This window comes from Talpa europaea (assembly GCF_964194135.1).
Source record: "Talpa europaea genome assembly, chromosome: 8".
NCBI lineage: Eukaryota > Metazoa > Chordata > Mammalia > Eulipotyphla > Talpidae > Talpa > Talpa europaea.
The window spans coordinates 44748392-44892570 of NC_140075.1; the positions used below are offsets into that span (position 1 = coordinate 44748392).

Genomic DNA, 144179 nt, shown 5'->3' on the forward strand with positions numbered 1-144179 from the left:
AACCCCTTGTGCCACCAGAGAGCCCCAACAATTATTTTCTTATATCTAGCAAATGTTTGGTGGCTCTGTGTGCTGAATGACAGGAATCTTATAATATTTTTCCTCTTGTTCCTGCACATTTGCTATGGACTGAATTTTTGTGGGGTTCCCCTGCCCCATGCAAATGATGACATCCTAACCCTCAATGTGCTGGTATGTGGAGATGGGGTCTCTGGGAGCTGCTCAGTGGAAAGATCATAATCACCTACTCAAAGGAAAGCATAACTCCTTCCCCCAACATCCTGAGCCTATGTGAGAGCAGCAGGGCCTGGTTTTTAAAAGCAGGAAGCATGCAGGAGCGGGGCACTTGTGCGGGGAAGCACTTGGTGCCATCGGCTGTGCAACAGCGGTGCTCCCGTGTGGACGGCCTGTAGTGGACCCTGCCCCATATTGTGGACTTGTAAACACCAAAGACCATAAGGTGCGAGTGATTGATAAGGATCCAAGGGGAAAGCCTTGGTTTCCTTGGGACATTGTTTTTTTTTTTTTTTTTTTTTTCTGGGATGCTCATTCTGGGTTTTGAATGTTTCTCCTTTAATAGTTAAGTGGTTTTAACTTCTTTGGATAGGTCACCCATCCTATCTTCTCAGTATAACTTATCTTCTTCTTCTGCCAAATAGAGAAGTCAGAGGAGGAATCAAAAAAGCTGAAGCCAAGGAGAAAATTGTTGGCCTTTGACAATAGAAGGGTGATTGAAAAAAAAAAAACCGGAACATTAACTTCCAGGGAGGGACTTCCTTTCTTTTTCTACCTTTTGTGTTTCTTCCTTTTCCTCTTCAGTTTTTCTCTTTGTAGTAATTTTTTTTTGATGCCCAGGATTTAGAAAAAAAGCACAAAACCATTATTGCTCTTTCCTTTCGCAAATTGACACCTGTTTTGATAGGAATGTCTGTTTCCTGCCGCTCAGGACTGTCAGGAGTACAGGGGAATGTGTCTAGGGGTCACCCCATGATTTCCACTGCTGTTACCAGAGGAGTTGCTTTAGAGAGGTCTCCTCTAGAAACAAATTATACTTTGGTTTTTTTAATGCAAAACCTTTCTAAACTGAGTCCCTAAAAGTAAGGTATTTAAGTACAGCCTTTCTTTTCACAATTTTTTCCTGTGTGGTCATCAATTAACCACCCAGATTAAAGTATAAAAAAAATGTTAGTATTCAACATTAGGCTAATGTCCAGAGGTTAGTTTGGGATATTACAGTTCACAGGAGGTTAATGTTCAATATACACACTTTCAGAAGAGTCCTTGGCACATAGTGCGAGTGTTTAAGAGTTGATTACACATTCTCCTCCTCCTCATCATCATTATACACTGAAGAATTTATGACAAAGATGTGGGGCCTGACATCAGGTTAGATAGAGGAAAGTGGAATTATGGGACTGGATTTCAGGGCAGAGGTTTGGATCTAAAAAGTTGGTACTAGGGAGCTTGAAAGTGACTTATCTAATGAAAGCGTGTTGATGATCTCTGAAAATCTTTCTACCTTTAGAATGTGATTCTGTGTGACTTCACATTCTGCCTGGAGTAGGAAGGAGTGGGGATGAAGGGGACAGTAATAGGCTAAGGAGTTATGTAGAGGAGAAAGTAAAGGAGTAGGATCCCCCCCCCCCACTGATTCTCTTATCAGAGTTTTTTCTGGCATTCCCAGTGTATAAAGGAGTAGGCTTCTGCAATTGGTCTTAATTAAACACAGAGCAACCTCCTCAGCTGATCTGGGCACACCCTAGCAGTACAGCTACAACTCAGGACAATAGGCTACTGCCAGAGGGAAGGAAAAAGTAATATTCCAGAATATTAGGTAAGGTCTGGCTCAGAATTCTTAGAGCATGAGCACCAGGTTATGCATTTTCATTTGTATCCCCTAGGCTGCCAATTCCCTGGGGAGAGGAAACAAATACGGGGGTGCAGGTGGAAGCAAGAGTGGGGTGGGCAAGGGACTCCTCTAATTTTTCCATGACAGCCTTTAATTTTTGTGTTTCAATTTCTGTGATAATTAACATTCCTTGAAAGAATCCTCAGTCCTGCAGTCCTTTGTTAATCCCCTCTGGTCTTCTGTGCCTTCCACTCTAGTGACAGTTTTCTTTAGTTCAACTTTACTTTCCATCCTGCCTGATACAGTGTTCCCTTATCTCCATTGTCTTTTTTTTTTTGAAAGATTGATTTATGCATATACGAGCTGGGGCATAGGCCAGAGGTGCAAGGCTGGGGGAGTGGGGGAGGAGAGAGGATTCACCAGAGGCAGAGAGGGGAACAGAACAGGCAGACTGACTAAAATACACTGCTGAGGGGAGCAGTGGGCGAGACAGGAGAGGTCTGCTGCGCCATGTGGGTCACCTCCCTGGCCGGGGATCGAACTCATGCCATGCTGCAGTGGCTGCAGACAGCTTCACAGTGCTGTGACTTAACCCCTTGTGCCACCACGGAGTTCTCCATCTTCATTGTCTTATTAGCAGTACCTTTCCTTCCTTTTTGAAGCATCAGCTTCTCCGCATCTAGCCCCCACATTTTCCCAATTTCCTCTCTTTCCCCTGGCAGTTGTCTGTACCTTCTCTTCCCCTTGACCTCTCAGAGTTGGAGTGCTGGAGCCTAATCCTCCTGTGGGGCTTGTGCAATGTGGATGTTGATTCAGTGGGTCTGGGTTGGGGCCCAAGACTGTGTGTTTCCAGTAACCCCCACGGGGTGCTGCTGTTATTGCTGGTCCGCTGAGCGCACTGTGCAGGACATGCTTAGTCCTTGACCGCTCTGTCTGTATTACTTGCCAGCCAAAGTCATCCAGCCCCTGACTTTGAATAGATTTTAAGTCTTATTGGTGACTTGCTGCCCCACCTGGGAAAAGACCTGGAGGCCAAGACACCGGGTTTGGCTCCGACCCCCTGCTCTGCCTTCACTCGGCCTTTCCCTCCTGTCTCCCATTATGTTCCCGCCAAGTTGGCTTTCTTGCTGGTTCTTTGACTTGCCTGGCGCGTTCCTTTGTCAGAAGCAGTAAGCTTGCCGTACTCGCTCACTGGCACTTACACAGCTTACAGAGAAATAGTTGTCTTCTCGGAGAGGCCTTCCTTGACCACCGTCACCACCACAACCTTGCTTTCTCCTGAGCCTACTTCATTGTCTTCATAGCGCTCATTGCTGTAAGAGATGCTGGCCCTCCTCCTCCATTAGAGCAAGTTCTGTGGGGGCAGGACTTGATCGCGTGGAACTACGTAGAAGCTTGCTTACAGCAGTAAAAAGCTTCCATTCGGAACTTGTTAGCAATTAGACAAAACAGGAGCATTGGCCTATCCTGAGGGAGCTGTGTGTCTACTGAGTATTACCACTGGAGTCCCATGACCATGTTTTTAATGGTTTGGGTTTCAGGTTAAATTATTTTAAATTATTGGAAGAGAACTGACATAGACTGGACACATTCATGAGGCCCTCACACCGTATGACTGCCCAAATGTTTTTATGGCAGACTGCACAAATAGAGGTTTTGTAGTTATAGGTTAAAAAATGGTCACAGACAATGGCACAAAGTCAGGTGTGCTTGGTGAGATAGGAGCTCCTGTGCCATGGCCCAGGCTGTCCTGGTCTCGCCACATGTGGTGACTTAGTTTCAGCAAAATTCACATCATCCTGGGCCTCCCTGGTGGCTCAAGGGGTTAAGCACAGCGCTGTGGAGCTCTCTGCAGCTACGGCAGACCTCTCCTGTCTCACCTGCTGCTCCCCTCAGCAGTGTATTTCAGTCAACCGCCTGTTCTGCTCCCCACTCTGTCTCTGTGAGTTCTCTTACCTGCCTCCTCCACAACTCTGGCCTGTCCCTGGTTGTTGTATGCATAGATAAATAAATCTTTAAAAAAAAATTCATATCGCATATTCAGTTCACCTTGTGAATTTGAATTCTATTGGCTTTTTAAATTGTTTTTGTACTTAACATGAAGGTTTTGTTTAGGTCTCACGGTATTATAAGATCTATAATGGTTTAATATTTCTACGTATTATAAGAAACATTAAGTAAGCTCTAAGGGTCTGAGAGTTTTTTCTTTAAAGGTATCTGCATATTATGCAAGGTTGTGAAAGTCTAAAATTAGGAGTTAATCAGCATTAAAGACTGAGGACAGGGACACTTTGGAAGATGTCTTAAATTCTAAAAGTGCCTGCGAAAGCTATTTTTAACAAAATAAGGATAACTTAGGCTCTGAGTGGACTGCTTCAGAAGAGTGGTGTCTTAAAATCTCCATATTCATAGGCTTACAGTCCTAAGGAATATACTGACCAAACTAGATCAACAAGCCCTAAAAGGCTAAACTATGTAATACTTGTGTTTACATAATTGAAACTCCAGTTTCTGATTACTATTTCAGTTTCTGGTTATTGAAAAATGTAATTGTGAAAAATGCCTTTTTGGAGACTGTAAAATGAAGATTTAAATGTAAACACAAAAAGTTGTGTAGAAGCTCCCAGTTCTAGATTTTGCCCAGGCCCTTGTGCAGTCCCCTGGGTCCAGAGGCAAGAGAGGAAGGTATTTTGCACTTGATAATGGGGCAAAAAAGGCAGACAGGTTCATACATTCAAAGAAGCCATGAATGGCACTTCCTCCCACATTCACTTGAGTGTTCACGTCTTAGTTCCTTAGAGCAGCCCAAACAAAATAACCACAGACTGGCTGAGCTACAAACAGAGCTTTATTTCACACAGTTCTGGAGCCAGGAAGCCCAAGATCAAGGTGCTAGCATGAGATGTTCCAGTGACGCCCTCTTCCTGTTTCACACTTGATTCCTTCTCTCTGTGTTCTGTGGTGGGACAGACCGGGGAACTTGATGGAATCTGTCTTTATTTTTTAAAAGACATATTTACTTATGCATAGAAGAACAGGTGTAGGCCAGAGGTGTGTGTGGGGTGGTGGTGGTGGTGGTGAGAGGATTCCCCAGAGACAGAGTGGGGAGCAGAACAGGTGCATTGACTGAATAACACTGCTGAGGGGAGCAGCAGGTGAGACAGGAGAAGTCTGCTGCGCCATGTGGGTCACCTCCCTGGCCAGATGGAACTCAGGCCATAGCAGTGATAGTGCTGAGACTTAACCCCTAGGCCACCAGGGAGGCCCAGTGGGGTCTCTAATAATCCCATTCATGAGGGCTCCATGCTCATCTAAGCAATTCCTAAAAACCCCACCTCTGGATACCATCATCTTTGGGGCTTAGGATTTCAACATGAATTGGGGGTGGAGGGGGGCACAAATATTCAGGCCATGGCAACTTTCAAATATAATCTGAAGTGTTTGTATTAATGGGCCCAGCTATGTGGAAGCATGAAACCTCAGAGACTGGGGTCGAATAAGATGGTGGGCAGAGGGTGGCAGTGCTTTAGGAAGGGAAAGCGGGACACACGGACCTCAGAGATGCTTGGAACACCTAAAAGAAGGGTCTGTTCCCAATGACCTGAGTAGCTGTTGAGAGCAAGATGCAGCAAATTTGGGGTAAATCTGGGGTCTGGGATAATCTCCTCTCTCCTGCCGCTTACACAAGAGAAGATTATGGGGAGAAATCTGGGGAGAAGATCGTCCTAGGGAACATGGACCTGGTGTCATCGAATGTTGGGGATAATAACTGTCCTTTAACAGACAACCTGAATTCATACATGTGGGAACTGGCTGGGTTTCTTTCAGGTCTATTTTTTTAATATTTTGGGTGACCATAGTGTTATCTTCTATTTGCAACAGTCACATGGTGTGATATTCACACCATGAATATCTGTGGATAAGTCCAGTGCCTATCAATTGTGGCATAGTCTTTCTAGGCCCTATGCAGACAGCTGATGGAGACATGTACGAGACTTGGCTTGGTCTGTGAATTAGCCTGCTGCGAGACGAAGACTGAAGGCTCCCACCAATCCTGGGTGGCTCTGGATTTTGGATCTGTTTAACTGAGTTTTCTTATGTTGCCAATTCCTTCTCGCTTTTCTATGATGAGCACAAAGATGAACAAGTTTCCCTGATTTTGTTTTGTTTTGAGTGACCCAGGAAAGATTTGTCTTGCCAAAGGTTTAACATATTGTAGGGGAGGGCGTATGGTTTCCTAGTCACTTTGTAGTGTTCGCTTTTCAGAGGTTCTGGGAATCGGGCTAGTTACAGCTGGCATTGTTGGCATTCCATGGTGTCCCCCTACTTCCTTCAGAGATGCTTGATTACTCAAGGATTGTTTTCCACTAGTGGATCTTGTGTATTATGCCCCATTGCTTGTGAGTTGCAAACTTCTTTATCTGAGTTCTGGTGGGAGAGCTTTGACATACCATTTCGGGTTAAAACGTTTTGGACATAAATTCTGTAATTTTTGCAGAGTGTGGACTATAAAATATCAACCACTGACTTTTAAAATTGGGAATATAAGAACACCAGAAATTAAGTAGTCATATCCAACCTAACCAGGTTAGAAGAGTGGGATCAAAACCAACAAAAGTAGAACGGATACTGGTTATGGGACACACCCATGAAGAGAGATGGGGTGAACTTGCAGAGGTGAGGTGAGGTGCAGGAGCACAGGAAAGCCAGCTCAGCACTTACTCTCTAGTCGAGGTGTAGGCAGGTTAGTCCTGGTGCTCCCTTATCTCCCAACTCCTGCTTGACCTTCAAGGCCCCTCACCTAGTTTATTATTATTTTTAAAAATATTTATTTACTTATGCATACAAGAACTGGGGTGTAGGCCAGAGGTGCGGGGGGGGTGAGAGGATTCACCAGAGACAGAGTGGGGAGCAGAACAGGAGGATCTACTGAAATACACTGTTCAGGCAAGCAGCTGGCAAGGCAGGAGAGGTCTTCTGTGCCTTGTGTGTTGCTCCCTGGCCTGCTGGGAATCGAACTGGTGCTGCAGTGGCTGGCAATAGCTTGATAGCGCTGTCTTGAACCCATGCGCCACCAGGGAGCACCCCCCTCACCTAGTTTAGAAGAAACCTTCTACACAGCTTCCCTTTCTTTTTTTGCTCTTTTTTAATAAGAGCTGTGTTTAGGGGGAAGCTGCAGCACTCAAATTAAAGTATTTCCCCCCCCCCAAATAAAAAAGTTTTGGTTGTCATGTTCATTTAAAGAGATCCAAACCATACTGAACTGTGTAAAGAAGATGCCAACTCTGCTGTTAACCTTCAAACCTCAAAATTTATTTTTGAGAGTGTTTTCCCAGGGAGTTTGGAAGATTTGAATATATGTAAGACATTTTCTTTGTAGTCTTACAGTTTGTTTAGTGTCTGTATTTGCCGTTCAGAACAGACACACAGGTAGAAATGGAAGTTGGGAGGGAAGGAGGCTAGGTGGAAAGTCTGCCTCTTTCTGTTTATATTTGGGGATACGTTAAAAAGTCATTTTCAGGCCCTCCCTGGTGGTGCAAGGGTAAGTCTCCGCACTATGAAGCTATCAGCAGTCACTGACGCACGAGTTCGATCCCTGGCCAAGGGGCTAACCCACATGGCGCAGTGTATTTCTGTTGATCTGCCTGTTCTGCTCCCCACTCTGTTTCTGGTGACTCCTCTCACCACGACCCCCAACACCTCTGGCCTGTATCCCAGCTCTTGTATGCATTAATTAATAAATCTTTTTAAAAAAGCCCTTTTCAAAGGTACGCATTTTATTAAACTTGGATTTTCATGCTCGGATTTTTCACTTTTATCTAGTTGCAGTTGTAATGGATATGCCCAGACAAAACTGGTCTTCCCTTGCCCCACTGGACAGTCATTTAGGAGTGAATATTTTGTGCACTCTTTAGGGGACTTATCTTGTGTGTACGTCAGACCGGAAAGGATTTCCCTCTGAACCACCAGATCCCACACAGGGGAAATGACTTTGTGTCTCCCCTTCTTATTTCCTGGAATGACGCTCTAGCCTTCAGAGACTCATAACTCCCCATCTGTGCTTCAGATGCTCTTTTATTTATTGTCAATTTTTATTAAATTTTTTCACTGAAATTTAGTTTACAACTGTACAATTTTGAGGCTGTAGCATTATGTTTGGACATCTGTGTATGCTACATTATGATTGCCACCAAGTCTCGTTTCCATCCATGACCATACAATTTACCCCCTTTACTTGTTTTAGCTGCCCCCCCCCCCCACTGTCCCATCTGGTTACCACCATTCTGTGATCAGAATCTAAGGATTTGCTTTAGTTTTGTTTGTTTGCTGTATTTCTATTCCACATGAGTGAAATCATGTAATAGTTGTCTTTCTCTGACTTAAAACAATCTGCTCAAGGTCCATTCGTGTTTTTTTTTTTTTTTAAGATTTATTTATTTATTTATACAAGCACTGGGTACAGTCAGAAGCGTGGGAGGGTGAGAGAATTCACCAGAGCCAGAGCGGGGAGCAGAGCAGGCAGACTGACGAAATACACTGCTGAGGGGAGCAGTGGGTGGCAGGAGAGGTCTGTCATGCCATGTGGGACCCTCGCCAGCAGCCGGGGATCGAACTGGCGCTGCAGAGGCTTCGGGCAGCTTCGCAGCCCAGTGCTCAGTCGCTGCGCCACCAGGGGAGCCCCTCCATTCATGTTCTTGCAAATGTTCATTTAGCTTTTATTTTATAGCTGAGTAGTATTCCATTGTGTATATATAAAAAACACATTCTCTTTTTTCCACTCTTCATGGATGGGCACTTAGGTTGGTTCCGTATCTTGGCTATTGTAAATAGTGCTTCACTGAACATAGGAGTGCATATATCATTTTGAATAAATGTTTTTAATATTCGTTTTAATATAAATACCCAAGAGCAGAACATTTGAATCATATTTCTATTTTTATTTTTTTGAGAAATCGCCATACTGTTTTTCATGATGGCTACTACATCTGCATAGATACCAATTTACACTCTCATCAATAGTGTACAAGGTTTGCTTTTTCTCCACATCCATGTCAACACTTATTTTTTCTGGTCTTTTCAGTAATCACCATTTTAACTGATGAGAGGTGACATCTCATTGTGGATTTGATTTGCATTTCTCTAACAGTAATAGATAATGAATATCGCTTCATTGCCTGGTGGTTATTAGAATGTATTTAGAGAAAGGTCTATTCAGATCTTTTGCCCATTTTTTAAAATGATTTTTATTATGCATACAAGAACTGGGGTGTAGGCCAGAGGTGCAGGGGCTGAGAGGATTCATCAGAGACAGTGGGGAGCAGAAAAGGCAGATCTACTGAAATACACTGCTGAGGGGAGCAGCAGGAGAGGTCTGCTGTGCCACGTGGGTCAGTTTTTTAATAAAGTTGGTTTTTGGTTAAGTTGTGAGTTGTTTATATATTTTAGACATTAACCCCTTATTGAACAATGGTTTGCAAATGCCTTCTCCCATTCAGTTGGTTGCATTTGGTTTGACAATATATATATATATATTTTTTACTGTGCAGAAGTTCTTAGTTTGATAAAATCCCATTTGTTTTAGTTTTTCTCTTGTTTCCCTTGATGTTGGAGATGAATCCACAAAGAGATCACTGAGGCTGAAGTCAAAGAGCTTACTGCCTGTTTTCTTCTGTGTATTTTATGACTTCAGATCTTCTATTCAAGTTTTCACTCCATTTTGAATGTTGTGTGTGGTCTGAGATAATGATCCAGTTTCATTCTGTTGCAAGTAGTTGTCCAGTTTACCCAGCACCACTTATTGAAGAAACTTTCCTTTCTCGTGTGTATGCTCTTAACTTAGATGCTCTTTTAAAAGATATGTATGGTAGAATTATTCATTTCCAAGCACACATGCACAGTCACTGCTATCTCTGTGCCAGGTGTCCTGCTGGTGGATTAGACTAGCCTGGCCTGACCGATGGCACTGTTGTCCTCAGGAGGGTGGATAAGCCTTGGGGGAGAGATTACCAAATGCCCTCACATTTCCTCAGGAGCCATGAGGGCCTCTGCAATGACTGGATAATATATTTCTGGGTCATGAAAGTGCCACTGGGAATTGGTGTGATGAGGCGAGGATGTGGCCCTGCACTGGGACTGATCTCAGGGCTCAGCTGATAACATGTGATAGCCCAGAGAGGAAATGTTCTATCTGTTCTGTGTTCATAGTGCTTTCAAGTGCTATGCTCTTTGTTCTTACTCACAAACACGCTAATTGATCTTGCTAACTAAAGCAATTATCATCATTTAGCAGTCTTTTCCAAAAAGCATTATTACCACTCCAAAACACCACTTTTATTTGCCAAGTGTCACGATATTACAATATTACATCCTGGCAATTGGCTGGCATTTACTGCCAAATTATGTAAGCCCTTGCTTGGGCTTAGGCCCTGACTGAGCAAGAGTATGTGTGGAGTGCGTTAGGATCATGATGTGGCCTGGTGTCAGGAAACAGAGAACAGCTGTCTTTAAAAGTCATCCATTAATTCAGTGTTTACACTATGATTGGGAAGGAAATCCACATTTGCTTAAGACACCAGTGCCCAGCTGAGAAATGTCATTGTGTGAAAACGTTGGATTGAGGTTTGTTGTCAAGGAAATGTAAATTGTGGACATTTCATGCAATTCAAATGGGCGGATTAATTGCTAACAGAGCACTAAGGCTTTAATAAATCAAGGTGGCTTTATTCAAAGATTGAAATGTAATTAGTGTTGACTGTAGCAGCAACACCTAGTGAAAGGCCTGTAAAACCCGAGAAAAGAACTTTATTAATATTAGAAGAAATATTTTCATAGAATTGTTTAAGTCAGCATAAGAAGAGATTATTGGTGAGTGAAATGACACCATTTAGTAAATTTCATTAAAAAAGCATCACGGTGAATAAATTTGTACAGCAGCACTTCTGTTTAAAAGAAAAATTGTGATAAGCTTTATGAATACAAACACTTCTAGAATAAACATGCCAGCGCTGCTGGGAACCAAAGGCCAAGAAAGACCGTAGCATTTTGATCTTGGCCTCTGTGCATTGCTGTGTCAGTCTAAGGCAGGCCTGCTCTTTCTGTCCTTACTATTCAAGTGTTTACAAATATTAGCCTCGTAGAGGTAGAGAAGTTTAAAAGCAGGCCACTTTCCTCTCTTTTCTCAAAGTCCCACTCAAAAGGTAGTAAATTAATATGAATGTGGAAACCTACAAAGAATGACAGGGAGGAGCTCTCTGAAGCAAATGGAAGAGTGGTAATTGAACTGGCAAGTGTTAGGTGCTTCACAATGATGTGCTGGCAGAATAGAAATGAGGCGATTTGCCTGTGGAACGGAGGGTTCAGAAATAGAAGGCATTGGTTACTGGATGTGTCAGGGCAAGGGCCAGACGTAGGGTCTTCTCTGCACCCTGCATTGCCAAGCACCCATCTGTTCCTATCCCCTCCCCACTCGAGCAGCAGGTGGGAGGTCTGTTCTCTGGAGAAATGGAAGTAGCATAATGTTGGAAGCATGTGTGGGTGACTGAAAACAGGGAGACTGAAAGGCTTCCATGCTTGTTCCGTGCCTTGTCCCATAGTGCCAGCAGCCTGGGGTGTGTAGCCTCCACAATGGATGGAGGATTCTTTCCTTGAGAAATTGAACAGCAGAGAAAAAATGTCCCCAGGTACTGAAATGTGTGGGTTCCTCAGAGGAAGTCTTGGCATCTTTCTTCCCTTATTTGTTTAAGCTTACCTCCTAATAAAGCCCCTTCACTCCTACAGAGCTCTAATCTGCTTTTAGTTCAAGAATTTGAGTCATATTAGGCCTTCAACATCTAAGACAGGGAACACGGCAAATAGGGAAAGAGAAATATTGCAGAAGATGGGGACATTGTAGGATGTAGAGAAAATATACTTTTTGGAAAATGTTATAGTTAATACAGAGAGAGAGAGAGAAAAGATCATGTCTAAAATAACTAGCATTTATGAAAAAGAAACAATTAGAGAACAAGAAAGAGATAAGGGAAATGATAAATTTCTGGAATGTTTAAGAAAAGTTGAGGCTGTATTTCTCAAAGTAGAACAAGAAAGATGGATTTAAAATGCAGATGAGAAAATAAATGTGAAAAATTGAAATGTGCTGTAAAGGACTCAACATCACTAATGTATTAAATTAGATGCAAAAACCAAGAGCAAAACAAAATGATTCTCTAAATAATATCACAGAAATAATACAGGGACGTTTCCTAGGACTGAAGACATAAATTTCCAAGTTGAAGGAATATATTAAATGCCTGTGTTTTATAGAACAGCCCAATTTTTATAAATTTATAAAATTTTTATATGTATGTCATTGTGAAACTTCTGAACACCTGTGACAAAGGTTCTAAAAACTTTGAGGGGAAATTGACAGGACATACACAGAGAGAAGGATATACCAGCGGCAGAAAATTTAAGAGCATTGCTGGAAAGTAGAAGGGAATGGAGAAATACTTTAAACAATCTGAGGAAAATTTATTTTTAACTGAGATTCTAAATTCAGCTAAACTATCAATCAAAGTATGCATAGAATAAATACATTTGCAAAATACAAGGTTTCAAAAATTTTACTCCCTTGGGCCCTCACTTAAAAGGCGACTAGAACTATGCTCCATGGGAAGCATTAAGTATGCTCCATAATCATAAATTGGTTATGAAAGAACAAGACAGGAACCTTGGGAAATAATGTAGCACAAAAGAAAGAGCGTACCCAGCCCCTAATGCAGGGCAGGAGGATGGGAGGCTTCAGTAGGGAGGTCGTGGTAGGGAGTAGTGGGGGCAGCAATGGTCAGGGGAAGAGAGCACCAAATGATCTGATGTGGAAATGATACTGATAAGCATCTAACAGATGTGATGTAACTGATGAGGGGATTTAGGAATAGGTATGTAGAAAGTAAGGCAAGTAAAATATAAAGTCTAGAAAAGTTAAGTTTTATAAGGAAAGATGACCATCGTCTACAGCTTGGTCTTTAGTGAACAAGATTCACAGTTGAAATACCGTTTCCCTGCCCCTCCTGTAGATGTGGATAGCTGTTTGATAAAGTTCTTACCAATAACATGTGAGGGATTATTAGTGATTATGTCTGGGAAATCTCCTTAAAAAGAAGGCCCAGGGTCTCCTTGGTGGTGCGAGTGGTTGAGAGCAGCGCTGTGAAGCTGTCTGCAGCCTTTGCAGCACCGGTTCGATCCTGGCCGGCCGGCGAGGGTCCCACATGGCGCGGCAGACCTCTCCTGTCTCGCCCGCTGCTCCTCTTAACAGTGTATTTTGTCAGTCTGCCTGTTCTGTTCCCCACTTTGTCTCTGGTGAATCCTCTCACCCTCCCACGCATCTGGCCTGTACCCCATTCTTGTATAAATAAATCTTAAAAAAAAAAAAAAAGGTCCACCTAAGACTGGCTTATGTGATGCTGGATCAGCCATCTTGTAATCATAAGGTGTCTAATATATACTAAAGGTAGATAACATGTTTGTGATACCTTATGCCTAAGATAGCTAAAGGTAGAAAAAAAGAAAAAGTGTCTCTCAAAAATATACTTGGAGGGCCTCCCCAGTGGTGCAGCAGGTTGAGTGCTGCTTTGTGAAGCTGTCTGCAGCTTCTGCAGCACGGGTTCGATTCCCGGCTGGCCAGGGAGAAACCCACATGGTATGGCAGACCTCTCCTGCCTCGCCCGCTGCACCCCTCAGCAGTGTCTTTGGTCTGTCTTTCTGTTCTACTCCCCGCTCTCTCTGGTGAATTTTCTCACCCTCCTGCGCCTCTGACCTGTACCCCAGTTCTTGTATAAATAAATCTTTCAAAAAATATATACTTGGATTTGCTCCAACCCCAGAATTTTTTTCTGGGGGGAAAATTCCCTTTAATTTGCCATTTTGTCTCTCTAGTAGTAGGAACTGGTATAATTCCATACTATCATAGTCCATATCACAAATTATGGGATTATAATTAAAGAATGAAAATAAACAAATGAAGCATGAAAGCCAAGAATTTGGAAACAGAACAACAAAATGAGGAAAGCAGAACGAAATAATAAAGATCAAACTGGAACTCAATAAATTAGGAATTAAGAAAAGATGGCTAAATCTGTGTTCTTTAGAGGAACAAAAATTTTTAAAAATAGGCAGATTTTACCTGTATAATGTAGAACTAAGAAAGCACAAGTAAAAATTAGATCATGAGAAATTGATACAGAGGAAATGAAATGACGTGCTTTGCAAAACTGTTCAAATAAATTTGAAAATCAAATAGATAATTTTTTTGAAAATAGGCTACTAGATTGACTCTAAAACAGAAAAGAAAAAAAAAAGCCTCTAAAAGTAGTTGGTACCACTCCTACTGCGTTGGCCTTATTGTGGGAGTTTTTCTGTGTGGTAGAGTTGAATTTCCAGTAAGAGATCCTCAGAGTATGGGGTGGGGTGGGCGTCCTGCCTGTGATCTCTGTGCAGTCTTTGATAAGGTTGACCACTATGATAATGGGGAATTCTGATATTTCTTGCCATTACTATCGATCACAAAATAAATATCCCTGAGTCTACAATTTCTTTATATTGTTTTTTTTTAGGTCAATATGTTATTTGAACTTTTTTGATAAGAAAAATTGACAAAACTATATTTCATCTTTTACTCTCACTGGTTGTCTTGCAAACTGATTCCTTAGAGTGAAAATATTTTTTAAACAGTATTTATAAATAGAGATGAAGATGTCAAAGCAAGTCTGTGCATAAAAAAGGGTGAAGATGTTGTTTGGCCAAGAAAATTTACATATAGGGCATAAAAAATAAATGGTGAACAGAAATTATTTGGGTCTTAGCTCTCATTTATTTTCATGGAAAAGTACCTTCTCAAATGCTGGTGATTGGAATATCCTATTGGTTAAAATAAATAGCTTAAAGTGTGAGGAAACCAAGTAAGGAAGAATAAAGCAACCAGAAAAACCTGTCAGCTAAAAAGAGAATAATGAAAGGTGTCAGGCCATTACACCAGCTCTGCAGCCCGAGGTCAGGGGTCAAGCCCAAAGTTGACAAACATCATGGTCACGTGGGCCTGGGCATCCAGAAAGGCCTGTTTGGGTAAGCATTTGATTCTGAAATGTTCTTACTATTTAAAATGTTTTGTTTTCTTTGAATTTTGAAATTTCCCCTCCAAACCTTCGTTTAACCAGTTGTGATCCTCACCTAATGTTGTCTCCTTCCCCCCTCTTTTCCTGGTAGTGGGAGCAGTGAGCCATGGAGCTGTATTTTGGTGAATACCAACACGTGCAGCAGGAATACGGTGTCCACCTGAGACTGGAAAGTGATGAAACCAAGAAATCAAGGAATTCTCAGCACTCAAAGTCAGGTTCCTATGGTGTCAGTATTCGGGTACAGGGAATTGATGGCCACCCCTACATAGTCTTGAATAATACCGAGCGGTGTCTGGCAGGCACATCTTTTTCTGAAAACGGGCCGTCATTTCCATCTCCAATGATAAATAAGCTGCCTCTACATTCCAGTAATGGGTCTGCGCTAGACAACAATGAAGAACTGCAGCTCCCGGAGAACCCATATGCCCAGCCCAGCCCAATAAGAAACCTGAAACAACCCTCTTTCTTTGAGGGCAAGAATGGAATTGTTGAACGTAAAGAGGGTTCACTGAAGCCATCCCACATGCTGAACTTTCAGAGGCACCCAGAGCTCTTGCAGCCCTATGATCCTGAAAAGAATGAGTTGAACTTGCAAAATCACCAGGCTTCTGAGAGTAACTGGCTAAAAACTTTATCAGAAGAAGGCACCAACAATAAGAAAGCTTGGACTTGCTTTCCAAAATCCAGTGGTCCCCAGCTGGCCAGCCCACCTTTGGAAGATCTGACCAAATCCAGCATCACAGCCATTCGTTTATGCAGCTCAGTGGTTATAGAGGACCCCAAGAAGCAGACATCTGTGTGCGTGAACGTTCAGAGCTGCAGCAAGGAGGGGATCATGGAGGAGGCGCTTCTTCCTAGCGGGAGGCCCCTGACCAGCCACAGCCCAAACACCCAACTGGAAGCCAAGAAAACCAGGCCAGACGTGTTGCCCTTCCGACGGCAAGATTCAGCCGGGCCGGTTCTGGATGGAGCTCGGTCTCGGAGATCCTCGTCATCCTCCACCACCCCCACTTCAGCCAACTCCTTGTACAGATTTTTACTTGATGATCAAGAATGTGCCATCCATGCTGACAACGTGAACCGTCATGAAAACAGACGCTATATCCCCTTCTTGCCAGGAACGGGGCGGGATATTGATACAGGGTCAATTCCTGGTGTAGATGAGTTAATTGAAAAATTTGACCAAAAACCTGGGCTGCAGAGAAGAGGGAGGTCTGGGAAACGAAACAGAATTGATCCAGAAGACAGGAAGAGATCGCGAAGTGTGGACAGTGCCTTTCCTTTTGGTCTCCAGGGGAACAAGGAGTACCTAAGCGAATTTAGCAGGAACCTGGGCAAGTCGAGTGAACACCTGCTCCGACCATCCCAGCTGTGTGGGCACCGGCCGGTGGCCCCCGAGCTCCGAGGGAGGCAGGGTGCGGGGCGTGCCTTTGCCAAGCTGCAGGGAGCGGTGCCTGGCACCCAGGGTGCCCACCCCAGGCCCGCCCAGCAGAACAAAGATGGGAAAGCTCCAGAAAACAAAGCTGGTCAGGAAAGGAGGACAGTGCGCCCGTCCTCCCTTCCAGCTCAGAATAACAAGGAAGAGGAGATCAAAACGGCCACTGCTACCCTGATGTTACAGAACCGGGGGGTAGCAACTTCTCCTGACTCTGGTGCCAAGAGGATTTCTGTGAAGACATTTACTTCCACCTCAAATACTCAGGTAATCCAGTATTTTTTTCCCCTTCTAAATGACTTAAATCTTCATCCTCAGGGTATAAAAGGCCACAGGCCTACATATCCTCCTTAAATCAGCAATTGCAAATCTGAATTTTTAAGTTTCCCCCTGTACAGTATGTCCTATTGCCAATTGTGTGGTGTTCTAGGTTAATTCAAGTCCAACTAGATTCCCATTGTGGTCTTGTTCTGAAAACAAACTTGTCACACACTATAGGTTTGTTTTTCTGTTTAAAGATATGAAATCTGAAAGTATGAGAATTTGCTTCTACACAGAGGTTCCAAACTGTCCTCATGACATTGAATGACTGAGTTAGTTTCTGGTCTGAGAAACTAGGTTAATCCTACAGTGATGAAGTTTATTGAAGTGGCACATCTATTGTTTTGTAGTAATAATAAAAAATAATGATAGTGATGAAAATGATAATATGGTTGGTAAGTGCTAGGCACAATTTGTTATATGTTTTAGGATTTCACCAACCCTATGAAGTAGGTCCTATTAACCACAATTTTACAGGTGAGAAAATTGAGGTGAAGACAAGTTAAGTAACTTGCCCAAGGCGATTGTCAGTTGTGTGACGATCCTTACCTAAGGAATCGTTTTGTTTTTTTTTTTGGAAAGTGGAAATATGCTTGGAAACTTCTGCTTCAGGCTTTTGCCTTCTTCATGGAAACATCCTCTTGTGTTCTAATAACAGACATTATGTTTCAGGCCACCCCGGATCTGTTAAAAGGTCAGCAAGAGCTTTCTCAGCAAACCAATGAGGAGACTGCCAAGCAGATACTTTACAATTACCTCAAAGAAGGGTTAGTGATTTTCCTTAAAGGAGTTGAGTGTTGGCATTTCTAGTGGGGCCCTTCATTTCCTTTTCTAAGACCTGTGTTTTGTTCTCCCTTCCTGCCTGGTGTGAGCCATTTGAGGGTTAAGACAGGTTTTTAGAATAGGATTTAAGTCTTGGGTGGTGGTGGGGTGAGGACCTGGGGAGGGAAGGCCAGGGAAAGACATCATACTTTAAAAATCCTAAAGGAATGTGTTTTTTCAAATGACCCTTTTCTGTTGCAAAAACAAATGCACATAGGAAGAATGCTTGTTGTTCAGTTTTGAATTGCCATCACCTTGAGGTCTTCCATGAATGCAGGAATGAGAAGTTCCAAATAAAAAACACCTCCTCCCCTTCCCAGTACTGACATTGGCCAGAAGCCCCTGCTTCCATTATTTTTGAAGCAAGTATGACTCATTTAAAAGCATTGCTTTCCACCAGCTTATCTCGGAGGTTGAGTTTGAGTAATCTGGTTTTCACTTACTTAGATACTAGCTGCTGGAATTGTAGGCCAGGAATGTGAAGTTTCTGTTTCACTTCTCTCATCAGATATGATTAAGAAGGAAAGAAAAACTTTATGCTTGACATGACTGAAAGTCATTTGGCAAATAATCCTTGGTATCAAAACATTTTTTATTTTTGCATCGTGCCTCACAATTACTTGTCAGTGATGAAGAGCCGACAAAATGGGTTCAAATTATCATATAGAAGTGCTTTTGGAAAACAAACAACCAGAGAGATTCTTCTAAGACATACTTATTAGTTTCTTTCTCTGTAGGGTTTTACCATATTAGGATTAAGGTAGAAGAACTTGATTTTTAAAATTGTTTCTAAAAATTTTTCCCCTATGATGTATTATTGACTGGTGAGACAGACTTTAGCAGGAGGTGCCTATTTAAGGAAATATTTAAAATCTTTTGTTTCCCCGCTACATGTCAGGTATGTGTGACAAAAGGTGTGGTAGAAGTTAATAAGCTTTATCTGATCATTACCTGTGAATGTCTAGACCAAAAGTTCTGCTGTGTCGGCAGTCAGGGATTGGGAGATTTTTTTTTTTTTTTTTAAACATAGGCTGACCACATTAAGATGACTGCAAATCATTATTGGCTTAAGATTTAAAAGTAAAATGTGTATGTGCTCATGCATGTGTGTGCAGGGGAGCAAAGAGGAGAAATGTCTTGTTGGAATGAATGAGTCATTTGAATCAAACAACAAATAATTAAATTTTCTTTGGGTTTCTTTTCTTCAAACCTACTTAAAATGTATTTATGGCCCTTTTTTATATTTGGAAATGGGAACCCCCCTCCCAAATCAAGTGGAAACTTCTAACAATTTATTTGAAAAAAAATACACGGGTTTTGTCTGCAGCCTAAATTAATGTAGGTCTCTTGCAACTTTCCTTCTTAAAGGGCTTGTTGTCTGTGTCATGGCACAGAGAACATGCTGAGGCCAGTGGTTGTCCCCTCATTGTTTTTTTTCCTGTTGCCTTTTTTTCCAGAAGCACCGACAATGATGATGCTACTAAAAGGAAAGTCAACCTGGTCTTTGAGAAAATCCAGACATTAAAGTCTCGAGCAGCAGGGAGTACCCAAGGAAATAACCAAGTAAGTGGAAGTTCTATGTTTTCCCCAAGGCACTTAATACAGAATGTGGCAAACAAAATGTTGCTTCTGCGGTCTATACCTTTGTATGTAACAGTAAGTGGGACATTTCCTGAGTGGTGAGCAATATTTAAGATGGAGGATCATCTTTTAAGTGTTAATAATTTATACCTTTTTTTTTCTTCCAAAAAAGTTTCAAGATATTTTTATTTAAAAAGTCATAAAATCTGACATGCTGAAACAAATAGGTGGTAAAATTTAGGGGGGAAAAATAAACATACTAAGGATGAAGAACCCTAACCTTATTATAGGCAAATTTGAAAGGTAAGGGTGAGCAGGCTTGGACCCATGCTCTGGGACTTCAGAGATAAGAAATAAAAATAAAGAGAAAGAATAAATAAATAAAATAAATAAATAAATAAAGAAGAATAAAGAGAAAGAAAGAATAAAAACGAGAGAATAAGGAATGGTGGCTAGTGGAACTGATCAGCATTGAGGGAAGGAAAAGGAAGTAGTAGAGCGGGTCATTCTTTTTAAAAATTGCCTGCTCAGGTTTTTATACTGAATTCAAGTTAAGACTGGGAGATTTTGTTGTTGTTAAAGAAGGAAGCATGTTCGAGTTGATGACCATCTCATATGCTGGAAACATATTGGGCATTAAAGGAAGCAGCATTTTAGGGGATGATGAAAAGCTTGTTCCTCAAGCCAATCCATCTTTGAATTGGAACCCTTATCTCCCTTGTGCATAGTCCCTTTCTCCTCCTGGGAGAACTCTATTGGAAAGAAAGAACAGATATCCAAAGGCAAGAACTGGAAGTTCATCTATAGCTTCTTTTTTAGCTTTGGAAACACACATAGAGAGGAAACTTTTATACTCATTTTTCTCTTCTGCTCAGTATTGCCCTGGAACTCAGCTAACCCATGACGGCTGCCCTAGCATCAAATGTGGGGTAGAACTTATCTGTGTGTCTATCACCCACATCACACACACCTGCATATTATATACATCAAAATACTATGTTATAGATTATGTATATAGTTTATATGTAAAAATACTTGCCCCTTCCATAAAAGGGGTATGATATGGAATGTTTATATCAACTGTCATCATTAGAAAAGAATGATAAAATATATATTTTCAAATTTGATTTAAAAATACCATTGCGTTCTAAGTCAACAATGGCACCTACCTTGAAACTATGGTGTCTTTTTATTTCTCTGAGTTACAAGGGGTGATTAGGATGTCTTATGTGTTAAAATCACCTTAGCACCAATTGAGATTGCCAATTTTTTTTTAATTCATCTAGAAAAGTCTCATTATAGACATCAGTGTTGTATTGCCACTTTTAAGTACTGTGAATGCATTGCAAATGTTATGGGTACACCACACTCCCCGATCTAGCAGACAATGTTAAGGTTGTCATTGTCATAGACTAGGGGTCTCCAGCCCAACTGGGTAGTCACAATCACCGATGATAATTGTGTTTTAAAAGATTATAGAATTCTTCAGGAGAGGGCCTCCCCGGTGGCACAGTGGTTGAGCACCGGGCTGTGAAGCTGCCCTCAGCCTCTGCAGCGCCGGTTCGATCCCCGGCTGCCGGGGAGGGTCCCACATGGCACACAGGTCTCTCCTGCCGCCCGCTGGTCCCCTCAGCAATGTACTTCGTCAGTCTGCCTGTTCTGTTCCCAGCTCTGGCTCTGGTGAATTCTCTCACCTCCTGCACTTCTGACTGTACCCAGTGCTTGCATAAATAAATAATTAATCTTAAAAAAAAAAATTCTTCAGGAGAAAGAAAGGCAGGGTGTTCTAGGCAAAAGGTACTGCACAAACACAAAATATAAAGAGGCGCCAGATAGGAAGCACCTCAGAAATCCCAATTCAGAAGTTTCCATTTCTGCCTGAAAGTGACAGAAATCACTGATGCACTTGAAACAGGAATGCAGAGTTGTATTTGCAAAAATTCATCCCTATTTAGCTTTTGGAGAGAGGTAAAATCAGAGGAAGGGAGGCCAGTTAAGTCACTGCTGAATCAGGGGAGAGATGAGAAGATGAACAAAGGCTTAACTGCCTCCTAACCTTCCCTCCCCCCACATACACACTCTCTCCCCCTCATGTTTTCTGAATCTGATTATTCTCTGGCAAAGACTTTGGAGTTTTATCTATTTGGTGCCTATTAAGTGGTTTCTTGAAACAGTGTAAGAACTCTCATGGACTAACACCATATTGGAAAAAAGCATAGCAGTTAGAATTTTCATTTAGGAAAGACAATGTACAAATTTTCTCATTGGGTTGGACTTAGACTTCAAAAATGGATTGTTCTCATTCTGCGTAAGAAAATTTCAAGCACTGTGTTTTGTTGACTCTTGAATTCTGGTCCCCTTCACAGGAGTAGGTGAAGAAGTGTTCATTCCAAGTTAACTGCAAATGACTCACACCTGGATTCAGGTGCAAGCGAGCCAAGATGCTGATGTCTCTAGCTTTTATTCCTAATTTGTCTATTCCCCTCCCATGTTTGTAGTTTTCTATTTACTTTGATGTAGAATTTAGTCAAATCCTTTTAGGGATATAATTCTGAAACTATGTCTGTAGAAGGAAAGTATGATATAACTACCGTTCATAATTACAGATGCTATTTCCTAGTAGACTTTCTTTAGTCAGATCCCACCTCATTATGTATCTCTTCATTTTGGAAATCTCTTCAAAGAAGAAAATGAGTTTAACCAACATATATTTATTTACTTACATATAAGTATATGCAGAGAGTAAGGATAAAAATATCTTCAGTCCTGGTTATGAAGCAGTACTTCCCAATTTCATGAAAGTTTTATAACAGATGCATGTACAAAGGATCTCAGAAACACACAGAAAAGTTTTGTGGGTATAACTTTTTGCAACAGATGAGCCTTCCACAGATATTAATGTTTTATAGTGTTTTATTGGAATATGACTTATATATAGTAAAATGTACACATCTTAGGTAGATAGTTCATTGAATTTATAGCATAGGTATGTGTCCATGCAAACACCACCCAGATGAAGAACATTTCTGATCATTCTGGAAGGTTTCCTTTGCCCCAATCAGTTACTCTCTCTCTCCCTGAAGATAATCATATTCCAATTTCTATCACATATATTAGTTTAACCCTTCTTGAATTTTATGTGAATAACATTTTTCTATATGTGGTCATGTCTACTTTCATTTCCTCAACATTATGTCAGCAAGATTCAGTAGTGTTGCCTGTATCAATAGCTCTTTTTTGTCGATCTGTTGCTTTCTATCAATATACCATAGTATGTATTCTTTTTTAAAAAAATTATTTGAGATCGTTCTTGTAAATCAACTAGTATTCTTTTTTTTTTTTAAAGATTTATTTATTTATTTATCCAAGCACTGGGTACAATCAGAAGTGCGGGAGGGTGAGAGGATTCACCAGAGCCAGAGCGGGGAACGGAACAAACACACTGCTGAGGGGAGCAGCGGGTGCTGCAGAAGAGGTCTGCGTGCCATTGTGGGACCCTCGCCCAGCGGCCGGGGATCGAACCGGCACTGCAGAGGCTGCAGGCAGCTTCGCAGCCCAGCGCTCAACCACTGCGCCACCAGGGGAGGCCCCATAGTATGTATTCTTGATGGGCACTTCCAGTTTTGGGCTTTTATGAATGCTCATAGCATTCTTTTCTTTGGGAAATAAAAACATTCACTCATTTCTCTTGGGAATATAGTTAGGTATAAAATTGCTACATGTAAAGTAGTCATATATGTAGCTTGTAAGTGATTTATCTGATTTTACAAAATGGTTGAAACAAATTATGCTTCTACCAGTAAGTTCCATTAGTTGTATCCTCTCTAACACTTAGACTCTCTGTTCTGTTTCATTAGTCTATTTGTCTCTTCTTGTGGCAATACCATAGTTTTGATTTCTGTGTATTGTATGGTAAATCTGGCAACATACTTTTTCCAACTTCATTGTTCTCCAAGATTTCTTGGCTTTTTTAGGCCTTTACCTTTTCATATAAACTTTAGAATAAGTTGTCAATTTACATACACATACACAAAAGCCTCCAGAAATTTTGATTTGGATTACTTTCAATGTACAAATAAGTTTGGTGGTAGCTGCCATTTTAACAGTGCTGGCATTCTTATTTGTGAACATCTTCAACTTCTAGCAATGTTCTGTAGTTTTTGTTGTAGAGGTCTTAGACAGCTTTCATTTAGATTTATTCCCTTTTCAGTATTCATTCCTTTTTTATAACTCCATGTTTCCATCTAGTACAATTTTCCTCCACCCTGAATAATTTCCTCTGCTATGTCCTGGAATACTTTTCTGCTAACAGTGAATTCTCTCAGATGTTGATCTGAGAATGTCTTTAATTCACTCTCATATTTGAAGAATTCTATTTTGGCAAGTTTTTTTTTTCTTTTCTAAACTTTAGAAACATTTCTATTTCCTTTGGCCCTCATGGACTTCAGTCATCATTCTTAATTTTGTCACTCTGAAAGTGATGGCTGCTTTTAATACTTTTTTATATCTTGAAATTTAGAGGTTTGACTGTTATACATAAGTGTGTGCTTTTTTTTTTTTAAATTTACTGAGTTCTTGAATCTGTAGAATCACCACATTTGAAAAATTTTTGGCTGCCATTTCTTCAAATATTGCTGCTTTCACAATCTGTCTTTCCCAACACTGCTCATATTCCAACTACATGTGTTTTAGGCCATTTGATGGTATCGCTCATACTCTATTCTGTGCATATGTCCTTTTTTTTTCTTTTGGTGCAACAGATATTTTTTGTTTTCAAATTTATTAATCTTGCTTTCTGGCTATGCCAGGCTTTTGAATTCTCAAATTTCAGATATTGTGTATTGCCACTCTACAATGTCCACTTGAATCTAATTGTGTACTAAAATTCTTCATCTTTGTCCATAGTCTTTAAAAAATATTACAGTTATTTTGAAGTCCTTATCTCATAGCTCCAGTATCTGGATCATTGCTGCTTCTACTGTCTGCCTTATCTGATTGTTGGTCTATTTTTCCTGGTTCTTTGCATGTCTAGGATTTTTAAAAACTTATGCTACATATTGTGGATAAATTACAGATGTTGAGTATCACGTTATCTCCCTCTGAAGGTTAAATTACTCACAGATTGTTTTGATTTTGTATGTTTGGTAGTTTAGGCATTGCTAGTGTTGATCTACTTAAGTGTTTCATCTTCTAAGGCACAACTCTTAACTATTTTCGTGGATTTCAAGCAAATGCTAGAATGCCCACCAGGATCTCTATTTTGGCTGAGTTGGAATTCTGTTTTCCTAGCATGTGTAATTCTCTTAAGTCTCTGTTGTTTTTTGCCTCCAAGCAACTGACCTTTTAGGATCTTGCTTGTTCATACAGCTTAGAAATCATCCATGAAGTATTTCATGCAAGTTTTTGGAGCTGCCTCTTTGAAGCTCTACCTTGATCCTGAAATCCATGGCTTTCCCTGCCTCTTTAGTGTGGACATTAGTTTTCAGTTAATTTAAGTAAATATCAAGGAGAGGGATCACTTGATTGTATTATAAGAGTATGTTTAGTTTTCTAAGAAACTGCCAAACTACTTTCTCACTAGAATAAATGTGAGTTCCTATTGCTCTGAATCTCTGCCGACATTTGATATTGTTAATGTTTTGGATTTTGGCTTGGCCATTCTGACAGGTGAATAATGATATCTTGTTTACATTCTCTATTCCCTAATAACATGAAATTTTTAAAACTTTAGTGTTTTGTGGTTTGGAAATACAACTGGAGAGAAGTCTTGGTGAATGTAGGGCTAAATCATGAGCTTCCTTTTTTTTTTTAATTTTTATAAATTTTATTTTTATATTCCCCCATACAACTGCACATGCCCCATTCTGACCCCAATCCCTCCCCTCCCGGCCCCCACCCCCCAAAAAGTGTCTCTGGTTCATAGTTTTTGTTGATTTTGATTTTCACTTTCTTATAGTTATTCTTTTTCCTGATCCCTTATTTAAGTTTTCTAGATTCCTGCTATGAGTGAGACCATCCGGTATTTTTCTTTTTCTTTTTGGCTTACTTCGCTGAGCATGATCCCTTCCAGCGCCATCCATGTTGCTGCAAATTGCATGTGTTTATGTTTTTTGAATGCTGAGTAATATTCCATGGTATATATGTACCACATCTTCTTGATCCAGTCATCTATTTTTGGGCATTTGGGCTGTTTCCAAAGCTTAGCTATTGTAAATAGTGCTGCTATAAACATAGGGGTGCAGGTGCTCTTTGGAATTGATGTTTCTGTGTCCTTTGGGTAAATACCTAGGAGTGGAATTGCTGGATCATATGGAAGCTCTATGTTTAGTAGGTCCAGAAATCTCCACACAGCTCTCCATAGTGGTTGGACCAGTTTGCACTCCCACCAACAGTGCAGAAGAGTTCCTTTTTCTCCACACCCTCGCCAACATTTGTTGTTGCTAGTTTTTTTAATATGTGCCATTCTCACTGGTGTAAGATGGTATCTCATGGTAGTTTTGATTTGCATTTCCCTGATTACAAGTGATGTTGAACATTTTTTCATATGTCTGTTGGCCATTTGCATTTCCTCTTCAGAGAAGTTTCTTTTTAGCTCTTCTGCCCATTTTTTGACTGGGTTATTTTCTTTGTTGTTGTTGAGTCTCATCAGCTCATTGCAGATTTTTGTGATCAGTCCTTTATCATTAGTGTTGTGTGCAAAAATGTTCTCCCAGTTGGTGGGGTTTCTCTTTGTTTTTGTTATTGTCTCTTTTGCTGTGCAGAAGATGAGCTTCCTTTTTTAAAAGAATTATAGCCCAGTGTTGGTTTTCTGGCAATGCCCACACACAATTATATTACATATATTTTATCTGGCTCTCATAGTTTGACATCAGTTACTCTAGATTGAAATCAGAATTCTACAAATCACCAATCACTTATTGAAATTTTATAAAATGCGGGGAAGTATAGGAAACAGAAGTATGTAAGACCTGGTCCCTGCCCTCTAAAAGTTCATGATCTTCTACTGTAGTAAATCTCAAATTACTCCTAAGAAACACTGAAGCTAAATTGAAGTGTTCTGCCATTAAAAATAGAAAAATGGGGTCTCCCTGGTGGCCAAGGGGTTAAGTCTCAGCATATCAAGCTATTGGCAGCCACTGATACACGAGTTTGATCCCTACCAGGGAGCCACCCACATGGCACAGCAGACCTCTCCTGTCTCGTCCACTGTTCCCCTCAGCAGTGTATTTCAGTCCATCTGCCTATTCTGTTCCCTGCTTTGTCTCTGGTGAATCCTCTCACCACTCCCGCACCTCTAGCCTACACCCCAGTTCTTGTATGCATAAATAAAAAAAAATCTTTACAAAAAAGAAAAGCAGATGTCTTTTCCTAATTTACTTTAAAGAAAATTTTGTTGTAGATGTTTTGTTAACAATTTCTGTGGACAGGACTCTTACCATTTATGGAGAAACTTTTGACATATCCATATATGAAAACAAAGCAAATTTTAGTCATGTTGGACAATTGTTGAGAGATTTGATGAAATAATTCTTCTGTGATGAAAGGTGTAAAATAAAGTTCACTGGAACCTTGTGTGGAGGGCACAGCATGATTAACTCTGTGAAGTCAAGGAGATTTCCATTAGAACTGGGTCTTAAAATGTTTACTGTTATGGCTCTGATTATCTTTTGTGGGAAAGAGAATTGAAATAAAGCATCTTGAACACCCTTAAATTAGGATCTTTACAATTAACTATAGGCTTCTAATTCTTCATCTGAAGTCAAAGATCTATTGGAACAGAAAAACAAGTTGACCACAGAAGTCGCTGAACTTCAGAGACAGCTTCAACTTGAAACCAAGGTATTTGAATTTTCCTTTGCTGTTTTTTTTTTTTTTTCATTTCTTTCTTTCTTGATAAAAAATATTTTAAACGCATTGGGAAGCCCAGATGAAGTAAGAGCCTATTTTTCCTCTCAAGAGAAACATTCTTCTCATCACTGAGTGAATTCCTGTGCATTTGGCTCCCGTTGTGCAATAACTTTTTTTTCTTTTAAATAACCAAAGCTTTTAGAGTCTGTTTGCTTTGCTAGAGTACAAGAAATGCTATTAGATTCAGGCAGGCCAATAGGAAACTCAATGTGTGTAAAACATCTGGATTAAGTAATAGAAATAGTAGAATGAAATTTATCTGTGTTTTTCTTTTAGAAATATTAGAGTTCATTAATACCCTTTTCAGTGACAAACTTCCATGCCTTCATTAGCTACTTGGATTGTTACTTAATAACTTAAATGCAAATACATGGAGTCCATTAGCTATTAGAAGGTGGCATCTATGGAATTGCCTTAATGTACATCACATGTATTCATATTAGAATCAACAGAACATCAAAGAAGAGAGAGAGAGAATGAAAGCAAACTTAAAAGAACTTCAATGCCAACATGACAATAAGGTGGAAGAGAACTCAGTACTGCAACAGCGGCTGGAAGAAAGTGAAGGGGAGCTTCGAAAGAATCTGGAAGAGTAAGTTCTGGGCAAGAGCCGCTTCTGGGGTCTTCCATTGAATGTAGCCTGAACTTTCCCACCATTTAATATACCTGATTTTTCCAAATATTTGTGGACACTGCTGACCTACCTGCCGTTTCTCCCTAATATCCTCGTAAAATTGTGGTACTGGTGACATGTAGACTGGTAGGCAGACGGTAATAATTTTTAAAATTCTTTGTCCACCTTAAAGATTGCCTTGTAAAATTTCTGTCCTTAGACTGAATCTCATAGCAGGAAAGTGATAGCGGGGAAACTGAGTTGTGATACCTAAATACAGTTTTCAAGGAGTCTGGATATAGCCTCCAAAAAGTTCATTTAGCCTTCAAAAAGTTCACCGCCACAATCTCCCAGCTTGTGAATTTTCATCCTGGGTCGTGCTGGTCTCTGTGACCAGTGCTTATAACTTCCTTTGAGTCTGCAGAGAAGGGAAGTCAAATCCTTGTCCTTGCACATAGCTATGTATTGTGCAAACGACCATAAGCCTTACAGAATTAATCAACATGAGTGTTCAATAAATTTATTTACAAAAACACGGAGCAGACCAAATTGGGTCATGAGTCGTAATTTGCTGAGTCTCTTGCTCGAGAGTACTGGGGAGGGGCGTGTTAAGGCATAGGGTGACTTCAGTGAAAACATTTATCTAAAGTTGTGTTTTTTTGGTCAGTCTCTTTATCCAAATTCTTATATACTGCAATCTTCTTTGGGGGAGAAAAAGGCCCTAAACAACATTTCCCATTACAAATTTGTTTGAGTTCTCACTGTCTTCCTGTTTGGCCAGTGAGTCTATAGACAGGAGTTCTTAACCAGGTACCTTTTCAGGTTTGTGAGTCCTTGTTCGATGAAGAACAAAGAGTAGGAGTCCTCTTGGGACTTGAGTGATTTTCCTTGACCATCTGAAGGTCTGAAGTCAGACTAGATGAAAACAAGCAGAGCTTAGAAGAATCTCCCTGATGGATTCCTCTCCTACCAGACTGTTTCAGGTGAAGATGGAACGAGAACAGCACCAGACTGAGATCAGGGATCTCCAGGACCAGCTCTCAGAAATGCATGATGAATTGGACAGTGCTAAGCGATCCGAGGACAGGGAGAAGGGTGCGCTAATTGAGGTAAGAGGAGTGTGGGTTCAGGTGAGGAGAGAGGCCCCCTCTTCCTAGAGAGGGTGGGAGGGAGGACTGGGTGCCTTGGACTGTGTTCTGTTGTGTGTATTCACTCCGCCTGTGCCTGTGGTTCGGTTCTGAAAGAGCATCACATACGGTAGTTTTTAAATGTTAGGAAAGTTTTCAGTCCTATAGAAAAGTAGAAAGAACAATGCAATAGCTGCCGTAGGGCCCCTACCCAGGGCAATGGTTGTGAACCTACTGTCATATATTCTCCATTTATTCATCTGTCCTTCCACTCATTCTGCTTTTTCATCCAACCACTTACCTTTGCTGAAGCACTTCAAAGCACGTTACAGAAAACATCACTTTTCATGCATCCTCGAAAAATCCAGGAATTTTCTGATAACTGTAGTATTATCATCATACCTAAAATTAATAATTCCCATTATATAGATAATAGCAACAGTTGCAATACCTGGTATTATTCAAAATTTCCCAGTTGTCTCCCAAGTGTGTTTTATCATTCCTTCCTTCAAGCCAGAATCCAATGAAGAATTTCCCATTGCTTTCACTTTTATCTTGCTCAGAGTCCATTTATCTTAGTTTAGTCCATCCCACCCCATCCCTACCCTCTGCTATTTTTCCTCATTCTATCCATCTTCTGAAAAGATCAGACCAATGCCTAACCTTGTGGGATTTGTCTGATTATTCCCTTATGGTGTTTATGAACTTATTCCACTACTCCCTGTATTTCTAGTAAATGAATTTAGATCTAAACACTGACTAATACATTCAGGTTAAACGTCAGGCAGAAATACTTTGTAAGTAATGCTGTTCATGGAAACACATTGGAAGACTTTGATATCACATTAATATTGATGCAGCATTTCTCATAGGTTGTTTTTATTTGTTTAAAGCCCCCACAAGACTGTAAGTTCTAGGAGGGTGGGGCTGATGGTAGCTGGCTCAGCACTGTATCTAAGCTACTCTCCCAAAGCCGGGCCATGTAGCAGTCAGTGGATGTTTGCTAGATGGTAGGATGGAGGTGTTGTGACAGGATTTATATGCTGTGTGCACAGCCTGTCTGTCTAGCTACCCCTTATTGGATATTTTGTTCTTATCAATCTATGAGTCATCTATGAATGGGTAAGTTTGACTCTTTCCTCTACTTATTAACTTTTGTTAAATATTATGGGGTTTTCCAAAGATAATAATTACCTGAACTAGACTGCCATCCTTTGAGGTGTTAGATGTATGCATATGAAATGATTAGAGAATAAGTATAGATTTTTTAAAGATTTATTTATGCATACAAGAACTGGGGTATAGGCCAGAGGTGTGGGGGGGTGAGAGGATTCACCAGAGACAGAGTGGGGAACAGAACAGGCAGACTCACTGAAATACACTGCTGAGGGAAGCAGCAGAGGAGACAGGAGAGGTCTGCCATGCCATGTGGGTAGCTCCCTGGCCGGGAATTGAACTCGTGCTGCAGAGGCTGTGGATAGCTTCATAGGTTGCGTCTTAATCCCTTGCACCACCAGGGAGGCCCATAAGTATGGATTTTGAATGTCAGTATTTTGTTATTGGGAGTGAGGGTTGAAAAGAAACCTTCATTTCTGGTTCACTTAGATGTTTTAATATTTGCTATAATATTATCATGTACTGTATTTTGGGGCTGGTTCGAATTTTATTTCTGTAATCTTTGGTTTATAGAAACAACTCAACAAATAAACAATACACAATTTAGAAAAAGTAAAAAAAACCCAAAACCATCACCAAATAAAGGTACTATGTTAGTGTTTACATTTCATTTTCTACTGCTTTTCCTCTGAGGGGTTGGGTCTTGTCTTTGTCCCTTCCTTCAGGTGAGTTCCTGACTTCTGCTTGTAAGACCTGGTTCCTCCAGTCTTAGCTGTCAACTGTTTTCTTGTTCCCTTCCTTGGTTAGTTTTGAAGTAATTCCCCAGAAGGGGTTTTAGAACTTAGCCTCTCTAGAACTTAGCCTCTTTAGAACTTAGCTTCTCTCTTCCCCATGACTCGGCAGGGGTGGAGAGAGAGCAGAGGCGCATGGCTGCTTAGGTAGGAGTTCTCGTGAATTCTTCTTCCCCTCGAGCAGAGGGGAGTTATTTCTCTCCTCTCCTCATGACCATCCCTCCTCCTCTGTTTAAACCTGTTCTCCTGAGAGGGCCACAGGCCTATTCTTCACCACCTGGTTTACCCCTTTTTATCCAGCAGTTCCCTAAAAGTCACCACATTTGTGGTATTAGTTTGCTTCTCCTTCCTCTGCCTTCTTTTCAGGGCTCAGGAGTACAAACACCAGGGTATGTTAAAATGGGGCTTTGAGAATATGTATATTTATCATTGAAATATTAACATAGAATGATCTTTTAAAATGGGGTGTGGGAGCACATCTTTTACTAGCAATTTCCTATTCCTGTGTTTTCTGTAGTCATTGCTAGGTTTCATCTACCCATCTATAATGCAGAGACCCTATTGTTTTGATACCTACTTTTAAAAGTTAATACATTAGAACCATTTTTCTTTGTTAGACTTCTCTAAGTCTTTCATATTTCATTTTTAAGGTGATAAACCTTAAAAATTCTTAAAAATTCATTCTTCTATATATTTTTTTAATTATAGAAAATACTGTGGTGCACATTTTTTATATATATCCTTTTACCTCTTTAGAAAAGGTTCCTAAGGATTAGTTTCCAGAAATAATGCCACTGAACAGTACAGATTTTAGTAAAAATGTAGCTTCACAAATAGAAGGTAAATAGAAGGGAAGAAGATTTTGTCTCTATTTTGTTATTCCTTGCATGGGCACAGGAGATTATAGAAGGGATCAGTATTATCTCAGCTATTGGGAAGCTTCTCAATCTGTTGAATTTTCCCATGAACTGAGACCTATAATTGTTAGTTGCCCTTTAATCTTTGTTTAGATTCTATGTTTTAGCACATTGACCTTGTGCTGCTTTGTACCTGTCTCATTCTCCTACTAGACAGCTACTTCAAGAGTATAAATCATCTTTGCTTCTTCTGTTTCATGTGTAGCTCAAAGCCAGGCAATGTTGCAAAGGAATAAATAATTTTCAGTATTTAAATCACTTTCAAAAGTCAACATTTTTTAAAAAAGTGAATAATTCTGAATGCTTCTTTGCTTTAAACACAATGTAATGGAAATACATTAATGATTATAATTGGATTAATTTGTTTATTGGCTTAATCATAGCCGAGGCTTTGAGCCTTGGTTTGGTGGCATGTTTTCAGGCAGAGGCTGATAAGGAGACACATAAGAAAGGGAAGCAAAATGCATCTTTACTTGAAAATGTTCCTGATGTTTCTGGATTCCTGTTTATTTCACTCTTTCCTATAGTGGGAATTAATTTGCTGCTTTTTGTAACACAAGTCATGGCACAGTTAGCAGCTCCATGCCCTGATGGGGTACTAGAAAATCATCCTATTTTTATCAGCTGCCTTTGATTTGTCAGCAACATTTAAGATATGATAACATGGTTTCTATATCACTAATAAAAATACACCCCCATCTCTTTGCTACTTTCAGTTTATTCCTGGTATCTTAATAAAAAGTGGCTGGGGCACTCTGATAACAGAGTACAGTTATCAGCTTTCCGTGGTGTTTTGTTTGTAACACTCTCTAAAACACAAAGAACACTAAACACTCAAGCTTTTGAATGAAAAGGGGTAAGACTACTGTATTTTGCGTGACCTGCACAGTGAACAAGATTTTTCATGAAATCTCTTTTAAATACTTCATATTTTGTTAAATAACATGGGGATCCCATAGGGAATCAGCAAAGGAACACCAAGAGAGAGTAAAGGTGTTTTTGTAATAGGAAGGAAAGAAGGAAAAAAACAAACAGTATAAAAAATACTATTTTCTTTTGTGACTTGTTAATTGAACAACAGTGGGATGATTTTGTTACTTTTTTTTAAAGATTTATTTATGCATACAAGAATTGGGGTGGGGGGGTGAGAGGATTCACCAGAGAGTGGGGAGCAGAACAGGCAGATCTGCTTAAATACACTGCTGAGGGGAGCAGCAGGCGAGACAGGAGAGGTCTGTTGTGCCAGGTGCGTCAGCCCCCTGGTCGGAAATCGAACTCATGCTGCTGTGGTGCCAATAGCTTCATAGTGCTGAGACTTAATCCCTTGTGCCACCAGGGAGGCCCTGGATATATGACCTTTTGCATATCTTTTCAATGAACATGGATCTCATGCCCTATAGAGGGACTCTTCTGGAAAGCATTTTGCAGAACCTGTAGGTCAGACCTTTCATTTTGACAGGAAATACCTGTGAGTAGATATGAGCCAGAACTTTCTGCGGGCAAATCAGTTGGTGTTGTGGGTATTCTGGTGTTAGGGTATCACTGCTGCTTCTAGTATACTATGTATCAATTATGCAGTATAGTCAACTTTTATACAGTCAGCACCCAACTCCTCACAACACACTGGGCTTTCATTTCCTGGGTGTTTTTTGTGTGTGACTAACCTGCATGCACTTAGGTTGTGAAAACTGATTATGAAAGGCCAGAGCTTCCCTTGTTTTTGTTGATTGAAGTCTATAAGAGGCGTGATCATCTCTGGTGAATGCTGGCTTAAGTTTTGAAGTTTATATATTTTCTCTCTCTCCTTTGGCTCGACATAATTGGCAGTAAAGCTACCGAGGTGATGAAGTGAAAATTGACTTTTTCTCTGGGTCTCTAATCTGGGAAATTTCAAGTGCTACTAAATGATATGTGAGGTGTAATCTGATTGGATTTATATAACACAAGCCACTTAATCAACAGCACCAGGCACAGATAACACATGTTGGTGTTGAATGAGCCATAAAAACTGAAGTTCTTGACATGCGTTGGCGGCAGTACACAAAAGACAAAACAAAATACAGTTATATCCTGGAAAAGATAAGTGTGGGAAGAGGAACTGCCTTATCGTCCAAACAATTGAGAAATGTGTGAGAGTAAGAGCAGGAAACAGGGTGTTAGAAACACAAAGGCTGTTGTGAATAGGCTGGCGGGAGGTTCCAGGAGAACCTTTAGGGGTACCACTTAGCAGAGATGAGAGGAGTCCCTGTTCTCCTTGGGAGGGTGGGGGGGTGCTGGGCAGTGAGCCTAAGGGCTGGTTCCCTTTGACAAATGTCAGGATGTGGATATTTTCATAAGATTTGCTCTTGTGTTTCTTAGGTGCTGAAAGAACCTGGGCTGTCTTAGTTATCTGACTGGTCCTCTAGAGGCTTCATCTGAGCTTATTTATTTATGTATTTAAAGATTTATTTATTTATACAAGCACTGGGTACAGTCAGAAGCACGGGAGGGTGAGAGAATTCACAGAGTCAGAGTGGGGAGCAGAACAGGCAGAAGGACCAAAGTACAGTGCTGAGGGAGCAGCGGGCGTGGCAGGAGAGGTCTGCGCACCATGTGGGACCCTTGCCGGCAGCCGGGGATCGAACCAGTGCTGCAGAGGCTGCGGGCAGCTTCGCAGCCCAGCGCTCAGCCACTGCACCACTGGGGAGGCCCCTGAGCTTATATATTAATGCCTGCTGGTCAGATTCTTGAAGGGCTTAGTTTAGAGGTTCCCCTGGTTTAATCGATGTGTGTGTCCTAGAGACAAGAAAGAAGATTTTTTTTAATTTATTTTTATATTCCCCATACAATTGCAATCCCCTTATTTTGACCCCAATCCCTCCCCTCCCTACCCCCCGCCCCCCCTAGAGTGTCTCTTGTTCATAGTTATTTGTTGATTTTGATATTTTCTTTCTTATAGTTATTCTTTTTCCTGGTCCCTTATTTAAGTTTTCTAGATTTCTGCTATGAGTGAGACCACAAAGAAGAAGATTTTATTGTCAATTATACTTAAATTCATGCAAATATTTTCATCCCTTCATCAGTCACACTTCTTGAATGGAAATTTGCTATCTCAGGTCCCCAGGTGGAAACCTTTCCTCTGATCCCCAGGAGCTGCATGAGAACAGGATGTGTATTTCCTCAGAAGCCACCAGTGAAAGAATAGATTAGTATAGATTTGTGACCTTTCCAGTCCCCTGCTGTATTGTCCATGTTTATTTATAGCCAAACAGACAGGGTCCTGCTGTTGATCCACTGAAAGTGTGACAAATCAGATCTCTAGCTTTCTTATAAGGAACTGACAGACTTGTTGGGAAGATAAAATAAATAAAATAAAATAAATAAATACAAGCACTGCAAGGAAAGAATATTAAGTGCTGGTGCTAAGTACAACTAAAATGAGAGGGGTAGAAAGGACAAGGGATCCTAGGAAGACTTCTTGGAGGAGGTCACATAGTATCTGATTCTTACAGGTTTTCTGAAGGCAGAGAGGTGGGAAGAAGCGCACTCTAGACACAGGGTGCTGGTATGGTGGTGGTGTAGAGGCTGCAGGTAAGAGAGTGGTTGTAGGGCACAGTCAGGTTATTGTAAACCACCTAGGCAGGAGGTGTTAGGAGTGGAAAGAAATCAGGGAGGTGAGAGGAAGGATCTAAGATGAACTAACTGGTTGTGAGGGACAAAGATGAGAGAAGTCAAGGTTGCTGCCAAGCTCCCTAGCAAGTGGTATCTTTCATAAGAATAATGAAAAAAGAAGAGGAAAGGAAGGAAATGAATTGACTGAAAATTGTAAGCCTATTAAACATGAGGTGCCCGTAGAACCTCCAGAAGGATGTATCTAGCAGGTCATTGGCAGGACAGATCTAAAATAAGGGCTGGAAGTAGAGGTGTGGAAGTTATTGATGTAGAATTACTAGTTGGAAAAATAATAGATGAACTTGCTAGCAAAGAATGAAGAATGCATCTTAGCTTATAGGGAGACATTGAGAGAAGCCAGAAAAGATTGCCATAGAAAAAGTGGAAGAGGGAAGAGACCAGGAGAGTGTCATATCTTCAAATATAAGGCCAAGAGAATTTTGAGGCGACTGGTGGGGAAGATAAAGGAGAGGTCCAGAAAAGTGAAGACCTAGAAAGAAACATTGGATGTGGTGAGTTAGAGGTGACCTGGAGAGGCAATCTTAGTAGCATAGCAACAAAAGCCACATAGCAAGAGGCTGAGGAGTGAATGGGTGGTCAAGAAGTAGAGGCTGTGAGCAGAAATTACACTTTCAAGTCAGATGGTAAAGGCTTTTTTGCCCCTCTTGACTCAGAGGGTTCTCTGCCGTAAGGGAAAAGGTACAGATTCAAGGAATCATAAAAGAACAAAATGACCAAAGCAAAAGATAACCGATGGAGTAAAGACTTGGAGCAGCAGGCCAAGGACAGCTCACACTATGAAGGGGCTATGACTGGGGAGAAGGGGTGGAGGCAGGGAGGGCCTGGGTAGGAGGAAACTGTAAGGTCTTGGCCAGGTTCCCCTCATGTGAAGTAAGCGCAGGTCCTGAGTTTGAGGAGAGCTGAGCTGGTCTAGGGCAATGATGGTGAAGTGAAAGGAATGCTGGGCTTTTGGCAGGACACACTTGGGCTTTGGTAATGCGATTAGTGGAACTCGTTGCCCCAGTTTTGTGACTTTCCTCATGAACCCTTGGAAGTTGAGCAGAAATTGTGAATATTGTGCCCTGCTGCAAGGGCAAGTGCAATAGGAGGAGAGCAGGGCAGAGTCGCCCCAACAGGTGCATGGATTAGGGTTTAGAGCACACGCAGGAGTCCAGGGCTTGTGAAGTGAGGGAGGCCAGCAAATCAGCCTGTCTTCCAGAAAGCAACAGGAACAGAAAGGCTAGTGGCAAGGACAGGAGCCTGGAGATGAAATGACCCTCAGAGTAGTGAAAATGTTTCCTTTTCTTCCGCAAATCAAATCTCAAAAACAGCTAATACAGCCTATCCAGGGGACGGAGGGCTTCTTGAAATGAAAGAGGAGAAGAGGTGGTCTATCCCAGTGTTTCCGAGGGGCAAGGAGAGAGTGGGGCCTGGGGTGGGGGGGTTATTGTGAGAGTGCGGCCAGGGTGCTAAACTGGAGGAGCCAAGCAGGGCTGTCGACATCTTGACAAAGATGTTGAATCTTCACCTCCCCTCTTGGTCTGTCCTCTCTCTAGGAGCTCTTACAAGCAAAACAGGATCTTCAAGATCTGCTCATCGCCAAAGAGGAGCAGGAAGACCTTTTGAGAAAGCGGGAGCGGGAACTCACTGCTCTGAAGGGAGCCTTGAAGGAAGAGGTTTCCAGCCACGACCAGGAGATGGACAAGCTGAAGGAGCAGTACGATGCTGAGCTGCAGGCCCTGAGGGAGAGCGTGGAGGAAGCCACCAAGGTGAGCCCCTCCACGAGGGCCTAGTCCCAGGTTGAGGATCTTGCTTCTCTCACATGACAGTGAAACTTGTTTTTCATGAGGTCAAGGAAATAGAGCTTGTTTATGAAGAAAAAGCATGGCAGTTATGCTACTGACCTTTTAAAGTCTATAAACTCAAAAACCGTTAAGGACACTCTCTGCATGAGGTGAGATGTGAGAGGCCCACAAGTGAACCTGTCAGTACTGTAGCTTCCTAAAGCCAGACCCTGCAGTGTCGTGAGGCTTTGCCAGTGGGCCAAGGTTGCAGAGAGGACCCAGATGCCCCCGCCCTAGCCTGTCCGTCCCTTGTGGACCCTTTTGTTAAGAGGTTCACATTCCATTTCTCATTGTCACAAGAAGGTTAATTGACTGAATCACCGAAACCCTTGCAAGATAATTCTTCTCTTAATTGAATTCTTGGCTCCTACAAATAGATCTAAATTATGTTGAGGTCTTTTGGCCTCATGTTGGCTGTTGAAGAAGAGAAAAGCAGTGTTTTGAAGGGGAAAATGCTTTGAAATATTCCATCTTTAGGGGAAGCGGGGAGTTACAGAATATACAATTTTAGATTTTCTGCAATATACAGGTGAAAGATGACGAGGAATGAGCTCTTGAGATTGTTTGTTGATTCTGTGATGATTGCAGTGACAGCTCAGAGCTCGCAGGCACGCTCTCCCCAAAGCTCCATAGTGATTCACTAGTTTTCAATTATGGCGTGGTAATTGCAAATGACAAGAAGTGAAAGATGGGTTTGTTTGTCATAACAATAAAAGGCCTGGGAAATACTCTGGGCTTATTATAACTGAGATGGTTTTTTAAAACAGCGTGTTGATTTGCCTCAGGGTTTTTTTTTTTTTTTTTTTTTTAATTTGGTTTAGTTGGAGGGAGAAAAGCTAACCTGATTTATTTTCATTGTTTTGAGGGGACGTGCCTATTTATTCCATCTCATTTCCTTTGCGTGCAGCAGCCTGGCCTCCTTGCTAATAGCCTTTCTGCACTGTTGCTTCATCGGGTACAAATGTGCCAATGGACCCATTATGTCTTTACCACCTAAGACTTGCAGCAAGGCTTGAGTTAACACAGTACGTTCACTGAAGGGTAATTGAGGATGGTGTTTAGATATGTGTATGGTGTTTTGACTATAAAGTAAATTGTGCCACATGTAGGATGCAAGGTAACATTTTTTCAAAAATTTTTCATTTAGATGACATTATCAAGATAACAGTACTGTGTATGGTTCAGAGGTATAGGATCACACCCTTCAGGTGTGTGTTACCACACTGCCCACCACCAAGGAACCCATAGCCCCTCACCACAGTCCATAGTGACTCTCCCTGCTTTGTTCTCTGCCCACTCGCCGACTGGTAACCTCAATTCTACAGTCATATTTTTGGGGTTTGTTATTGATTTGTTGTTATCTGACCCTGTTGTATTTCTGTATATATTTCACATATAAGTAAAACCATCTGGTATTTGTCTTTCTCCTTATAACTTATTTTGTTTCCATATTGTTGCAAATTGATAGAAATTTATCTTTTTTTTTTTATAACTGCATAGTGTACCCTTGTGTGTGCATAGACCACATATTCCTAGTCCACTCCTCTGCCTTTGGGCACTTAGGTTACTTCCATAATTTGGTTATTTATAAATACAGCTGCAGTAAACATGAAAGTGCATGTATCCCTTTGAATTAGTGTTTTTGTAGTCTTTTGGGTAGAGACTGAGGAGTGGAATTGCTGGGTCATATGGTAGATGTATTTTTTATATTTTGAGGAATCCTAAAACTGTTTTCCGTAGAGGCTGGACCAATCTACATTCCCACCACCAACAAATGAGGGTTCCTTTTCTCCACACCCTCACCAACATTTGTTGTTTCTGGCCTTTTGTATATGGGCCATTCTCACAGGTGTGAGATGGTATCATTGTGATTTTGATTTGCATTCCTGATGATGAGTCATGATTAGCGTTTATTCATGTGCCTGTTGGCCATCTGTATGTCTTCTTTGGAGCAGTGTGTGTTTTGCTCTTCTGCCCATATTTTGATTGGGTTGTTTTCCTTCTGTTGAGTTGTATGAGTATTTTGGAGATATTGGTTATCAACCCTTGCTGGTATTGTAAATATTTTCTCCCATTCAAAAGGGTGTCTTTTTGTTTTGTAATAGTTTCTTTCACTGTGGAGAACCTTTTTAGTTTGTTATAGTGCCAGTTGTTTATAGTCTCTTGTTTCTCTTGCTGTTGGAGACAAATTCACAGAGCCATCACTGAAGCTTCTATCATTGAGTGTTTTGCTTATGTTTTCTTCTACGCATCTCATCATTTCAGGTCTTGCATCCAAGACTTTTATCCATTTTGAGTTAATTTTTGTGTATGGTGTTAGATAGTGATCTAGATTGATTCTTTTTTATGTGGCTGTCCAGTTTTTCCAACACCATTTACTGAAGAGACTATCCCTTCTCCAGTGCATATTCTTGTCGTCTTTGTCATCAGTTAACTGTTCTTATAAGTGTTGGTTTCTAGGCTCTCAATTTGATTCCACTGGTCTCTGTGTCTTTTTGTTCCAATACCATACTGTTTTGATTATTGCATCTTTGTAGTATAGTTTGAAGTTTGAGAGTGTGATACCACCATTCTTCCTCTTTTTTGTCAGGAGTACTTTGGTTTTTCAGGATCTGTTAATGGTCCATATAAATTTCAATTATGTTTATTCTATTGTTTTGAAGAATGCCATTGAAACTTTGGTAGCGATTGCATTGAATCTATGTATTGCTTTGGGCAAGATGGGCATGTTAACCACATTAATTCTTCTACTCCATGAGAAGGGAATAGCTTTCTATTTCTTTGTGTCTTCTATTTATTTACTTTATAGTTTTCGTTACACAGGTCCTTCACCAGCTCCAAATTTACTCCTACATATTTCTTTTTTATTTGATTGTAAATGGGATTAATTTATTCTACTTCGTAGCTCATTGTGTGCATGTAGAAACACAACTGATTTTTGTAAATTGATTTTGTAACCTGCCACTTTTTTAGTGTATGCTTTAGGGTGTTCTGTGTATATTATGTCATCTGCAAAAAGTGATAGTTTTGCTTCTTTGGATTCTTTATCTTTCCTTTGCCTAACTTCTCTAGCTAGGAGTTTCAACGCGATATTGAATAGTAATGGTGAAAGTGAATATCCTTGACTTATACCAGATTGTAGTGGAAAATCTCTCTCACTGTTGAAAATGATGTTACCTGTGGGCTTGTCATATACAGCCTTCATTGTGTTGAGGTATATTCTATTTATCCCTAGTTTGCTGAGGGTTTTTATCATAAATGGATGGTGAATCTTACCAAATACTTTCCCTGCATCTATTGATATGATCATATGATTTTTATCTTACCTTATATTGATGTGAATTATACTGATTGATTTTTGGATGTTAAACCATCCATGTGTCCCTGGCATAAACCCCACTTGGTGATGACATATGATCCTTTTGGTATATTGTTGAATTTGGTATGTTAACCTTTTTGTTGAGGATTTTTATATCTGTTATCAGGAAAATTGCTATATAATTTTCTTTTTTTGTGCTGTCTCTTTCTAGTTTTGATATCAGGGTAATGTTGGCCTCATAAAATCTTTTGGATGTATTCCATCTTTGTTTTTTGTTGGAAGATTTTTGAGAAGGGTAGGTATTAGTTTCTTATTTGGAAATTAGGTGGAGCTCATTAAAGAACGCATCTTGTCCTGGTCATTTGTTTTTTGGGAGAATTTTAATTACTGTTTATTTCCTTGTAATTGATCTGTTCAGGTTTTATATTTCTTATTCAGTTTTGGAGGAGTCTAAGAATCTGTCCATTTCATCTAGGTTATTCAATCAGTTGGCATATAGATGTTTATAGTAATCTCTTTTGATATTCTGTATTTCTGAAATATCTATTGTAACTAGTCTTTCATTTTTGATTCTATTTATTAGACATTTCGGCTTTTTTTCCTTAGTGAGTCTAGCTAGAGTTTTGACTACATTGCTAATTTGTTTCAGAGAACCAACCTTTGGTTCCTTTGAGCCTTTGGACTGTTTTTTGATTTTTTAAATTTCTGCTCTAGTTTTTATCTTCTTCCTTCTCCTGGCTTTTGATTTTGTTTGTTTGTTCATCTTTTTTGTTTGTTCATCTTTTCTTAGTTCTTTAAGGTAAGAGATAAATTATTTGAGTTGTTACTTGATGCACACCTGAATATTTCCCTCTTAGTACTGCTTTTGCTGTGTCCCATATATTCTGGTTAGTTGAATCATCATTTACATTTGTATTTTTAAATTTTTTCTTTGATTTCCTTTTTAACCTAATAGTCATTCAGTAGTGTGTTGCTCAGTCTCTATATATTAGGATTTTTTTTCTGCTTTCTTTTTGTGGTTGATTTCTGATTTGATAGCGTTGTGATTAGACAAGATACTTTATATATGACTTCAGACTTCATGAATTTATTGATGCTTGTTTGGTGACCCAATAAATGGTCTGTCTAGGAATATATCCCATGTGGGATGCAAGATATCTTATTGGCAGCTTCTAGGTACTCTACTGTGACAGATATTATAAGTGGGGAATGGAAACATGGTAGGGGACAGAGGATGTCTATGTTGGATGTTGTTGAAGAATCTTTACCATAGAGACAATTTGTGGAGACTTCAGCAATTATATTGTGACCCTTCTGAAGGTCAATACTATCTGTTAGTTCATAGCATTTTCATTATTTCAAATCAAGAAGGGTAATTGCATTGACCCACATTAGTCTGTGAAAGAGATAATAGTTAGCCAAGACATGTGTCATTAGATGAAAACATAGGGGTTCAGAGCACCAGGGAGGTTGCACAAGGGGTTCACCTGGGCATCCAATGGGGTGAATGCCAGGAAGACCTTTGTCCCAGGTCATATTCTACAATGCTGCCAAAATCTTTCTTGAAAAGAATAAATCAGCCTCTACTTATATAACTTGCTAGGCTCCTGTTATGGTAAATTTAAGTTCAAAATTGCTAGTGTGTTAGCCAATAGAAGTTCCTTCTTTCCCTAGCCCATCTTCAGAAAACTCCATATTGTTTTAGTGCTCTCCCCTCTTTGCACATGTGGAATGACTTCCCTCCACTTTTCTGCTTAAACAGCTTCTCATCCTTCATGACCATTCCCAAATATCCTCTACCCTCTGAAGCGACTAAATACCTCCATTCACCTTGGTGATGTTAGTTACCCCTTCTCAGGGTTTTCTCTCTGTAATTTGTAGCATACTATGTTGTAATTTATCAATATGTCCTGTAGACTCTGAACTTCATAAGCAGAGGGGCCATTTATATAATTTTTTCCCCTAAAGTTGAAGTGACAAAATCAGGGGCCAGACAAGACATAAACGAAAGAAGTTCTGCAAGTATTGTTGGGGTGAGGAAGAGCTTGGTGGGACCTGTGGCAAGCTGGAAAGTGTGTACTTTGCTAGAGGGTGTGTTCTTTCTGCTGCGGCCGAAAGTTGCCAGTGAAGGAATGCTAAACTCATGTTGCTAGATCTTTCCATTTTCTAAGAGAAGCCTTATATCTGGATGTTGTTATGAGATCATGTCACATTTAAACATTGCTTCAAATTAAGGGACAAAAAGAATCACACAAACCAAACACAATCCATTGGTAAGCCAACAGTGCATGATCCTTACCCTTTGAACTTTGCACAGTGCCTGGTGCAAAGTCACAACTGTGTAGTGTTTGAAGAGTGAAGTACATGGAGGACAAAAACCCTTTCTAATTGGGTTTTCGGGGTCTGTCATGAGCTGTCTTTCCTATTGGATTTTCTCTGATGATATGGGAGGTCTTTTAGGACTGCTGTTACTCTGTGACTTGAATACTATGTGCTTTTGAGTTTCCTTGTGTTTTCTTGAAAAGAATAATGATTGTGTTTTTGCACGCGGTTAACTTTTGTTTCTGAAGGTGGTTGTTGAACAAATATAATAGAATCATACTTAATGGAAAAAATATGTCAATTTGTGGCCAGATGTTATCTTTTTTTTATTAGAGTATTTATGTGTTGGCATTGTATAAAGATTTAAATACTATTCTATTCTTGGAGGAGTGAATTAAATGAAATTTTTTAATTTGGTAAAGAGTGGTTTAAATTTGTATACCAGTTTTTAGCCTTTTCCTACCTCAGGGGAAGGACCTACCTGCCACTGAGACTAAAAGTTGACATTGAATGCATTGCATTAAGAAGTTTCTTTCCTTGCTAAGTCTTAGGAAGCAGCCCAGCCTTCTGTCATCAGTTTTCCCAATTTTTGCCACTGTCCCATGACTCAGAACTCCTAAAAGTACACTTTTATCATTGTCAAATTACAAATATTTCATCCTGGCCTGGGCTCAAGCACTCAAAGTTTTAAATTACTAGAACATTTGGTGAAAACTGTCAAATTATATTAAGAATTTTACAGATATTCCAAACAGAGTCTCCATAAAAGTAGTTTTTGTAGACTCAAACAGCCACAACTTTTAAAGAACAGATTGATTACTCAACAGCTGAGAATTCGTGAATACCTAGGTTAGGTGGGGTTTCCTCCTGCAGGGGAATGGGGGGGCAGTTGTGTGATAATGTGAGCTACTTTGTTCAGTTTCCTTCTTGTAGACAACTGAATCTTGCTGTCTGTTAGAAAAGGGATCTTATCTATCAAGTAGTCTTTGAAAATACTTGAGTACTTTTACACCTCATTACATATGGTGCTTTTTCTTGTGTTTTATCCTTTTATGCTCTTCCCATTTTGAGAAGGAAATGTCCTCTTCTTCTTGGGCTTCTGGCAGTGGCATAAACTATTGAAGAAATGGTCACTTGGGATGTGAATGTCCACCATCTGCGAGGTCCACAGCTGTTAGCTTCTCTTTTTCCACCCCTAACCCTTCCTATTCCCATCTTTCATGCAAAAGACAATCACAGACAATTTAGTTTTTTCTGTTTTCTCAGAGCAGGCTCACTTCAAATTCTACCTCCTCCTGAACTAGTTGCTTTTTGGATCTTAACAACTTCCAGGGACCTACTATTGTGGGAAATAGTGCTTTTTATTTTTTTTACCCAACATATTAAAGACTGCCCCTATTTGCCACTTGACAACCTCTATACGCTTGGTGCTTTAGTAAACTTTTGAGGATTTAAGAAATGAATAGACCAAAGGGGAGATGACCATCCAGTGACTAGGCATTAGATCTTTTAGGGGGAATCTCATTTATGAATTAAAATTGTTTTTCAGAAAAATGAACAAATCTTGTCTGTTGGAGCAGTATCCTAATGTTAACATTAACCTTGATGAACATGTTTTGCATCTAAATGCTTCAGGTCTTGAGGATGAAAAAGGAACCACTTTTATTTTCTCTTTGGGTGATAGGACTTCTGGGCCCTTAGGCTCCCAGCCTCTGGCAGTTTTGCACAGACATCTCTTAAATGAGCAGTGAGATACTCTTACCATCCTTCACATCCCTTTTGTATTAATTTTAAATATCTCATTTATAAATGTCCTGACCAAGGAGTTGCTATGTGTAAGACTATGGTCAGTTCTAGGAGAGTTGTGAAGATAAATTGGATAGACTCTAGCCCCCAGGAGATTAAAGGAAGTGGATAAGTAACACTCAAGCTAATTACAGTAAGGAATGAGGACATGTCACAAGGGAAATGGCATAGGATAACTTGCTATGGTTGCTGGTTTGTGCCCAGGAGGGCATTCCTGATTGATGGCAATCAGGAAAGATTTCTTGGAGGGAGCGGTATTTAAGTGAGCTGTGAATGGTGTTTGGACATGTGAGCACAGGCTGAGGACATTTGGGGTGCTGAGTACAGCATAAGCAGTGCCTTGGGGGGAGCAGAGTGAGACATGTATCTGGGCTGCAGCCTTATGCAGTAGATTTAGGTGGTTGCAGTTGAAAAAAGATTTTGAAGAGGCAAAGACACAGCTCCAATGTGTGGGTCATATTTAGATCCCAATTCAAACCAACTAACTGTAAAAATCAAATAATTGAAATCCTTGGGGCCATTTAAATGCAGTCTCTAGATCCAACAGTATGAAATAACGCAAACACATTTTTAAGGTGTGAAAACAGTATTGCTTTTAAGAGTCTTTATCCTTTAAAGAGGTATACTGAAGTATTTATGGATGAAATGAGAGTTTCTGGAATTTGCTTTAAAACAATTTACTGGGGGGCGGGGTGGATAAAGCAAGGTTAGCCACGTGTTGGTAAGTGTTAAAGCTACTTTTGCTAATGTTTGGAATTTTTATAATCTACGTCTTCTCCCCTCCCCCTCCAGCACAAAACGAGTTAAGATTGAAAAGTAAGGTGGAGTGAGAGGGTGAATACCACTGAATACCATGACACCAGAATAGAAGGATTTGTGAGGGAGCAGTTGATATTTTGGGGATCTTCTAGGGGTCTGATCGTGTTGTGGTTTGACCTGGAGGGAGGACAGGTTAGAAATAAGGAGCAAGGGAGGAATGAGCCAAAGGCAAGGGCAGAGGAAAGGCAGGGCGGACTGGAGAGACCCGTGGGGGCCTCTGGGATCAGGCTAGGGGACAAAAGGGATGAAGACATTGCCCTGGGCTGTGCGGCAGGAGGCCATGCTGAGAATGGGAGATACTGTGTTCACCTTGGGGTTCCAGTGGGGCTTCTAGGAGAGGGTGGCTAGTGAGGGGCAGGTGGCCTGTTACTGGGTGTGGTAGTGAGTGAATTCCCATAGTTGGGGGAACCCTGCTGACATTGTTGGGGGACTGGGACAGAGGCAAGAGAAAGGAGACTTAGGACAGGAGGAAGAAGAGCAGGACACAGATCCAGAGACCTGAAGTGTAGCAGCCCAGTCTAGTTGCAGGAAAGCAAGGGGAAGAACCTTGCTTTTAGCATCAAGATATATGTGAGAAACTCCTGAGAGCTGCCCATTTTTGCATTATATAGTGAGTCTATATATTTTCGTCTTATTCTACCCATAGTTCTACCATTATGCCCATGTTTTGTATTCTGTAAACACATGGGAAACTTATTCAGATTCAGTCATTTTGAAACTGTTTTCCCCTACTCCAAAATCATCCTCAAATTATGGGGGTGTGTGTGTCTCACCCACAGTTTGGAAATATCATTCAGTCTTAAATAAATATGAGCTTCAGTGCTCCTTTCCCACACTTTTACTTTTTCCACCCCTCTTTCCTACCAATCCATGCATGGTTTCCTTCAAAGCATAGGGTCAACAGAGGGTCAGATGGTAAAACCAGTGCTAATCTCAGGATCAAGGGACTCCCTTCCCTTAAGAGAAGGCTAATTCAGTGTAAAATCTAATTTCTGTCTTCTCTGTGGGAGCCAGGTTAGTGAGCAAAACTGTAAAAAAGAAAAAAAAAAAAGGAAAAAAGTCCTTTTTCCTCAGTTTTAAACTTCAAACAATCAATGCCAAAGAAGCAGAGATGTTGGGAGTCAGCTGCCCAGGTGAGGAAATTGTCTGTTCTGTGTGCCCAGGACGACACAGAACTTTCCATCTGCAAAAATAAAATGGGAAAGACACAAAGCTGTTCTTCATTTCTTTCCTTTCTACATTGCCCCCACCCATGACTTTTTAACAATTCCCCACATGTCTGCATTGATTAAAAAGTAGCTAAACAAGAGGCCTGGTGTGGTACACCAGGTTGTGTTTGAGTCCTCCACAAAGCCCTGGCACCTCCTACCTCCAACTCCATCCCTTGTAATTAAGATGCAGGGGCCCCGTGGTGTGAGAAGCCTCTTGGGTAGGGGGAGGTGGGGGGATGTTGGCGAATAGTGAACAGGATATCCCTGTACTTCACCCCTGGTGTTTCAGCTGAGCTACCAAAGTTATAACTGTGGGTTGTGGAAGATGGAGCGGGAGTTCCAGATGTGCTGCTCCCTTTTTCCATCAGATGTTTTGAGTGTGTTTTACTGGTGCTTATCACCAAGCCTGCAAAGGCAGCAAATGGTGTTCTCGAACTGAGGATGTTTTCATGTCTTTTGGGGAAAAAGACAGGCAAACAAAATGATGGATGATGAAGTTACAGGCACTGTGGGTGAGGGGAATGCAGGGTAGGAGATCAGGAAAGGCTTACTGTTTTGGATGGCAACTTTTAGGAGAAAAATAGTACCTCATTTCTGTAGCGAGACAGAAGTATTTAAGATACTTCCCTGTCCCAGGACTTTTCCAAGCGTTTCTGGATGCATAGCACACCTTTGATTTGCTGTCTTGGAATTCTAACCTTTTAGTACATTCAGAGTTTAACAACTAGAATTGCTGGAAATTTAATTTAAATGCAAGACAAAGATAGGATTTGGCCTGAGGGATGAGTTAAGATGTATTTTGTTTTTTTAATATTTATTTATTTATGCACAGAAGAATTGGGGTGTAGGCCAGAGGTGTGGTGTGGGCATGAAAGGATTCACCAGAGAGAATGAGGAGCAGAACAGGCAGATCTACTGAAATACACTGCTGAGGGGAGCAGTGGGTGAGGCAGAAGAGGTCTGCTGCGCCATGTGGGTCACCTCCCCGGCAGGCCGGGGATCGAACTCATGCTGCAGTGGCTGCAGATAGCTTCATAGTGCTGTCTTTAACCCCTGTGCCACCAGGGAGGCACCAAGACGTATTTTGTTTATTTAAAAAACCAGTTAGATTCCAGTTGCAGTAAAGATTTCTGGAAAGTAGAACTTTAGAACATAATGAGGAGGACCTCTCTCTTCTCTGGTTAGGACAGCAGCATTAACGGAGCTCTTCTTTCTGGGGTGCTGTCTCGACTTCAGCTGGAGAGATGGCCCTGCCGCTGTTTGTGGAGGGCATGTTGTTTTTAGCATCACAGTGCAGGAGGAAGAGCCGATGAGGAAATGCATGTGGGAGATTCCCCACATGGAGCTGGGGAGGGCATTTGACAGTTTTAATGATGGTGTCTTGAAACTTCTCTCGCTAGGTTAAGTGGGAGGGCGCTCCTGGGGCTCCGCTGCAGTGGGTAGGCTCTTCAGAACACTCAGAAGACTCAGAAAATCACAGCAAATTCATATGCAGTGTGAAGAGAAAGTGTAGAAACTTAATTGGGTGGAGACGGAGGTGAAAAGCCTTGTCCTGGCCTTAGGAAGAGCAACAAAACAGCCTGGTATAAAGGTCAGGCTTGTCTGAGCTTTGCCTGGCACAGGCTGTCAGCAACCCCCCCCCCCCCACACACACCCTTCCCCCAAGCAGGGCAGAGAGCTACTGCCCCTTTTCCCATTTGAAATGAGGAATGACTAGGGGACTGGGCTTAAATCACTCTGGAGATTTGATGTTCAGTAGCTGATCATGACTCCCAACCTTTGGGAGTGGGTTGTTGATTTCGTTGTTAGACCCTCCATTTCTTTTTTTTTTTTTTAAAGATTTATTTATGCATACAAGACCTGGGGTACAGGCCAGAGGTGTGGGTGGAGGGGGTGAGAGGATTCACCAGAGACAGAGTGGGGAGCAGAACAGGCAGATCGACTGAAATACACTGCTGAGGGGAGCAGCAGGTGAGTCAGGAGAGGTCTGCTGTGCCATGTGGGTTGCTTCCTGGCTGGCCGGGGATTGAACTCATGCTGCAGTGGCTGCAGACAGCCTCACAGGTTGTGTCTTAACCCCTTGCACCATCAGGGAGATCCCTGGACCCTCCATTTCATAACTCATTGACTCATAGTGATTAATTCAACAAATATCTATTAAGCATTTCATTTAGGACAGCTGGCATAGTGCTGGGTTATGGGAATAAAATGGAAAAAAGAGTAAGGTAGTAGGCATTATTCTGTTAATCACATTAAATTTGTAATTCAATTGCTAGAGGGCTTTGAAATGGAGGGAGGGGAAATTCTTGAGGAAAATGAGGATGGTGATCTGAAGGATGAATAGATAGTAACTAGATTACTAGAATCCTCACAGAATGTTCTAGACAGTGGAAATAGCATGTGCAAATGGCTTGTGGCACCAGGATACATGTGCCATGAAGGATGGTAAGGCTAATGTGAAATGAAGTGGGAGAAAAGGAGGAAGCAGCTCCTGCAGGCCTGGGTTGCATCTTAAAGATCTTAATTAGGTTTTCTAAGAGTGATGGAAATCATGAAAGACTTAAATGGTATTTGTGTATGTGTGAGTGTGAGATGCAAACAGGTTTCTTCTGTGGAAAAGGATCTGCTCTGGTCTTTACAAGTAAGATGACATTCCTTGGATGGTTGTTCAGACTAACTCTTAAGATGAAGGCAAGGGCTGTCTGAGGCTTGTCCGGCAACCCAGTGTTCCATGTTTAATGCAATTATTACCTGACCCCTTTTTGCTGAAGGACAGAAAAGGAAAGATGTAGATTCATGGAGGGCCCATTTTGTTTGTTAGGTTTTGCTCATTGTTACATGCTGGTTGCCTCAATTTGTAAATGTGTCTGTGAGCAAGTGGTGAGGGTGGAGTCATGGATGAAGGAAAAAAATTAATATGTTGGTGGTGAGATTTGCAGGAGGGAAGTTTTCATTTGTTTCTTGTCAGCTCGGGCTGTCATGAGCCAGAAATGGAAATACCTTTAAACATTTACTAAAGTAGTAGAGACTTGCTTGTCTAGCTTCCCAAATAGAGTATATGTTCTGAGATCTCTGAGCCATCTACAGACACTGCCCCAGGTCTAGCAGTCCAAACAAAGCAGGAGTGGCGGACATGGGGCCTGGGGGGGCACTAACCAATGCCATATCCATGGCCAAACCATCGGCAATGAAATCAGAAGGGGGAATTTAAACAGCCAAGAAAATATAACCACTATAATGTTTCAAATAGTTAAATCCTTAACATCTGAAGGGAAAAAGCCTTTAAATTTATTATCAGAAATACTATTCAATCTGCATTGTACTCTCTTTGACCCTCTAAACTCTGCCTGATTATTTTTCTAAAGGACTTGCCAAAGTCATTAACTAGATTTCTACTTGGTGGAAAAAATTGGCACTGTTTTATGATCACTTTAAGCAGAAAATGGAACATGTTTTAAGTTTGAAATCTATTAGATAAGAAGCAGCGTGGAAACAGAAATATCTACAATGTCAAAGCAAATCAGGACATAAGACATTTGTAGTATCCAGCATCTGAGATTGTCCCTAATAAACTACCCTTCCTGGTAGATTCCTGGGCTGATTCTTATGACGTATAGGATATTATGGGCATGATGAAGTGCAACTTTGAAGGCTAAGTCATATAAGACATTATAACTACCTCCAGATTTCCTCTTGAATCTTTCTCTGGGATAATCAGCCACCAAGTTGTGAGAACTCTTAAGCAGTCAGTGGAAACTCCCCTGAGGTAGGGACTGAGGTTTCCTGCTAACAGCCACAAGAGAACTCTATCCTGGAAGCAGATTCTCAGCCCCAGTCAAACCTTCAGATGACAGTGGCCTTGGCCAACATCTTGACTACAATCTCGTCAAAGACCCTGAGCCAGAACCACCCAACTAACTAAGTCACCTCTAGATTCCTAATGCAGAAAATCTGTGAGGTAATACGTAATTACTGTTATGTTAGACTGCCATGTCTTGGGGAAATTTGTTATGCAGCAATAGTTAAGACAGCATGTTGACAAAGTCATATCTTTATGCCACATTTCTGGTAGCTGCTGACTCCAGAGCCACAGCGTTGTGCCCAGCCTTGCCTGTCCTTGTGGGTTCTGTGCCTGCTGGGTGGTAGGGCCCATCTCTATATCCCTGGCACTATTCAGAGTGCTCAGTAAGATTCTCTGTGTGAATGAGTCACAATGTTCAAACGTTAAAAACAATACAAACATAATTTTTTTAAAGATTCATTTATACATGCAAGAACTGGGGTACAGGTCAGAGGTGTGGGGGGTGAGAGGATTCACCAGAGACAGAGTGGGGAACAGAACAGGCAGACTGACTGAAGCACACTGCTGAGGGGAGCAGCAAGCGAGGCAGGAGACGTCTGCTGCACCATGTGGGTAGCTCCCTTGCTGGCCGGGGATTGAAGTCATGCTGCAGAGGCTGCAGACAGCTTCACAGTGCTTTGCCCAACCTCTTGTACCACCAGGGAGGCCCAATACTAACATAATTTAAGGAGAGGTCACGTTTTACATGACTTTGCCGTCATCTTTATTGAAGTCTCCTAACCTTTCTGTAAGTGCTTGTGCATGTTTAGACTATCTCAGGAAGGCTACAAATTGATAAGTAGTGGATGCTTTTGGAGACATGTAGGGAGTTGACATAAGTAGAAGAGGAAATCTTAAAAAACAACAAAACCAGCATATACAACCTTTTATAACTGTTTGAATTGATCCCACATCCAATAAATGGGAATACGGATCTGGGCCTGACTTAGCAGACCAGGAGGAAGCCCTGAATTTAGACACACATGTTTACTTTTTGCCGTTGCTGACCTCTGTGTCTGCCTTGGCCTTCGTCTTCCATTTGCTGCCCAGGTCTGTGAGTTTTGTGTCCTTGGCAATCATTTTATCCTCGAGTCTCCTTTCCCATGGCCTCTGCCCTGACTCAGACATCATTATCTTTAGTCTAGATGATTTCAACAGTTGTTTCCCTCCTTTCCCTTATCATTTGACCTTACCCACCCTGCAGCCTCTACTCCTCTCCCTCCCCGTAAGTCCCCCATGAATTTCCCCCAGCTAGAGCCCTGCATGAGCTGATTCCCACCTGCCTTTTCAGCCCTGTACTCACTGTTGTCCACACTGAGGAATTCCCTGTTCCATTCTCCTGCCCCCAGACCCCCAACTGGCTACTTGCAGGCCTTTTTTGCAGCCACCTTCATCTGGAATTCACTGTGGAATTCCACCGAAGCCACCGTCCGAAATGTGGTCCTGGTCTCCTCTGCTTACTGGCAAGGAGATCCTTTTGTTTTTTTTGTTGTTGTTGTTGTTGTTTTTTAATAGAGGCATGTTTTATTTGTTTGTTTGTTTGTTTGTTTATACATGCACTGGATACAGTCAGAAGCGCGGGAGGGTGAGAGAATTCACCAGAGCGGGGAGCAGAACAGGCAGAAGGACCGAGGCACGCTGCTGAGGGGAGCAGCGGGCGGCAGGAGAGGTCTGCGCGCCATGTGGGACCCTCCTCCGGTGACCGGGGAGCAGCCGGGGATCAAACCGCGCCGCAGAGGCTGCGGGCAGCTTCGCAACCCAGCGCTCAACCGCTGCGCCACCGGGGAGACCCCCTTTTGTTTTTTTTTTTAATTTTTTTATTTTGCAGCATAACATTGTATGCAATTTTTTGAAATTTATTGAAATTCTATTTTTTTAAAAAAGATTTATTTATTTATTTGCTTGTTTGTTTATTTATTTATTTATACAAGCACTGGGTACAGTCAGAAGCGTGGGAGGGTGAGAGAATTCGCCAGAGCGGGGAGCAGAGCAGGCAGAAGGACCGAAGTACACTGCTGAGGGGAGCAGCGGGCGGCAGGAGAGGTCTGTGCGCCATGTGGGACCCTCCTCCGGTGGCCGGGGAGCAGCCGGGTATTGAACCGGTGCTGCAGAGGCTGCAGGCAGCTTCACAACCCAGCGCTCAACCGCTGCGCCACTGGGGAGGCCCAGATTTATTTATTTTTAATACAAGAACCGGGGTACAGGCCAGATGTGCGGGAGGGTGAGAGGATTTACCAGAGACCGAGTGGGGAACAGAACAGGCAGGCTGACAAAATATACTGCTGAGGCGAGCAGCGGGCGAGACAGAAGAGGTCTGTCTCACCATGTGGGTAGCTCCCTGGCCGTCCGGGATTGAACCTGCGCTTCAGAGGCTGTGGACAGCTTCACAGTGCGGCCCTCAACTGCCTGCCCACCAGGGAGGCCCCTTGAAATTCTGTTTTTGTGCGCCAGTCCAGTTGCCAGAATATCCCCACTTTTGCCGCCTCCTCCTAACACCTTCAGTCTCCTCGTGTTCTTTGGTAGATAATCTGTGTCAGTGGGTGTTAGGTAGGGATGATTCTGCTGCTCCCACTGGAGACATGTGTAGTTGTCACAACTGGGAAGTTGCTTCTGGCATCTAGTGGGCAGAGGCCATGGATGCTGCAAAACATCCTATAGTGCCAGGTCACCCCACCCATAAAAGTGTTTATAATGTTGATGCTGAGAAATTGGGGTCTGTGTATACAAGTGGGTGTATACAGTTGACTCTTGAACAATCGGGGATTAGGGGCACCTCCCCCTGTGTAGTAAAATATCCAGGTATAACTTTTGATCCCCTCATACTTTACTAATCACCTCCTGTTGACTGGAAGTCTTACTGATGATAGCAGTCAGTGAACACGTTTTGTTTTATATAGTATATGTATTATATATTGTATTCTTATACTACATCAAGCTATAGGAAGAAAATGATACTGAGAAAATCATAAGGAAGAGAAAAAGCATTTTATAGTATTTTACTGTATTTGTTATTACCATAAATTTGTGTTGTTTGTTTATTGAAAAATCTGCATATGAGTTGACCTGGGTAGTTCAAACCTATTTTGGTCCAGGGTCAACTGTATATTTGTGTGTGTGTGTGTGTATACGTACATACATATTCTCTCACTGGAACACAAATGACTGCTGTGTGACCCAAAGCACAGTTGGTGAGCAATAAACTGAATGACTGAGTACTTTTGGCAAACCACATCTGCGGTCCTCCTTTGGGAAAATAAATACTACATGATAGTATACACTAGGGTTGTATGTATTCAAGCCTCAGTCTGTGTTTTTTGACTTGCTCTCATGGTCCTCTTCCTTTGTCTCCTGTGTGGTCCCTTGCCCTGTTTCCTGTCTCTGCTCATATTAACCTGTTCATCTCTGATGTCCTGCACCAGCTCTGTGCCCCTGTCCTTGTCTGTTAAAATCCTGCGTGTCCTGCAGGACCCAGCTCCAAGGCCCTTTTCATTGTGTGGTCCACCTAGCAACTGCCATCCTCTTAGAAATCCCCAGAGCCTGTGGCCCTCCTGTGACATTTACTGTGTTTTGCTTTGCTCATAGTTGTTGACTCGCTCAGCACAGAGAGCATTGCGCTAAGCCTGGGGTGCAAAGATGGACAAGTGTTCCCTGATCTCGGCTCCCCGAAGAGCCGAGACAGAGGAGAATGCTGATGGTGCGTGTGAGTGACGGCATCGGCCCTGGAGAGGCCGCCACCCAGCCCGGAAAGCAGGAATACACAGGAGGAAGACTGAGCTGTGCAGGCAGGCTGGGCAAGGTTCCTACAAGGAATGAGACTTGGATTGAGTCTTGGGGGTTGTGAGGGTAAGCAGCTGACTGAGGGGTGGGAAGGGCATTCTGTTCAGCAGAAACTTCATGAACACCGAGTGTGGGACTTTGGAATTGTTCTCTGCTAGGACTTTCCGAGTAGTCGTTCTCAGCATTCATTTTTGTACCGTCCATAGTCTCACCCTAGACACTTAGAATAGGTTTGTATGCTCATGCACTTATTCAACAAATACTTTGGAGCGCTTGAGTGCTTGCTGGCCCCGAGGTGCTGAACTGATGAAATGGATTTAGCTGTATTGTTGGGGGACGGATTGAGGTAGAGACCATCAGAGGAGTAGGTGGTCTTTGAAGCAACCAGATGTGGTTTGGTGCATTTTGAGCTGTAGATTCAGCCATGTGTTAGTGGTGACCACACAATAGGATTCTGGAAAAGTGTGTGAGAACAAGAGAGGGGCAGATATCCTGGAAAACCCCTTTTGCCCGGTAATCACTAGGGAGCAGAGCTTGTTTGAGCTGGTGTTATCAGGTTGGTTTCATGAAAGACAAAATAAAGGGCCAGGTGTTTGTTCCACAGAGTGATTACAGCAGTTTTCACAGTAGTGAATAAAATAATCTTGTTTTGTCAGCGGTGAGTAGGAGTTGGGTGGGAGAGGGGACAAGGAAAAGGTTGTTCCTTTTCTAGGAAATTCCAAAGTTGTGAATGGGCCTTATCCTTAGGGACTTGTAGGCAAAGGGGAGAATTCAGCCAAGTGTACATATTTCTCCTTTTTCTTCTCGCGGTAGTGGTTAAATTTCTACACATGTTTCTCAAGCAAGTGTGTGGTCCAGAGAGGAGAAATGCTGTGTCTGGATTTAGGGAATTTTTGAGTCCACTTAGAGTAGAATAAAGGCTGAATGTGCTTCCAAGACTTTTGGGAACAAGACTGGAGATAAAGTCAAGAAAAGAAATGACAGAGCCCAGAAAAGGTGACATTAGCGATGGATCTGAAAATATTCAGGAAGGTGTACTGTGGGAGGATATGACAAATTTGTCTCTTCCAACCCTCATATATCTAAGTCAGAAGACAGATGCTCTGTGCCCAGGAATGTGCTGGTAGCTGACAGCACAGGGAAGACTTAAGTGCCTGAAATTGTAGTGGAAACTGAGTTCTTCCTGGCTTTAGAACAAGAATCAAGGCAGTCATAGCTCTGGAAAATAGGCCATGGAGTTGCCCTGTATCACCCATATGGTCAAGTTTTAAAACCGCTTGGGTTTATAAATTTGATGCCGAACTTGAGACCAGCCTGAGCCACGTTCAAAGCAGCAGTGTGCTGTTTGGAATCCCCATGCTCTCTGGTCTACAGGATTTTCTCTGCCTGCTCAGGCTGCTCTTCCATGTCTCTAGGCTTGTGACCCTGTGCGAGAAGAAGATTCCCACTACTTCTCTGATACTGGGTTTCTGAGACCCCAGGATGCCAGGCACCCCCTCCCTGTGGGGCTTCCTTCTAACCATCCTGCTGTGAACAGTTTCCCTTTCAGACCCAATTCACTGCTGTTTCCTGTATCTGTCTTAGTGACCCTTCCAGTCAGAAGCAGAGGCCTGGGCTGTGTACCGTGAACTGCTACTGCTGAATTGGGGAGACAGAGTGGCTGGCAGGTAGTGAACTCTGTGGCTGATTCTGGCCCGGTGGGAAGCCAAGGTTAATAATTTACTAGACCTCTGTACAGTCACCAGTGTTGACCTTGACAAAACAGTGGTAGAATCAGTCCTACCACAGTCCAAAATGGTCTGGCATTTAACTAACAGATAATGTGACCCAAAAATCACTTCTTGTTGAGAGGTTAATCCTCTCTGAGTTTCCAGTTGACATTCATGTGCATCTGGTCCTCTGCTTTCAGCGGGGGAGAACAGTTTGCTCCCAGTGTTCTAGTGTTCACGAAACAAAGATGTCACACAAGGTCACGGGGCCTGGCTCTCTGTGGAACTGCTCATCGTGGTAGAACAAAAGCCATGTTGGTGCGGAAGCCCTGCAGGAGGGCAACATGTGGGCTGGGTAGTTGTCTTGCTGATGAAGAGGCCCTTAAAATGTTTTCTTTTTTAATTTACAGCCCTTCCCTTTCTTTAATTGTATTTTTATTGAGGTTATGTTGATTTACACACTTCCTATCTTTTAGGGAGATGGGCTCATATCTCTTCAGGTGTGTGTCACCACCCCACACCCACCGCCAAAGCACCACAATCTTCCACAATAGATCGTTGCCCCCTCTCCACTTTGCTCCTCAACCCCACACACCCGCTCTCTTAGCTACAGTTCTTCATTCAGAGTTGTAGGGTTTGTTTTGGTTTAGTTTTGTCTGTTCCTTTGCTTTGTTTCTTTATATTCTACATATGAGCGAAATCACCTGGTATTTGTCTTTCTCTTTCTGACTTATTTCTCGCAGCCCCTCTTCTTGGGCAGTTCTGAAACTTTACTTCTGGTGCTAGGAGAAAGTTAAACTGATTAACTCGTGTAAAGTCAGCTGCCCCGCTGCTTTTAGAAGGCGCTTAAATTGGAGCTGGCCCTCTCTTTGTAGATACTGCTTTCTCCCTTCCCTGAAATGAAACCAGTCTCTGGACAATGAAGAAAGATAAAAATTCTAGCTAACTGTTGGTCATGCCTGGACTGCAAACAAATGTGGCGATCCAAAGGTAAACTAACCTAGTAGGGAACGACCTGAAGGGTAGCGTGCTGGGCTCACTCTGGGGTGGCCCTACTGCTCTGTGAACTGAGAATGCAATCATGTCCCTGTTGAGAGCTACAAAGCCCTTTACTGATCAGCAGGGGAGTTTTGACCTGCTCCATTTCCGACCTGTGCTGGTTCACCCTCCTTAGGCAACCTGATGATCGGCCCCCCACTCTCAGGAGGTCACCATATTGATGCAGAACTCAAGCGATGCTCCTGCCTCAGCCTTCTAAGTAGCTGGGATCTTTAGAAGTCTAACAGAGCCAGCCAGCCAGGGAGCTACCCACATGGTGCAGCAGACCTCTCCTGTCTCACCCGCTGCTCCCTTGAGCAGTGTATTTCAGTAGATCCACCTGTTCTGCTCCCCATTCTGTGTTTGGTGAGTCCTTTCACCCCCCACCTCCCCGCACTCTGGCTTACGCCCTAGTTCTTGTATGCATAAATAATAAATAAATCTTAAAAAAAAAATAGAAGTCTAGCAGGTCCTCTCCTTTCCCCAGCCCTTTAGAAAGGTAGGATGACTTGGTAAGAGATGGTTCTCGCATGTAGCTTTTTGATACCCAATCAATGCTTTCTCCAGCATACTCGCTGGCACTTTTATCCAGTCAAAAATTATAAGCTCCTGAAAACATGTGCATTGTCCAAAAAGGGAAAATAATATAAAATATATTTAAAAGAAAGAAAAAATAAAAAGTACAAGCTCTGTAAATCCACGTGTACTTTTGAGGGAGGCACTTGGCCCAAATGAAAGTATGTGGAGAATGGGACTGAAAAACAGGGCAAGTCAGAAAAAGGAGGGGCGAAGAGAAAGGACTGGAGCAGGGAAGGAGAGGGCTGGGGCCTGGACCCATGCCTGGCTGCAGAGAAATCTGCACTAGAAACAGGTAGGAGAGACAGTAGCATCTGGCAGTCTGATAGGCGTGGTGAGGTGCAGAGGAGGCTGGGGTATGCAGGGGGAGAATGAGGGGTGGGATGTAGTAAAGATAGGAAGCAGGGAAGCTGTGAGCATCCAGAGATGAATGACAGAGGAGCCAGGAGTTTGAGTCAAAGATCTAGAGGGGAACATATCTACCCACAAAGATGTCTATAATACAAAGAAGACAATCATAGGTGTTGGTGAAGATGTAGAGAAATTGCTGGGGGGCATATACAATGGTGCAGTTATTTTGGGAAGCAGTTTGCCAGTTCCTTAGAAAGTTAAACACAGTTACCCCATGACCAAACAATTGTACTCCTTAGTACATAGCTAAAAGAATTGAAAATGCCACATACAAATATGTACATGGGTGTTCATAACAGCTTCATTCATTATAGCCAAGAGATGAAAACAACCCATCCTCATCAGGCTGATAAATGGATAAATGAAATGTGATATATCAACACAATGGAATATTATTCAGCCATAAAAGGATGAAGTACTGATACTTGGCACAACATGGATGAACCTTGAAACCTTTATGCTGTGTATAAGGAAGTCCATATATCATTCCATTGATAAGAAATGTCCAGAATAAGCAAATCCTGAGACAAAAAATACATTAGTGGTTGCCTAAGGCTGAGGTCAGGAGGGTGGGAAGAAATGGGGAGTGACTGCTAATAGGCATGGTTTTTTTGGTCTGGGATGGTGAGATGTTTTAACATTGATTGTGACAATACTTAAAAAATCATGAAATAAAAAAAAATACAACAACAAAGATCTAGAGGGAAGGGACCAGCACACAATGGGGACAGCACAGGACAGAGGGGAGATGTGAGCAGTGTTTGCCAAGTGGAATCTCTGCTCTGGGGGGATTGATCCATAGTCATCCTAGATAAAGAACAGCTAGTGTTGGTTTTACTATAATAGAAATACCCGGTTACTAAATATAAGGCTTATAAATAAAATGTGAAGAGTGAGAAGCTAGAAGAGGATTGATGAGCTTTTCGGCACCTGAGATGAATAACTTTTGTCTCTTATTTTAAAAAAACTCTTGTCGATAGCATTGAGTATGGATATACAAAATATGGTTTGAATTTATTTAAAAAAATACAAGTGTCATTTATTTTTCTGTGGAAAATAGGACCATAGTCCAAGAAGCTGTAGCTGTCTCTTCCTGGTCTTTGGGCAGGAGTTTGAAGAGACCATTGGAAAGACATGAAAAGAATTTAAATGGCTGAGATCCCGTCCCTGAGAACAAAAGTAGTATTCATAATAAAAAAGATTGTATACTCTATCCAAGAATTTATACAGCCTTATAAAGGGAGAGACACACTCTTTGATTCCCAGTGACTGTCTGTGAGCTTGCAGCATTATGTGGTGGGTCTAGGACCACGTTGTTCCTGCCAGTGTGCTTGGGCCCCTCCCTTCCTCTTGAAATCAACTTTCTTTGATTTGTCATTGTGTGTTTTCTATTCCCTCCAAATCACTCCTTGGTGAATAGTACATTATGAGTTTATTTGTTTGTATCCAGACAGTATCCGATCAACCAGCAGTAGGTTCCTTTGTCAAGCTAGAGATCAGGAAAGATTTGGGTTTAAAAGGTGGAGAGTGAAGTTTTTTAAATTAAAGAGGCAAGTTTTGTAAATTAAATATTTTCGGATAATTATAATACATAATACAGATTCAATATGCTCTTTACCCCATTTTCCCCATATGTGACATCCCACAAACCACGGCACAGGAGCGCAAGCAGGAGATTAACACTGAGGCAGTCAAGACTGAGAACATTTCCATCCCCACCAGGATCCGGGCTGTTCTTTTGTAGCCACACCACATCCTTCCTCATCTCCTTCCCCTACAATCCTTGGCAGCTGCTAGTCTGTTCTACAGTTTTTAAATTTTGTCATGTCAAGGATTTATATGGTATATAACCGTGTAGGACTGCCTTTTTCTGTTCACTATCTTTCTCTGGAGACTCATTGAAGTTGTGGTGTGTATCACATGGTCTTTCCTTTCTACTGTTGTGTAATATTCCCTGGCATGGATGTACCACATCTTGTCTAACCATTTACCCATTAAAGATACCTGAGGTGTTTTTAGTTTGGGGCTACCATGAATACAGCTGCTAAACCCAGGAGTTTAATTCCTGGGTTATGTAGTAGTTGCATGTTTAGTGTTCAGAGAAACTGCTAACACTAAAAGGAACTTTTCCAGAGTGACTGTACCATTTTGTATTTCCCCCAGGAATGTGTGAGTGATCTAGTTTCTCCAAAACCACCAGCATTTAACAGTGTCAGTACTTTTTATTTTAACTATTCTTATAGGTGTGTAATGATAAATCACTGTGATTTTAGGATGTGGCTTCCTAATAGCTAATGTTATTAAATGTCTTTCCATGTGCTCATTTGCCATCTGCATGTCCTCTTCAGTTCAATATCTATTCATGTCTTTTACCTAATTTCTAACTGATTTTTTTTTTTTTTTTTTTTTTGTGGGACCCTCGCCGGCAGCCGGGGAATGAACCTGCGCTGCAGAGGCTGCGGGCAGCCTTGCAGCTCAGTGCTCAACCGCTGCACCACCAGGGGAGGCCCTTTTCTAACTGATTTTTTTTTAAAATATGGAAAAATATTTTCCATATTAGTGCTTCATCAAATATGTGGATTGTGTATTCTTGCAATCTGTAGTCTTTTTATTTTTTAATGGGATTTTTCAAAGAGCAAAAGCTTTTAATTTTGAGAAAATTCAGTTAATTTTTCCTTCTGTAAGTTACATGCTTGTTGTCACATGGAAGGTCTCTTCCCTATCTTAGATCCAAAAGATTGTTGCCTATTGTTTTTCTAAAAGCTTTGTAATTTTTACATTTAAGTCCCATATGTATCCACTTGCTGCAGCACCATTTGTTGAAAAAGCTATTCTTTCTTCACTGAAATGCTTTTTGAATCCTAGTCAAAAAGGAGTGCATATTGATTTGCATTGATCTATTTCTGGGCTTTGTCATATGTTTCATCTACCTGTATGTCATCCCCCTGCCAATGCTGCATAATCTTGATTATATAATGTCTTGAAATGTGAATGACTGATTGCTTTCACTTTATGCTTCTTACAGAATTGTTTCAGCTGTTCTAGTTACTTTGCCTTTTCATGTAAGTTTTAGAATAATCTTGCATATATCTATAAAATTTTGCTGGGGTTTAAAAATTTTTTATAGTTTTCTTTGCTAGGATTTTGATAGGCGTTGTATTAAACCAAATGTCAATATGGGGAAAAATGACATCTTTTACCGTGTTGAGTCATCCAATGTATGAAAAAGTTATTTCTCCATTTATTTAGATCTTCTTTGCTTTTTTTGATCACTTGATTTTATGTTTACAAGTATGCACGTCCTGTTCATGTTGAGTGTTTCCTTTTTTGTGTGATTGTAAATATTCCAAATTTTATTATCAATGTGTTCATTGCTAATACACAGCAATACACTTGTGTGTTTTCATCCATGTCCATTTTGTATCCTGTGAACTTGCTGATCTCACTCTCTAAAATCTGATTTTGGTAGATTCCTTGGGATTTTCTACATTGACAATCATGCCATCTGCAAAAGGAGATGGTGTTTTTTTCTTCGTTTTTGATCTTTATATCCTTTGCTGCTTTTTCTGCCTGATTGTGATGGGTAGAATTTCAAGTTTTATGTCAAATAAGACTTGTTGAGAGTAGATATCTTTGCCTTATTTCTAATCTAGGAAGAAAGGATATCCCATCTTTTACCATTAAATATTATGCTAGTTGTCTTTCATAGACACTGTGAAGTTTAGAATGTTCCCCTCTAGTCAGTTTTCTGTGTTTTTTTAAATGTCATGAATGGGTACTACATTTTGTCAGAGGCCTCCTCTGCATCTATTGGTATGGGCATGTGATTTTTTTTCTTCTGATTTTTGAATATTGAATCAACTTTGCATCCTTGAAATACATGTTCCTGAATTATATTTGCTTATGTTTTGTTAAGGATTTTTATTTCTATATTCATGAGGAATATTGGATATTGATCTTTTGTAATTATTGCTTGTTTTTTAAAGATTTTATGTATACAAGAATTGGGGTGTTGGCCAGAGGTGCAGGGGGGAGAGGATTCACGAGAGACAGAGTGGGGAGCGGTACAGGTAGATCTACTGAAACACACTGCTGAGGGGAACAGCGGGTGAGATAGGTCTGCTGCACCATGTGGCTCAGCTCCCTGGCCAGGGATCATGTCACAGTGGCTGGTGATAGCTTGATAGCACAGAGACTTAACCCCTGTGCCACCAGGGAGGCCTTATTATTATTATTATTATTATTATTATTATTATATTATTGGTACTGTCTATCTTTGTCTGATTTTGGTATCATAGTAATATTGACCTCATAAAATAAACTGAGAAGTGTTTTCCCTCTGGAAGAGATTGTATAGAATTGATGTTGATTTTTCTTTAAATGCTAGATGGAATTCAGTGATGAAACATTTAGGCCTGCTGATCTCTTTTGAAAGTTTTGAAATTATGAATTCAATTTCCATAACAGTTAAGTTAATTTCAATTTCCATTCAGTTAAGTTGTGTTAGTTTGTGCTTTTTGAAGAATTGGTCCATTTCATCTAAGGTGTTAAATTTAGGTGTCTGGAGTTGTTTATGCTATTCCCTCATGCTTTTGATGCTTGCAGTGTCTGTAGTGGTATCTTGTACTTTAATCCTGACTTTTGTAATTTATATTTTTTCATTTTTTGTCAGTTTTGCTCAGAGTATTAATCTTACCGATCATTATAAATCAGCAGCTATTTCTCTAAGTGATTTTTTTCTATTGTTTTTATGTTTTCAATTTCATTGATTGCTGCTCTTTACTCTTTCCTTCCTTCTGCTTGCTTTGTGTTATATTGTTCTTTTCCAGATTCTTGAGATTCTTTTCCAAATTATTGAAATCAGATTTTTCCTCTTTTCTATTGTATGTACTTAGTGTTAAAATTTTCTCTCAGCACTGACTTAGCTGTATTTCTCAAACATTGTTGAGTTTTGGTTTTTATTCAAGTCATTTGATCCTCTTTGATCCATGGATTATTTAGAAAATTTTTTTTAAGTATTTGGGTAGTTTGTTGTTATCTTTTATTGATCTCTAGTTTGATTCGATTGTGCCCAAAGAACATACTGTTTATGATTTCAGTTCTTTTAAATTTGATGCGATTTATTGTATGGCCCAAGATATGACTAATCTTGGTATCTATACCATGGGCTCTTAAAAGGAATGTATATTTTATGAGAAAAGGATTTTTAAGAAAGTAAATGCAGATCAATCTTGGGAATAAAAATAAATGCTTTTCCCCCCCTTGGGCAGTAGAATTTTACTAGTTGGAAAAGTCATTTAACTACACCTAGCCTTAGTTATTAATGCACCCTTTTTGGTGGTTTACAAATCCAACTGTATTTGCATGTGTGATATGTGAAGCATATTATTTGCCACTGAGAGTTTTTTCCTGTTCAAACCATAATTTTGTGGAATTTTTCTATTTTATAATTCCTTTGGTAAAAAGAAATGGCAGAAACACTTGAGAATAATTTGGGTAATACATAAAGTAGGAGTATAAGATATGTATTTTTTGATTCAAACTTTTGACACATTTTTCTTTTCACATGTGTTTGGAGCATTTTTTTAGGTGACTGTGAAAAGAAACCTCCCATGTCCATTAATGGCAGCAACACAGCCCCTAGACAATGATTTAATAGGGGTTTAACCACCTGCTTTCTCTTGTGGTGTTCCAGTCTCGCTGGGCTCACTTTATAGTCTAGCATTCTCCTTCTAGAGAAATCGAAGAGCCTGCCAAGGTTAGTCAGCAAACCAGGCTAGAGTCAGGACAGCCAAGAATTTAAGAGTTCATGAGCAGCTGAGTCAGAGGACTGGAATCAGAAAGGAGGGTGAGTTAGGAACAGGGCTCAAGCTATGTACACAGGCCGAGGTGGTGACCTTCTTGAATCAGCTGCCTTCCTGATACTCCTGGGCAGGGTTAGGCTCCACTGTGCTGAAGCTTGAAACCTCATCTCTCACAGGGCTCAGCTAAGCAGATGTGGCCAAGGAATTGGCCAGGTCAAGCTTTCCTACCTCCCATATTAAGTTACCCATCAGGGAAATGTAAACCACACTATAGGGTTCCATGATTGTTTCTGTCTGTGAAAATGGGAAGAATATCATTGCAAAGAGTCAGGATGAAGATAGTGGAGGGAAAGGAAGAGGAAGGAAAGTAACTAAAAGTGAAGAGAGACGCTGGGTCTTCTGGAAGAAGCGAACTGTTCTTATTGCTAAGTCTGGTTGATTCTGCCTCTCAGATAAGTCTGCCCATCCCTCTTCTGTCTCACTTCCATCACCAAAGTCCTTAAACTGAAGTCCCTGTTTACAGCCATGGTCTGATTGAGTGGATGAGAACAGGTTGTCAAGAGCGGCCTTCATATCTTTATACCAAGTGACTAGATGAATATTGGAGGCATGAAAGCCCAGAGGAGGTTCAGATCTTGGCAAAGTGGTGAGACAGACAAAGACTTCTGTGCATATTGAGTCTGATTGCGTTGCGTTTGAGGGACCTTTCAAATGTTCAGCGTGGGATATCTGGCATGAGAGAGAGGTGGGATGTAGTTACCGATTTTGGTTAACTCCAGTGGCACTTGCAGCACTTAATGATCCTAAGGGAGAGACTTTAAATTCTGCCCCAGTTTCATATTGCCATTGAAAGGGTGTGTTCTAGAACTTCTTACTGATTTCCTAATTGTAGAACTGGTTCTGTCAACCAGGCTTAAGGTACCTTGGAGATAATCTACTCCTTTGGCCCTGTTTTTCCTACCCTAGTCCAACTGTTTCCTGATGGAGGCCAATCTTTTAGTGAAGGAAAGCTTTCTGGTGGACAGACTTAAAAGCCTTTTTATCAGCACAGTCACACCAAGCTCTAGTTGCACAACAAGTAGACAACACTAAGTTCAGATACTCTACTGTATATGCATATTTTGGGGAAGAGGGGTTGAGTATTTGCAAATTCATATTTATTATGAATGTCAGAATTGCTCCTCCTTGGGAAGAAATTTTTCTTTTTTTTTAAGATTTATTTATTTTTTTATACAAGCACTGGGTACAGTCAGAAGTGTGGGAGGGTGAGAGGATTCACCAGAGCCAGAGCAGGGAACAGAACAGGCAGACTGACGAAACACACTGCCGAGGGGAGCAGTGGGCACAGCAGGAGAGGTCTGCGCGCCATGTGGGACCCTTGCCGGTGACCAGGGATCGAACTGGCGCTGCAGAGGCTGCGGGCAACTTCGCAGCTCAGCGCTCAACCACTGCGCCACCAGGGGAGGCCCAGGGAAGAAATTTTTCTAAGAGGGTAAAGGGAAAAACCTTTCCTTTCTCTTGAGTTTACTTAACCTTCTTAGCTTGTTTTGCCCCGAATCAACATTACTTATTTTCAGGTGTGCAAAGCCAAAAAAGATATTAAAGAGGAGGGTTAGTTAATTTTTTTTTGCTGGGCAAAAAATGATACTTCCTGGGAACTTTTGGCTAGGACTGGCATACTGAGTTAGAATATATAGATATATCTCTAGATATAAGTGTATATGTGCGTGTGCGTGTGTGTATAGTGTTTTTTTTTGGAATTCCAAGGGACTGGTATTCTCTGCTATTGGCAATAATATCAGTAGTTGCCAAATAAATCTATATATAGTTATCCTCCCTTATCAGTGATACTGTTCCAAGACCCCCAGTGGATGCCTGAAACCATGGATAGTACTAAGCCCTGTATGTGCTATGATTTTTCTTATATAAACATCCCTATGAAAATTTTAATTTATAAATTAGGTACAGGAAGAGATTAACAACTACTAATAAAATAGAACAAATGTACTGTTATAAAAGTTACATGATATGGAGTTAGCTTCTCAAAATATAGTGTAATAATCTTTTAGGACCATGGTTCACCTTGTGTAAATGAACTGCAGAAAAGGGATGGGTGATTGGATTTATATTGTCTCTTTTGTTCTGGCAATTTAACCTTTTTCTAAGTCCCTAGTTGAGGTAGACATGTAAGTAACTGGGTGATGAGAGCCGTGTTTAGTGTTGCTAGCTCTGCAGATAGTGCTGTTGTTGAAAATCTTGCCTGTATTGACATCTTGACTTCTAATAATGTGCTGGTCTAGAAATAAAGGTCATGTCTCCTGTGCAGATGAAACAAGACTGGGTACAAGTTCAGATGCTGCCAGATATGCTGGGGGCGGGGGGAACTTTGCGATGGCATTTCTCAAAAGGAGTCACCAATATTCTATAGTATCTGGATTTAGTTTCAGTTTCTATGAAGTATACGGGTTTCTGTATGGGCAAGTGATTTCATTATTTGAAGTATATACCGAAGAGCAGACTTCCTAGGTCATATGGTAACTCCATGTTCAATTGTTTGAAAAAATTGTTTAACTTTCAGAATGACTGTGCCATTTTATTTTCCCACCAGCAACATCTGAAACATCCGATTTTTTCACATCCTTACAAACTATTAAATTATTAGTTATTGTTTTGATTGTAGCTGTGCTAGTAGTTGTGAAATGATATTTCATTCTGGTTTTGATTTGCAATTCCCTGATAGCTGATGATATTAAGCATCTTTTCATGCAAATCCAAAGAGATTTGCATTTTTCTTTGGAACTGTCTGTTCAGATCCTTTGTCAGTTTTTTAAATTGGGTTATCTTTTTATTACTGAGTTGTAATAGTTCTTTGTGATTCTAGATGTCATTCCCTTTTCACAGGTATAGTTTGCAATTTTTTTCTCTTACTCTATGGTTGTCTTTTCATCCCCTTGATGCTGCCTTTGAAGCACACATTTTTCTGTTATTGTCATGAGGTCCTGTTCATATATTTTTTCTCATTATGTCATATCTAAGAAACCATTGTCTAAATCAAGGCTATGACGACTCATTCTTCTCTTAAGAGTTCTATAGTTTGAGCTCTAGAATTTAATTTTATGATCCATGTTGTGTTAATTTTTGAGTATGGTGTGGGGTAGAGGTCTAACATTACCCTTCTGCATGTGCACATCGGTTGTCCCAGCACCGTTTGCTGAAGAGACTGTTCTTGCTCCATGGAATGGTCTGCTCACTGTTCTGTCCCTGTTGAGCTGTGCTTTTCAGGCACCTAGTTACCTAGTTTGTCTACCAGACTTCAAGTTTGGTAGTGAGGTCTGGACCTAAGGGAAATAGAGCCTTTACACCAAAGAGACTTTAAATCAGAAAAGACTGAGATACTGCTAACTCTAAGTTCAAGTTAGGGTTACTGCCATGCTGGGTAGGTAAGAGATTGTAAAGAAACTCTGACTGGGTATAGAATATGAAGAGTCTGGCCATCTTCCCTGAATGTGCAGATAACATTGGTGCAATTTCGACACTGGTTTCCTAGCAACCTTGCTGAGGTCACCTGGAGAGACTTCATGATGGGCAGTTTCTCTGTTGGAGACTGGGCTTTCACGAATGGGTGCCAGTAGGTACTCGGAGTGTGGACAAAAGAAAAGGATGTTAAGCAGCAGGGTTCCTCGTAATGACTGTGTTACTGTTTTTAAAGAGTGATGTGACCTCAAGCACTGCATCAACCTCACTTTCAGTTTTGTCCTATGGCAAAGGGGCATGTGTTGGATTGATGACCCCTGGGGGTCTCTCTGACATTAACATTCTAGGATGCTGGTATATTTGAAGATAGTGTCCTCATCGCCAGGCTTTCCTGCTTAGAAACCAAGTTATACACACCTAACTGGTGGGGCCAGAAAATAAGGAATTGCTCAGACACATACACATTCTCTCTCTCTCTCTCTCTCTCTCTCTCTCTCTCTCTCTCTCTCTCTCTCTCTCTCACACACACACACACACACACACACACACACACACACACACACACACACACGGGGCAAAGGGACACAGGAGAGCTGAAGAGCCCCCAGTGGCAGCCAAAACTGAAATGATTTCAGCAATAATGTCATGTTGGATTATAACCCAAAATATAAAAAATAAATATCCATGAATTCATACTGATAAAAACAAATGACTGAAGAAATAAATGCGAAGGGCAGCTATATTTCTACAGAATTGCAAATAATTTATATAGGTTCTTTGCTTTTAAAAAGGCACAGCTTAGCTCCCTACTCCTTAAGTGTGGGCTGCACGTAGTGACAATGTGCTCTCCATCCATGAGTACAGTTGCGGGGGGGGGGGGGGGCGCGGAGAAGAGTAAATTTTTTTTGGCAATGGAAAAACCTGACATGCACTACCTTTAGCAGGTGATCTAGGTCAACATCAGCCATGATGTTTTCACATGGATAGCAGAGACCCTTGATGAGGTGGGATGAAGGTGGCGCTTAACCCTTGAAACCCACAAACCCAGTCTAATCATGAGAAACACAGTGGACAAATCCCCACCAAAGGACAGTCCTGGCCAGTACTCTTCAAACTGCCAAGGTCATCAAAACCAAGGAAGGTCTCAGGAACTGGTACAACCAAGAGGAAGCCTGAGGAGACATGATGACTAAAAATTGTGTGATATCCTATACAGGCTGCTGAAACAGAAAAAAAGATACTAGGTCAAAACCAAGGAAAACTAAATGATAATAATGTATCAATACCAATGCATTCAATATGACAAATGTTCCAAACTGATGTAAGGTGCAGTAATAGAGAAAACTGAGTGTGGGTACACAGAACTTTGTAACAGCTTAGCAGTCTTTCTATATTTTAAAACTTTTCTAAAAACAAAATTGATTTTAAAAAAATCCCACCCACCTGGAGAAGTCTTCTAACCCCATCCCATACCTCTCCTGTGAAGTCTCTCCTAGCATTCCTCTCCCAGATGTGCCACATCCTCCCTCACCACCCTGAGCTCCATCACGGCACTGGCGTCCTGCACTGCAGTGTTTGCTTTCTTGTCTGCCCTCCTACGCCCTGAGCTCCTGGGCTAACTTTATGCACAGCCCCTGGCACAAGGAGGCACCCCCAACTTTCATTAACTGACATGGTGAGGGAATGACAGCAAAAACAAATATTTGATGAGCCTACTGCTTGCACGACTATTTGCTAATACAGCTTCAGTGCTCAGAGAGGCTCACAGCGTGGCAGAGGCAGACCAGTAATAGGATGATGATACCAAGGAAAAGAAATGGCCACTCAGTAGACCTTAGAGAATTGCAAAAGGTTTGTGATGAAATATCAGTGAAAGTGCTGTAAAAATGGTTTTAACCCCAGTGGGTTTCGCATGGTACTGGTGGGACCCACCCCCCCACTGCCCACCCAGTTCACTCCCACGTATTTCTAGTTATGTTTTTTCCCTTTATCTAAGGCTTTTTACCCTGCAAAATCCTTAGATATTAGTACTGACCTGGAGGCACCACCTTGATCAACTGAAGACATAGATTTCCCAGATGAAGGCAGAGCTGGAGGTCTGGCAGTAAGACAGGTGCTTCTTTATGGGCGGGTTAGAGCCTCTCACCCACTCAGTGTCCCCTCAAAAGGCTCAGGAGATGAGGCAGGCCTATTCTGATTCACTTCCTTGGCAGCAGCACAGTGCAAGTGAGAAGTGCTGCCAGACTCTGAGGGGAAGTTTCTGTAGCAGTAGGTTACCTCTTTGTTTATGCCCTATCACTTTTCATAGGATGAGCCTGAGGCTTCTCACCAAAGCACATACTTAAAAAAATTATAAAAGATCATGAAAAATATGGATTTAAGTAAAGTCAACACTAGGGATAATTGGAATAAAATATAGCCCCCCCAGCCACATAGTTCAAAGTCCCTGAAGGCCCTGATATTCCTGGTATCAAAGAGGGGGGAAGAGGTGATCAACCTCATGATCTTTGCCATCTGCAAGAAAAAAATGCCTTTTCCTTAGGGGAAGTAAAACTTCTCTTCACATGTAATGTTGACAATTATCCCCACATTCCTTTCCTAGCCTGGGGGTGGGTGACTCCATGAGCAGAGGATGTAGAGGCTGAGGTCCGTCTGCCACTGTTATTTGTGTATGACTCAGGCCTGCATATCTCAAAGAGAGAGACAGGTGCTTGCGCTGGAGTTGTGAACAGACCCCTGGGTATGAGCATTTCATCTCCAGATTTAACTTCCTCACTGAGAATGACGGGAGCACATCTGTCCGGCGCTGGTTGGTTAGGGGGACTTCATAGCTGCCGTCTATGTGTATCAGAGTATTTATGGTTCTGAGGTCTGATCTGACTTCAGGAATAAACAGGAGAGGAAAGGAAGTACATTACGCCAAAACTAATGCTTTTAATGATGAAGTCATAGTTTCAACTTTGTAGTAATGCTGATGGTGGTAAAGTTGAAGCACATTGATTGACTTGTCCTTCTTTTGATAATACTGAGTTCAAGTAAGAACTGATGAAAGAGATGATTTGAGTCAGCAAAAACTCACTCAGAATCCTTTGATCACACTATCCGTTGACAGGGCTATTGGGCAAGGAGATTGGGTTTACAGACAGATTTGGAAGAACAGGACAGGCCCTGCCCTGTCCATTTATTTTCCAGGACTACAGACACGGAATGCACATCTATCGCGTCTGTAGCAAGCCAGCAGGCAGAGAGAACCCAGAGCCTAGATGGTAGCCCCAACACTCAGAATAGTCTCCAAGGGCAGAAACAACAGATTAAAAATCAACTGGGATTAAAATAAAAAGAGATAAATGATATGTTTTGTTCCTTTTTCCTTCATTTTTAAGGATTAAGTCTAGAATAGAGGATATGAGACTTAGCGAGATTTTAGGATGATCATCAGCTCCAGTTAGTCAACCCTTACCGAGGAACACATATGTGCTTAGTAAGTTGGCATGCGGTCAAGCTTTAGAATCCATTTCACGGATTCAGTGAGATCCTAAATTCTTGATTTTTTTTCTTTCCATCTGTTGTTTTTATAATGGACATTTGGTAGCGTCCTGCATGCAGGGATATTCAGCAGATATTTAGAGTTCCAATTGCTTATATGACTCTGGTCCAGGTGCCATATCTAAGAAAGTGAGACATATCTCCATCCCCAAGGAAGCCAGGCTTCTGTCCTGGATGTGTGGGTGAGGGGTGAAGTCACATGTCACTGCTGTACCCCATAGTACTCAGAAGTATAAGACAAACTGTTAGGGGGAAATGATGTCCTGAGTTAATCCCATACAGGCTTTGTGGACCCCACCCCCACTCCAGACTAAAGCCATCAAGACATTGGGAAAGACAAACCCCATCACCACCAAAGGGAAGGTGGCTGGGACCTGAGGGTGGAGTTGGGCAGCCAGGTTGGATATAAAAACCAAACACGTGGGCCTTGGGGTCTCTCGCCATCGCTCGCCTCCTGGCTTCACGGCTCCTGGCTTGCAGCCAGCTCTCAGAGCGCCATTTTGGGATTCCTGATCTGCGGATCGGGTAGGACTCATTTAAAACTTTGTCTCCCACTTTTCTCCCTGAGCTGTACATTTCCTCATTTCCCCTTCCCTTGTAAATAAACCTTTTATGAACCTTTCGCGTGTGCCTGCAGTAGAGCATTGATAAGTCCTTTGAAGCGCGCGGGTGAGGACCCACAGTCAGGCACCCCGTTTTGTATCTGGGTTGCTCTACAACAAAACTAATCATCAGAGAGCTCCGTGCGAACACTGATTAGGGATATCCACCTGAAAATCACTTAAAAAATAAATCTTCCCAGGCAAGGAAATGTAGGCTCCCGAGACCATCATTTTTATATGCCTGTGTTGCCATTTACAAATTTTACATTTGTTGACTCATCTAGTGGCTTATTGTTTTAAAAGCAGAGCTGTCATACGAGTATTTGTAACTGGATACGGTGTTAGTGAGGAAGAGGGTTGCATAGGGCCCTGTGTTCCAAATAAAAGGCCAAAAGGCTTTTTTATGGTGGAAATACAAGAATTCTCTCTCCTCATCTCCGTCCCTGCTGCAGCCCTGTTGAATCCAGGGTGTGAAAGAGCCCACCTCTGCCCCTGCCCTGTTTCTTGATTCTTCCCCCAACCCTGCATCAAGACTCAGATATAATACCCTTTACTTGTGAGTGGCTTAAAATAAACTACTCATATATGATTAAGCCATTAAAAATAGAATTAGAACATTAAAAGGCATTAGGAAGGATGGGTTTTCTTTTGGGTAGGACCCAACCCCATGAATTTTCTCTTCCTGTTTGGGGCTGAATGATCCTGCTTCTTCATTTTAGGCTAATGGTAAATTGGCGTGCGTGGCATTTTCCATCCCGGAGCAGCTGGTTATGTGTTTCTCTGTTCATGCCTGAACTCTAGCCACTTGTGATGGTGCACAGCTCTTGCTTGGTATCCTGTCCAACGGATTTTGGCCAAGGGTGTTCCCTGGAAACTTGTACGTCTAGGCATGAGCTCAGGCGCTGGCACACTTGCCATCCCTCTAAGCATCTCCATGTGCTTTTTGTGCAGTACTGACTGCAGAGTTGGGAGGTAGCCCCTCTTCTCCCCTCTAGATACAGTAGCTTCTTTTAGCTTTGTTATTTTTTTTTATATGTTGGGGGTGGGAGGGGTGTTGGATTTATCACCTATCTCTTATGTGACAGTCACTGTGATAATGCTTATCAGCTGGAAACCCTGGGAAGTTTTTCTTTACTTCACTCCAGGGGCTTTGGAGATTAGAGGAGCAATTCATGTAACTTGGTCATATATCCTGTGGGTCCTAAAACCACACCTTTCCTGTAGTTTCTATAAGAAGTCACTGAACTCATTTGCATGTGTCACCCAGAAACCAGCTTGTTTGCATTTTAATCATCATTAGCCTTTTTGCTCCTAATGGCTCCATCGCCACCAGGCCTTCCCTGTGGTGGTCACTATAATCCACCAGCGTCCTTGTGGATTGTGAGATCAGTGGCTTTGAAACCTCTGCCACTTCTCATGCCTTGAGGCTGGGATGACATGTCTTGAGGGAAGGCCAGCCTTCCATATCAAGAATTCCTCATGCCTATTACCTGCTGGTTTCTATAAAACCAAATGTACTGTAAAACCTGAATTTCCAGTTTTGCACTTGTGATGACTTTCAAAAACAGCCTGCTTTTGCCCTTTTGACCTAGGAACACCCCAGGGAAAGAAAGAAGAGGGTAAATTGTCAGGCTGAGTTTTGCCTGCCTGGGAAAATGCGAAAGTGTGGCCCCCTTTCTGTCCCCCTCCCCTGCACGTCCTTCCATCCCCCCCACCATTTTCAGCTTTAACCTTGATGAACTATTTAGGGAGGTAATTAAAAACACCAGGAAAGAGAGTTACACTTATCTACATTGTCTTGGGAAGTATTTAACTTGATTTTGATAATGACTACCATTATTTCCCCTGGTCTAGATTGACTTTAGCAAAGTATTCGTGTCCTGTGTCCATTATAGCTTTAGTTGATCCCATGTGAAGGATGAGGGAATTAGGAAGGCATCTATTTTCATAGAAAAGCATAACTTTAGAAACATGTAAAATGACTAATTAACCAGAAAAATGAAAGCATATTTCTAGAAGGCCAAGAATGTCTTAGCAATCCAGATAAATGTCACTTGTAAAAGCAAAGCTGATAACCAGGAATGACTGTGGAGTGGAGCCTCCTGAACCCCAAAGAGTAGAGATAAGATAAATGAGTGAAAAGCAAAAGAAGGGAAGTATGTGTTTTCAGGGAAAACATTACCGGGTTATTCTAAAGTGCAATAGGATGTGCTCACAAAGGTAGCAACGTGTTAAAAATTAAAACCCAAACAACTTTATTGCCTTCGTAGGACTTTTAAACCAAACGATGACTATTTCCAAAAAAATCATTCTAACTATTAACAGAATTGTCTGCTGAACACATAGAGTCGTGTTGGGCCTGATATTTGGATCAAGTCCAACCCTTGCTCCCTGCCAAGTCTGATGTGTAAAGGAATGATCAAGGTCCTTGAGACAAAGGGGGCGGTGGCCTGTGCTTTAGAGTAAGACTCATTTTGAACCCTGATTTGTGGTGTGTCCCTTAGGTAGCCTGAGCCTCGGTTTCGCCATTTGTGAGGTTGGGACTATAGCGGAGCCTGCCCCACAGAACTGCATCAGGCAGCCTGCAGACGTGCGGTGGGGATCCTAGGCCAGGAAGGCGAGAAGGACGAGGGGTCCAGGCACAGCGGCCCTGCTTTGAGACACTTGGACACATTTTCTTTGCCAGCAGCACATTAGCCTTCAGGACAGAGCTGGGAGTAGCCAGGCCCTCCCTCATCTCACTGACTTGGGAGATACAAGGGTGGCTATGGAAATCGAAGCTGCTGGAGGTCCCTGTGGGCCTGGCACATCTGGTGACTTCAAACAAAGGGCACCGGTGACTGTGTCCATCCAACAGGAAAGAGTCTTGGGCAAGAGGCCTCTTTGTTTGCTCCTGTGTTTGTGTACCTCGTCTGCCTTGGCAGGCGGAACTAGCTGTTTGTTTTGTGGAACAAAGAACAGGCCCGGTTAGGTTGGGGTGGGAGGTGGGGGGAGGGGCTGCCAGGGATGGTTCCACATAGGATTTCTCTTGGTTAAAACAAACTCTGGGAAAAACATCTAGCATGTGTCTCCCCGTCTCACACAGGAGTCTAGAATAAAGACGTGTACATGCGTAAACTTTGATCCCGCAAAGTGAAAACACATAGAAAAAGGGTCACAAGTGACCTGACCTTCTGCAGGTTTACTTGGCACCAAGAGGAGAATTGTTGGAGACAGCTGCTGACCACAGAGTGAGATTAGAAAAGAGCTACAATTTCCAGAAACAGGGCAGCTCCACAGAAATGGACAATTAGGGTGGACCAGGCACAGGGGTAGACCCTGAAGAACCTGTGAAAGGTGGCTTTAGTGTCAAGGTCGTGTTGAGCCGATGTGGGCGTGGTGCAGCAAATATATGGCCCAGTGCCCCTCAGGAGGCGAGCCCAACCTATATGCAAGGAGGTGCTTACTCTGACATCAGCGGACCCTACTGTGCTCTCAGCTTGATGCTACATAGGAAAGTAGAAAAAACAGTCTCCCTTCCCTTGAAGGTCACAGGTGGGGATGGTCTTGATGTGAAGCACCAACCAGAAAGTGACCTGCCTTATTAGTGTTCACACCGTGTCACGTGCTGTCTTCTAACTGCTCTGTCTCTCCCTTGCTTTCTCTGCTGGCACCAAACACTTTGCAGCTTTCCACATCCCACCTAGTTAGGGCTGCAGCTCCCTTTCTCCTTCCCCATAATTCTGGCTTTCTAACTCCATTACGGGATATATTGCACTTTTAATTTTTATCAGTTTTTCACTTCAGAACAATTGGTTCAACAATTTGTGTGTATGTATTTTTGAGCACTTAGTTTAGGCCACTGTCTTGAACCATGTCTGCAAAAATGGACACGCGCTCCTTGCCCTCAGAAAGTTGACAGTCTAGTGTGGGAGAATATAAGGGAAAAAATAACACAATTAAAAAAAAAAATAGGAAGAGAGAGCTAGGATTTGACCTAGTCTGGGAGGTCAGGGACCATTTCCTCCTAGAGGTAATGATTGGGTTGAGCCAGAGCTAACAATCTGGAGAGCCAAAGGAAGAGTCTTCTAGGCAGATGTGCAAAGGGCCTGGGGTAGGAGGGAACATAATAATAGGAGGAAACTTGAAGGGGGAAAAAAAAAAGACAATGGTAAGACAGAGTGCATGAGGAGTGTGATATGTGATGGGGGCTGGAGAGGCAGATAGACCCTGTAGACCAATAAACCCTGTAGACCAAGTTGAGGTTGGTTGTTTGCTTTTGCTTTTTATCTTTAAGAGCACAGGAAGCCATCGAAACATTTAAGCAGGAGTAACAGGATTTGATTCAGAATTCAGAATACTCTCCCCTGACCTAGTGGATGCGGAGTGGATTGAAGAGGGCAGAACAAGGATATGGGTAGACTGGCAGGAGGCTGTTGCTGTTGTCCAGGAAGGAAATCACGGCAGCTTGGGCTGGAGAATAGAGGGGAGATCAGAGATAAATTGGGAACTCCTGGGGTAAAGATAAATGTCTTCTCATTGCAGGGCTTCTCAAAGACTTTAATCCAAGTGCTAAATGTGGCTTATAATTCTCCAAGAAGGGGCTTAACTATAAAAAGGTCTCAGAATTATGTAACATAAACTTATTTTTCAAAGAATCTTCCATAAGACTGTTTTATCGAATACTTTTGGGGAAATGCTGCATTATATAATTCTTTCTGGGAGCAGTACTTCCCCCGTGGGTTCTGCATACTCTACAAGAGTCTGTAGTTGGGAATGAGTCTGACATCTACTATGGCGAGGACTCTGACAGTCTAAATTGAAGACTTGAGCAAGATCAGATTGAATAGGGAGGTTGAAGTTAATTTGGAAAGGTTGGAGGTAGGCCAGGAGGAGCTTGGATTCAATTTACTCTGCACTGGGAGTCATTCTGGATTCTGCGCTGAGATGTGTCTTCTTGGCAAGATCATTCTGGAAGACATCTTGTAAATGAGTTGAGTGATGAGGTGAGGAGTAGAATCAGGCAGCCCAGTTTTCTGGAATTGAGCGAATGAGAGCCCGGGCTTGAGTGGGGCAATAGGAATGAGACAATGCATTTTTCGGGTTGAAATGGAAATGTAAGATATTTTTCTTCACACCGTTTCCCTTGGCGGATGGCCACTGTCAGCAGAAAGAGTCCCTTTTGTGTTGTTCTGAGATCAGATAAGCATAAGGACTCCCTTGCAGCCCCTGGGTTCCCAGATAGTGTTAGACGTGATATGTGTTCAGACCAGCACGTCGGGGAGCAGGGTTACTTGGTAGGCAGGCCCGGTGCCGGCACGGAATGCAAGTCCATCAAGCTCCTGCCATGGCCTGAGTTTCACTGCATCTCTAGTCCCTGGTTTGCCCATCTGGGAAATAAATGTCTCAAACTTTTCAGCCCACTCCTAAGCTTAGGATTCAGCCATCTGAGGGGACTGACAAGTCATTACTTAGGGTCACCATTTATCAGGTTAAATAAGGCCTCTTGCCTTCCAGAGAACTAAATTTTTTAAAGATTTATTTATGCATACAAGAGCTGGGGTATAGGCCAGAGATGTGGGAGGGTGAGAGGATTCACCAGAGACAGAGTGGGGAGCAGAACAGGCAGACAGACCAAAACACACTGCTGAGGGGAGCAGCGGGTAAGACAGGAGAGGTCTGCTGCTCCATGTAGGTTTCTTTCTGGCCTGCCGGGGATCCAACTCATGCTGCAGAGGCTGCGGATTGCTTCATGGTGCAGTGCTTAACCTGTTGTGCCACCACGGAGGCCCCAGGGAGCTAGAATTTTGTGAAAAATTTGGATTGAGAATATGACCTTTGTAAAAAATGTAGAGTGTCCAAGTCACACCTCCCTCTGCAATGTGGGCTTCTTTCCTGAGTTAGATGTGGCAGAGTGAGGCGGACTTGAGTCAGGACAGGCCTTTCAGTGATGCTGAGGCAAATAGCACCCTAATGAAGAAATCTGCTAATTGGGGACTCAATTTTAGAAGGGAAGGTGCTAAAAATTTATTTTTATGTGGGGTGTTTTGAAGTTGAAGGATTTTTTTCATAGAGACATTGCTATAAATTGGGGTGAGGTTCTCAGGCCAGATAACAAAAGTTGATCTAATTCGTCACCCAACTGGAAATAGTGTTGACTGTAAAAAAGTAATATGAAATAAATGTGCAGTGGGCAGCGTGTGCCCTTGGTGAACTGTTGGATATGTTCAAGTGCCCATGATACTTAGAAATATACACAGAGCCACCACTTTATTCACTAAACTTGAATTGTCAGTGCAGTGTGTACCAGCCACTGCCCCATGGGATGCAGGCCCCGCCCACAAAGGGTTCACTGTCTGGTTTCCAGCCCGTTGGACTCTTAAGTCAGGTCATCTGGAATCGTACCCTGGCTGTGCCACTTACCATTCACCATCTTAAGCATACTACTTCATCTCTCTCTGCTCCATTTCCTCACTACAAGCAAAGGATTACAGTACCTGATTCAGGGGCTAGCTTAGGAACTAAGTGGGGTGACCAAGTGGATGAGCTCTCACTGTCCTGGGGGATGCAGGTGGCACTCACTTGGAGCCAGTGGGGGATTGGGCCTCCAGATGCCACAGGCAAAGCCTGGCATGAGATGGCCATAAGGGAAGAATGCTTTGGAAGGGGAAAGAGGCTAAGGGAAAAAGACATGATCCTCTTTTCTCCCCCCAGAAGAATTAAGGTACAACTAACCAACAACGACAGTGAGGTTGGCTGACAGGATGCGCTCCAGGAGCTGAGACGTGCAGCCACAGGGGTGCTGAAGGTGCCCCTGTGGAAGGAGGAAGAGGACAGGCAGCTGAGGAAGAAATGGGAGCAGGAGGAGGACCCCAGCAGTGACACCTTGACTGTCCCCGTTGGTGCCTGCAGTGGTGCTCACAGAGGGAACCCTGGAAGAGGTCTCATGGGCCTGATGGGTGTCATGAGGTGGCTGAAGCTTTCTTTGGTTTGAGAACTTGAGTCCAGGGCACCAGGTTTAGTATTTGACCTCGGCAGACCCATCTGAGAGGTCTGACTGTTCTGTTACTGGGGGACTTTGCCTCAGAAGCCGTGGGGGGGGGGGGCAGGTAGTCACAATGACCCTTCTGGGGAGTATTGTTTGGGTTTTGGAGCCCACACTTTGAGAGAGTATTACTTGATACCATGCTCTAGTGGATGATGAAGGATCTAGGAAAAGACATCTAAAGAGGAAAAGACAAGATAGAATCGTCTGGGAGACGCATGAAGACTAAATGTTTGAAAGGCTGTCATTAGGAGGGAGGGAGGTCCTGACCTTGCTGGGTTCCAGTGGTGATGCTGGGATGCAGATAGCATGCTCAGCATGAAGAAGTTTCCAGAACTGAGAACAATCAGGAAACAGAAGGGCTTACTTTGAGAAGGGATGTTTTTGCAGCTTCTGGAAGCAGAGGTTGGATTTGGATGGCTGCTTCTCTGCCAAAGACAGGAGGGGATATCGGAAGTTCAGGTTGGGGTTTGACCAGAGAAATGTGTTGTCCCAAATAATGCTGACATTTTATGACTTCTTGAGTGCATGAGATATGAAAGCATGGATGAGGGATGATTTCCCTGGAGAAATAACTTCCCTGGAGAAATCAAAACCTCGGCAGAGAGAAGAACCGGCCTGCCATGCAAATGGCGTCTTCGTAGTCCTAGAGATGGACGTGGACATGATCTTGCAGCCGTTAGAATATTGTGGGCATGACTTTTCTTTCGACCATGGTGACCTGTGATTCAGTTGTGAATGTGTCCACCTCTTATGTGAAACTTCAAGCCCTTTAAGAATGACACTGTGCTTGCTCAGCGCATATGCTGACTGAGTGCAGACCATCAGTGATGAGTATTAAAGCCTTTCATTGGATTCCCTTCTCCCCTGTTACTTGATGGCTGTGGAAACTGCCTCAGAGAGGTTGTGATTTGCCTCAGGTCACACAGCAATGGCGGGCCTGCTGGGGCCCAAGGATGCCCGCTCCATTCCGCCTCCAGCAATCCTTACTATTAGGTCAGCCTCAGAGGTTTTTGAGCGGATGGGATGTGTCAATGACGGTGGTAGCATTTCGTTAACTTACCATCTAAGGACACACAGCTCAGGACCTTCTCACTGTTTGGCCAGCAATCTGATGGCAGGTGGTTTGCTTCAATGTGAGGTCACTGACTCCTCAGAGCCTCACTGTAATGCTGCAACTGGAGCTGGAAGGGGCTGCCAGTCTGTCTGAATCCTCGGTATTGGGTCAGTTGGAACCCTGGCAAGGGACCTTCCCCCACACCTCTGCAGAGCTGGCTCCAGAGATGGGTGCAACCTCTGCAAATAATATCCAGGAGAATTTCTCAAATATGTGGGTTACCTGGACTGAAAGGGACTCTTGGGGGGTCAGGTTGGTGCATGCGGTCCCAAGACAGCTTCCCTGGACAGAGGGGATGCTGTGGTCTAGTAACCAGCAGTTAGTGACTGGGTGGAGGGGAGTAGGCCCCCTGTCACATGGGCCCTGCAGGGAATCTGGAGCCCAGGTCAGGAGGTCTGGAGCCCAGGTCAGGAGGTCCTGCATGGGCCTGGGGTACCACAGCTTGACTTGCCCTGGGGCTTGCCAGGGCAGGCCCAGCTTAGGGCAGGGGAGGAGGGCAGGTCTTCATGCTCACCGAGCAGTGGCCACCTGTGCCTGCATTGTGTGGCCTGCTCCCATATACACTCTGGCCCTGGGCCCTTGCCAGCCTCCCTGGGAGTGGGTGCAGCATTACTTTCCATTTTCAAAACAGGATTTATCTGGGGCTCCAGTTCCACCGCTGGCAAGTGACCAAAGCAGGGCAAAGAGGACCACGAGGGTCCTGGCTCTCACTGCTGCTGCTTAAGTGCACTGCGTCCTTCACCTGCGGTGCCTGTAGTCCCCACTGCACCCCGTGTGATGGTGATGTGCTTACCGTTTCAGAGCCCACACTCTTCCTCACCACAGCTGCACAGGCTCTTGGGGGTGAGGCTTGTGTTCTTGTCCAGGTTTTCTTCTCACTGGACTGGATCTAGGTGGCTGAACCTGCAAGGAGCTCGTCCTCCCGCAGTGTGATAGGCCGGTCACGCTGTGATAACAGGCAGCCCCCAGATGTCACAGCTTAACCAACAACAGCTTGTTTCTCGCTCACACTGCATTTCTCACACGAGTCATGACACCTGGGTGGAGGTCGCTTTGGCTGATCACAGTGGCTGGGGCACCCCGGTGTTCTGGTCGCTGGGCAGCTGAAGGGGGCTAAGGTGCATCGTGACCGACTCTGAGAGCCTGGACCTGGATGAGACGCATGTACGGGCCTTCACAGTTGGCCAGAGCTAGTTACGTGACCACACCTGACTTCAAGAAGGCAGGCAAGCACGATCATACCTGTGCCTGGAGGGAGGCGGGCTGAAATACCCGGTGAGCATCACTGAGGACCACTGCGGTGAGCCCCGGGCCCTCTGTGGAAGGTGCCCCAAATCACCTTTTTAACAAAAATCACAGGAGCTGGCCCTGGTGTGGTCCTGGGCAGGTCTGTGTTTAGTTAGGCTTGGTTATTCCAACCCTTCCCCGTCTACCTCCCCCAGCTCGCAGGAGAGGGAGGGTGATATTTTGTTCTCCCTTCATCCAGAAATGGAGAGACTGAGTGCGAGCCGCGCCAGGGGCCATGGCTGGGAAACAATTGGACCAAGAGGGTGGAAGCCAAAATGTCACCATACCTCCTTCAAGACTGTAGAGAGGAAATGTGTGATTTATGTTCGATAACTTCTGGTTGGCACATGCTAATTCCTTCCTGGACTCCCTTTGCTATTTACACAGTGACTAGTGTTTTGACAATTGGCACTATTCTCTTTCTTCCTTTCTTTTTGATCCATGCAGTGTATGGATCCGTAACACCCCTCCTGTTTTTAAGAAAAGCAGATTACAATTCAGAAAACTTGTAACTTGGACGAAACTTCAGAGTGGGCAGGTGGCTCTCCCTGGATTAGGACGTTCCTGTCTCTGGCCCTGCTCTCTTTGTGCATAGTTATGGCTGGCTGCCGACCCCAGCAGGCTGACCCCCAGGAAGCGGGCCGGAGGCTGTGGATTGCAGGAGGCTTGCTCAACTCTGTTCCGGGGAACAACCAACACCTTTGAAGGAAGAAATAGATAAAGGCCAGCTTTCTCGAATATCTTAACCCTGGGGATTGTGGAACCCTCCTCAGAGCTTGGTGTGAGTGTCTGCCCAGCCCGCTGCCTCCCAACTGTGATGTGAGTCCAGCTTTTCTTTCTCCAGCCCCATTAGCGTTGTTACTGCAGCCATGGCTATAGGGTGACAAAGGGAAAGTTGACCATTTTCTTTCAGCATGGAAATTTTTTGTCTAGTTTGGGAATGCCAAGAGGAGCGCTCTATAGGAACAGTGATTGAATCTAGAAGTCTTTGTCTAAGCATTTTATTTACATTTTTTAAATGGCATGATTTCTACAACTTAGGATCAGTCCTCAGCAGTTTTGGAACTATGGTGGCAGCAAAATGGGAAAGTTGGAGGATCAGCTTTCACAAGTCACGTGATTTCTGGGTAGGGAACAATATAGAACTGTGGACTGGGCTCGGTTCTGTCAGCTTCCAGATTGAGCCCTGGGTTTATCTTGGAGGGGTCCCCGCACACCTCCCCAGTAGGCGGAGCTCTAGAGAACCTGCTTGTTTATCTTCTGTCTTCAGAAATCCTGTTGAACCTGCTGGACATATGTGTGCTGACAGCAGGCAGATTTTAACCATTTGTAAAGCTGTCTGTTAGTGATGAAGTAATAAATCTGTGTCTAACCTCTGGTTTTCTCCCACCCCCACCCCCAATATTTTCCTGGTGAAGCAGAGCTGACATCACATGGTCCGTCTGGGAGGAGTCCCTTCCTCAGCTCCTTGAAGGGCTAATTGCACCGTGGGGGACACTGGTTTCTATAAACAGGACTTGCTCATGCTGGTCACAAGATCAGCTTAGGCTGCGGCCCTCGTGGTGAGGGGAATGGTGCCTTATAAATAATATGTGAGGTTCTTTTTGTCTGCTGGAAACTGAGAGGACTCAGGGACACTGGAACTTTTTTGGTTTTGTTTTGCAGGGTTTTTTTTGAAGGAGTGGTGTTAAAAAAATAAAGGCAAAAGTCTAAGTAAAAATCCCTGATTTGGAGAAGCCCTTGAAACTCTATTTTTATGACACAATCACATATTCATTTTTCCTCCTTTAAGTCCGGGTGACTGTGTGGACATGGCTTGGCGCTTCCTATTCCCTTCTCTGGCTGACTGCGTTCTCCCTGGTAGCAAGTAGAGAACACTGATGGGGAGTCGGACAGAATGCTGAGTGCAAGCCCTGACTGGGTGACTTCTCGCTACCTGACCTTAGGATGTGGCTCTCATCGATTGAGTTCTCACTGTGTGCCTGAAACATTGCTAAGTGCTTAACACAATGTCTCCATTCATTATTAGAATGGTGGGAAAACCCAGGCTTAGAGATGAATAAGTGGGGCCAGTTCTGGTCAGCTGACTCCAAGACCTCAACTTTTTTCTTTTGTTTTCCTTGAGGTAACATTCACATACCATAAAATTCACCATTTGAAAGTATACAGTTCAGTTGTTCGGGCAAATCTCACCACTGTCCAAGTCCAAAATATGTCTATCACCCCCAAATGAAGTCCCTGACATTGGCAGCCCTCCGCCCTCACCCTTGACCCTCTCTAGTCTGTCTTTCTCTGTGGATTTGCCTGTTCCGGACATTTCAGATCAACAAAATCATATGCCAAGGCCTGAACTATTGAACATGTTGCCCTTGAGCAAATCACCTACCTTTTAGGTACAGAGTCTTTTAATCATATTTTCATTTTCTCCTCATCTCTTTAGGTTTGCTGTGTGGCTTAATGAGAATCTATGTGAAATGCATTCTGTGAGGCATTTTATTGGTGTCACATGCCTTGGACCTGTGTCTGCCTCAGAGATCCCTCCCAGGACAAATCTTGCCAGTCTTTTAACTGCTTAAAAGGGAATATATTATTCACATGGATGTTGTACAGAAAATCAACAGTATTTTTAACCTACATAATCACTGTGTTACTGTAGGAAAAACTGGGTAATTGAATACGATTAAAAGGGAGTGTCATTTGAGTGACTCTGTAAGCAGGAAAAACCTCCAGGGCAATAAAAAAAAAAATTACATAAACACAGTCTTCATTAAGCATGGTAAATTCAAACTTGGAGTGTTTTGGTAAGTCAGTGACAGTGAGGAGAGAATGAACCAGAAACTGTTCTGCTCAGTGGCAGGAATTGCCTGTGCTTAGATATGGTCCTCAACTCTGGATGCTGTGGCAGGGACACTAGTAAAAATGATCCAAGATTAGCTGATAGTGTTTGAAAATGAAATTTAACTAAGCATGATGTTACAGGAATAAAAACCTTTGGAATTCTTATTTAATTCCATGATTGCTTAATACTGCCCAGTTCCTCATTCTAGAATCCCAGACTGTCCGAGCTGGCAAGGGCATTAAAATGAGCTAGCGCAATTATTTCCTGTTCAATGGACAAAATTTAAGGCAGATGGAAGTTAAATGACTTACCTGAAGTCATCATTCAGTAAATGATTAGCAGAGCCCAATCTGCAATCCAAATCTTGTAACAAGAGGAAATTGAATATTGACTTCCTCTATTCTTGGTCTTGGAATCAGCTCTTTCTTGAAAATATTTTGGGGTTTTGGGTAATGAGTACCCTCTACTTCTTTGCCATTTCCATTTATCTCATGCGCTCCTCCTTTGCAAAAAAGGAACAACAAAAAACATGTCAAGGAGAAGTCTAGTTGTATATAAACAGTTGAGTTCTGGACCTCCGATACGTTGAGAAGGAATGGTATTTGCATTTGGGAAATACTGTGAGAGCATTTGGAGAAACTGATATAGCTTTAACATAGGGTTTTAAAAGTGATGTTTTTCAATGCCTGAAAACCACGGACTTTGCTAAGTAGGCAGAATCAAAAAGGAGGAAGGAAGAACCCACCGCTACATTAGTGTGGGGGTTTCAACGGTTTTGAGCCTCTGTATCTCTTATCTTTCTCTTTGGAGTTTCTGACCCATTTAGGGTGAGTGTTGCCCATTACACTGTCTTTAAGGATGTGAATTGAGCTCAGCAGCATCCAGGGTTTGTATAGGTTACAGTGTGAGAGGCTGCAAAACTCACAGCAGCACTCAAGCCACCTGACATCTAATTCCAGGCACTTGAGTGATACCATGAAGCATGAAGCACTTGAACAGTTGGGGCCGGAGCTGTCAACCTCTACAGGAAGGCCCTGCAGTCTGAGCAGGCCCTTGGCCTGCAACTCACTAGTCTAGTGGGACCTGCATCCTTGGTGCACCTGAGAGTTTGATAGAAATAGAGTCCAGAATGATTCTGGAGGAGGGAGAGGGATCACAGGGAGGGAGGAAGGAGCACAGGGGGCTGTGGTGATGGTGCACGAGTGAATTGGGGAAGGTAATTCTATGGGGACTACACCTGGGGGGAGGGGAAGCAAGCATTGTCTAAAAATGAAAAATGATGTAATATATATATATATATAAATTTAAAAAAAAAAAAAAGAAAAAAAAAAGAAATAGAGTCTGGGCCCTGAGTCAGAACAAGCATTTGGCCAGATCTCCAAGTGAGTCCTAGGCTCATGAAAATATGAGAAGTGCTGGTTTAGATGCCTTAGGCCAGGGAACTTTACAGACAACTAGGAAAAGAGATGAAGTGAGCAGCTTGTGATGGAAATATACACTGTTTCTCTTTTTAAAGAGTTTGCTGTTGCTCAGGGAGGGGAAGCTGCAGACACAACACAGGCACTTGTTGCTCTACGCTTTCATCATTTTTGACCCAGGTCCTTGCGGAAATGAAAGTGGATGATGCCCCAGCTGTGATGGCAAAAAAGCAGTAAGCTCCCAGCAGATGACCTGACCCTGGGCCATGCCTTAGCCCCATTTCAGCTGAGATCCTGCAGCCTAAACACCCTTGAGTGTGGGGGTGACTAGTGACACAGAACCGACCAACCAACATTCCATTCCCTGGACTCCCGGCCTCCACGCCTCAGCTGTTTTTGCTCATTCAGCAGAAAAGGAGACAGAAAAGAAACAAAAGCCAGTTGTGGCAGAGGCCTTGTTAATTAGTAAAAGCTGATATGTCCGTGTGTCGGGTCTGAGCTAGGACATGCCAGGAGGGCCTTGTTCTGTGTGGTTACTCGACGGAGGTATGAGATCTGTGCCTCTGCAGGGAAAGCCAGTCAGCACCTCTGCACCAGGCAGGACATGCAGACACAGTGGTGCTATTTGGGAGATTTGTGCCGTTGTGAATAGGAGTTTCCCCTGGCTCTTGGGGACAGTGTGAACATAAATGTGGGCATTACTCATGAAAATGTGCTGGCTTGTAAGCTAGTCATTATTTGCAACAAATGGAATTTTTGATACAATTAATTTTAATTGTATCACCCCACCCTACCCCTTTAAATCAGTAATTGGAACATGTGGTTAAAAGTCAACTCTTTAAGCAACAGTGGATATAGTTTACCAGACGACCCTCGATTGGAAAATGAGGCTAAATTTTTAATTAACCAACCAAGAAACCTGGCCTTGAAATAAGAATTCAGATGTAATTGTAATTTACATTCGAAGAGGGTCATCTAGGTGGTGTGCCGCATACTTGTCCTGGAAAGATGTTTAGAAGATCTCAATTCTTTCTTTGGAGAAATCTCGGCCTGATGTGTAGCTTGTGACAATGTGCAGGTTGCAGTCTGAACCAAGTTTGAGGATTTAGAAACCTGTGCAGGGTCCTACCCTGTTGGGAAACACATGGGTTTTGTTGACCTGGTAGTAATAACAGTGAGGATTGCAGGAGCCTCACCTCCTTTAACAAGTTTCTACAGTGTATGGGGCAGTAACTTCACCCCCCTTTACAAAGGAGGAAGCAAAGTCTGTGAGGCCAGGCTGAGTGAAACACCCCCGAAAAGGGCACAGTGTGTGTTCAAGTCTGACTTGACCACTGCAGAGCCCCGGTTCGTTCCTCTGCGCTGTTAGATAGGCATTTTTAGAATTAACATGAGAAATCCACTCTTGAGATGACTTAGTTTGTGTTACCCATTTGTGCTACGTGTGGCGATGTGGCGCGATGTGCTCCATGTGCGCCGGGGAGGCAGGGGAGGCAAGGCGAGAGTATAGGCACATCTTCCCAACACACCAAGGACACAGTGTCTTAATATAAATACAGCCATGGAATAAAAACAAAAAAAAAAGTTACAATGTCATATGCAGACTTTCCATGCATGTTTAATGGAAAAACCCAAGACTTGACAGCACTTCACAGCCCCTGGAATGTGTCTCGGCACCGCTCGTTGGACTTGTCAGCCTAGGGTTGCTTGGGTGGAAAGTTTGGGGACGCGCTCATGTAAGTGCACGCGGTGGGCCATCTGAGCCTGCTCCGCTCTCCCAGCTATATGTGGTGAAAAGGAATTTCGGAACTATGTCAAGCAGCGTGGGAGAGTTGGCTCGGTGCACTGTTTGTGCAGCTGCTCCCCCGCTCCAGCTCCGCTATCTTTCATGGCCCAGAAGCATCCACGAATGAACTAGGGAAGGGTTTTGAGAGGCCAGAGGAGGTGAGAACTGGGCAGGGAGGTGGGCTGTGCTCCAGGTGCCTGTGGCCATTTCAAGGAAAATGCGTGTTTATTTTAGAATTTTAATATCTGTTGAATTTCCATAGTTCAAATTTCAAAACGTACAAGAGGGTTTACAATGGATTGTTTCCCTCTCCTTTCCATTGCCTTATTTGCCTTCCTCACATCCGTGTTACGGCTTCCCTCCTTATCTTCTTTTTATACAAAGAGTGGCATGCCGCGTACACCGTTCTTTTTTTTTTTTTTAAGATTTATTTATTTATTTATACAAGCACTGGGTACAGTCAGAAGCGCGGGAGGGTGAGAGAATTCACCAGAGCGGGGAGCAGAGCAGGCAGAAGGACTGAAGTACACTGCTGAGGGGAGCAGAGGGCATCAGGAGAGGTCTGCGCGCCATGTGGGACCCTCCTCCAGTGGCCGGGGAGCAGCCGGGGATCGAACCGGCGCTGCAGAGGCTGCAGGCAGCTTCGCAACCCAGCGCTCAACCGCTGCGCCACCAGGGAGGCCCCCATACACCGTTCTTGTCCTTTCTTTCCTCCCCCAATTTGTTTCTTCCCCCCAACCACATCGGATATTATTGAGCTGACATAATTTATTTAACAAGGATCCAGTTGCTTTCACTTTCGCTGTTACGGGGCTGCCATTAATAATCTTCTTTATTGTACATATATATGTTTATGTGTTGAGTAGGCCCTGGAAGAGAAGTTGCTCTATCAAAGGGGATGAACAGTATCATTTTGACTAATGCTACCAAATTGCCCTCTGGGAGTTCATACCGATTTCTAGCCCTACCAGCAGCAGATGAGAGAACCTGTTTTCTATGCTGCCCACACACTGTGTCATCCAACCTTTTGACCTTGGCTGTCTGATAGGTGAAGAAATTCTCTCCATGCTGTTATAAGGGATGGTTCGGGCTTGAAAACCAATATCACAAGGCGCATCTGCTACTTTTCCCTTGCAGTGATGACCTAGTGCGGTGTTTCCAACCTTTTGGAATGGCAGAGGCACTGGACTTGATTTTAGTTAACTATTTAAACCTGCTTGCAGGCATGAATAGTAGTTAAGATAACTCTAAGGCAAAACCACAGAGTCCTTTTAAAACTAGACATTATATAGGCGAATGACACGCCTAAACAAATTGTTAGGAACGGTGTGCTCTTTGGTTTTATTTATGCTGGAACATCCTCTCTAATCTTGTTATGACATATTTAAGGACTTTAGATCAAAGACTCACAGAAATGTAGTATCAGCAACTTAAGCGAGGTCAGCAGTGTTTGTCCCCAGTGACCTCCTGTCTGAGTAGATCTTAACCAGCTCTGGTCTTGGTGGAGTTTTGCTGCCCTGGCCACATTCATGAGATAAAACAAGCATTTGGAAGAGATGATGTACAGATCAAAGAATTTCAGAGTTGGAAAGACTTTGCGGGGGTGGGGGGTCCTCTTAGACTAGTTTTCTTCACTGAAAAGTCATGGAGAAGAACTTACATAAAGGAATTGCCTTGAACAAAGGCATATATTTTCAGTTTTTGTTGTTTTAATTTCTAAGACTGCTGCAGGTGATTTACATCTGGTTTCAGGAAAGGGAAGTTTAGCTTGTGGGCCATAAAATAGTGGTCTGGGTGTGTTTAAAAGGCCAGGATTCTGGAAAAGTGTGCAAACAGAGGCTTAAGTTAAATTTATTTGTAAACAAAATGTGGACTGCACTACAAAGACATAGGGAAATCAGGTTATCCATTTACAAATAGTCAAAACAGGACTAAGTATGTCAACACATACAAGCTCCCTTGAGTCACACTCCGCCTGTGAAACTGAAAGCTGGGATTGGATGCCTGCCGACTGTAAGCTACAAAACTTGCCTTGTGCTCCTAGAATATCATCTCTCATCATTTATAGTGTGCTCCTACACTATCAAACAGAAAATACCAAGTTCTGACATCAAAGCACAGCCCGATATCCTTATTTAGTCAGGATTCCAGTTAGACACAAATCCAGGTTAAGCCAGATCTAGTTTTCAGTACATATCCTGCTGTACCTGAGGGTTCTGGGTGAATGGGAGAGCACTGGCCACACGTGCCAGCTTTACCAAAGGATTTAGGTGGATGTTTTGAGTCTCCTTTTCTTCTCGCTCAACACTCAATCAGCAAACCTTAGTCCATGGAGGTAAATGGCCTCCTAACTCTGGTCTCCGGGGTTTCCCTTGGTCCCCAACACCCTTTAAAAAATCAGCTGTGTTGAGCTATAATCCACATAGCCCATAATTTAACTATTTAAAGTACACAAACTAGTGATTTTTAATGTGTTCAGAGTTGTGCAACCATCACCACAGTTCATTTCAGAAATTTTCATCACCCTCTCACCCCCAAGGAAACCTGTGCTTTTTAGGTGGCCACTCCCAGTATCACTTTATGTCCAGCTCTAGGCAACTACACCTCTACTTTCTGTCTCTATACAGCTTGCTTATTCTGGACTTTCATATAAATGTCAATATGTGACCTTTTGTGACTAGCTTTTTTCACAAGTACAATGTTTTCAAGTTTCATCCATGAAACTTGATAAACATAAATATCATGTATTCATATTTATTCTTTTTAGGGCCAAATAATATTCCATTGTATGTCTATCCCATTTATTTTTTTACCCATTCACTGATTGATCCCATTGAGCTGTCAGTGTCACTTTGGGGTTGCTATGAATATTCTTCTACATTAATGCACAGCTTGTGTGGGTATGTTTTTATTTTTCTTGGGTAATTTACTTAGGACTGGAATTGCTGGGTCATATGTTCATTCTGTTTAAGATTTTAAGAAGCTTCCAAAATGTTTTCCAAACAGACTACCCTGTTTTATACCCCACCCCCAAGCAGTGTATAAGAGTTCTAATTTCTCTACATCCTCCCCAACATTTGACATTATGCATCCTTTTAATTATACCCATGCTAGTGGATGTGAAGTGGCACCTCAGTACAGTTTTGATGTACATTTCCTCATACTAATGATGTTGAAAATCTTTTCATGTGCTCATTGGAATTTTGTACCTTTTTTTGAATGATGCTGACTGAGATCCTTTGCCCATTTTTTTTTAAGATTTATTTATGCATACAAGAGCTGGGGTACAGGCCAGAGATGTGGGGGTGAGAGGATTCACTAGAGACAGAGTGGGAAACAGAGTAGGCCGATTGACCAAAGTACACTGTTGAGGGGAGCAGTGGGTGAGTCAGGAGAGGTCTGCTGCACCATGTGTGTAGCTCCCTGGCTGACTGGGAATTGAACTCGTGCTGTAGAGGCTGCAGATTGCTTCATAGTACAGTGCTTAACCCCTTGTGACACCAGGGAGGCCCTCCTTTGCCCATTTTTAAAATGGTTTATTGGCGCGCAGACCTCTCCTGCCACCCGCTGCTCCCCTCAGCAGTGTACTTCAGTCCTTCTGCCTGCTCTGCTCCCCGCTCTGGCTCTGGTGAATTCTCTCACCCTCCCGCGCTTCTGACTTTACCCACTGCTTATATAAATAAATAAATAATAAAAAAATGGTTTATTGTTCCTTTTATTACTGAGTTTTTGAAGAATTCTCATCTTGAGATGAGTCCTTCCTGAATGATGTCATTTGCAACACAAAAGTTTTTAACCTTGATGTCTATCTTTTTTTGAATCACCTGTGCTTGTGATGTTGTGTCTGAGAATCCATTACTTAACCCATGGCCACAAATATTTACTCTTTTGCTGTCTTTTAAGAGTTTTAGATCTTCCATTAAGAGTTTTAGATCTTCCATCTGTTTTGAGTTATTTTTGTGAGAAGGTCCCCAATTTCATTTATTTGCATGTGGCTATCAAGTTGTCCCAGCACTATTTGTTGAAAAGATGATTCTTTCCCCATTGAATGGTCTTGGCATTCTTGTTAAAAATCAACTGACTGTAGATATTTGGTTTATTTTTGGACCCTCAATTCTCTTCTAATGAGCTATATGTCTATCCCTATACCTGTACCACACTGTCTTCATAACTGTAGCTTAGTAGTCTCTTGCCTTTTAATGGGAGACTAGGGTATAGGAATGAACATTCTGGGCTTTTTCTACACAGTTTTTAGATTCTTTAGACACCTTCTCCGGTTTTCAACCACTCATTACTTCTCCCTGGTTTCAGTAGGATATGTTTTTCAAGCAGTCCTGAGAAATCCCAGTTGTCAGGCTCTATAGTATTCTCCTAGCAATGCCAGCTCACCTCATTCTAACTCAGTAGCTTGGCATTGACAAAATTTCCCAGATCTAGAGAAGGTTTCTGAAGCTCTCTAATTGGTTAAGTTCAGGATAATACTGCTTCTAGCACTGTTAGAAGATTAACAGATTGCCAGCAAGCAATTCCAGGAAATCTCTCTCCCAAGTGGGCTGCAGTGAAAACGGCGAAGCTGAATCTTGTCTTCCCTGCACCTTCCTTTCCTTGTAGGCACCTGTAGCTCTCTTTGATGGGCATTAGATTTGCTAATATTAGCATCTGTGGAGGAGCAGAGAAATGAAAGGGGAAGGGTCTGTGAGAAGGTAGGATTCTGAACAAGGCCACTTACCACTCACTAAGCCCCCGAAACAGAAAGTCCACATGACATCTGAAATTGTTACCATTCTTTTCTTTTGTGGGGAGAAAAAAAAGCCCACATGTAGCACAAACTCTAGAGCGTGCACTGTGGACAGTATCATAGTCGAAGCAAAATTTAATTTCCATTTTGTACTCGACATTAAAAAAACATCCTTTATCAAAGCTTCAATGAAGAGACCCTGCACACGGTGAGGGGACAGGGAAGTGAACTCTACACAACAGTGATTATGAGGACAGATTTTGAATTCAGCCTGCCAAGATATCACCTAAGATATCCTGAACAACTTCCGTAATTTAACCAAAACTCAGTTTCTTCATCCTTAAAATGGTATTATGGATAGTATCTAGCTCCTAGAGGTGTTTAAAGGTTGAGATCCCTTTCAGCTTAACACAGGCAAGGGTTGACAGACTTTTTCTGTAAAGAGCCAGACAGTAAATACTTTAGGCTTTGCAATACCACAGGCCTTGTGTTCTCAGCCATAAGTGCTTACTCTGCTGCTGTGGTGTGAAAGCAGCCATTGGCAGTGTGCAGCGGGAGTGGACGTGGCTCTTTATTTTTAATGCCAGCTGGCGGGCAGGACCTGGCTACAGGCTGCTGCGTGCTGGCCCTGGGTTCAGCACGGTGCCCAGTACCTAGTAGGTTTTTAATAAATGGCAGTCATTCTTAAAGCTTGGGGACTACCCTTTGACACGGCTGTGTGATTTTCACAGAATGTTGAGATCCTGGCCAGTCGCAGCAATACTTCAGAGCAAACGCAGGTGGATGCTGAAATGCGCGTGAAGGCTCTGCAGGAGGAGAATGACAAGCTGCGGAGAAGCTTCGGGGAACTGGAGTGCAGCGTTGTTCGGCTTCAGAGGCAGATTGCTGACTTGGAAAGCGATGAAGCCAAAGCGAAGGAAATGCTCAAGAAGTACGAGGTAAGACTTGTTGGGCCCGAGTCCAGGTTTGGCAGCTGCTGATCCTTCTTTCCTGTGCGAGAGATTTCAGAAGTGGGAAGGGATTTATTGTCATAATTTTGTAGGGAAGGTCAAGGCAATAGTGGATAGGTCCTCTCTGGAGCCATTTCTTTTTCTTGTCTACAAATGGCATGAACAAGAGATGAGCTGTTGGGGGGGTGGGGGCGGGGCCTGGGAATGGGCTGCTGCAGTCAGGGTGGGCAGCACACATGCGGGCACAGGAACCCCCTTACACAGGCATCAGACACGCTTGATCTTTCGACGTTTAGCGGAGGCCTCCGAACACCTGAAAAGACCATTTTAACACCACTGTCAGGCTGATTCTCATTACTCTTTAATCTTTTTTAACACGTAGCTGTTGGGCTTGGAAGTCACACAAGTTTTAACAAACCAATTATCTGGTTTGCCAGATCTCTGAGAGTGGGAGGCCTTTAGCAAGAGGTGTACACTAATGGTGATGAAACAGCAGCTGACAGTGAAAGAGAAGACAGGAAAATATAAAGGCAGATATATTGCAACAGAGGTTCCCCAAGGGGTTATCCTTCAGAATCCCCTGCAGGGCCTTCCAAAACTGGGGGCCCAAGGCCATTCAATATTTGCAGCTGGATGTTTATATATATTTTTAAAAATTGTATTTAAAAAATCATCCCCAATGATTGGGATTTTCACATCCATGGGACATGATGCCATAGTGTGTCCAGGACAGACACGTCGTGACCACAGTCACTGCTGCCTGTGTCTGTGGCTGTCTCCTGTGTTCCTCTCATGCCACCTTCGTAGACACGGCACACATCCGAGCACACCTGATCCCGTGTTTCATTGTAGGCAGAAATTCAGCAATTAGAAGAGGCCCTCGTGCACGCAAAGAAGGAAGAAAAAGAAGCCATGTCAACCAAAAGGACCCTGGAGAGTGAACTGGAAGATGCTCAGGTAAGCACTGAGGACTGGGGTCCTTATCCTTCACAGGAGAAGCCCAGAGAAGCAAAACCGGAGGGACCTGTGCAGATTGTCACTGGTCTTCTTCCAGGTAGCTCCTTTCACAACAATAACTACCCTGGACTGCAAACTGTCCCCCCAGACCAGTGGTTTGGCACTGGGGGACATTTGGCAATGTCTGGAGACATTTGATTGTCACAACTAGTAGGTGGACGGGCTGGCTGCTGCTTCCCATCCTTTAGTGAACAGGACAGTACCCGCAGCAAAGAATCATCTGACCCCAAGTGTCAGTAGCGCCAAGGTTGAGAAATTCTGGTGTGGACATTAAAGAGCTTGACAGCTTTTCAAAGATGAAATATGAATTGTGTGAGGAGACGAGGAGGGGTCCCAAGTCAGTGTGGAGTCAGCTCTCTGGCAGAAGCCAATTTCCTTTCTCCCCCGGGCAAAAGTATTCCAGAATGCAGTCCTTCAGATGGCTATTAAAGGAGCAGAGGAAGTCATTTCCTTGAAGCTGGATGGCTATCTCCCTTCCCAATCAGTAGATGCTTAGAAAATTGGATTTTCCCATTTGAAGGTTAAGAAGATCGTTTGAAGTACTTCTTTAAAAATAAATGCCTACACTGAAGTTGTAAATTTATTTGCACAGTGACCTCAGTGTGATCCAGGTATGTCCTTTCATTGCCTCCCCTTGGGTTTTAAAGAGCCAACACCAGCCCTCCCTCAGGCGAGCTTGGTGTTTGTGCCCAGTCCTCTAAGAGGAGGGTTGTTAGTTTTCCATTAGAAGCTTCTTGTAAGTGATGGAGGGCAGTGGTGGGACCCATGAAAGTGGTTAGAACCAGACTCAGTCAGGATTCAGGGTTTACCACTATCTGATTGCAGCCTTTCTTTCCACAGATGGCTTGACCTTCTGGGGGGGTAGCGGCAAGGAACCTCAGTGTACTGAGGTCCACTCATCCATAACTCTGGGCTCTCACCCCTATGCCTTCTCTCTAGATTTGGGCAAAGAACTTGATTTCACAAACAGTGAAGTCCTCTTTTTTCCCTGAGTAAGCTATCTAGCTCTCCTGGCTTCGGACTTCTCTTTTCTTGAAATCTAGATCTTTGTAACAAATTCCTATTCTTTTCATTTCGTGTGGATGGGAGTTTCACTTGCTGCTGTTTAAGCCATGTGGTGGCATCTGTGCCCTATGGGGACAGCAATCTTCATTTTTGCATCACGTCTGCAAGTGTTGGGTGCAGCCATTATTGCTCCCAGAAAATCTTGATGGTCCTTTGGTCAAACCATAAAGTTCTACACGTAAGAGAGTAAGTCACACCTATGAATCTGCAGCTCACAGTCCAGAGGAGAGAACAGATGATGGCTATAAAGAATTTTACTATAATCCTCACTCCAGGTCTCTGTCCTTGCCTAGGAGATTGTCCCTGACGTGCTACTTTTGTTCAGGTCTGTTTTCCCAGGGGTGTGGAGATGGTGAGAATGCCAGGCTAACCACAAGCATCTCATTAGCAAGAATTTGAAAAGGGACCAACAATCTCACTGTCTACTTCTACTCTCAAAAGTAGCATCATAAAGTGTGCCATCTATCTGAAAGACTTTGTTTTCTCTAAAATGGCGACCCATGTAGTCAGTTCTTTAGTAACTCCTCCTGCTCGCTTGTCTCCCCAAAATTGGCAGCCAGAAGTGAGTGTAACTCTGAGGACAAGGAAAGAACAACTGGTTTTTTCACACAAGCATTTTGCATTTCAAAACCTTTGTGCCTGTAGCACGCTGTTGCATCTTCATATATGATAAATATATTTCTTTACATGTTAGCTGACGATCATTCTGTTTTTTAAAGTCCACCCTGGTGGACTTCTGTGTATTGAGACAGCTAAAGAACAAAGGCCCCACGTGTCCACTGTTGCAGCCTAGCAGTTACTGTGTGGCAAGGCCGCAGGAAGACCAGCTTCCTTCTTGCCAAGCCACAGATTCCTCTAAGCCCATAAGTTCACCTGTTTCTTGGTTATTGCTAAGGAGACTAACTGGGGCCTTACTCATATAGTAAAAGGTTCTGCATCCATTGACAGATACCCAAGGTCAAGTGTACTCACTATAAGTCTATCAACTGTTTCAGATTCTCTGACCTTATTAAGTTTTCCCCAAATTTTGTCCCAGCATCAGTCAATATGCTTCTATTGCTGGTACTGGAAATATAGTCTGTGGCCACAGAACATTTCACTCCTAACCTCTAGATGCAACCTCACCAAGTTTGTTTGTTTTTGTGTGAATTTGGGACATATTTTCTCAGTAGTGACTTATTAGAATATATTTCTTGTATAACTAAAGAAAGCATTGTTTCAAACAGTTTGCAAACTTTAAAATATATTAGAATTATCTGGGTAACTTTCAAAGGCATATTTGTGGGCTCCACTGTAAATAAATTTGTGAGTCCATCAGAAAGGGCTAGAATCTGATTTAAAGAGCGAGTACCCCACACTTGTTTGTGATTCTGATGTAAGACATCTAGATATTAATTTTCAACCACTGAGTCTTTACTATATAAAAACCTAATAGTAAATCTGGGCCATGAGGCATTTCAGATTTATCCCTTGCTTTTACAGATCTTACCACCCTGTAATAGAGGCAAGCATAAGAGAAAGATTTTTAAAATAATTTAACAGAACTATTCTTCTAGATAAATTTGTACACGTTGAGGGGGTGGAGGTGGGAGAATATTGGCAAGACTCCAGGCCCAGAGGGCTTGAATTTGTGGGGGTCTCACCCACGGAAGGGCAGGGCCGGATGGGGAGCTCCTGCTGAGCAAAGGGGAAGCAGAAACACACTGTTGAGATTAAATTGCCCTGAGAATGGCTGCCTGCTGGCCTGGGGCCCCTGGGATTTGGGCTCAGTAGGAGAGGGGTGGGGGACCTCTAAGGACAGGGTTCAACTGGATCCTGAAGGTCTGTAGGAAGCCATTAATGGCCTTCTGTGTTTTCTCTTTTTTCAAGAGACACCTGTTTCTGAGAGTTTTCCCCCCCACAGTGCAATCTTAACTCCCTTACCTTACCCTGTGCTCTCATTTACTTCCATCACACTAAATCAACCATGGACACAAATCTCAGGGGTTTATACCCTTTCTCTAGTGTGCGCCCACTGGGCCGTGGTGGGACACACTCCTGCTGATGGCCCCCCAGGCTGTAATTCTGATGACCTTCCTTTTGCCACCCCTCCACCCCTACCGTCACTTTTGTTGACTTTGGTTCCCTGCGGCTGCTAACGTCAGCAGCCTGGCTGTGTGGCTGCTTCTCAGAGCTTGGAGTGGAGAGACTGGAAGGCCTCGGGTGGTGTTGGCCCAGTGTCACGAGGTTGGCCAGGAGATAGTTCCTATACTCTGTAAATTAGGAGTGCTTGGAGTGATTTAGGAGTGTTTTCAAGATGCCCGAGTTCCTGCATGTGACAGCAGCTTGTATACTGTTAAGCACTGTGCCAATATAAATCATTGTTCTTACGCAGCCTCCGTAGGGAACGAGGCTGGTGGGCCCTGTGCTGCTCCTGTACTTAACCCACTTCCACTCTCTGTGCCCAGTAGCATTTTCTGGACAGCCAACTGTGATTGGCTTATTATTATTCCACTCTAAGTGGTTCCCCTCCTTGATGTCCTCACATCGATGGCCCCTATGCAGAGCCATTTAAGGAAGCCACCATAACCTTCCTAAGATATTTTAGGATTTTGTTTTGGGAATTGCATGTTGCGCACATAAAGCGTGTCTATATGACTTCATGACATGAGTGTTTTGGGAAGACCCAGGGAAGATGCTGAACCCACAGTGGTGGCATTTTATACTAAGTTTTAGCATTCAGTGCTGATTCACTAAATAACCAGTCATTTGCATTTTTTTTTTTTTTTTGACTTGTGTCTCTTCCATTTAACACCTTCTACTCATCAAGAGTAGCGGCTGCCAAATTCCTTGTGTAGGATCCGCCCCATGGAATCTATGGATTACACCTCTCTTTGCCCAGGTGGACTCTTGGCCTATGGGGCAATGTTCTTCCCCTGTCAATTCATTTTTAGCTCTTCTAACTGTATCATCAGTATAACAAAGGAAATTCTAGAACATTAGGTGTAATGCTATATATCACAGGATTTACATTGACTAGTAGGTTTAGGCAAGTCTAAGCTATAATGTTGCCTCAATTTATGAGCATGAACAGTCAGGAAATGTGTTCTGATTCCCCACCCCCAGAAGCCTGGGAAGTTTCTGTAGCACATCCTTTATGGGCCCCCGCATTCCTGTGTATGATTTCAATTAAGTCAACTTCGTATTTTGTCACTGAATTTCAGAACCAACGATTTCAGTCCTGTGTCTCAGTGTTGGTTTTGTTTTGGTTTCTCTACTTTATCACTTCTGTGACAGGTCTGATTGCTTTGAGATGTGGCTGTGAAATCCCCTCTGTCACCTGTTTTGTGGCTGACCTGTCCTTTCCCTGCCGTCTGCAGAGAAATCTGAGTCGGGCCACCCTGGAGCAGAAGCAGTTGTCTGAGAAGCTAAAAGATGAGGCTGAGCAGAAGGAGCAGTTAAGGAGACTGAAGAACGAAATGGAGACAGAGCGATGGCATCTTGACAAGACTATTGAGAAACTGCAGAAGGAGGTGAGGGAGCAGGAGGAGCAGGGGGGAGAGGCAGATGGGAGGGAAAAGGGCAGAAATCATGGGTCAGGACCCAGTTCCCTGTGTGAGCCTCAGGAGAGCTCTCCTGCGTTTACGTCCCAGCACAAATGTGGCAGGGATTGCAGGTCCCTCCCTGAGCATCTCCTTGGACTTACTGAGAATCCCAGATACAGGGAAACTGGTTTAGAAAAAGTAAATGCCAGGACCCTCTGGATTCTGGGCCTAGCTCCTCTCAACAATTACCTGAAGAAATCTAGCTTGTAAATGTGGACTCAACAAATGCTATCCAATTTGTGCATTTGTGCATAACATATACAATTGCACCTATCACATTTAACCAGGATTGTGAAAGGAACTTTCACAGTGGTTGCTGCTCATTTCTGACCCAAACGCCAGTGGTTGCTGCTCATTTCTGACGCAAAATACCCAGAAGGCATGAAGCTGCTGGGCTCCCCACTTCTAGAAGCCAACATGAGTGCCTGCTATCTGCTCTGGCCAATGACTTGACTTTCTATTTTGTATCTAACTGAAATCCTCTCTAAATATGAGATGTTTCGATTTTTGACAAACCTGTAAGAGCCTCTAAGGCCCAGAGAGGTTAAATCAGGCCCCAGTTTGAGACTGCGAAGTGGCAGAGCAAGGATATGACGCTGGACTGTGTATCTAGCTCAGAAGGATGAGCTTGTCCACTCTTCCCTGCTGCTTCCTTTGCAAAACCTCTGGAAAGGCTGTAGAAGGAGGTCTGTTCCATGCTTAGAAGGGACCTGGTCCTGGCCCCCTGGCCCCAGATGGAGCATACCAGGGTAGGCTCACCCCCGTGTCACTTCTTCCAGATGGCCGACATTGTCGACGTGTCCCGCACATCAACACTGGAGCTCCAGAACCAGCTGGATGAGTACAAGGAGAAAAATCGCAGGGAGCTTGCAGAAATGCAAAGGCAGTTGAAGGAGAAAACCCTAGAGGCAGAAAAGTCCCGTCTGGCAGCCACGAAAATGCATGATGAGGTAATTGCTGGCCAGATCAGGTCCTGCTTTACCCCTTTTATGGTGTCCTTCCAGAATGCTTTTTAGTTCTTCTAAGAAAGACTTGGGATAGATTCTTAACACAGTGACCATGCTTGGCTTGATTCTTTAGTCTTAATCCTTAGGATGGTTAACTGGGAGAACTGGCATTCTGAGACACAGAAGACCCAGCTGAGGTGAAATTGACAGCTTTTATGTGACCATTTTTTGAGTAATAACATAAGTTTAGCTATCATTTCTGGAGCACCAGTGGTGTGCCTAGCTGAGTTCAAATGATTTGTATATGTTGATGTTTTAATTTAATCCTACAATTGTCTTACAGAAACCAATTGGTTTTTTGCCATTCATTTAGAAAATGTAGACTTTTATTGGAATGGGAGTGGCAATCAAGAGTTTCAGAACAACAATAATGGAAACAAAAAGAAATCCTTAGGAATTTGAGTCTGAAATTATTAAGGCATACTTTTGATTTTATATTTGAGGATAGCACAAAATAGCCCAAATGCTAGCTAGCTCCCTTCAGTCTTGACTTCTAAAGAACAGAGAAAAATAGAGGGGCTGTTTTTGATTATTTTAATGGAAGCTGGAGGCTCCAAAATGCAAGTTCAGTGTATGCTGCTTTCTAGCTTTGTCTCTTGCCAGCTGGATGACCTTGAGCAAATTATCCCAATTTTCTGAGCCTCTGTATCTACCTTTTAAATGTAATGATTTAATAATTGAGATGTGAAATTTTATAGTAGAGGGTCTATATATCTTAGACACTGATGTTAATTTTTTTAATTCTAAAGTGTTTATTTTTTTCATAAGCAGTGCCAAGAGCAACAAGATTCCACAGGAAAAAAAGTTTTTCTTTAAAAACCAAACTTTTAATATCTTTGATGATCAAAGAAAAGTTTCCACAAGTCAGTGATAAAGCTGTGTAAAAGAACAATGGATATTTATTACAGGCTTCTAGAATACATCTGAAAGGACCCTGGTAACAGATCTGCTGTGATTCAGGGTCATATGATACAGAACTGCAAGTAAGAACTGAAATTAGCATATTGACATCACAGTTCTTTCTGGCATTAAAAAAAAAAGTCATTTTCATTTATACAGCAAATGGGGATGGGAGTGGGGAGATTCAGATATTTGCCAGAACACCAACAAACACCTGGCTTGCTGCTTTTGATTTTGAAAAATCGCAGTGTCACAGTGCTTCCTGAAAAGTGCTTCCTCTTGCTTTTTGTATGACTATTCTGCTAGAATCTTCAGATTGGAAGGAATCTTCGCAGTCTCCTAGTTAGATAAGGAAACTGCTATCCAGAGATATTAGTTAAGGCCAGATGGAGAACAGTGTTATATAAAAGAGCAATAATTCAGAGAAGAGTTCCTTACAGTAGAAAAAAAGATGATCTTCTTAGGTTTTGTCAGTGTCTCAGCCTGTGAGAGACACTGCTCCCATTTGAACGGAAAGAAAAGATCCATTATCACACTCCAAGGAAACTACAGGTAGATTCCACCCCAGATCAAGTTGCTCGAATCTTGGAGTTGTTTAAAACAAAAGCAAATAAATTAGCAAGCCAGGGTCACTCTGGATCCTTGAAAAATTCAAGCTCAGCTTTGTTCACCACTATCTGCCCGATGTTTTGGGTGAGCTGAATGAAACTCTTTAAGGAAAAAAAAAAGCCACAGAGACTCCTCCTAACTCCTCACCTTCTTTGCTGTGAAAGAAAGGCATTTTACTGACTTACCTTTGAAGTGAAGTTAGAAAACTGATGGCAATGATGATCTTTTAGAGAATTAAGACTTAAAGTTCAATGCTGTTCAATTGATTTTCTAAATCCTACTTAGCAAGGGTCAGATTTAACTACTTAAAGGCAGCACTAGTAGTGGGTTCAAAAGTTGTGTGCTTATTTTTGAGTCCAGGCACTAAGTTATATTCTTGTGTGTGCCCTTACTTGTTACTAAGTATGTCATAGCCCTTATTAATGTCTGAGGGATGCACTGGGCACTGGAGGTAGGAATATTCTGGGCATTGGAAGGGATACTACTCTGGCTTTCAAACCCACATTTTTTTGGGGTGTTATCTCATGGGATTCTCTTAGCGGCTCTATAAGGTAGGTTTTATAGTTGTTGTAATATTGCAAAATAGGAAACTGTCCCAGGGAGAGGTTTACTGTTATTATTAAGACTTTATTTCCGAGAAATTTTTAATGCTCTGGAATAGAATACATCCTCTGTATCCAAAGAACATTCCATTATCCTTTTTTCATGGGATGATTGTGACTGTCACTTTGTGCTCTCACTCAGTCACTACGACCAGAGTCTTTATCTGGCCATGTGTTCTTCAAAAATATAGTCTTACCAAAATCTCAGGTGTTCCTGTCAACCTTGAAAGAGGAACAAAGGTTTGTCTACTCGTCTTCCTAAATTTGCCCCAAAAGACTCTCTGAGGGTTTCCTCAAGTTTTCTGTGACAATCCCCCCCCGGGAGATGGTGTTTGTTCTTAGAATTTCTCACTGTTATATACTCCCTGTAGGAAATAAGGCTGTGGTGTAGTCTGTTCCCAAGATTGTGCTTTCACCTGTACCATCTCTGGGAGGGCAGGAAGTTGAGAACAAAACAGACAGTCTTGGGCTTCACCAAATCAGTCCACATACATGTTTAAAGAATACCTAATAGGGTTGCTTGTTGATTTTGATTTTTACTTTATTATAATTAGTTTTTCCAGATTCCTACTATGAGTGAGACCATCTGGTATTTTTCATTTTCTTTCTGGCTTATGTCACTGAGCATGATCCCTTCCATGTTGCTGCATCCATGTTGCTGCAAACCAGAGACACACTACAGGGGAGGGGTGGGGAAGAGAGAAGGGTCAAAACAAGGGAGTGAGAATTATATGGGGACTATAACCAAGATGGAAATGTACACATTGTGCAAAAATGAAAAATGATGTAAAAAATAAATAAAATGTAAAAGAAGACTACCTAATATGTGCTGGGGGAAAAAAAAAAAAGAATAATATGTGCCGAGGTGACTGGTTCCTTCAGGGAGATCCCAGACAAAGAGAAAATACAGATAGTGCTTTCTGAATCAAGCTCTTTCTTCAAAGCTATTAGTTCAGTGCCATCTTGTGGATAAAAAGAAAAACACTGTTCGTGTTGTCAGCTGATACAGGATTTTCTTCCAGAGAGTAATGTTTTTTACTTAATGCTTATGCCTGTATTATTAAATTTTGCTTATAATCTAAATTCTATCAAAGACTAGTAGCTTGGGGTCATTTTTTTAGTTTTCATTTTCCCCTAAATTTAGATCTCTGTTGAGATGGTGCTGATACAGGTGGGCAATACATTATATTGGTGACAGCACTGATCTAGTTTAATGGCTTTCTGGTGTTTTTGACCATGATCTATAGTCAGAAGTATGTGTTGGCACTGCCAGTCAGTAAGAACACATCCAGACAAGTATATGAGGATCTAGTACAAAGTCTCATGGCACAGTATTTGCTAATACTCTATTCTGATATTTTTTCTCTCATATTAGTGGTTAACATCTAAATTGACCTTATAATTCAATGATTTGCCCCTGTAGGTAGAAAACTCTTTTTCTCTAAAGAAGGAAACGGAGGCCCAGATGGCACTTGTTGAGTGTCTTCTGATCTCCAGTGTGTAGATGATGAGGGTGGTGATCTTTGGGCCAGCCTGTGCACTGTCAAGGTCTCTCTGCTCTGATGCTCCCCAGCTTAACCACCCCACCTGCTTCTCTTTCTAGATGCGTGTGATGGAGGAAGAGTTACGGGACTACCAGAGAGCTCAGGAGGAGGCGCTCACAAAAAGGCAGCTTCTGGAGCAGACACTGAAAGACCTGGAGTATGAGCTGGAAGCTAAGAGTCACCTGAAAGATGACCGCAGCAGACTCGTCAAGCAGATGGAGGTCTGTGGGTTATGGGGTGTATGCAGGGCCTATGGAGGGTAGTGTGGAGTAGGAGGAAAGCAGCCTTTCTGCCTTTGGAAAGTCTTTATTCCCTTGGCATCCAGACATTAGTAAGGTCATTTCTTGATCTGAGGAGCAAGATAGTACTTCATAGACTCCTAGGACATCAGAGCCACAAGGATTGATGGAAATAAGTTAGCCTCCTGTCTTTTTTTTTTTTTTTAATTTTATTTATGCATGCAAGAACTGGGGTACAGGCTAGAGGTGTGGGGGGTGAGAGTATTCACCAGAGACAGAGTGGGGAGCTGAACAGGCAGACTGACTGAAGTACACTGCTGAGGGGAGCAGCGGGCGAGACAGGAGAGGTTGCTTCGCCATGTGGGTTGCTCCCTGGCTGGCTAGGGATCGAACTCGTGCTGCAGTGGCTGCAGATAGCCTCATAGGTTGCGTCTTAACCCCTTGCACCAGCAGGGAGGCCTGTGTCTTTACTGTCTTTACAAGGAAGTAGAATAGTCATCAAGAGACTAGGTGATCTTACATAGGGGCACACAGTCTGTTTTCTGGTTGCTGCTGTAGATGGTGCTTCCAACTACAAAGGAGTTAGGACTGCTGTAAATCCACAGGGGGGCTCACCCCCCCCCCCCACCCCCCCCCCCGCCTTGGACTCAAATTGCTGAACGAGGGACACCCAGTGCTCATTTGTGACACCACAGGTTCCATTCTTGTTTCCTGATTTCTGGTCTCTTTCACACAGATGATCAAGCTGTGCCAAAGCCAGCAGCAAACTGTGGCTTGATTCATTTGTAGAGACGTATATACTTAGTCCAAGAAAGTGTTAGTGGAGTGACCAGTTGGGGGTCGTCTGGTCACAAAATGAAAACACATTAGCTTGTTTTGTGAATCAAGGATAGAATCTAAATGTGAAAGGCCCACCAAGAATGACAGCAAGGTTAATATTAGTCCCCTGAACTTACAGAAAAAGAATAATCTTCAAGAACAAAATTCACCCCAAGCCAGAAACACCCACACACCCCAATAGAATTTAGAGACAGAGACCTAAAAATAAATCTCAGACTTAGGGCAGAAGTTAAATTGTCAAGGTTTTGATAAAAGACAGACAGTGCTCAAGGTCAGGGAGAGTTTGAATTTAAAAATTCAATAGAATTCTTGACTCAACTTTGTGAATAAATAAATAGAAATAACCTCCAGGGGACTTAGTAGCAGATTAGATCAGGGAGTGATGTTTCAACCACTAAAGATTTTATTAGATGGGCCCTTTATAGAGACCAAAATAACCTGGTTAGTTTTATTTTTCTTTTGTGGGATTGCTGTATATTTTGCTAATAGTCTGGTTCTAATCTCTGTAAGGGAGGTCCTCTGCAGGCAAGCTGAAGCCAGCCCAGTTAACTAGAAACTGATTATTCAAGGGCCCAAACAATCTGATTGAAAGCAAGCTAAAGGCTCTTCAGGCAGTGGTGTGAGAATTTTTGGTGTAATCAAGCCTGGGCTGGCCGCCTAAAGCTCTGCTGGGGTCTGTGCAGATATTAGGCAGGAAGAGAGCCCTGTAAATAGCTCCTTTAGCTGAAGATTGGGTTGTCCCTGAGAAAAAATCATTTTTTTGCTAACTTGAGATCTAAAAACAGTGGCAGAGCTATAGTTCATACGTCCCTATGCGGTATTTTAGATATTTCTCCATTAATGACTAGATACCAACCTCTGTGAACACACTGGAAGCGTGTCTCCTCCCCCTAAGTGGACACTGGCAGTACTCTCTTGCTGTGACTCACATAGCTCCTGTTCCTTCACTAGCACTTAACAAATGAATTGATGCTCAACAATGGGCATTTTCTGTGCAAACTCAGAAATTCAGGTGACTGTTTTACATAAACACAGCATGTAGCTCGTTAGTGATTTCAGACTAGGGTGAAGCTGGGCAGGAGGAGTCAGGAACTGCTGGACAAATGAGAGGTTTAGTGCAGGACCCAGACTTAGTTCTGAGCTGGGATTCCCTGAGAGAGAAGATTGCTAGCTTCCCTGTAGATTTTAGTCGCTAAAAGTAGTTCATTCACATGAGGTTTTTATTTTTGGTGCTTACAGAGGCATCCGTAACTTGTTAGCAATTTTGACCATTGCAGAGACTATGTTTACGTGCAAATGCTGCAGGTTGGTTTAAGAAACTCAATGCTGATTGCTTTTCAGTGTGTGTGGTTCAGACACAAATTGGCTGGTGACAGCATATGCATCAACCCCACTGCTCCCCACTTCTCGGTGGTGTGGTTTGTATTCAAAGCCTCTTTTTCTCATACACAAAGTAACTTTTCATACACAAAGTATGCTTTTCTCATAACAGTCAGTGATGCTAAGATAGGAGCCAGCAAGAAAGCTACTAGTTATTGTTCTATGGTGATTGGGGTAGCAGAATGGGCCAGACGGTCTTTATGTATCCAGAGCAGATTCAGGACTGTACGTAGTTCTCTAGGAGAAATAAGGGGGTGCAAAAGACTGCTGGAGATTTTTCTCCTGAGAGACTCTTAGAGCAGAAGAGAAATAAAAAAACATTGCCTAGAGCATGAAGTATTTACAGAAATGTGCCTTGAACAAGAGCTCAGCACCCATGTCTTTTTAACATGTAACCAGCCTAGGCAGATCTTTTTAAAGTCAGTGATTCACACAGGGAAAAAAAGATTGATAGAAACATGCTAAAGTGTTTGTGGACATCTGAGGTAATATTTATTCTCCCATTTTGTATATTCCATGTTCACAATTACATTTTCTATTACATAGAAGCAATAATACCATTTTAAAACATCTACTTTGGCAAGTGTAAGAAATATTTGCATCCTCTCCCCAAGTCTTAATAATAGTTCTTATCTGCCTGTGGGGTTTTCCTTCCAAGCAGGAGGACTTGCTCCTAAAACAGAGCCATGCAAGTTAAGTAGACTGAGCTTGTGACTTCTTTCTTAGGACAAGGTGTCACAGCTGGAGATGGAACTGGATGAAGAGAGAAACAACTCGGATTTGCTGACTGAGAGGATCACCCGCAGCAGGGAACAGGTACTGTGCTATGCACTTATTTGAACCATGGGTGAAATTTTCCTGCATGGAAATGAAAAGAAAGTTTTGCCTTATGGAAATGATGAAAAATTGAGCAGCGTTCACCACACAGTAAGCCACTACCAGGAGGGAGGTGCAAGTTATCAGAGGTTATGTGTGACAGCCTGTGAATCCTAATAGCCAGGATGCTTTCAGAGTTGAGATTCTAAGATCATTAATAAGCAATTGTGTGAACTTGGTAGCTAGCACTTATAGCAGAGACTTTAGATTCAGTAGCCTCAGCCTTGCATTTACATGCTGCCTGTGAGTACGTGTAGAAACCTCTGATTCATGTACACTTTCAGTGACAACTTAGTCACATGCCTAGCTCCTGAAAATGCTGCCAGAGAATCTGTACAGCAACGCTTAGAAAACTCTTTAAACAATGCAAACAAAACCTAAAAGCCTCGGAAGATGCAGAGTATAACTTAGGAACCAACTATATAAAGGATCAAAATTAAAAATACAAATTTATTTGGGTAACATCTTCCCTACCCAGAGAAGCAGTTCCCTCTGGTCACTGTTCTGTGTATTCACAGTTACCACCTCTACCTATCTCAGGTGACCGAGACAGGTCACCCAATGCTTAGGAACAGTGTCATTCCGAGCTGGTGGCCTTGCTCAGGGGAAGGACTTCTTTTCAAATGACTTCTTTTTCATCTGCCATTGTTTCCCTTTTAGCAGCTTTTTTACAACCAAATTACTCATGCCACTTTGCTTCTGAGAGTGAAGGAAGTTCCAACTTGAGGGCCCATCTACCCCTCCATGCCACCCCAGCTCAGGTTCTGTGGACACCTTCCAACACCATACTAGGCTCCTTCCCCTGGAGGGGTGACTGCCTATCTGGCCTGAGATGCCTAAGTTAGAAAAAGACTTTCCTGAAAACTTAAATCCAGATGGAGAGCCCAGCCTTGACATTTGGGCCCCAATGGATTCTTACCAAAGTCTGCATTTTTAAGTTCTCTCACTGATTGAGAAGCTGTTCTGTTATGAGTTCCTGCCGGCTGTTTCGCCATGTTGCCCAGGGTGTGTCAGGATCTGCTGATGATAGAAGTACTGGAAGCAAATGTGTTCTGCTAATGCCTCTGTGACTTAGGCAGGAAGGAGTGGTGGGGGAATATGTCATCCTGTCAACCAGGCAGTGAAAACAGACTTCCAGACCCATGTTTTACACCAAGAAACAAAATACAAATGGAGTCAGGGGCAATCGCCTTCCTTGGCTCAGTTGATGGCCCAAAACTTACCACTAAGTTGTCTCGTCCCCAGAACTGCTTCTGGTTCCTTTTTTCTCCTTTCACTGTGCGCTTGAATTGTGGGGAATAGAACTGCTGTCCACAGGGTGGTGAAGGCTGAACATATTTTCACTGAGCCGAGAACTCGAAGCAAGCCTAGGGAGGAAGTTAAGGGAACTTGGTCTATTGGAAAGAACACAGGCTGCATGTCCTGGCCTCTCTCAAATCCCTAAAAATGAGGCTATTTCTAAATGCTAATTTTGAAATACTCTGAGAATGTTTTATAAAAACCTCAAGACTCAAAATATACAAGTCACCCTTTACCTTTCCTCCCTGGCTCTGAGTCTGAGTTCTCTGGTAGGTGATGTGTGCCACAAGAGTCTCCGGCCTCTCCTCTCTGTGAGTCCTCTGCCTCTTTTCATTGCACTCTGACATAGCGGGAGTAAAACCTGAGGTCTCTATTCAAGTGGAGAAATTGAGCATCATGTTCAAATTGATATGGAAATGGCTAAGTCAAAACCACCTCCCTGAAGTAATGTCTCCTGGGTGCTCAAGGCCTCTTTTTGGGCTTTTGCTTCCCCGGGATATGTAAGAAACAGTAGAGAAATGGGTTGGCCAAATACCTGCCTTGTAAGAAAGCATTTCATTCTCAAAATTGAGGTCAATCTGAAACTTATTTTTTGCCTCTAAAAGTACAAACTCCAAGGGGAAGGTCCTAATTTTAAAGTCATTTTAATCCACTTAGATTAACTTCTGGAGCCTTGTGGCTACTGCCTGCCTGCCAGAATCACAGAAGCAAGACACGTCCTTACTTAAGACCCGTTCTTCTCTGCCCCCTCAAAGGCTGCCTTATGACCCCTCCCACCAGGGGCCATCTCCTGCAGAACACAAGATGTGCCCAGCTGTGATCTCTAACCCAACCGATAGCCCTAGATGCTCAGCACCCCACCCCTAGGTGCTGAAGTGGGAAAACATGGGAAACTTTGTTTTCTCCATTTTGCCCTCTCAAAGTGACTATTCTTACAAGCTCCTCTTATAAATTGTTATTTCTCCAAACATCTCCCATTCCTTTGCTCAGTGTTAGAAATCGATCTTAGGTAAAAAAAGCTAAGGGGAAAAAAATGATTTCCCAGGAGGATTAGTGAATGGCCAGCCCCTCCCACAGAATCTTAGGTCTGAACAGGACCTCTGAGATCATGTTCCCAGACTTTCTTCTCCTGTAATGGATGAGCAGCTGAGGCCCACCACCACCCTGGGCCTGGCCAGGTCACACGGCTGGTTTGTAGCAGAGCTGACCTTAGGTCTCACGACTCCCACGATGGCGTTCTAGCTGCTGGTGACTGGAATATGATGGATTCCTGCTGTGTGTGGTAAGGCTGTGCAGTTAGCAAAAGCAGTACCTGTCCTTGATGTGCTGTGATTTGTTTGAGGGGAAGAGGCAGGTCGAAAACACAATTAACAAGCACAGGCAGCAGACACTAGATGCTGAGTGAAGGATTCAGGCAGTGAAGAGGAGGCCCTCATTGCCCAGGCCTCTGTGGGAGAGTTCTCAGAGGAAGGTTCTAAGAGCCAGCTCTGAAGAAAGGGTAAGATCTGGACAAATGAAAAAAAGAGTGGAAAAGGAATCTGAGAGTGAATGGTGTGAGCCAGGATAGGGAGGTAGGAACTTATACAGCATTTTGAGAAGCAATGATTGACTGCTCTGGCTTGGTCAAGTTTCTAGTTTCCATGATGGAGTAATAGATAAGTTAGGAGAGGCAGGTGGAGGATTTTGAATACACCCCATCCTGAAGTGAAGAGCCATCAAAGGCTGTTGAGCAGAACAGTGAAGTGGACACAGTGTTCTAGGAGATTAATGTGTGGGGTCAGGGTTAGGACAGGAGGAAAGACCAGGATGAAGCCTCAACCAGGCTAATCCAGGGACAGGAATGATCAGCATTCTATGCTGTGCTGCTGTGCCTCTGGTTTTTCTTTCTCTTGTGATAATCCACCTGGGTATGTCTTAAGTGTGTCCCACAGGTCGATATTCTAGCTCATTGGGCATTGCCACGTTGTTGCTGGTGGCTGAGTGCAGACAGTTAACAGAAGATAAACAGGGCAGTGTGTTCTTGGCCATGGAGACCCAGATGACCCAGTGCAGTAGCAAGACTCTTCATCCAGGTGGAAAAATACCAGTTCAAAAGCTTTGGGTGGCCTCGTGGTCTTCCAGGAGCTGAGCAAGGCTGCTCTGTCGCCTTGACGACTGTGGGATCAACCCCAGTGGCTAAGGTTGTGGATCTCCAGTCACTTTCTTGAACTGCTTACTCCCCAGAACTGCTTACTCCCCAGTGACCAGCTCACACTTGCTCCTGGGAGGTGTAACCACCAGGACAGGGACTTGGAAGGGAGGTTCCATTGCTATTAGTAAAATATCAAATAGAAGTGGGTTTTTTTTTTTTTTAAGTTAAAAAGAGCCTCATCTCAGAACTGCCTCCTGTTGTATTAACTGCTCAATAATACAATGTATGTAGTTTAACAATCATTTTTCTTTCCTGTGATTGAGCCTCTCTTAATACCAGCCGTGAGTATATTTACAGTCCAATGGTAAACACAGGTGATGGGGTTAAATATTGTTATTAGCAATCATAAATATCTCTGGCTTTTCATTAACCCAGAAGGCAGCTGCTTCTAATCCTGCGAGCTGGCTCAGGTCACGACTGCCTCTGACATAAACCCCCTGGCATCTGACACTGTTATTTCCGATCAGAACGTTCAGGGCTTAGCATTCTTGCAATCCAGCTGTGATAAACTGTTGCCGTCAGCTCCTGTTCTGTTTTAAATTCAACTGGAAAGTTTGTGTTTGGTCTATTTAATATAGTTGAAGGGTAAACAGCACATAAAGATTATTTGAAGCTTATTTCCTGGGTTCGAAGGAGGAGGCTGGCCAAGCCAGAGGCTTTGTTGTTAGCTGAGGCTCAGGGTAGGAAGAATCTGATTTGGAATATTCCCAAATCATTAGGCTGGTCTTAGGATCATGTGAGAAGCACAGCTAAAACACAGGAGACATGCCTGGCTCTTGAGTGGTGTTCCTTGTGTCAGATTCTACGTGGTAGATTTTTGAATTTAGTGTCAGGCTGTCCTTTTTGAAGAAATGAAGAAAGCCTATCATGTTTGCCTGCCAAGAATCTTGGTTTCCAAGACTCAAGAAAAAATTGCCCTTTTACGGTTACTGTTAAGTTTTATGGTTCTGCATTTGCTCCTTCCTGTTTTTCGCTGATTTATTTTACACTTCCACTTTAATAGCCAACATTGAGGGGATGTGGTAGGGAATAAGGTGTTTTCTTCTTTTGGTACTGTTTGCCTAGGGGTTCTCCTGGGAGGTCTTGACCCTGCAGAAGGGGTGCTGCTTCCTCGACCGCTCATCTGTAGTGTGAGCCACACTCCTGGCCAGATCCCTCTTTCTAGTCAGCGCCACTGAGGGAGCAGAACTGTGGCCAGTGACTGCTCTTTCAGTCATGGGGTTGGTCCTGAACCCCCAAGCCTGGGCCCAGTACTGCCTGACCATTGGGTGGTCCTTGAGACCCTCCACTGTCCTGACAGAACCCTCCTTCCTTCTGGAGTTGCCCTTCATGTACCTGTATGCCCTACAGCCTTGCTGAGAGAGAGAAGGAGCATACGGTTTTCAGCCAGAAGGCCTAGGGTAGAGCCCCAAAGCTGCTTCCCATGTTGTTGCACCTCCCACCTGGAAAATAGGGGTGATAACATCTGGCTCAGAGTACCAAGAGGATAGATGGAGTCAGACTCACTCAGTGCTTGTCGCCAGGGGCTCTTTTGCGCTGTTTCCCTCTTGTTCCTCACGCGGGGGCATAGCTGCAGTCATCTGCAGACCCACATTTACAGAGGCTGGATGGCTGCAATGAGACCCTAACCTCTGCCTGGTTGGCCTTTTATTGTCTTTAGTACTTTTTGGACTCATACCCCACAGCAACTAAATTTCCAAATCTCTTTCACTAAAAGCCTCCAGTTCTCCCTTATCCCTTCACTTTTGGGAAAATAATCTCCCTTCTCTTCCTCCCTCACCTCCAAGCCACATAAGTTATTCTCTCTCTCCCTCTTGGGCTGTCCCCAGTGCCAGGCCCTGGATCACATCCCTTCCTCATGTGACGGTCAGTCTCCTGTCACACACCCTCTGGCTACAGCCCATCACTTTTCCCATCTCTGTGCTCTCTGCCTGCTAGTAGGTATGAGCTGTCTCTCCTCTAGACCTCTCTGTGACCCTGCCAGCTCGCTGGTTACCCTCAGTCACAGCTGGAGTCCTGAAGGAGAGCCGTCTCCACACCCAGTGCCTTCCAGAGTGAGCTGATTGTCCAGTCAGGTACTTTGTCCTCAGTCCTCGCCCTTTCAGGACAGTTCGGTGTCCTGGTTTTCAAATCCCTGCCTCCCCTAGCCAGGAAGGGAGCACTCGAGGACACAGGTGAGTGTTCTTTCTCCCTGTATGTCTGCCTGGTGAGCTCATCTGTGCTGTGGCTTCAACTGGCATCACCCAATCTCCACTCTCTCCTAGGCTGGAGAGAGGGATGGGCACTCACAGTGCCTGCCTTGTGGGGCTGGTGAGGTTAAAGAACTAAAATGCTCAGGACTTTAGTAAGTGCAGGGCAGGTGTTCATGATTGTCACAGTGGCTATGTGTGAACGTCCCTGTCTGCCTTTCCTCCTGTCCACCTCTCTCTATTCCCTCCTGGTCTTTACCTCCTGACCCTGACCTTTCAGTTATGTCCCCACTTAGGGCTCCTTCCTCTGGCCCTCCAAGTCTGAGCTGTAACCACTGTCCTTCCTCAGTGTGGCAGTCCTGACGACACATGCAAGGCTTGTTTTTCCCCACTTAGCCTAGTATGGGGGCAGGAAACATGTTGGTCTTTTTGAGCAAATGAACAAATCCACCCCATCCTTCCAAGTCCCCCCAGCACAGAAACATTCTCTCCTTGACAGAGTCTGTCTTTTCCAGGAGTACTCTTGGACGTCTGGAGAGAAGGGGGGCGACTCTAGCACAGGCCTCTGGCTTCCTCAGAAGGAATGCCACACAGCACCCAGAGGGTGGAGGAGCCACCAAAATATGTCTCACTGTGTCATGGGCCACCTCGTTCAGGTTGCCTGTCTGAGTCTGGGCCCTGGAGGTGAGACGAGCAAGGGCGTACGTGGCACAGATTCAAGAATGGAGGCGGGACTACCACGCTGTCTTGTGTCATTACTCCCCTCAAAGTGAAAGTTTAACCATCCTCAGTGACGTCCGGGCTTGTCCCCAGAGGCAGATTGTGGTCCGGCTGTGCGTGGTGTGTCAGGAGTTCCCAAGCCACTCTGGAGTGGGGCTGTGAGTCTGCATTCGTTACTGTGCACTCTGTGCTCATATAACAGCTACAGAAACCGTTCTGGCACATTCTTTGCAACATGTGACTTTTGTTCTCTGGGGCCAAGCAGAATGGGTACAGCTGTGGGAGCTTTATGTGCTCTGCCTGCTGACCCTTTGCTGTGAGTGGCATTTTCCTTGCCGCACACAAGGATGTCCTGAGGCGGCTGACTGCCTCCCAGGCCCTGATTTCTCCAAGACAGCTGAGTTTGCGCCCTACGTCTGGTTGAGCCTTTTCACAGAGCTGTCCCAAAGCCAGAGCAGGTGGCGTGGTAGGCAGTGATCATGCTGAGCCTGGGACCAATCCTGTTCTCACTAGTTACTTGTATAACTGCCTGGGGCCTCAGTTTCCTTGCTGGTAAAATTCCGAGTTTGGCAGTCAGAAATGCTCACGTGTCTACCTTTCACTTGTCCTCTAGCCTTCCTACCTCGCCTCTTCCCTCCCGATCTTTCATCCCCTGATCCCAACCTCTCAATTGTGTCCCCACTTAGTTCCTTCTCTAGAGGACTTTTAAGTTAGAATTTTTTTTTACCCCATCACCTGTGGGCTGAGTCCCAGTCTCCTCCTGTGGTATTGGAGGCCTCATGTCTGGGCCCTGCTTCCCGCTGACCTCACTTAGCACGCTCTGTCTCCCACTCAGCCAGCCGCACCACGGTCAGGTTGTGGCGAGTAAATGCCAACCTGACCCAGGGTGTTGGTCTCACTATTCCCCGGGGCCAGGGGGTGGCAGGTAAAGGGTGAGCTCATCTCACTAGAGTGCTTGCACAGGTCGTGAAAATCAAGCCAAACCAGAGCATATGAGGCTGTTCCAGATGCCCCCCAGGCACTCCTGTGTGCACCTCTTACCTTACTTGGAGCCTGGCTTTCAGAAAGAAAAGGCAGTTTTACGTTACCTGCCCGCGTATCTGTTCTTCTGCTTCTTCATGTCGCCCTCTGCTGGACAGTGCTGCCAACTGCTGAAGTCCTCTGGGAAGGGGACAGATGCTTGCAGGCCATGGCTCTTCTCTCCCTGGCTCCTCAGTTAGGCTCATTTCTTATTAAAACAGAAGCAGCTCAGTAATCTTGAGCCTTTGCCAGGTCACCCGAGCTGCCCAGTGTTCTTGCTGACTTCTGTTTCTGGTACAGAAGAGAGAAATTTAGTGGGGGTCACTGTTATGGCCCTTTCTGAAGTTGACAGTTGTAATGCAGCCATCGGAACTTAGGTGAATTCTAGCTGTGCAGACCCCAGGTGTGGTGACTAGTATGACCCAATTTGCATGAGACAGTCCCAGTTTTAGCATCCAAAGTCCCAAGCGCTGAGAAGATCCTCCGTTGGGGCAGATAAATTGAGATAGTGACTCACCAGCAAATGGATGGACATCTAAGCCCTTTGTTCCGCAGAGAGGCCATTACTTGCTTATTGGGGTCGCTGTGGGAGTGTCCGAGGATGCTGCAACTCGAGTTCTGAGCAGGCATATCTGTCCTCTAGGGCTGCTGTAACAGCCGTAGACCTAGGTAGTCTAGAACAGCAGAAATGTATTATGTCACAGTTCTGGAAGCTAGCAGCCCCCAGACAGTGTCAGCACAGCTCTACCCCATCGGGACTTCTAAGGGATCTTTCCTTCCCTCATCCTAGTTTCTGGTAGTTTTCTGACAGTCGTTGGTGTTCATCAGGCGTTCCCTCCATGTCTCCTCACACGAGGGTCTTTCCTCTGCGTGTCTGTCTCTTGCACCCAATGACTCATTTTGAGGACCTCTGTAAAAACCCAGTTTCCCAAAAAGGTCACACTCCAGGTATTTAGAGGTTCGGACTCCAGTATATCTTTTTTGGGGGACACATTTCCATTCCTTGTGACACAATTAACTGATTATTTGTATCATATTTTATAATCACCAGGAAACCAAGAATGTCTAAGAAACAGCTCTTGCAGCCCCCAATTGTGAAGAAAAGCTGACTGGATTGTAAAAATCTAGCTTCTGGGGACCATTTTGGCACAAAAGATAGAGGAACAACCCCCTAACCTCTGACTTTTTATTTGTTTGGTGTAGATGGAGCAGATGAGGAGCGAGCTACTTCAGGAGAGAGCTGTGAGGCAAGACTTGGAGTGTGACAAGATTTCCCTGGAAAGACAGGTGAGGGCAGGTGCTCCTTCCTCCTGTGGCTCCAGACTGGACCCCCCCCCAAAAAAAAAAAAACTCTAGGGCATAACTTACTGGAGAGGTAGTCTCCCCAATGCTATTAAATCTCTTGAAAGTTTAGCAGCTGGAGGGAGATAACATTACAAGTGTTTTTTAAATTCTGAAGAGGACTAAACCCTAAAGGGAATGAAAAAGGACCAGTATGATCAAATGTCTTCTATTATCTGCTATTTGTGTATATTCTTCCCTGCTATGATAATTAGTAAAGGAGCCTATTTCTCCTGCACCCTCCCCCAAATAGGTTTCTAAGAGGACAAGCCCATTTGTCTGATATCCAGGAGTCCCAGGACAAGCCAAAGATTTTGCTTTGGAATGTGATGGACTTGACTCTTGGCCTGCCAGGACATCGTCCAAGGCCTTTCCCTGGACACACATCCTGATGTGGAAAACAGGCTTTTTGCAGCCACTAGCCACTAAACTGTGGCCCACCACACTGTGCAGATCTACTCCACTCTGCACAGAGTGTGGCATACACATAGCCCCTCACAGCCTCCCCCTCTGGTTCTAGAACAAGGACTTAAAGAGCCGGATTATCCACCTGGAAGGTTCCTACAGATCCAGCAAAGAGGGGCTCGTGGTGCAGATGGAGGCCAGGATCGCAGAGCTTGAGGACCGTCTGGAGGGCGAGGAGAGGTGAGCCAACTCTGCTGTGGTGCAGCGGAGATCACGTCACATGGCGTTTCTGTGTTTGCATCTGTCCTGCTCCTCCATCCTCATATGCCTGTGAGGGCAGCAGAACAAGCACAGCCTTACTGTTATTGTTTCCATTTTATGGGTGAAAAAAAATAGACATCCCCCGTGCCCCTCTCCCCCAAATAAGCGACTTGAGCCAAGGGGCCCTCGTTAAATATTGTAGTGGAACAAAAACTTAGGATTCCCACCTCTTAATCCTTAGCTGTTCCACTGTCTCCTAAACACCTCCCTCATAAGCTGCTGATCTGAGGAGAAGAGGCAAGGGGCTGACCCTGCCTGGGGGCATGCAGGCTGCGGGGCAGAGATGGGCATGTGGCCCCCTCACAGCGGGAGGGAAGGACGAAGTCCTCTCCAGCATCACAATTTCCTGCAGCTGGCTCTCAGGCTGTAACCTGGGCCAGCACCGGGTTGAACTTGACTGATTTATTCCTGTCAGTCACTTTCCTAGAAGGGGGTGTGTGTGTACATGTGCATATAATACTTGACATCTGTTTTCAGTGGAGCTTTTGGGGACTGGGCTGGAGTAGACCTAAAACACTGGCACTGCCTAGCCCCTCTGCCTTACCCAGTAAAGCTCAGGAAGAACTCAGAGCCTGTCAAGTACCAGCTCAGCCTTTGCGGGCTCTGCATCCTCAGGCGAGCCATCCCCTTCTCAGAGCTGGATTCCTTCCTGTCCAATGCAGCCATTTCTTGTACAGTTGTTTCTCTGACCGCAAGCCCCTGGCTGGAGCCTGCCAGCCTCCACAGCCTGAGCTGGGCCTCCTCCGGGGTCAGGAGTGAGAGGGTCCTCAGTTCTGCCTCCTGTGCCCCTTCAGAGACCGGGCGAGCCTGCAGCTCAGCAACCGCCGGCTGGAACGGAAAGTGAAGGAGCTGGTGATGCAGGTAGATGATGAACACCTGTCACTGACGGATCAGAAGGACCAGGTGAGAAACCTCTGCAAGTTTATCCTCAGATGAGATCTTATGTCCCGGGCTGCAGGAACAGGAGGAAGGCGGGGCCTCCATGGCAGATGATGGAGCAGTGACAGCCTGATTCCTCCTTTCTGCTCCCCCATTCTATGATGGAACTGGGCAGTTTCAGCAAACTTCAGGCCCTGACCTTGACTTTTAAAAAGTCAACCTATCTCAGTCTTACCTCCACTCTCCTGTGAGACTGGTTGCCTAGAGAGAAGGTAGCTGGACCACTGGCCTGTCCAGGGCTGGGACTGTCCTCCAGCCTGCACTCACCCTGCCCTCTCTCCCACTGCAGCTGAGCTTGCGCTTGAAAGCAATGAAGCGACAGGTGGAGGAAGCTGAGGAGGAAATCGACAGACTAGAAAGTTCGAAAAAGAAGTTGCAGAGGGAGCTGGAGGAGCAGATGGATGTGAATGAGCAGCTCCAGGGACAGCTCAATTCCATGAAGAAGGACCTAAGGTGGGCAGGTGCATGTCCCTTAGGAGACACACTTCCCTGACATTTGAGGCGAGCTTGATGCCTTGAGAGCATTCTCCTGCTGTCTCAAGCTAACTCCTTGCTGTTACCTTTTGGGGTGATCCCATCCTAGAGGTGAAAGTGACTGCTTCCACTTTCAGTGCTCCATGGGGGCTCACACATGTCCTCCTCACACTGATGCTCTGATGTGGTCTGTTGGCCATTTGGGGAAACAGACTCGGCACATTAATCCTAGCTCGCTCCACCATGAAGGGGACTGCTCCTGGAGGAGCACTTCCAACTCTTGCCTGTTTCAGGGGAGACCTCCTTCCAGGCTCCCCTGCCATCAGGCCATGACATATTTAGGATGGGATCAAAAAGAGCTCCCCGATCAAAGGAAAAATGCCCCCAGCCCTCCTAACTGTAGCCTCCCCCGGGGCGAGGTGGGCAGTTGTTCCCTGTTGCTGGAGGAACTGTTCAATGAAGTTCATGTACTCACATGCCACTCAGTGGGGAGAAGAGACACGAACCCAAGTCTAGAAAAATGTCCCTGTTGTCTCAGCAGACTGAAGAAGCTGCCAAGCAAAGTGCTGGACGACGTGGATGATGATGACGACCTCAGCACAGACGGGGGGAGCCTCTATGAGGCGCCACTGAGCTACACTTACCCCAAGGACAGCACCATGGTCAGCCAGATCTGAGTCCACCCCCAGGTCTGTGGGAGAGGCCCAGCATTCCTTGTGGTCACTCAGAAGCACCTGCAGCAGGAGAGAGGCGCTCCCCCCGCCCTCCCTGGAGCAGAGACGCATCGCTCCTTCTCACCTCACAAGCTGCCTCTTCCAGGCCACGTCCCTCCTTGGGTCTCTAAAGGGCGGTGCAGTTCTTGTATCTTAGCCGTGTTGCGTGTTGCTCTCGCAGTTTGAAGGCTGAGATGCCTGGGGCTTAGACGCACTGCCCATTGGGGGCGGGGGTTTGAAAATACAATTTGGCAGAATGAAGCCCCTGTCGGCCGGCATCATTTGTGATGCTGATCCTGCCCCCTGTCTAGAACAAAAAGCTAGTTATTTACTAGCCATTGCATGGGGGGAAAATGTATAGATTGTACATATTTTAATACAGACCTTCGCATGGACTGCTGCTGTTCCACTTTGGAATGTTACAGAGGCTTCATGAGGTGGCTTATTTGTAAAGTTCACACATCTGTATTGAGTATTATTTTTAAAAATATGAAACTAGTAGGTTTTAAGTATTATGGAGCAGGGGCAAGAGAAAGCAGGCAGAATAGAGACCACTTTGGAAGTCAGAGTTGGAAAACAAACAGTTAATACTGAGGGCGGAAAGGCAGGTGGTCTTGGTAAATGACTTGCTGATGGAAGGGAGTCAGGAGGTCGCTTGTATTTGTGGTTTGGGTTGCTTATTTTATCTAGAATTTCGTAAGGATTTCTGAACCATGCTGTGGTCAAATCCCAGTCCCCCGTTGTATTTCCTTTACACAGGTGTTGGGGGGAGACTTGTACATCAGGCTCTTGACAGATGCTGTAGTTTCTAGAAGGATAAGTCATTCTTATCCATGCTTTCCTTCCTGCTCACATAGCAGGCCTCTGAATTACGCTCTTGCAACCCCTGATGAGTGGGGAATAGGTGGGTATTGGGAAAAGGTTCACAGACTGAAGTATAGAACAGAGGTGGGAGGTGTTCGGGAAAGAGCTGGGGAAGGGGCTAAGCAGGTATGTGAGTGTAGGGGCAGGTGAAAAGGGAGAGAGAGTGTTCTTGGAAACTGGGAGCTGTGTAGACAACAGGTGAGTTGAGCAAAATATCAGGTATTTGTCAGGAAAGGAGGAAAGAGACAAGTCAGGCAGAGAGATGTCTGTGCAAGCTGGAAGTCTCCTTTTAACTTCCTGTGACACAGGGACAAGAGAGCCAGTACCAGGCATGAAGTGCCTGGGACTAGATGTGGTTAGGAGCAAGGTCCTGTGACAGGGAGAGACAATCACAGGGAGAACAGCCTTGGAAGGATACAGGGCATCCCCTTACTTCCTCCGGGCCTTCCTCGTTTCACCTCTCCCTGTCCCAGGCATGTCCAGAGGCGAGGCTCAGTCACAGCTGGGGGCCCACGAACCATTCTGAGAACCCGATGAGTTGTCCATGTGTGGGAGCAGAGGCGAGTGCTCAGCAATGTCCCCAAGCATCATAGCTCGGAATCCTAGTGCCCGACCTATCCCAGGTCACAGAGGCCACCCAACAGGATTCAGAATGGTCAGCCCTTTTTAAGGGCATGGACATCGTCTCTCTTTGCAGGAGAGCCAAGCCCACCCTCAGCACAGCTGGGATGCCTCTGCTGACTTACTTGCGGTGTGGAGAGTCCTCCCTTTGTTCATTCAACAAGCCTTTCTTGGGTATCTATGATGTGTGAGGCACAGTCCTTGGCACTGGAAATAAGTGAATAAAACAAGTAAGAATCCCTCCTGGATCAGAGTCAGGGGAAAAGGGTGATGGACAACAGGAAACACAGAGGCTTGGCCCTCTGAACCCTGAAGCCCCTCTGTCCTGAGGCTGGTCGACTGACCTGCTGGGACTCCTAAGGTCCTTCAGCCCTCAATGTTCTTGATTTCTCTGTTGTTCCCGCCGTCATCAGATATTTGACAGTAAGCCTGCCTAGAAATGCCTCCGCCCACTCCTAACTACAGATTGGACATGAGAATGGTCAGCGGGCCCCAGAGTTTGGGAGCCAGTGAGTGTCTATACTGTTTTGTGAGAATGTTGCTGCCCCTCATTCTAGCTAGTTCCTTCTGTTCGTCTGAAGCTGGCTACAAGCAGCAGCAAAGCTGCCCATCCTGCACAGTGCTGGGCTGGGTGCAGGCAGTGTAGCAGGCTGGATAACTCAGGGCTGGGAACTGGGAGGTGTTTTCCAGTCCTGGCTTATCTTACCCTGGGCACCTCGTACAGGGCTTGCCTGCATAGCTCTGACATGCTAGCATCCTTTGACTTTATTATATATACATATTTTTTCTGTTGCTCAAGAATATTTTCTTTAGCTAGCTTAAAAAGAAAAATATTTTATTTAATAAACAAATATGTGGCCGAATGCAATGCTGAAAAGACAATCATCCAGTGTCTATACTTCTTTCCCTGCTTCAGAGTGTCACTCATGCTACAGGGACAATAGGCTTATTCTGTTGGGTCTCTTCTTTGGATGTGGACTAGCTGCTCTTATTGCAGCTCCCGCTATGTAAATGAGCTCGAGAAAGCAAAGATTACCTTTCAATAAACGGCATCAGCTGACAGGAATCTCGACTCTCCCATTATTTTGACTCCCTCATTTTCTCCAGAGCCTGGCTCTTGTGTTCGCCAAGAAACAGCCAGCTGAATGGCTGGAAGATACTCCAGGAACAGGACCATGGTGGCAATTGCAGGCCAGGATCAGTTTCTGAAATAGAGAGAGGAGTGGGTCCTTGGTGAACACCGAGAGGATGAATGCACCTGGGTGGTCGTGGTGTTCTGAGAAATCCAAACTGCCACTTCCAGAAAAATGGCTGAGGCAAAGGTGTTGAAGGTTAGTATCTGAGAATAACAACGGGCACCCCCTTCTTCCTTAACTAAAATGGGTTTTCCTGTAAGTAGTTTGTACATGATCTCTCTTACCCTCTAACAGACTGACAGCTGGCACCTCACTTTCCATTTTATAAGCACTGCGTGCTAACCGGTTGTGCCGCTGGAGCCACACCTTGGTTTCCATTTTAAAGAAAACAAAAGTTGCTTCTCCATGGAAGGACATGCACTGCACATTCTCTGCCCACAGATCCTCCCCCTGCCTTCCAGAAGAGCAAGGGCCCTGGCTCCCTAGGGCTCTCCCCTCAGCCCTGAAGGTGGTCCTCGCTTCTTGCTGTTCCTTTGGGTCCCTCAGCAGCCTTGGAGGTTCCCACATTGCCTGCCCTCCACAGCAGCTCTTCCTTCACCTTTTCTAACTGCAAGGAGTGTCTCAAACATGAATGAGATGTTCTAGTCAGTCCTCAAAACCTCTGTATAAGTTTGCCTTTTCTTATCATTCGTTTTATCATTGGAAGCCAAGAGTTCTACCACTAAGCCATCCATCCACCAATAAGCCACACTTTTTGATACTATCTGCTTTCAAAGCTGTATCTGGGCCTGTGCAGAAAGTGAAAGGTCCCAGAGGTCACTGCCGCCATCATAGCTGCCCAGAATGCGATTTAGGGACTGAGCCAAAGGGAAAGTCCTTCCGGGCTTGCAATACCTTCCTCCACATTCTTGACATTCCTCCTTTGAACTTGGAGATAGTTACAGTGATCCTGCCTCTGTTGGAAGACAGTTATTAGCCAGAAATGTTTCTGTTCTAAATTTTCAAATGATAGGGAAAAATGCCACGACAGCAAGTTCCTATCAGGGGCTTAACCGTCCCAAATCCAGAAATTCCAGGCTTTGCAGAGGGATCGACAGGCCTTAGTCCTGCTGAGTACACAGCACACTGGACTCATCGCAGTCTCAGGAGCGTGACCCGGGCAGGCCCCAGCTGCCCCATCAACAAAGCGAGATTGGAGTGTGTGCTCCGTGCTGGCCGCATTAATGTTGGAAATGTGCCCTTGCAGCCCCAACAGCTAGTCAACAATGCCTATTGTGGGAAGGCGGGGGTGCGAGGCTCCTCCCATGCAGAATCTCACTTGATCTCACAACAGATTCCAACAACTCCATGTGATTGCAGAAGCTTTCTGGTCAACAAAATCAAACACTTTTATGAAAAAGACAGCAACTTTGGCAGATACAGACTCCGAGGCTTGGGAAGTTGGGCATTTTGCCCTAGGTCCCTTCTAGAGCGCGAGTGGAAGCCGCCACCGGGGGTGGGTGCTGCAGCAAACACAAGGTTGAAGCCACAGTCTAGGACCTTTAGGAGCCTGCAGCGTAGTTATAAAAATGATTCTTAAACTTACTGGGAATTAGATATAAATTTAAGTCCTTGATCTGTTTATGGCCACCAGATTTAATTTGTCCTCGCGCTTTGCTCGCTGTCTGTAGTCGGTACTACTAGTTTTCCCTGAGAAACACACATGACTCAATAGCTAAGGTTTGGGCACTTAACCTGCCACGTGTCAGGTATTGTTCTGAACCTTTATGTGTGTGATTCACTTGATCCTTCTGACCACCCAGAGCAAGTGCTGTTGAGACCAGTGAGGCAGCACAGACAGAGGGAGTTGCCAGCCTTCCCGTGGGCACCAAGTAAAAGTGGAAGAGCTGAATCGAGCCTGGGTCTGGGCCTGGAGTTTACAATCTTAACTCACAAACCCTGCTGCCTCCTCAGTGCTTGCTGCCCTGGAGGACCAAGATCTTTCGCTGGATCCTGCATCAAGGACTCCTGAGGCCTTGGTCCTTTTGTTTCAGATCCTCCCCCACATTGGGTTTTTATTCAGCTTGACAGCCTTCTGCCTCCCTGTGTTCCGAGTACTGAATTCAAAGGCACATGAAAACCAAAATGAACATGAAAACCAAAACCAAAAATCACAGACCTGATGGACGTGCCTGGTCACATTTTTAAGCTACTTTCATAACTTGGCTGTCTTTGGTGCCATTTGCTGTAACCTTTGGACATCTTATTTTACCTGTAATGCCCCCTGGTGCTGTGCTCACCTGACTTCTCTGGGCCTGATCCAGGTTGGGTGGCTGCTCTGTGTGGCCATTGGACCTCCCCAACATTTTACTACATGGAAGGTGCAGCATCAAGTCTCAGGTTTTAGGTGGGTCTCAACCCCCAGACACTGTGGTGAAAACCTCCTATAACATATACTGCAGTAATCTTCATAGTGTAGTGCACCTTTCATATTAACCTTAACATTCAAAAACTGCACTTGCAACCTGAAACTGGCAAATTGTCCTCAACAGAACACCATTGACTGGGGCCTCCCTGGTGGCACAGCGGGTTGAGCGCAGTGCTGTGAAGCTGTCCGCAGCCTCTGCAGCACAGGTTCCATCCCCGGCCTGCCAGGGAGATACCCACATGGCGAGACAGACCTCCCCTATGGCACCCACTGCTCCCTTCAGCAGTGTATTTCAGTCAATCTGCTTGTTCTGCTCCCCACTCTGTCTGGTGAATCCTCTCACTCTCTAACGCCTCTGGCCTATACCCCAGCTCTTATATAAAAATAAAAATAAATCTTAAAAAAATTTTTTTTTTAAAAAAACACTGTTGACTGAGGTCACTGATAAGACTCCTTGTCCCAGTTTCTCATTCAAGTGTCCTGGGTGGCTGGGCTATAACCTGGGGACCCCCAGCATGACTGCAGTGGGCCGCATTCCCGGCGCTGACAGCATTGTCTCTTCTAGTTGGGTGCAGTGGGAACGGGTGCTGGATCTCCATGTGTGAACAAGGGACTGGCCTGTGCCTGGGGAGAAAGTCGCCTGACCATAGCCAACATTAGGGCTTGTGGCTGTGTGCAGCGACTGCTCTGCAGGAGACACCCACTCTGGTGTAAACACTCCCCAGAGTGGGGGGCTGCAGCCATGGAAGCGGCCTACCAACCTCCTTAACTTGGTGTGGGAGCTGCAGGTGGGGCTCGTGTGCAGCTTGGGGGAGGTGATGGGCACTCCCTCCTACCCATGCAGCAGACATAGGGTGTCCCTTCTGGACCCCACCAGGAGGCTCTACAAAGACTAACCAGTTTTGCCCCCCTGGATGGACCCAGTGGATATTTGAAAGTAGTGGGGGCAGGATGAACATCTAAAATCCCTTATTAGGGTAGAAGTTGCAATTGGGCAAACTCATGGGGTTAGTCTTTGTACTTTATCTGACTTAGTCTGTGAGGTGGCTGGTATTACTCCCTTTTACATGTTGGGAAACATGTAGAAAAAAAAAATCTCAAGTCACCAATTAGTAATTAGTAGAACTGGGATAGAGTCCTAGATCTGTCCCTCTTACCAACCCAGAATTTCTCTTTGACCAGGAATGGTTACCTGTTACCCCTCCAAAATTGTCACTGCTGAGACCTGTAGCTGGGGACATTAGGCACAAAGCCTGGGCCATCTATGAGGTCACATGCCCCAACCTCCCCATTGCAAGCCTGCTTTTGGAGGGTGAGAACTGCCTGCTTCTCTCTGCAGGCACCCCCTGCCTCCCCACTCCTGCTAGCTGCAGGCTTTCCGCCTGATAAGCCTCATTCCTATGGCTTCTGAGCCTCTAACTCTTGCATGATAGGCTTGATTTCCAGGAAAGGATTAAGGATGAAGATAAACCGGGTGTCACCAGTTAAATACCCTCTAGCCTTTGAAAGGGCCAGACTACCATCTGTCTGCCAGCCCAGCGCCTTGATTTGCAGGTTCTATCTCTAGGCCTGGGGTTACCTTTCATGGTGCCCGAGTGGATCCCAGCCTATCACTGAGCATGAATGGAGATAGTGTAGAGCTCCCTGCAGAGGTAGGCAAGGGAAACTGAATCTGAGGAACAAGATAAGGAACAAGCTCCCTCTGGGCCTCCTGGCTCCCCTAGAAGGAAAATATCCATGTCCCTGTCCTTGAGCCCTGGGGAGCCTTCTCCTGGCAGTTAGATAATGAACAAGACAGAACTTGCATTCCTTAACCTGCCCACAGCCTCCTTATCTGACCTCGGTACAACCCACAACTCTGACTTTCCAGAGCCATGTTTGTTGTGGATTTGCACATGGCTTCCTAAACTAGCTTCATTATCTGAAATGAATAACTATTACCCCCTCCTTGATGGCAAATTTTCTTTTTTTTAAAGATTGATGTATTTATTTATACAAGCACTGGGTACAGTCAGAAGCATGGGAGGGTGAGAGAATTCACCGAGCCAGAGCGGGGAGCAGAGCAGGCAGAAGGACTGAGTACACTGCTGAGGGGAGCAGCGGGTGGCAGGAGAGGTCTGCGCGCCATGTGGGACCCTCCTCTGGTGGCCGGGGAGCAACCGGGGATCGAACCGGCACTGCAGAGGCTGCGGGCAGCTTCAAAACCCAGCGCTCAACCGCGGCGCCACCGGGGAGGCCTGATGGCAAATTTTCTTTTGTCTGTGTATTTCATTTCTGCTGGGTGCTAAAAGCCAGGGCTTACTGAAATCATGTGACCTTCCCAGACCCTGATGAAATGTTCGGCATGTCCCAGAAAGGCAGGTCTGGTCACCCCTGGATGGTCAGAGGCATGCAGGCAGGAAAGCTTTGCACTTGCTCACTGGTCAGCATAAAGGGGGTGAGCCTGCCAAGCAGTGCCAGTGTGTATCCAGAACTTACTTCCTAGATGTTGCGAGGCCAACTGCGGAATTAGTCTCATTGACTTTGCTACCCACATTAGCAACAAGGACATTTAGACAGCACCAAATAAGAGGAAAACAAAAACGAAGTAACACAGCACAGCATCTACTCTGAGAATTAACCATTGAGCAGCGTACTTTTTGTTTTTGTTGAAAGCTTGTGTTTCCACCACTATGAACGAACAGTGGTTAACATTTGGGCAGCTCTGCTTTACATTTTTAAATAAAATCAAGCATGCAGACAACATCTCAGCACTGTTAGTGTTACAGCCTGAGTCTGATTCCTGGCCAGGAAGCTGACCCACGTGGCAAAGCCTCTCCTGTCTCGTCTGTTCCTCCCCTCAGCAGTGTATGTCAGTAGATTTGCCTGTTCTGCTCCCAGCTCTGTCTCTGGTGAATCCTCTCACTCCTCCCTTCCCCCCTTGCACCTCTGGCCTACACCCTAGTTCTTGTATGCATAAATAAAAAATAGAATAAAATAAACACTGCTACCTGTGAGTGATGTAACCATGCCTAGTTACATGTAGCGTTACATGTAGTTTTCCTTCCTTTGCTGTCCCTGTACAGGGGAACAGCAGCTAACAACTATTTGGGAATGGGTCTCCACTGAGAAAATCCTACAACGCGGGTAAGACTGAAGCACTCCCAGTAGCTCAGAGACCAAGAGAGACAGCACGAGAAGAGATGATGGGGAATCCAAGCATCTGTATAGTGGGAGGTAGGAGGAAAGGATGTGTGGAAATAATGATCTGGGACAGATGAAAATGGCAGGGCTGCAACCCAAGCAAAGGCTCTGGGGAGGGAAGAGTAGAGATGGTGTGGAGGCACATGCCCTAGGGCCAGGTGAAATGCAAAGCATTATTGCCGAGCTGCTCCACATGGGCAGGGACCTCAGCAAGGAGGGCAGGAGAAAAAGCAATCTAGACTACATCCCCCTCTCACACACACATACCACACACACCTTAGGATCTGTACTGATGCTATGAAGTATACCAACAGCTGGTAGACAGCTAAGTCTCACATCTGGGGACTCAAAGAGCAGGGATAAAAATGGGGCTATGCAGATGAGTCAGACTTTCCCCAACAGTGACTGGATCCTTTTCAGGGCCATCCCTCAACCCACTGACACAGCAGCTGTTCATGTGCCCCCCTCCCCCTCAGGCATATAGCAGCCCGGCAGAAACCAAAACAATAAAGAAAAGGCACCATAACCTTACCTGCTGGAACAGAAAGAAGTGAGCAGCTCAGTTCTAAGTTGCTAAAGCAACAAGTAAGGAATCCTTTCAAAGGTGGTAGATAAGGCAAATGTGCAGACAGAGGCATATATAATCAGGCAACTTGAGACTTCAAGGTAGTATGATATCACAGAGAAAATGAGATCTCTCCAGAAATTGAACTTAAGATATGAAAGAATATGACCTAATGGATAGACAATTCAAAATAACAACCACAAAGAAACTCAGAGATATAGGAAAATGCAAAAAAAAACCAAAAAAACCAAAAAAAAAAAACCAATTCAGAGATACAGAAAACTCACAAAAGAAATTTGTTAACCTCTGGAATAAAATGAACAAGTAGAAGGTAGAATTTTAAACTGTAAGAAACTGACATTAGATTTGAAGAATAAGTAGATCAAGAGTGCTATAGAAAACTGGAAATACAAGAGATCTAATGGAGGAACAAATCAGTGAGCTCACAGATAGAAGCCTAGAAATGATGCAGATAGAAGAAAAATACTTTTTTAAATAGAGAAATGCTTACAATTCCACAAAGAAAGACAAAACATGAATGTATATCCCAGAAGGTGAAGAGAAAGGAATAGGAAACCTATCCAAAGTATAACAGAACTACCTAAGCCTGGTGAAAGGACTGAACATAGAAATTTTTGAAGCCAACAGAAAACCTAGTTATCTAAATACAATAAACATACTCCAAGATACATAACATGAAACTACCAAGAGTCCAAGACAAAGAATATTAATGGAAACTAGGGAAGAGATGTAGATAGCATATAAAGGTATTCCAACTAGTATGTCAACAGATGTCTTACCAGAAATTATAAAAGCCCAAAGAGTGGAGGAAGGAAATAAGAGTAAAAATAAAATAGAAATAAAGACAGCCCAAAGGACCAACGAAACCAAAAACTGGTTCTTTGGGAAAAAAATAACAAAGCTTTAACGAGACTCACTAAGCAAAAATGGGAGAAAAATCTAATAGAATGAGAAATGAAAGAGAAGTTATAACCATTTCAGAAATACAGAGGATCATAAGAGATTACTATGAACATCATCTGCCAGCAAACTGAATAACCTAGATGAAATGGACATATTCTTATAAATCTACAACCTCCAAGATTGAATCTGAACAGACCAATCACAAGCAAGGAAATAGAAACAGTAACCCAAAGTTTCCCAAAAAACAAAAGCTTCGGCCCAGAGGGTTTCAAACTTTCAAAGACAGTAATGCCTAACCTTCTCAAAATCTTCCAAAATATTAAGAGAATGCTTCCAAACACATTCAAGGAGGTAAGCAACTCAACAAAGAAAAAAACCACCTAATCAAAAAAATGGACAGAAGAGTTAAACAGACACTTCACCAAAGAAGACATACAGATGACCAACAGGCACAAGTGCTCACCATTACTGATTATAAGGGAAATGCAACTCAAAACTGCAATGAGATACCATTTCATACCTGTGAGAATGGCCATTATCAAAGACTAGAAACAACAAGTGTTGGCAAGGGTGTGGAGAAAAAGGAACTCTCTTATACAGTTGGTGGAAATATATACTGGTTTAGCCCATATGGAAAACAGTAAGGAGATTTTGCAAAATACTAACAATATGTCTACCATATGATCCAGCAATTCCACACCTAGGTATTTCCTTGAAGAATGCAAAAACACTAATTTGAAGGGGCATTCCTAGGTTCATGGCAGCACTATTTACTATAATAGCCAAGATACAGAAATAACCTAAGTGCCCAAGGACAAAGAAGTGGATCAGAAAAATATGTTACACAGGGGATACTCCTCAGCTATAATAAAAGAGACTCTTGCTATTTGCCTCCACATGGATGGAACTGGAGGGGATAATGTTAAGTAAAATAAATCAGAAGGAGGAAGACAAATTTTAGATGCTTTCAATTATATGTGGAATGCAGAGAAACAAAAGGACAGACAAAATCAAACCAATAACAAACCCTAGGAACAAATAGTAGGCTGTGGATTTGAGTCTCTAAGAAGGTGACGGGGGGAAAACAAAGCAGGGATGGGGAACAATGGACTAGATAGAAGTCTGTGGGTGCCTTGTTGGTGCATATGGTATGGTGACATGCATCTGAGAAGGCATGGTTCTACGCCTTTGTATCCCAGTGCTATAAACTAATGCTACTTCAGTGAGAGGGAGGAGGGGTGACAGTGAAGGAAAGAGAAGTGTGTGTGTGGGGGGGGTATGGCAAGTTCAAAATACTCAAAGATTAAAAGCTACCAGTCAAGAATACTTTATTCTGCAAAACTTGCTTTCAGTTACTAGGGAGAAATAAAGATTTTTCCAGACAAACAAAAGTTAAGCAGTTCATCACCACTAGACATCCCTAAAAATGTTCACAGGAGTACTCCTAACAACAACAAAAAAATAATAAATTTAAAAAGCTCATTAAAAATGGAGCAAGTTGAAACAAAGTGCTAAATAGTCAGAAAACAGAAGACAAAATGACAACAGCAAGTTCTCATTATCAATAATCACCCTAAATATAATGGACTGAATGACCAATCAAAAGGTACAGTGACTTCATGGACTAAAAAAAACAAAACTCAACTATATGCTGCCTACAAGAAGCTCACTGAGGCTGTGAAAACAACACAGAGCTAAAGCGAAGTAATGGAAAATGATACTTCATATTAATGAATAAAAAGCAGGAACTTCTATACTTAAAGTAGGCTTCCAGTCAAAAAAAGATAACAAGAAACAAAGATGGACATTATATAAAATAAAAGGATCAACATAGAAAGAAAACACTTATTAATATATATGTATCCAACATAGAATCACCAAGAAGTATAAAGCAAATTTTAACAGAATTGAGAAAGACATTGACACAAACACAATAATTGTAGGGGACATCAATATCACACACATGGAAACCGATCATCCAAAGAGAAAAATCAAGAAAATGTTGACCTTAAATTTAACAATTAGATGAAACATGTTTGATATTTATAGAGAATTCCATCCCCCAACCCCCCAAAAAACCCCAGAATATACATTCTTCTTAAGTGCACATGAACGTTCTCAACAATAGGCCACGTGTTGGGATACAAAACAAATCAAGTTTAGAAATTTAAATTATTATCAGCATATTTTTTTCAGATCACAAAGGTATGAACCAGAAATCAATCAAAAAAAGATAAGGGGGAAAACTATAAATATGTGAAGGCTGAAAAACATACTACTGAAAAATTATTGGGTCAACAAAAAAAAATCAAAGGCCAAAAAAAAAAAAACCAACCTGAAGACAAAGACATGACTTATCAGAACCTAAAGGATGCAGCAAATGTAGTACTAAGGAAAATTTATAGAAATAAAGACTTACCTTAAGAAACAAGAATATGACAAATAATAAACATAAGTTTACAATCTAAACAAGCAGAAAAGAAAACCCAAAGTAGATATCCACAAGCCAATTCAAAAGTTCAATGAAAGCAAGAGCTATTTCTTTGAAAAGAAAAACAAAATAGACAAATATTTAGCCAGACTCATAAAGAGAAAATTTAAATATAAGGAAAGATGTTATAACAGATACTACAGAAATATACACAAAAGCTCATAAAAGAATAAACATATATGGCAACAAATTGGACAATCTAGGAGAAATGGAGAAATTATGAGTAACAAGCAACATACATCATTCCAAGACTAAATAAGGAATAGAAAATATGAACAGACAAATCATGAGTAAGGTAATCAAAACTCCCCCAAAGCAAAAGCCCAGGACCAGATGGCTTTACTAGTGAATTCTACCAAACTTTCAAGACAGAAATAATACTTAACTTTCTCAAACTCTTCCAAAAAATTGAGAAGGGAAACCCAAATACATTTTATGAAACCGGTAGTACTGTTATTTCAAACCCAGAAAAGGACATCAGACAAGAATAGGACATCAGATATACTAATAGATATATATCTTTGATGAACATAGTCTTAAATATCCTTAGCAAAATACCAGCAATTCAAATTTAATAATACTAGAAAATAATTAAATGCCATGATCAAATGGGATTCATTCTAGGGATGCAAAGATGTTTGCACATACCCAAATCAATTAACATGAATACACCTCACCATTAAAGGATTAAATTTATGTTTCTAATTTTTTTTTGTCTCAGAGAATGTATTTGACATCCATTTATAATAAAATTTCACATCCACTTATTCCACATCAATTTATGATTAAAAAAACTTTCAACGAAATGGGTATAGAAGTGTACCTCAACATAATAAAGGCTACCTATGGCAAATACACAGTCAATATCATATTCTGTAGTGAAAAAATGAGAATTTTTCCTCTAAAGTCAGAAACAAGGTGGAGATCTCCACTCTCATCACTACTATCCAACATAGTATTGAAAGTCTTAGTCAATGCAATTGGGGAAGTAAAAGAGATAAAAGATCCAAATTGGAAAGGAAGAAGTAAAACTGTAACTATTCACAGATAACAGGATAACATCAGGCTGTAAAATTGTCAAGCTATAAAATTAACTAATTAGTGTACAAAAATTTATTACATTTCTCTATGCAAATAGTGAACTAGCAAAAAAAGAAGTCAGGGAAAACCCATTTACAATTGCACCAAAAATTTAAAATCTACAAATAACATCAATGAACTGAATTCACCAATAAAAAGACAGAGTAGTTTTTTTTAGTGTTATAGTTTTATTTTTTTTAATTTTTAATTTTTTTTTTAATTTAAAAGGCCAGATGCACAGGAGGGTGAGAGCATTCACCAGAGACAGAGTGGGGAACAGAACAGGCAGACTGACAAAATACACTGCTGAGGGGAGCAGCGGGCAAGACAGGAGAGGTCTGCCACACCATGTGGGACGCCCGCCAGCCGGGTACGAACCGACACTGCAGAGGCTGTGGACAGCTTCATAGCACGGTGCTCAACCTCCTGCACCACCAGGGGAGGCCCAAAGACACAGGGTATTAAGATGGATTAGGACACAGACTCTAACCTTCTGCTACCTCCAAGAAACACACCTAAGTTCCAAAGATAAATCTAAACTCAAAGTAAAGGTTTGGAAAACAATTTGATAAGCAAATGGCACTCAAAGGATGAAAGGGATAGCCATACTTCTATGAGGTATAACAGACTTTAAGTTTAAAAAAGGTGACAAGAGACAGGGATGGACACTATATGATGAGCCAGGGTTCAGCACACCAGGGAGAAATAACAGTCGTCAATATATACTCACTAAATGAAGGCGCACCAAAATACTTTAGATAAGTACTACCATCTCTGAAGACACCGGAGAAAATATATATGTGGTAAGAGACATCAACAGCCTACTCTCACCAATGGATAGATCATAGAGGCAGAAAGTAAACAAAGATACAATAGCCCTAAATGAATATCTAAACCACATGGGCCTAACAGACATTTATAGGGCACTGCACCCCACAAAAACATTCCAAGAAAAAAAATGCCAGCTTAGAATTCTTTATCCTGCAAAGCTCTCCATCTATATGAAGAAGAGTCAGGGACCTTCTCAGACAAAATATTCGGGAATTTGCAATCACTAAGTCTCTCTCACCCCTAGAATACATATTAAGTGCATATGGATCATTCTTCAGCATTGACAACAGACTGGGTCACAAGACAAGTATTAAGAGTAAACAAAGATGGAAATCATACCAAGTATCTTCTCTGACCACAAAAGTATCAAACTGGAAATCAACTACAAAAAGAAAGCAAGGAGGGCCTCCCCTGGTGGCGCAGCAACTGAGCACTGGGCTGTGAAGCTCCCCGCAGGCTCTGCACCACCGGTTTGATCCCTGGCCGCTGGCGAGGGTCCCACATGCGCGGAGACCTCTCCTGCCACCCGCTGCTCCCCTCAGCAGTGTATTTTGTCAGTCTGCCAGTTCTGTTCCCCGCTCTGGCTCTGGTAAATTCTCTCACCCTCCCCCGCTTCTGACTGTACCCAGTGCTTGTATAAATAAATAAATAAATCTTTAAAAAAAAAAAAGGAAATCCTCCAACACATGGAGATTGAACAACATGCTACTGAAAGACCACTGGGTTAATGAAGAAATCAAAGAAGAAATAAAAAAAAATACCTTGAGAAAAATGATAGTGAGGACACACAAACTTCTACAATGGATGAGACACAGCAAAAGCAATATTACGAGGGAATTATATAGCAATACAGGCCCACATCAAGACACAAAGAACCCAAAGGAACCACATAATCTCTCAAATCCAAGAACTAGAAAAAAAGAACCCCAAAACCAGGAGAAGGAAAAATAAAAATTAAAGCAGAAATAAAAAGTAAAAAAAGCCCAAAAGATCAATGAGACCAAAAGCTTATTCTTTGAAAAAATACACAGAATAGACAAATCTCTAGCTAGGCTCACAAAGAACAAGAGGGAGAAAATTCAATTAAAAGGATCATAAATGAAAGAGAAGTTACAAAAGAAATGCAGCATAATAATGACAAGAATAATAAGAAATCCAGAGAATAAGAGATTACTATGAACACTTATATACAAACAAGTTCGACAATCTAAATAAGATGGACAAATTCTTAGAATTATACAATCACCCAAGGCTGAATAAGGAAGAAATAGGAAATTTGACCAAACAAATTACAAGCAAGAAAATTGAAACAGCAATCAAAACTTCCAAAACACAAAGGCCCAGGACCAAATGATTTCATAAGTGAGTTCTACCAAACTCAAACTCTTTCAAAAAATTGAGAAATAAGGAATACTTCCAAATACGTTTTATGAGGCCAACATCACACATTAATACCAAAATCAAACAAAGAAAACACACCAAAAAAAGTAAACTACAGGCCAATCTCCTTAATGCACAGGGATGATAAAATCCTCAATAAAATCTTAGCAAACCACATCCAATAATGCATTAAGAGGATTATACACCATGAACAAGAGGGATTTATTCCAGGTTCACAAGGATGGTTCAACATCCAAAAGTCAATCAATGTAATTCACCACATCAACAAAACAAAGATAAAAATGATGATATCAACAGATGCTGAGAAAGCACTTGATAAAGTTCAACATCCATTTATGCTAAAAGCCCTTGAAAAACTTTGGATAAAAGGAACATATTTTGGGCCTCCCCTGGTGGTGCAGGCGGTTGAGCACAGTGCTGTGAAGCTGTCCACAGCCTCTGCAGCCGCCGGTTCCATCCCAGCCAGCTGGCAAGGGTCCCACATGGTGTGGCAGACCTCTCCTGATTTGCCCACTGCTCCCCTCAGCAGTGTATTTTGTCAGTCTGTCTGTTCTGCTCCCCGCTCTGTGTCTGGTGAATCCTCTCACCCTCCCATGTATCTGGCCTGTACCCCAGTTTTTGTATAAATAAATCTTTAAAAAAAAAAGATGCTATGAAAAAGGAACAATCAGAACACAAATGATCTTTAAAAAAAAAAAGGAACATATTTTTAACATAGTAAAATAACAAAAAAACATATACCAAACCCACAGCTAGCATTATTCTCAATGGTGAAAAACTAAAGCTTTTCCTGTAAGTCCCACTATAAGACAAGGATGTCTAATCTTACCACTATTATTCAGCATAGTATTGGAAGGCCTACATAGAACAATGAGGCAGGAGAAAGACATAAAAGGAATCCCAACTAGGAAAGAAGTAAAGCTATCATTATTTGCATATGATAGGATAATATATAGAGAGAGAACCCTAAAAAAACCCATGAAAAAAATCCAGTAAACCAGTTTAGTAAAGTGGTAGGTTACACAATCAATACACAAATCAGTTGCATTCCTATATGCAAATAATCAGCCTAAGGAGGAAGACATTAAGAAAACCATTGCTCTTACAATTGTACTGAAAAATTTAAATATCTGGAATAAACCTAACAAAGGAAGTGAAGGGCCTCTACAAGGAAAATTATACAACATTGTTTAAAAAATAGAAAATGACACAAAAAATGGAAAGATATTCCCTGTTCATGGATTGGAAGAATCAATATTATCAAAATGGCCATCTTACCCAAAACAATTTACAAATTCAATGACATTCCAATAAAAATCTCAAAGGTGGGCTTCCCTGGTGGCGCAAGGGGTTAAGTCTCAGCACTGTGAAGAGGTTGGTAGTTATTGCAGCATGAGTTCGATCCACAGCCAGGGAGCTGACCCACATGGTGCAGCAGACCTCTCCTCTCTTGCCCACTGCACCTCTCAGCAGTGTATTTCAGTAGATCTGCCTGTTCTGCTCCCTTCTCTGTCTCTGGTGAATCCTCTCACCTCCCCTCCCTATACCTCTGGCTTACACCCCTGTTCTTGTATGTATAAATAAATCTTTAAAAAAAAATCTCAATGGCATTCTTCAAAGAAATGGAACAAATATCAATGAAACTTGTATGGAATCACGAAAGACCCCGACTAGCCAAAACTGTACTGATAAAAAGGAGAAGAATTGAGGTATTACACTTCCAGGTTTCAAACAATACTGCAAAGCCATGATAATTAAAACAGCATGGTACTGGACCAAAAACAGACATACAGACAGTGGAATAGAATTGAAAGCAAAGAAATAAAGCCACACATATATGATCAACTAACCTATGACAAAGGAGCAAAGTATATACACTGGGATAAGGAAAGTCTCTTCAATAAATGGTACCAAGAAAATTGCATTGCCACATGCAAAAGGATGAAACTAGCCTAGCCTACTATATTACAATACATGCAAAAATAAACTCAAAATGGATTTAAAAATGTGTGTAAGACCTGAAACCATAAAATATATAGACTAAAACACAGGCAAAACATTCCATGACGTAAACTTCATAAACATCTTTGAGAACTCGTCTCTTGGAACAAAGAAAACAAAGGAGAATATAAACAGCTGGGACTACATCAAACTAAAAAGCTTGTCTATGGCAAAAGAGACAGTAAATAAAATGAAGAGATACCCTCCTGGATGGTAGAAAATATTTGCACACAATAAATTTGATAAGGGACTGATATCAAAGATCAGATGGACTATAGGTGTTTTGGTGATGAGAGAACTACAGTGACCACACCTGAGGAGAGAAATCACATACTGTGCAAAAATTAGCAATAATGTAAGAAAAAATATGTAATTTCAAAATTTAAAAAAAGTTTCCAAAAGTATGTTCATTGAAATCTGAGAGATTTCTTCTATCAAAAAAAAAAAAAAAAAGGCTATTGGTTAGCAGAACTAAAGCAGGAGTGGTGGTGGGAGAATCAGATAAAAGAGATCACTTGTATGGTGAAGGATGAAATTAGACTCTTAGTGGTGAACACAACATAGTATACATAGTATATATATGCCCATTTACAATGATGGAAAGGTAAACATCAGAAGCCTATGTAATGTAGAAACCGATGTTATTTTGATGAAAACATTTAAAAACTTCAACTTGATAGTCTGACTTTCAATCAGCCCGGTTCTATGTGGTGACTGAGATCACTTCATTTGGAACACAATGGTCTCGGCATCCCCTCAACAGGCAGCACCTAGCAAGGAAAATAATTTTAGGTTCAATCACAAAGGGTCAAGTGACAACCATGAACAAAAGAATTATTGACAGTAAAGGTTTATATATACACAACCACTCCTTCAAGACAGAGAGGCAGCTGTTTTTCCGAACACATAGAAACAGTCAAGTAAAATAAGGAAAGAGTGGAAGATCTTCCACATGAAAAGAACAAAATGAAATATCTGAAAAAGACCCTAAAGATAGAAAAAGATAGAAAAAATAAAAGCATTCCAAGCAGAAGTCACAAATATGAACAGTACAATACCTGAACTTAAAATATACTAGAGGGGCTCATCTAGAAGAAGAAGAACACATCAGCAAACTAGGAGACAGGACAATGGAACTCAAGATCACACAGCATCAAAACAATAGAGAATTTTTATTTTTTTTTATTTTTTTTTTTTATAAATTTTATTGTTATATTCCCCATACAATTGCAGCCCCCCCATTCTGACCCCAATCCCTCCCCTCCCACCCCCGCCCCCCTAAAAGTGTCTCTGGTTCATAAGTGTCTCTGGTTCATATTATAATAGAGAATTTTTAAAAGTGAAGCTAGCTAAGGGACCTATGCAGCAAAGGCATGCAGAATAAAAATTTGTATTAAGGGATTTTAGAAGCGAGAAAGAAAAGGGAGAGAAGTCATTTGAAGAAATTATGACTGAAAACACCACTAACATGGGGGAGAGAACAGGCATTCATATCTGGAAAGCATATAGAATTCGAGATAAGGTAAACCAAAGAAACCGAGACATTATAATTAGTGTCAAAAAAAGACAGAATCTTAAAAGTAGCAAGAGAAAAACAATTTGATATTTACAAGTAAATCCTCAGAAGACTGCCAGCAGATTTTTCAGTCTGGTGGCGCAGTGGTGGAGCACTGGGCTGCAAGGCTGCCCACAGCCTCTGCAGCGCTGGTTTATTCCCCAGCTGCCGGCAAGGGTCCCACCAAAAAAAAAAAAAAAAAGAATTGATGGAGATAGCAACAACAAATGTTGGCGAGGATGTGGAGAAAAAGCAACTCTCCCACAATGCTGGGGAATGCAAACTGGTCCAACCACTATGGAAAGCTATGTGGAGGTTCTTCAAACTACTAAAAATGGAGCTACCACATAACCCAGCAATTCCACTCCTAGGGATCTACCCACAGGACACAAAAACATTCATTCAAAAGGATACCTGCACCCCTATGTTTATTGCAGCACTGTTTACAATAGGTAAGCTATGGAAACAACCCAAATGCCCAAAAATAGATGACTGGATCAAGAAGATGTGGTACATATACACAATGGAATATTACTCAGCAATCAAAAAGGATAACCTTATGCAATTTGCAGCAACATGGATGGAGCTGGAAAGGATTATGGTCAGTGAAATTAGCCAGAAAAAAAAAAGAAAGTTATTGGATAATTTCACTTATAGGAGGAATATAGGGAAACCAAATAAGGGGGGAATCAGGAAAAAAATAATTATAATAAAAAACCAAAATTAACAGGCAATTATAAATGAGGGACATTCTGCAGGGGAGGGAGAGGGATCAAATTGTTAGGGGGGAAATGATGTCCTGAGTTAATCCCATACAGGCTTTGTGGACCCCACCCCCACTCCAGACTAAAGCCATCAAGACATTGGGAAAGACAAATCCCATCACCACCAAGGGAGGGTGGCTGGGACCTGAGGGTGGAGTTGGGTAGCCAGGTTGGATATAAAAACCAAACACGTGGGCCTTGGGGTCTCTCTCTGGCTCGCGATCGCTCGCCTCCTGGCTTCACGGCTCCTGGCTGGCGGCCAACTCTGAGAGCGCCATTTTGGGATTCCTGATGGGTGGATCGGGTAGGACTCATTTAAAACTTTGTCTCCCACTTTTCTCCCAGAGCTGTACATTTCCTCATTTCCCCTTCCCTTGTAAATAAACCTTTTATTAACCTTTCGCGTGTGCCTGCAGTAGAGCATTGATAAGTCCTTTGAAGCGCGCGGGTGAGGACCCACAGTCAGGCACCCCGTTTTGTATCGGGGTTGCTCTACAACAAAAGCAGGGGAGGGAAGAACACTCAGGATTATGGTGATGGTGCATGAGGGGAATTGGTGGTGGGAATTTATAGGGACCACACCTGAGAGGAGAAAGTATACATTGTACAATAATGAAAAATGATGTAAAATATATATAAAATAAAATTAAGTTAAAAAATAGTTGAAAATCCACCCCCACAAATAAAAGAATTAAAGGGGAAATAGTTTTTCAGAACAGCAAAATCTAAAAGGGTTGATCTCCACTAAACTGGCCTTACAATAATTATTATAGGTACTTCTTTTTAAAAAAAAAAAAAAGATTTATTTATGCATTCAAGAACTGGGGTACAGGCCAGAGATGTGGGGGATAAGAGGATTCACCAGAGATAGAGTGGGGAGCAGAACAGGCAGACTGACTGAAATACACTGCTGTGGGGAGCAGCGGGCGAGACAGGAGAGGTCTGCTGTGCCATGTGGGTTTCTCCCTGGCCAGGGATCAAACTCATGCTGCCGAGGCTGCAGATTGCTTCATAGTGTGGTGCTTAAGCCCTTGCGCCACCAGAGAGGCCCCAACTTCTTAAAGCTAATCAGTGAGAGAGAGAGAGAGAGAGAGAAAGTGTGTGTAAAGACTCACCAGTTTAGGTAAATATGTAGTAAAGATATTGGATTAATTATTTATAAAGCTAGAATGAGAGTTAAAAGACAAAAGCAGTAAAACTAACTATAATAATCCGTCAAAATAGGGCCTCCCCGGTGACGCAGCAGATTGAGCACAGTGCTATGAAGCTGTCTGCAGCCTCTGCAGCCCAGGTTCAATTCCCAGCCGGCCAGGGAGATTCCCACATGGTGCAGCAGACCTCTCCTGTCTCGCCCGCGCTGCTCCCCTCAGCAGTGTACTTCGGTCAGTCTGCCTGTTCTGCTCTGCATCTGGAGAATCCTCTCACCCTCCCACGCCTCTGGCCTCTACCCCAGCTCTTGTATAAAAATAAATAAATCTTAAAAAAAAAAGAGATAAACAAAATAAAATTATGTGAAATGTAAGATTAAAAACAGAACATGGGTGGGGTGAATCTTAGAATGTGTTCAAAGATAAGCTATGTCAACTAAAAATAAAATGTTGTATATGTAGGGTGTTACATGTGAACCTTAGGGTAATCGCAAAGTGATCTATAGTCAATACACAGAGCTAACGAGAAAGGAATGTAAACATGACATAAAAAAGTCATCCAAGACTAGAGAAACAGAACCACACACCAAACAAACAAAGCCTTAGAGAACAACAAAAGTGACAATGAGTACATACTACCAATAATTACCTCGAATATAAATGGACTAAACTATCTAGTGAAAGACACAGAGTGGCTGAAATGGCTAAAAAACAAGATTCCTGTATATGTGGCCCATAAGAGCCTCACTTTATGTATGAGGACACAGAGAATGAGAGTGGCAAGGGACAGAGAGTGTGGCGTGAGGCCTGCAGAGTGAAGGCGCCAGGCGTGGCCCTCCACGTTCTCACAACCAGGCTGCAGCAGGGCAAAGCCTGAAGGAAAAGGGACAACTGCAGCGCATGCTAGGCGCCCTGGTGTGGCGGGAAGCGAGAGGGGAAAATTAAGTGAACTGTTTTTACTGTAAATACAGCCGTAAAAGATACAGCTGTTGACCCAGGGACACGTGAAAACATCGGGGACTCTTGGGACACGGCACTGCATGGATAAGGGACACAGAGCCGGCTCTCAGAACAGAGGGTGCATTGTTGAGAGAAAACAGAGGGTGCGGGGGGGGGGGGTGCAGGTGAAGATTACTGGATTGCTGGCTTGAGCCAGAAGCTCTCAATATAGACCAGCTGGAGCCTGAAGGGGTGGGGAGAAACAGGTAGGACCATCCACGTGTCTTCACAGAAGTGTCTTCATAGAAGAGGCTGCTATTCCCAGCAAGGCTGGAATTTCAAAACACCCCCCATTGCCCCTCTCACCCCAGAGCTAAAACCAAAACAACAAATGAACACTTGCATAAACTAGAGTTTAAGCACCTGTTAATAACAGGAACAAACATCCTAGGATGAGTCTTTGTGTCGGAAAAGGAAAGAGAGCAACCCCTGGACTGTGAGCCCCTATCACTACAATCCACGCCCAGTGCTGCATCTGGTGCTCACAAATAGCCTAGAAGCAGAAGCTCACACAAGATTATAAGACAGTAAACCCGAGGAGCTGACCTAGAGGAGGGGAATCACTGTGGCCCCCTACCACACTACTCTGATACCCACAGCACAGCAGGAAGCTGGAAACCCAGACACTGGAGGGGATCCTTTGGCATCCTCAGGATCCATTCCTTATTTACCTACTACCCTTTGCCAGTGTCAGTTTTCCAATTACTTCAACTGTTGTAAAGGCAATAGTCTAAAAATCTATCCCTTATTCCAATCCATTACGACTGAAAATGAAGAGGACCTCCCTGGTAGCCTAGCGGTTAAGTCTCAGCGCTCTCACCTCTATGGCCTGAGTGCATTTCCCAGCCAGGGAGCTAACCCCACCAGCACAGCAGACCTCTCCTGCCTCGCCCGCTGCTCCCCTCAGCAGTATGTTTCAGTAGATCTGCCTGTTCTGTACCTCTGGCCTATACCCCAGTCCTTCTACACAAAAATAAATTTTTTTTAAAAAAGTAAGACTAAAAATGAAGGGTTAGGACATATCACAAATGCTGGTGCAAACAAAAACAAAAAAAACCCCAAGAGGAGTCTCAATCTAGCATAACTGCAGCAAACAACTGAAGAGGGGTCATGCTAATGGTTATAACATTCTTATAGAATGAAAAAAAAATAAAACAAACAGAATAAAGACCAACAAAATATGAGGTAGCTGCAATCCTAAGATATAGAGCTTAGGAATTACTTAACTGAATTTAAAAACACAGTGAGGGTCTCAGTGCCGACAAACAGAAGCAATGGAGAGAATTAATAAATTCTAAAGCACAATGCTGCAGAAAACACAAATAGAAAACCACAGAGGAAAAAAGAACTTAAAAAAATGGTACGTGTAAGAGCCTTTGGCATAACCTGATGAGAAATAACATGTGTCATGGGGTCCCAGAAGGAAATGAGAAAAAGACAATTTTTAAAAGAAATAACTGCTGAAAACCATCTTAATCTGGGAACTGAACCAGACATTATGACCCTTGCAGTCAAAAGAGTCCAAACAAAATAATACCACACAGACACACACCAAGACACACCACAATGAAGTTGCTGAAGGCCAAGGACACAATACGGAAAAAAAATCAAGCAAAAACAAAAATTAAAACAAAAAAGGGTGACCTAAAGGGGAACACCAACCAGATTTTCAAGGACTTTTCAGTAGAACTATTGCAGGCATGTAGGGACTTGGCAGGAGATATTTAAAGTACTTAAAAACATTTCCAGTCTAGAATTCTTTGCACTACAAGTCTCTCATTCAAGACGAAAGGAAGAGTAAGGAGTTTCACTGAAAAAATGGAAACTAAAAAAATCTATCAACACCAAACCACATGTGAACAAAGTCTTAAAGCAGTTATAAAGCAAAAGGACAATGAGTCTAGAGGTGACAGTCACCTTCATCATTCAAAGTGGAAGAGGCGGCAGAGAGTAACAATGCGGCCTATCAGAAAAAGCCAGAGACCAGCCCGCTCGATGGGTCACACAAATAGTCCATCACATGGTAACCTCAGCAGGACCTTTAAATGAAAAGCAAGAGAAAAGAACTTAAGAGAAGGAACACATAAGGCAAAGGAAATGGAATCTTCGGGGTCCTGGATTCTTTGCTCTCTGACTTCCCACTGGCATTCAGGTTCTCAAGGATGTGCTCTACTCCCAGCCCAGGGTCAAGTCCATGGGTCTCTCTCCCTGGACATCCATAATGACTGGAACCATACTCCTATGGATGCTTGCTGGGGGAGTAAGGATGGGGACTATTGGAGCAAGTGGTTTGGGAGGAGAGAAACTGTAGGGTAGACCCATCTTCCTGAGGTGGCAAGAGGATATTTGTACCAAAGGCTTGGGTTCTCAGGAAGGCAACATTCCCAACAGGTATTAGTGGTGGCTGCACGGGTGGAGTGTTCTGAGGCTCCTGCGTTCTCAGGTAGACTCCTTAAGGAGCAAAGGGACAGATGGCCTGGGCTACTCGAGTGAGCCCTAGCACCACTGCTGTGGTGCCCAGCAGGGGGCATTAGTGGCCACTCTGGTCATGATGTGGCATGGTAGATTAGAGGGCACTGGGGATTCAGGACCCTGCCTGTCAGAGGTGGAGTCCCAAAGCCGACTATGGACAGACAATACTAAGATTTGTCTTCCAGCCTTGTCCTGGTCATCTGGGGTTCCTAAGTTACCCTTACATTGATTGTTGGTACTGCATGGACTTTAATACCAATATTTGTTGTGAGCCAGCTTATGAGACCAAAGTTATGCATTTTCTCCTTCCAAAGAGCGTTTTCTATGCCCCTATTCAGCACACACCTAGTTGAGATGAACAGAACTTAGTCCTTGTACTCAATAAGAAATGTTTGCTAAGAACTATAAATATTTAGGGCAGAGTGTAAAGCACTGCAAGAGACACAGAGAGGAAGTGTGATGGTGGTTTGTGAAGGGAAAGACCATTATTGATGGGCAATTAAGGAAGACAATGCAGAAAAGTTCTTTTAAAAGGGTGCAATGTCCCCTGTGTTTATTGCCACACTATTTACAATAGATAAGATAGGGAAACAACACAAATGCCCAAAAATAGATGACTGGATCAAGATGACATGGTATATATACATAATGGAATACTATTCAGCAATCAAAAAGATAAATTCATGCCATTCACAGCAACATGGATGGAGATAAAAGGGATTATGCTCAGTGAAATAAGCCAGAAGGAAATAGAAAAATATTGGATGGTTTTACTTAAAGGAGGAAAAGAGGGGAACCAAATAAGGGATCAGGAAAGTAAAATAATAAACAACAAAATTAGCAGGCAACTATAAGTTAGACACATTCTGCAGGGGATGGGGAGGGAGAGGAATCAAAACAAGGGAGAGAGGTGCATAAGGGACTATGGTGATGGGGCACAGGTGAACTGGTGGTGGGAATTTTGCAGGGAATACACTTGAAAGGAGAAAGCATACAAGCATGCATTGTACAAAAATGAACACTTATGTTATAAACTTTAAAAAATATAATAAAAGTGTGCAATGTTTTAGATTTTTTTAAATTTGGTAGCAAGAATTGTGAACACCGATGCAGGCTGGCTTCAGAGCATCAACCAGTTGCATGAGAGTCTATGATGAATGAAATAGGATAATAATTGGAGGGGAAACATGTTTGGAAACATATTTTTGGAAGAGTTGGGGTGCTCCTCTCAGAATCAGGGGAGCAGCAGATGTTTATAAGCAGGAGATTCTGGATGAAAAGCAAAGAGCTGGGTTTTATGACTTGCTGTCCTTTCTGAGAAGATGGAAAACTTTAAAAAGCACCTGCTGAAATTTAGTTCTTATATAACATGATCCTTCATCGTCGATAAAGAGAATCTGTTACTTCCAACCAAAAAATGATAATTTCATTTGTCTCAGAGCGCAAATCACTTAGTCCGAGCGATGCTTCTCAAACTTGATTGTGCATAAGTATCACCTGGAGACCTAACTAAACCATATACTGCCTGCCTCTCTCCCAGAATTTCCAGAACAGTTGATGCAGATGCTGCTGATCTGTGGATTATACTGAAAACCTGATTAAACTTCCTACCGGACTTTTCTCAGTAACCCCACTGGATGGCAGCAGAGAGCACCACAGACACCACATTGACAAAATCTGTAGTCTTTAAAGGACAGCTCAGGGCTGTCTCCTGTAAGTTTTCAATAAAGGTCTTTGTTACCAAATGACCATGCAAACCCACCAGTGTCAAGCTCCATACCAGTCAAGAATTCATTGTAGAAGGGAGTGTTGGGTAGCTTGGATATCATTCCTTTTCCAAGATGTGTCCACTTCAACCCACCCAAATTACCCTATGCCAGGACCTCAGACCTCTCAACAAATCCTCTCCCTAGGATTGGATT

The 144179-nt window shown here is 43.1% G+C and overlaps 1 protein-coding gene across 1 annotated transcript; it reads left to right on the plus strand.

The window, feature by feature from the left end:
• Positions 1 to 15103: 15103 nt before the first annotated feature.
• CGNL1 (cingulin like 1) lies at positions 15104 to 117779 on the plus strand (the record flags this gene model as incomplete). The annotated part of the gene is made up of 18 exons (XM_084239660.1): positions 15104 to 16702; positions 17429 to 17523; positions 19036 to 19141; positions 26897 to 26998; positions 27511 to 27659; positions 28654 to 28789; positions 36839 to 37051; positions 92322 to 92528; positions 93393 to 93497; positions 97982 to 98134; positions 98986 to 99156; positions 102928 to 103089; positions 106054 to 106143; positions 114826 to 114909; positions 115484 to 115608; positions 116484 to 116592; positions 116918 to 117081; positions 117644 to 117779. 18 exons carry the CDS (start codon positions 15104 to 15106, stop codon positions 117777 to 117779), a joined length of 3906 nt encoding a protein of 1301 aa, XP_084095786.1.
• Positions 117780 to 144179: the final 26400 nt, after the last annotated feature.